Genomic DNA, 144,179 nt, shown 5'->3' on the forward strand with positions numbered 1-144,179 from the left:
GGCTGCATTCCTCTCATTGTCGTGAGCTTAGCTGGCTTGCGTATTGTCTCTGCCCTTTCTTGGGTAATCTGTTGGCCATGTTGTGAGATGGTCTGTCCAAAGTCCAACACTTCCTTCTTACAGTACTGTAGTTTGCCCAAGTCCACCTTGTACCCCTTGCCAGCTAACACTGTAAACATGTGCTTTGAGTCCTGTCTACACTGCTTTTCTGTCTTGCTGCAGATCAAAATGAAATCCACACACTGTAACACTGTGCTGTCCATCTGCATATTGCATAAGTTCATCTTTATCACTCTGTTAAAGAAAGATGGTGACTCGAAGTACCCTTGAGGAAGTATTGTAGGTTTCCACTTCTGGTTTCTATACATAAAGGTAGTCAAGTCTTGTGAGTCTGGGTTTAGTGGTACGGTCAATGACCGTGAAGCAGGCAGCTTCCACTGGAACGCTGCACAAGATTGTTGCTGGATTCGCAACCAAAGGGTACTCTGCTTCTACGATGTGTTTAAGAGGCCTTAAATGCTGTATGAAACGCCATGACCCCCTCTTTTGCCTTTCTCACTGGGTACACTGCCGTGTAAGATGGGGACTCTGATGGTTCTAGAATGCCTCTCTCTATTAGTGCTGTAATTGTCTCATAAATGCCCTCTTTTGCCTCTTTGGTTAGTGGGTACTGTTTCACTCTTGGTAAAATTGCTCCTGGTTTCGGTTTGATCTTCACCGCCTATGCTCTTTATCTGCCCCACATCATAAGGACTTGTTGTCCATAGGTTGCTGGTTACCTTGGCCAGATGCTCCTCAAAGAATGGGGTTAGGGCTTCCAGCGCCATTGCAATCCTCTGTGGTACCTCCCTATAGTGTATCCTTAACCAGTAAGTCAGACGCATCTTGAACACCATCTCTATTTCTAACATCTCTTCCCTGAATAGCTCTTTGTCTATAACTGTGGTCAACCTGCACCCTTCTGCCACCGTGATCACTGCTCTCCATGCTAGTCCTGTGTCGTCCATCTCACGCAACCACTGCCTTGATTTCAATGCCTACTATAGTTCCCTCTTCCTAGTCTAATGGTATCTCAGGCCTAAATATGTACTCATTTGAAACCTGCCACATGCCATGCAATAGCAATGTCAGTCCCGTATTGGAACATTTGCTCGTCCACTGGCACACATCTCTCTATCTTCCATCCACAATAAGCTTGGACATTCTCCCTTACATTGAGAATGTGTATTCATGGTGTGGAGCACACAATCCCCTTGTCTGTGAATGATATTGTCAAGTTCAGCCTGCTCATAATGTCTCATCCCAGTATATTTACAGGTGTCTGTCGAGAGTAAAGTCAGAGATAGATCATGTTCTCCTATAGAAAGTGCGATATTGTCTGTGAAAGGAACCACTTCCCGAACCGCAGAGAATCCTTGAGTGTTTATGGCATCGCCTGTCAATGTAAAAGATTCTTCCCTAATGCAGGACCTAGTCGCCCTTGTGTCAACAAGAAAGGTGGCATGGCCACTGGGCAAGAACCACTAGTGCCATCACCTTAAGGGCCCAAGTGGACCCAGTCCTGGCGCCTTTGCACCAGGCTCATGAGAAAGTGTGCTCTGCACAGTTTATTTCTGATGCACGTGTTATTTCCTACCTTGCAGGTTAGCCAGACATTGGGCTGCACGTGTAGCATCCTCTGGGAGTGGCAGGGTGGGGCCACAAGGCGGAGCCAAGGGGCATGGCTGGGACCAGGCTATTTAAGCCTGCCCTGCCTGCAGGCAAGCGCTTTGCATTAGTTTGCTTTAGCAGCGAACGCTCACCGCCGCCCGAAGCATCTTACCTGATTCCAGCAATACCATCGCTTGAAGCGCAGTTTACCTGACTCCAGCAACATCATCTCCAGCACGCATATTACCTGATTCTAGCAAAACCATTGCTTAAAGCGCAGCTTACCTGACTCCAGCAACATCATCTCCAGCGCGCATCTTACCTGATTCCAGCAATACCATCACCAGAAGCGCATTTTACCTGACTCACGCAATTTCTTTGCCTGCAGCGCATCTTACCTGATTCCAGCAGTCATCACAGTCAGGGCGCATCCTCACCTGTTCTGGGCGTCTAAACTACATGGGAGCCCATCTCGCAGCCTCGTGGTTCCATCCATCCAGCAACCGCCGGCAGGTCTTCGGATAGCTGCCTCTCGTCAGACGTCGCCAGGCCATCCCTGCAAGAGAAAAGGACAAACAATGTTAGAAACACAAAGACTTAATGCAAAGGTCGAGCGCAACTAATTCTTTGCGCTTGACCTTAGAACCCAATTTACCTTCTACTGTGGACCTTGTAAACTCCTCTGGCCTCCATTTGGACTCGCTCCCAACACAGCGGCTCCGCTGGGCCCTTCATCACCTACTGGGGAGAGGAAAGACATTACAAGGGTTACGGACAATAATCACAGAAGAAAGACATTGCAAAACAATATGGACAATAATCATTGTTAAGAAACACATACCTTCGAAGTGGAGCAGCCACAGCCGGCCTGGGCTGCCAGGCGCACGGACCAGTGAAGAAACTAGGTCCATTAAAGGCACCCCTGCAGTTGAGAAGCAGGACGGAGAGCTCATCCTCATAAATAAGCAGGTGAGACCATATGGGTAGGCACATGCTCACCTCATTCTGGGGAGAAGGGAAATCATAGCCCAACCACAGCATTCTCACTGTATTGTATTCTCTCAGGGGCAGTGTCTGCAACCGGGGCAGTGTCTGCAACCAGAGCAGTCCACCCTACAGGAGCTGGGGAAGAAGTCTGATCCAGGGGAGCCAAGTCCAGGGAGGGCTGCAACCGTGCCCCAACGTCACTGCAGTGACCAGGTAAGCGTAACAGAACGCAAAGCCTCTCTGAATCTCTGCCTGGGTGTTATGGACACCTCGGAAACTGACCAGTTGGCCCAATTTCTGGGGGAATTGCAGGCTGAAGTACATGCCTCCAGACAAGAAACCAATGCACTAAGAAGGGACCTTATTGTAGCCTGAGAACAAACTGATGGCTTGGCAAGCCAGATGCTTCAGACACATGCAGGGCAGGTTCCATTACCTGGAATTGCACAGACTCCTATAACGCAGCCACCACCACCAGTCCAAGTGGTGCTCCCAGGGGCAGTGCCACTGGCCCCGGCCAAACATTTTACCAGCGATCCTAACAAATATGCCATATTCATGAACCAATGTCGCCTTCACTTTTTGTGCCGCCCTGGGGCCTTTTCTAATGATAGTGCAAGGGTTGCCTCTGTATTTTCATACTTGGGAGGCAGCGCAGCAGACTGGTCGATACCATTAGTAAATCAGGATGATCCTCTACTCCGAAACTTTTGAGAATTCCAACGGGAATTGGAAAAACTGTTTGCTAGACAACCACAAGGACAAGGCCTGGCTAACAAACTATTGTCCCTCAGACAGGGCAATCGGCTTGTAGCACAGACAAATTGTCCAGAAGAAAGAGGACCACACTATTTTATCGGGGATTGCGTGGTGAACTAAAGGATATTCTAGCCCAAGTGGTCAATCCTCCTGAATCCTGTGCAGAGTACATCAATCTGACGGTACAGCTGGACCATAGGTTGCAGGACCGACAAATGGATCGCTCAAGAACTGAAGGGAGGTCAGTCTATATGAGACCCTGGGACACTCAAGTCAAGGACCACGAACCAACCGAGCCCATGTAGATTGGGGGATTGCAGGCCCCTATCTCAAAGGCGGAGAAAGAAAAAAGGAGACAACAACTCGGTTTATACTGCGGAAGAGCAGGGCATTTCCTCTGAGAATGCCCGATAAAACCCCTCAAGAAAATAGTAAGGGTAACAGACAATGGCAACAAAGAGAAAGTACAAAACCCGGAAAACTCCAATGCCTGACAAGCGGATGGGTCCACTTGTCGAGCGAAAAGAAGGAATCTGTACAGACCTCACATCTGGTCATCCCGGTACACTTGGTCAACCACCAACAACGGTCAAAGGTACATGTGTTGAAGGCATATATTGATAGTGGAGCAGTAGGAAATTATATTGATCAAGATCTGGCTGCACGAATAGGCCTTCCCCCCCAGCAAAAACTACATTCGGAAAACGTCACAGCAGTGGATGGTTCTCAGTTGTCCACCGGCCCAGTGACGCAACATACCGATAAAGTCATGCTGATGTGTCAGGATGGTCATCAGGAAGACATCTCTTTCGATCTTATCGGGTCCCCCCAGTTCTAGATGATCTTAGGAATGCCTTGGCTGGAAACCCATAACCCCAGGATCGACTGGCAAACACGAGTGCTGACCTTTCCTCAAGAATGCACCAAAAGCTGCTACCGCAAAAGTGGGAAGAGCCAGTGACTCAAGAAGAAATCTATCCTAGGGCTCTCTGGTTCCCTACCCCCTGAATGTCGGGACTTCCTGGATATGTTCCAAAAGGAACAAGCAAACACCCTGCCTCCACATAGACCTTACGACAGCCAGATCGATCTTGTGCCTGGAGCATAAATCCCCTGCAGTTGAATTTACACTCTAACAGAGCAAGAAAACCAGCATCTGAAGTCTTACCTGGATCAGTACCTACCTCACGGATTCATCCGCCCGTCTAGATCTCCTGCCTCCTCGGCTCTCTTTTTCATACCCAAGAAGGAGGGTGATTTAAGAACTTGTATAGATTATAGAGCAACAAACCAAATCAGAGTAAAGAACAGATATCCTCTGTCACACATCCCAGAGCTGCTACATCAGGTGAAGAATGCCCAAATCTACACAAAACTGGACCTACGAGGAGTCTACCACCTTGTGAGAGTTTAAAAGGGAGACGAGTGGAATACGGCATTCCAAACCAAATAAGGACTTTTCGTGTATCAGGTCATGCCCTTTGGGTTATGTAATGCACCAGCGGTGTTCCAATTCTTCATGAACAATGTGCTTCACGCATTATTGGACGTTTGCGCACTCGTTTATATTGATGACATTCTTATCTACTCAACGTCCAAGGAGGATCATGTTGGCCATGTAAGGGCAGTTCTGGAGAAGCTTCGTCAGCACCGGCTGTTTGCCAAATTGGAAAATGCTTCTTCCACGTCGTGGAAGTTGAATATTTGGGCTTCATGCTTACTCACGTGAAGTTCACATGACACACGCAAGGTGGATGCTATTCTTCAGTGGCCATCCCCAACAACCACAAAAGGAATACCAAGTGTGCTCGGAGTTGCCAATTTTTATCAACGATTTATCCCAAGGTTTGAGCAAATAGTTCATCCAATCACCTCCCTACTGAGAAAAAATGAAAAATTCCTCTGGTCCCCCGAAGCAAGAAATGCCTTCCAGGAATTAAACCTTGCCTTCACCACAGCTCTCGTTCTTTGGCATCCCCGACCGACCTGCCTTATGTAGTTTAAACAGATGCCTCCAGTGTGGCCATGGGAGCAGTATTATCACAAAAGAACCCGGGCATGGGGCAGTTACATCCCATACCATTTTGGTCCCATAAGTTTTCCACACTGGAATTAAACTATGCAATTACTGACAAGGAACTACTAGCAATCAAAGGAGCCTTTCAAACCTGGAGACACTATCTTCTAGGGGCATGACACACGGTCACAGTCATCACAGATCACCGTAATCTGCAATACTTGAAAACTGCCAAAGCCCAATCTTCGCACCAGCTTCGCTGGACTGTCTTTTTTGCTGAATATGATTTTGTCATTACTTACAGACCTGGAATACGTAATGGGAAAGCAGACGCCCTGTCACACATGGGTGAGGACAAAGACGCTTTTGCAACAACATCTGAACCAGTGGCCATTATCTCTGAAGAACGTATTCAAACCAGATCGTCGCAACTGCCTTTTGGGAGGAATTAAAGACTGATGTCCAATCTCGGATGAACCAAACAGTTCAAAAGGAGTGGTTTGTTAAGGGAGATCAATACTCCATCAAAGATGACCTACCCTATTTTCAAGGAAGACTATATATTCAGAACAAGAAAACACAAAACCAGATAATAGCAAACTACCACGAATCATTAGTGCAAGGACATCCTGGGATTGCCAAGACTCGGGCCAAGATTAAAAAGTGTTATTGGTGGCCAACCTTGCCCAATTTATTTTGACTTGCGGTGTCTGCGCACAACACAAATCCCAGAAGTTTGGTCCAGCAGGATTACTGCGTCCGTTGACTGTGCCGCTGGCACCATGGCATATGCTGTCTATGGACTTCATTATTGATCTTCCACCCTGCAATGGGTTTAACACGATCCTGGTCATTGTAGACTTATTCTCTAAAATGGTGCATTTTATTCCATTGAAGGGACTTCCCACTGCTTCCACTCTTGCCACTGTATTTTTGGAGCAAATTGTCAAGTTACATGGTTTCCAATCTGTATTGACTTCAGATGTGGAACTCAATTCGTCTCAGCTCTCTGGAGGAGGTGCTGTAACATATCCCAGATTGACCTTCGTTTATCCACGAGTCACCATCCCTAAACCGATGGTCAAACTGAACAGACCAACCAAACCCTGGAGCAATACCTAAGATGTATGTTGCAACAAACTGAGGAGTCCTGGAAAAGTATCCTCTGGTTAACCGAATTAGCCTACAATAACTCTATCCACACTAGCACCGGACAGACCCCATTCTACACAATGCACGGTCAGCTCCTTCGAACGTCCTCTTTTGATCCACTTGACTAACTGGAAATGCCAGCAATTACCACATTGCATAAGACCATTACTCAAACCCTTAAAGAGGCAACAGAAAACCTGACCCGAGCCAAAGAACAACAGAAAAAGTTTGCAGACCGACATCGAATAGCGGCCCCGCATTACCAAGTCGGAGATAAGGTATGTTTGGCATCCAAGAACATATCACTGAAAGGACCCCCAAACCTTCCGTCCCAGATATCTGGGACCTTATCCCATCAAAGCCATCATTAACCCAGCGGCCATGAAATTGGATCTACCAGCTAATATGTGGATCCATCCGGTATTCCATGTCTCTCTCCTGAAACCAATGAAACCCGATACTCGAATTAAAGCACCACCCGAACCTGATATCATAGAAGGAGAAGCAGAATATGAAATCAAGGCTATTCTGGATTCCAAGATAGTGCAATCTAAACTGTACTACCTGATCGACTGGGAGGGTTATGGGCCTCAAGACCGTACATGGGAGCTTGTTGAATTCCTCCATGCCCCACAGCTAATCAGACAATTCCATTGTAACAATCCAACAAAACCAGGACCAAGGGGAAGAGCACCCGTGAGCGGGGCCTTGAGGGGAAGTGCTGTCATGGCCATTGGGCAAGAACCACTAGTGCCATCATCTAAAGGGTCCAAGTGGACCCAGTCCTGGCGCCTTTGGCTCTGCATACTTTATTTCTGGTGCACGTGTTATTTCCTTCCCTGTTGGTTCCCCATGTGCATCCAGGGTGGGCGTGGCCATAGGGAAACATTGGGAGTGACAAGGTGGGGACACAAGGCAGAACCAAGGGGGCGTGGCTGGGACCAGGCTATTTAAGCCTGCCCCGCACGCAGGCAAGCGCTTCGCATTAGTCTGCTGCATTCCCCTGCTCCTACACACTCTCCAAATGTGTCCAAATTGCCCACACATCCAATACTGTGATGGCTCACCCCCTTCCCCTTGGAAATCGCCTGCAAAATCCCCAGGGTCCTGCTGCACTGGCTGCCCATATCCCTGAAACCCTCCCGGAAAGCCTGCTTGGTTATGATGCATCTGTGGTCTGAAACCACACCATCTCAATAGCCCTCCTCTTCATTCGAAACCCTTGCTGTACGTGCCCCCACCCCATGAACCCTCCCCCCATGGGTGGTGTGAACTGATGTGATTGTTGCTGCTGCGGCTGCTTCTGTCCCTGTCCCACAATTTATTTCTGGAAGGTTTCTTCAATCTGAACTCTTTTTCATTTTCTTTAGGCTTTACTGATCCAAACACTCCTGCACTGAAGCTGCTCACCGTCTCTGAGTAATAATCCTCTTGGGGTCTTAGGAAAATCTTATGAGTATTGAATTACCCTATGTCATGTGGTCCGTTTCAGAAATGTATCTTAAATGAATGAACGTTTCTCTTTATTTCAATTATGTGCTTCAAAATTGTGCTTAAGTTAGAAATGCGTGGCCTCATATTTCTTTCGCTTTTACACCAAACCACCCTTAAAGAGGTGTTAATTTGATATAATTAATTTATTTTTTAAAGCACATTCAATTACCTCAACAGGATGCTTCTTGACGTTTTAAGGAAGGCGAGAATTTATAAAGATACAAAACAGAAATAATAATGCAATCACATCCAACCCAGTGGACGAGAGAAATGAGAACCAGTACCAAGAAACGCAAGACAAAGCCACATAGTGGGGGAAAGCCAGTAGTTACTTGAACTAGGCAGGGTCAAGCCTTCTCGCTCTGCCTTACTACATCCTCCTTCCATGGCAGGCCCGGCAAAGGTCCCACACCTCACCCCTGATTCCCACATGCCCAGAATAATCCTGCATGGCACCGGGCAACTGGTGTTCCCCTCATTTCGCCCAAAGCCACAATATGACAGTAACAGACCATGCCATGACTGCTGATGCTAGATCCACCAACACTTAAGCCTCTCCTTTGCAGCGATATTCCACAAGTTGATAGGAAGGTGAACATCATAACTCATAATCATTTGATGAAATCCCACTGACAATGTCTTTACAGCGAAATAATGTACTGCTAATCAAGCATTGAATACATATTTTCATTGGGGATGTGATCAGCTTTTCACAGTCCTGCATTTGCAACACATTTGGAGTGACACCCATACAGGCCCTCACTTCTTAAGTGGCATGCTAGATACCCTTTCCACACACCAACATGAATTACAAGCAGCCAGTGGATGGTTTATGCCATTGGAAAGACCCATTATGTAAAAATAAGGCAGCATTTACTCCTTGTAAGAGTGTCTGCTTTGTGGCTGCATTGTTGGCTTAGGAGGTAACAGGAGCATTTGCTTTGAGGTGTCCCCACTTGGCTACATTTTCAATCTCCAAGTCTGTCAGTTTCTCGTACCTACCAATATTAAAGGTGTTAGAAACTTGTAGTAATTGAATGTCCGGACACTCAGATGTGTAGAAGCAGGTTCCTTTATTCAAGTCTTACTCATAGGACTACAGGCAAAGGGATAAGGAGAAGACCCGCCCGTCCCCACCACCGGTGTAGCTCTTCCAACTGTAGCTCCTAGAACGTCTTAGAAAGAACCTTCCATAATCTGCATGTATTTTATCACTCACTCATGACATCACAGTGCAGGGCTAACATACACATTGCGAAGGGAAAGGATCCAAAACACTAAAAAATACTGAACAATTTTATTATGTGCAAGAGTAAGAAATGCGTAAATTGTCTGTACATGTACATGTTTTTCATTGTAAAAAGTAGTCTTTCGCAGTAAGTGAACATTTCAACTTGCATTGTGAGACATTGCAAAGTTGACGTGCCACAGGAAGCGATATCCTCCCCCCACCTCCCTTGCCCCCAAACTGAATGCAGATAATGTCAGGCTGATCAATAGTCAAAGTATTGCAAAGGTCAGAATTGTAGCACTTTGTAGCCCAAAAAAAGCACATCTTAGGGCGACATATATTTTTATGGCCAGAGTGCCTTACGCAGCATAGGGTATCTCAGGTCCTATAAATATATTATGAATATCAAAAAACTAGGCTGAAAACTGAACAGAAAATGGGTTCTGCTTAAAAGCAGAGTGATCGGCCATTTTGATTGAGATAAGGTCAGGCAGATTTTAAAATGGTTGCTAGAAATACAAAATGGTGGAATTTCACATAGTCATGCTGAAATAATTAAATGATTCTCTAATAGCAGTTCATTAAAAGTTCACTGAAGGAGGACATGTCTGAAACATATTGTTTGGACTTCTTGGCAGCAGTTCTGACATTGATATGCCGGGGAGACTATGTAGTTTTCTGGGAAGGTAGTAATTAGAGCAGACAGCTGTTAAACTAGCAACAAGTGTGTTGAGTTCATGGGCAGTTCATTACAGCTGATGCCCATATTTAGACTTCTTTGTCAGGAAAGCATGGTGTTGCCTGCCAAAAGGACCTCGATGAGGCTGCCAAACTTGTTCTTTCTCTAGACATCAAAGGATTTATAATAAAGGTCAATAGGATCTCACACAAATTTAATTAGCCTGTATGCCAAGTTATGTCATAGGGACCTGGTGAGTGGCAGTTAAGCCAGCAAATCACAGGCAAATGATGGCTTGTCTTTAATTGTCAGACCCAACCAAAATGTATTGCATAATAAAATGAGATGCTCTGCCAACTGCAAAATGTATAAAAGGCAGTGAATTCTGGGAACTCAGTGCTGTTATTTCTGATATCTGAATAAAGAGGATGTTTGAAAATCAGTCCAGGTTCCTGTCTTCTTCTCTGCCTACTTGTTCGAGTCTCTGCTGCCTTAAACCACAGGTGTCTATGTACATGGAGAGTATCCGCCCTCCTCTACAACACCATATCAAAAGGTTGTCATATTGTGGGTCAGTCGTGTATTCAGACTTGCATGATTGCAGAGATCCTGTGACATGTCTCAATAGACAAGAAGAGGCAGGCGACAATAACATGCAGAAAAAATGCAACAATGTGTACCTGAGAGATGCACGAATAACCATAACAAGTGGCAATAATTGATTTAAAAAAAGGAAGACATGGTTGTTAATCATTTACGGCAACCCCACCACTATTCAAACAACAGGCTAAAAAACTGCACAAATCTCATCTTAAGGAGGGTGTTGGGTATCTGAAATTGTGCCACACAGCCCTACATTTTGAGAATACCTTGTTTATATAGACCTCCTACCATGTTTTCCATACAATTATATCTCTGTAAATAATATAGCTATCTGTATGGGGGCAGGGGTATTTAATGAGGAAAAAAGAACCCTCACAACGTATGGCCCGAGGTGATCCTATGGTGGGGGTATTCGATCATGGATTTACTCAGTACAATAGTACAATGAAACATCACAAAAGTAAATATATTCCATTGATACAAGTCATTTAAAGGGGTCTTCTCCCCCTCCTCAGTTCTGGTCTCCTCATACACATCTCCTGGTCTCCCAGACTGCAGATTACCAGACCAACTCTGCACTCCTAAATTTCCCTATCATTGTTGTCCTAGGCGCTGGCTCGTATACATGGCTTGTGCTCAACAGCTTCTCCCTGAGTGGCTGGAGGAACCACATAATAATCTATCTGAGCATGCTCAGTAACTGGAATGCACTCTGATGGAAACCTTTATAAAGGCAAGACAGCATCAATCATCTCTTTACTTGGCTTATTTGCCAGTGAAAGGGATAGATCTTCTACTTTCTCTCTGTGATCCTTCTTGGAGGTTTCATCCATTGTGTTTTTTTAGGATTTCTCTTTTTACATGATGTCACTGTATTTGCTATGCAGTCCTTTTGCGGAATGAGAAGGCAGAATTACAGTTTCTCCTGCATTACAGTTTAGCTGGATGTTTCATCTATTGATTCCAATGGCGGGTTTGGCTGCACTGGACTGTCTCTCCCTCTCTGTGCTGCAATTGCATCTGTGTGGGAGACACATTTCTTACTCACTTAGTTCTCCTTTTGGTGTGTGGAAGAAGCAGCATCAACTTTAGTTAGCTTTTGTACCAGGGAACACTGTGCTCTTCCCTGTCACAACAGGCATTAAATGGACGCGAGGTGTAGGTCCCTCCTAACATCCTCTCTGGGAGGCGGGATGAACATCTGTGGGATGCTTAGACCCTCTCCATAGTCTTCCTTCCAATCATGTAATCCGTAACTGTGTGCCCTAGATCCTTTGAAAAAAGAGGCATTATGGTCTTTTAGCATGGTTTAGTTAGATGGCTTGAGCTTGTGGCATGTTCTCCGGTGGCCTTCCTGTCTTCAGGGATCTGACAAGGGTTGTTTCATAATGTTCCTCCTCCTGAATCCATAATTACTCTCCTGGATCCATTCTGGGTGTTCCTTCTGTATGAGAGGGGGTTTCTTGGAGACATACTTTTTTAATACTGGATTTTTACAACTGACCTGGGGGTCTTGAGATATGGTATTATTCTTTGTTGGGGACCTGATGGCATTACTCCAAGGTCCATGTAATGGGAACTGGGAGGTTACTTCATCACACCTGCCAACTCCCAATATCACCTCTCTTTGCCTGAAGAGCCATTTTAATATGACAAAATTGGGTCATGTGAACATGACCAGATGCTGGCTCTTAGTAGAGCTCAAAGCCCCACACGTTCAGTAGTGGTGCCTCCATTATTTTTAAATAATCCTCTAGCGGATGCAATGATGCATCCCTGGCTGCCCATCTGCTTTTCGAAGTCATTCACAAGGTGATGAGCCCTGGGAGCCTTCACCTGTACCTTTGGGCCCAGAGAGTCACTCCTGTAGACACATGTTGGCTATTTGGGCACGAAAAGCCCTGTGCTTTCAGTGGAGAGAGAAGTCCTCCACCTTCAGGACAGGTGCTTCCATTTTTTTTATAAAATAAACTTCATGGTCATCAGTGAAGGGACCACACAGCCTATTTGCCAGCCCCATCATTACTTCTTGCCCCTCTTGGATATGATTGGGTCAAGGGAACAAACAGCCTTTTCTATTTGCAGGCTCATCCTTCCCTCTGTTCTGGAGGAGATCCTAGATTTTCAAGATGATGTCGGAAGAGACAATCTGATGCTGAGGCCTGTAATTAATTTCTCTTCCTCCTGCGCCTAATGGCACGCTGATTCTCATATTGCTGCTTATATTAGCACCCCAATTACCTGCATCAGTAAGGGTTTATCTGTGTACTGATTCACTGCGATTTTTCTTGTCAAATCCCTGCTTCATCCTATGACCAGCTCCTCCTCTTATGACCAATACACACATCCTGAAGCCTTATTGAAGGAGTTTGATTCATGTTGCACAAGGTTGCATGGATTATGCACTCTCAGTATGGATGACAAGGACGGAGTTCTAATATTTGAGATAAGCTTTCCCCATTCCTGTTGGATTTTACCGCAGGTTTCTCAGAATAGCTCATCACCTAAACTGTGCATCCACGTTCCTTCCTAAATCTGATGCTGGCATGACCTCCTTCCATGCTGAGATTTGTCAGCCTACAGCTGGCTGACTGCATATATCAATTTGCTCATACTCCTTTCTGGAGCATGGCAGGGTATGGTGCTGAATTGAACTGCCTCCTGGTTACCTGAGTGACACATTATGTTAGGAATGATGATGACCAGGCTAGCCCATTCTCTCTGGTGACCTTGATGTGTGGATTTGGAGCAGTATATCATTAATGTCCAAGAGTATCATATACCACTGAGTGATGGGTGAAATCAAATCTATGAGGTAGGTGTTGTCAAAGGCTTTCAGGATTGCATTCCTTATGTTGATCAGGATTGTTCCCATCCCTCTGAATGGCCTGCAACCTGCTTGTCGGGCATGAAAGAAGCCGCTGTATACAGTGTTGATTTTCAGTAAGTATAATTCAAGATATGTGCTTTGAAAGGCAAGTTTGATAATCAACTGTTTAATTATTTTGCTCTAAGTCTGACTGCTAGTATCAAATGCCCAGTACATGACATGACCAGTATGTTGAAAGCTTAGCAGACTAAGATACAATGACTGGCCAGGAAATTCTAATGTAATGCAATTCCAAATATTTTTCCAATTGCACTGAACCCAGGCATGGTATATGGCTAAAACGTTGACCTACCTCCTGCCAGTAACTTCAATACTTGACCAGCTAAGTTCTCTCAGCAGGGATGGATTTTCCAAGATGGCACTTGACATCAACCCATGATTTATAACCATTCATTGATAATATTGCTGTGTGTCCTCTTCAAGACACACCTCAGAAGGAAACTGTTGTTTATTCCAATTACAGAATCTAACTGGTCACCTGTCTCTCTAGTGTACTGGGTTGGCTCTTCATGACCAGAATGCAAATTGCCTGGGGACTTTGTAGACTCACAATCCTCCCGATAATGTCACACCTCACTCTTAGGTGCTTTGGTCATTGGTAGAAGTCCTCCCCTTGCATTCTAGCCAGAAAAGGGATCTCTGATGCTGATACATTTCTCGTTAGTGACCTATTCCATACAGTTTGCAACCCAAAGCATTTCTATTGATGGAAAATGAAGCGAGAGCAAAGCGAGAGCAGTCTGCAGGAGTACGCTGTGTGGCTGGAGCTTTCTTCATCTTTCATTGTTTGGGATTGGAGGCGTGTTTGAGGCGTGTTTCATCAACAACGTGTATATTTAGCATCATTTTCCCACGAAGCGAGAGCAAAGAGAGAGCAGTCTGCAGGAGTATGCTGTGCGGGTGGAGCTTTCTTAATTTTTCATTGATTGGGATTGGAGGTGTGTTTGAAGGCGTGTTTCATCAACAACGTGCATACTTAACATAATTTTCCCACAAAGCGGACTGCGAAGCGAGAGCAAAGAGAGAGCAGTCTGCAGTCCACAGTACTGAGTACAGAGACAGAGCTTCGACTTATCTGCTACACAGACCTATGCCACGTCACTATTTTGGAAGTTGGAGAAATATGTGCATCTACTGGTGGTAAGTGGCAGTGGCGCAACGCCCTATCAGGGAAGTGAATCACCATTAAATACTGTTGGAAACATATTTGAAAGCTTCCCATTACGACGTATGCTGATAAGCATTAACAAGTCAACTTCCTTTACCTGTGTCTACGCCGGATTTCAGTTAGGGGGCTATTCTGAATTGGGAGTGTGCCAAACTTACGGCGTGAGGAACACTGAGGAAAACTGAGTTGTACTGACTGATTGCCCGCCCAGAGACTGCGGGTTGTCACCAGGTGGCTTACCCTTTGATTTGGACTTGGAAACAGGTGTCTGAACTCATGAGGTGTGCTTAACTGCAGCTTACCGGAGACCGTGAGGCACCCAGTAATTGGACTGGTATATTATCTGGGCTCGCAGTTAATTTAGTTTAAATCTACACAACAGTCTATTTATATTGTACATGCCTGGCCGCAAAGGGACCCATGAACAGTACCCAATTGACAGAGGGAGACTATGAGGTAGCCACTAGGTGGTTTACCCTTTGATCTTGGTGTAAAGTGGGACTCCTGTGGCTTATTTGAATAAGTATTTGTCAGAATGCCCTCTGGGCAACGCAGCCAAATGGGACATGTTACTCAATTAGGAAGCATTGCTACTTTATTAAATCTGGATGTGACTGGGGGCACTGTGGTACTGGATGGTAACTCCAAGGCCCTACCGCTTGTGTCAACTTCACTTTGTAGGTGTTCCCCTATAACTGTCCTTTGGGCGAATCCGGGTGTGGCGATGATGGCTGGAAATAACAATGATGTACAATTGATCCCACAACTAACTTTACATTTGGACGATCAATTTAATCCAGCACGTTTTCCACTGTCTCGATCTGCTGTTTTCATGCTCCAGCATAGGTCAAACATTCTGACAATTTTTGCTGAAATTCTGGCATTAGCTTTGGTTGGCACTGTAGACATTGAAAGAGTTTCATTCCCAGATAGAGAGCACCTGGATACCTGCATTATTTATCTAACCTCACCATTAGTAAAGGAGCAGATCCTTACCCAATGAGAAGGATTTTTGATCTTAGCGTTTGATATTGAGCAGGTATGGCTGGAGGAGGGGTCTCCTTTGGGTGTAAAAGATAAACAGAGAAATCGGGCACATTTGGGGGGTAATCTGAGGGGTACTGTGGGACCTGGTCCAGTGAAGGAGTCAGGAAAGGAAATTGATTGGGCTGCCGTCGTCTCAACCTTGTTGCAGAAACTTGTCCCATAACCAGTTATCTTGTATGGGTATGGATCATAGAATTATCGCCTTGTGCCTAAAATCTTGTAATACCCGGGACAATCAACATCTCTTCACCAACCCAAGCTTTTTGGCCAATTTAAGAGAGGCTAACTGTATATGTTTACAAGAAACATGGATGATAATGGCTCCTATATTAGATGGTTATAAGATTTTTACCCAACATGCCAAAGGCAGCTGTGAGGGGAGGCCCTCATGTGGCCTGTTGATTGCAGTGTAAAACACCTTTGGTTTGAGTGGGATAATTATCGAAGGTTTACCCTTTGGGGCATTGGGAGTCGATCTCACTTCCTGGGATGGGTCTGTGAAAATTTTGATGGTCAATATATTCTGGCACAAGGGGATATCAGTAGTGGATGTGTTTGTGGAGAAGGCATGCCATCTAAATGATGAATGGGTTGCAATGCATCAGAATGGAAAACTCCATGCAGACTTAAATGCAGACTGTGGTTTTAAGAAATCGGCCTGGGAACTGTGATACCGATTTGGCTTATGATGGTACTGGAAAAGGCAGACTGGTAAAATCTGGTATGTGATGTGTGTTTAGGGATGTTGAGTCAGCTTGGCACACCTGGCATCGGGGGAACAGTTCCTCCCTTTTGGATTATCTATCTTGATACTTATTTGACGAATTGATGTGTATCTTTTTCTGTTCCGAGGAATGCCTGGAGTGACCACTCCATCTTGATGGCAGTTGTTGACATGCTAATAAATATCAGAGAATTTAGAACTCAGCCCCATGTAGTCTCTAATGTGGCAGGTAATGCAGTTGGATGGACTTGCAAAAATATTAACACCCTGAATCAGAATATGTGGGCTACCCTGAAAACAACCATCTCTCGACTGGAAAATTAACAACTTCAATTCCGTCGAGATCCAGAAACTCATTGGGATGTCAGTCTCTGATATCTGCTCTAGGACAACAAGGAATAGGTTTGGTACCCTAAGGCATGTTCCTTGCTATAATCAGGAGCTAGCCACAATAAAATTAATCATGAGGAGGAAAATGAAAGGAATTGAGAGTTCAAATCTAGATGGCCCTACACAACTTGAGCGGATTAGGAAAACCAGACAGAAATTTTAAAACTATTGTAAATCAGTGAAAAATCCCTACTACAGCAGGATGCTGAAACCATGCTGAGGCTTTAATTAACGCTCAGGTTGGTGCCTTCTGGTTGTTAGTTAACAGCCAAGACCCTAATTATGTAGTTACCCAGTTAAACTCTATCTCAGAGGTGGATTGGGTGGATTTTTTTTATAGTAGGTTTGGGGCTCCTATGAAAGAACAACCTGAGTTGGAGAGGGAAATTATCAGCATTTTGGACCACAATAAGTGGAAACCAGCTTTTGAGATTGGTACTATATACTCTTTAATAACAAAATTCAAAAGTGTGCCCCGGGTCCAAACGGCCTAACAAATAATACCTTTAAGGCTGATTGTAATCTCTGGACGAACCTACTGTTCCTGAAATTTAAAGACGTCTTTCATACAGGAATTAACCCTCTGTCCTGGCGCACAGCTCATGTGATCCCTATCTTTAAGTGCGGAAGTAGATCAGATTCTAAAAATTATCACCCAATCTCCTTAATAGATGCCGATTGCAAGATCTTCTCAACACTACTACTCTCGCATTAAGAAGAGTGGGCTAAACTGACTCATCCCCTTCATAGACTACAAACTGGATTCCGGAAGGGCAATACGACAAATATTAATGGGCTGGTACTTAAATGTATACAGGAAGATGTGTGGCGGAGGCCAAAGGGGTGTACATTTATGGCCTTGATAGATCTGTCGGCCTCATTTCACTGTGTTGATCACATCAAACCTTGGAATAAACTGGGAACGTGGGGATTACCAGCGGGCCTCCTCATACTTATCCAGGGGGTATATGAGAATTGTGGGATCCAAGTCCGTATGAGTCACAAAGGTGATGTTTGCCAGAGAATATGCTGTCATCGGGGGGTTAGACAGTGCTGCATTCTAGCCCCGTGGCTATTTAATCAATATATGTTGGATGTTGCAGTTAGCTTGGCTAATGAAGGGTTGGTAGAGCCAAAAGAAGGCCAGTCCAACATTACGTGGCTCGCATACACAGGCGATTTCTTGATTTTCGATCTAACAAGGGTCGGACTGCAGATGCTGTTGTATATTTTCACTGAGTATGCAAAAAAAAATGGGCTCATCATAAACCCTGCATTTACGAAATCAAGATTGAAGAGCATTCGATCCTCCTGGCATATTGAAGGGACTACAGTTAAGACATCGGTGAGTGTCAGGTATCTGGGATTCCATTTTGGATCTTATAAAGGAAAAAAACTTGGCACTGAGGTACTGATACAAAAGGCAAAGATGTTAGAGTCCCAGATCGTGAAAATTGACTGTAAATTTGGCAGGTTCTCTTTAAAGCCGGCAATTATGTTCTATGAAGGGAAGATTGCCCCTAAATTAAATTATGGCCTTGAATTGAAGTCTGTTAAAATATATAAAATCTTAGATAAAATTGAGGGAAGAATATGGAGACAGACCCTTGGTATCGAAATGAAGTTCCATAACCAGCAATTAGGTATGAACTTGGGGCTTCTTCATTATGGGCTAGGGTGCAATGGTGGCTATTAACATTATATGCTAAGATTATGGCCCCTATTCCGAACACTCTGTATCAGCTGATGGGAGACAATGTTAGCTCTTCTGTAGATCTAGTTGATCTTAAGGACAGATGTGAATCTATCCTGTTTAATATTAGCACAAATCTGGAAACACTGTTTAGTAATCCTATGCTAGCCTTGGATTGTGATTGGATCCTGACTACCGATGCTTTTCATTCCTATGCATCGATAAGTCATCTTGGCCATGAGCATAAATGTCGAGGATGCCTCTCCGCTATTCTGCTTCAATTTCCTAACAGCTTCTACCGTGGGCTGTTACTTAGGCTAAGGTGTAACCTTTTACCAACCAAGGATGTCCTCATTAGAAGGAAACACATTGAGAATGTCGAAATTGGTTGTAGGTTCTGCCATTTAAAATCTGAATCGATTAAACATCTAGTCCTGGAGTGCAAATCACTTAGGGTCTGAAGGACTACATTTTTGTTGGTGCTGAATCATTATCATTTGGGTTGTAGTGCTGATACGGTATGTAAAAGTTACCTTAGCATTTAGAATGCTCATGAGGGTCTTGCCCTTACAGGATTCATCAAGGGCATTGACATTCTTTAGATCTGAGGAAGAATGCTAATGGCATCTATGCTATAAAAAATGTAGCATGACCTGCACCTCCTGTGTTGTCTGAGAACAGGAACTACAGTTCCCAGGAAGTTTAGAACCATCATGCATAGCATGGCCATGCTATGCGTCACAGCTCCCCAATGCCAGTGATTGGAGCCACCAGAAAGTCATGATGGGAGTTGCCTGAAGGAGTCCCCAAGCAAACAATTGTGTACAGTGAGTCCATTCATGTATTGTTTAGCAATTCTGAAGTGCATACATATATATATATATATATATCAGTGAAACAAACTTTGTTAAAGGGACGTTATGGTTAAGTTGTGCTACTAAAAACCTTGAAGTTCAGTGAAAAAAACTTTGTTAAAGGGACGTTATGGTTAAGTTGTGCTACTAAAAACCTATGAAATTCAGTGAAAAAACTTTGTTAAAGGGACGCTATGGTTCCAAGTAAAACCGAAAAACCCTTGAAATTTGCAGTTATGGTAAGCTAAGCAACCATAACTCGCGCCACCACCGTGCTCTGCTAAGACTAACACCCAGGACATCAAAGATGACATCACAAATGTCATTGATGACATCACTGATGACATCACATGTCTGGTTCCGCCTTTTTTCCTTTACTGACATATGTAGGCCACATGGTTTTCTTCAGTAACAGTCAGGAATTAAAAGTGGAAATGGTAGTATATTTGTAGACTTATCCTTCAAGTATGTTCTTACAATAATTTTCTTAGGATCCAGTCATATCATATGAAACATATACATAGGGGAAGACACAGCTGGAAAGACAGCAATCCTTTCTGTGCATTAAAATAATCAGTAGAGTTGTCAGCACTTTCCGATAGTTCTGTTGTTTTTTTATTACTGTACTTTCCCTGTATATGCTCATATTTTTATATCTTGTATTCACACTACTTTCCTTAGAGACCAGGCACATCATGTGATATATATATATATAGGGTAAGTAGCAGCTTTGAAACAGAGCAATCATTTCTCTGCATAAAGGTAATCAGTTAGTTTATGAACACTTTTTGCTACTACTTCAATTTCCTTGTATATACTCATATTTGTATGTGGTGTTGTCTCTTTGTGTTTTATTATCTACTTATCACATGTTTCACAGTATGCAAAAGTCTAATAAGAAAACAGTTATCATTTCTCTATTCAACATGGCAAGCTTATGAATATTGCACCTCCATCATGTATGCTGCACACAATGCCTATGTTTCTACATGAGCACCTTAGTATACTGGATGGACTAAATAGCCTTTGATATTTATTCCAATGATCATTGACACTTTTTTTAAAAATTAACAGTACAATAAGAAACCCTTGTACAGACTTTTCATGAAAGGTAAATGCACATGTGATGTCATCAGTGATGTCATCAATGACATTTGTGATGTCATCTTTGATGTCCTGGGTGTTAGTCTTAGAAGAGCACAGTGGTGGCGCGAGTTATGGTTGCTTTGCTTAGCTTACCATAACTGGCGAATTTCAAGGGTTTTTCGGTTTTACTTGGAACCATAACGTCCCTTTAACAAAGTTTTTTCACTGAATTTCATAGGTTTTTAGTAGCGCAACTTAACCATAACGTCCCTTTAACAACGTTTTTTTCACTGAATTTCATAGGTTTTTAGTAGCGCAACTTAACCATAACGTCCCTTTAACAAAGTTTTTTCACAGAATTTCATAGGTCTTTAGTAGCAAAACTTAACAATAATGACTTTCACTTTATATACATGTCATATGGAACTGACTAGATCTCTTCTTATGAACTTGATGTCCGCGAAATTATTTAATGTTCGCGGACATGTTCGGAGAACAGTACCACTACCTAAAAACTTTGGGGCGGGGGGTATGTTTGATTGTTATATCGTAATATAAGAACATTTAACAAATTCAAAAAGCAGCACACAAACACAATATATATAGTAATACATAAGAAATGTAACCCATATATGTAACACACTAACCATTCATTTAAATACAATATGTTCTGAAATGGAATATACCACAAGAACATAAATTGGCTTCCAACATAATTACCTCACAGACACAACAGAACTGAGAACAAGACCAGACCCACTGAATACATAGGACTTATCTTACCAGAAATAGTAAGTGTACTTCATGTTACTCATATATTTATAAACTTTCTGTATTAGATTAAAAAATATATTATCTTTTCTTTTTTTTTCTCACAGAAATGTCTAGTACTCTGGAATGGCTAGAGGACAATTTCCCACATGAAGAAATGTCACAAGATAGTGAAACTAATGGTAAAAACTTTATAATATAAACCATTTAAATATTATTATTTTGTATACATTTAACATATACATATTTTTTTATACAGAGCATAACAAAATAGAAACTACCTCTGAAGAAGCTGTTATGGAAAACACGCTTGACAACATAAAAGAAAAAATTGATTTACTGTTGACCAATTTTAATAATTTAAAAACTTTTGTTGAAGATCATTTTAAAACAAAAATGTCATACCATTGCCCCACATGTACTTGTCCCTCCTCACCATATCCCAGTCAATTATCCCCAAACCCTCTCCATAATCCAAAAAGTTTTGATGAGATTTCCATCCCTTCCTCACCTAATACCAATCATATTGAAACCCCAAATTCTCATGTTTTTGTTTCTGTTTCTGCCTCACCTTCTCTGTCATAAATTATTAATATATGTTAAATAAAGTTTAATTTTTATATTGTATTGTGAACAGTTTCCGTTTTTTTTTTAAAAACAATAAAAGTGTCCGCGGACAGTGCGAGTGTTCTGAAATGTTCGTACATAAACGAAAATGGAGGTGTCCTAAAGAACACCACACCTGTTCGTACTGTTCGCTAGCAAGTTGAAACTGTTCTAAGAACACACGTGGTGTCCTGAAATGTTCGTAAAGAAACAAAAATTAAAGTGTTCTAAAGAACATTATATCTGTCCTTAATGTTCGCTATCAACTTAAAACTGTCCTAAGAACACAATTGCTGTCCTGAAATGTTCCTAAATACACGAAAATGATGTGTCATGAACAACAGTACAACTGTTCGTAGTGTTCGCTACCCGATTGAAAGTGTTCTAAGAACACAATTGGTGTCCTGAAATGTTCCTACATAAACTAAATTACACATGTCCTGAAGAACACTATAGCTGTCCTTACTGTTCGCTACCAAGTTTAAACTGTTCTAAGAACACACGCTGTGTCCTGAAATATTTGTTTCACGTGTGACGCACTTTTAATTACTTCAGAACCCGAACAGTGTCCGTAGGACATCAATGCGCATGCGCTAACCAATCTCAGTGCACTTGGTGTCCTGCGGACAGGCGCTTCCTTCGCAGACTAGTTCGCAAACAGATCATATGACCGCGCCCACGCTCATCGTGTGTCCTGAAATGCGGACACTGTTCGTGTCCCCGAACAATTTAAAAGTACATTTTCAGTTAATCCATAATATTTTTCAATAAAATCTCACCATGCCACAAGTCCCACATAGCAATCTTGACTTTCTATATACGTTTTGAAACTTTCCGATCCTTTTTTTGTGTTCGATCTGTCCGCACACATGCGCATGTCCGTGGACCGCGCACAAGCACCCCTATAAAAGACCACGCCCAAGAGCTTATTCCCATTGTGTTTCTGGCTATTCTTCAGAACACAGTGATTTTTGCTGCCACCTGCAGACTACACCATCATCGACATGGCATCCTTGGCACCTGAACTGCCACTTGGTGCTGTACCTGCTTCAGCACCACCACCACCACCCCCTCCACCACCACCATCTCCCCAAAGGCCTGAAGAGGGGAACAGGAGTGAGGATGCGGAGGAGGAAGAAGAGGATGATGAGAATGAGGTAGAGGAAATCCCTACTACCCGACTAGGCGTGAGTCTTGGGTGCGGCGGTTATTTACCATTCATGGGAATGGTCCTAAGGCTCGTGCAAACCATGTTACCTGCAATGAGTGCAAAATGATACTCAGTCGCGGGAAGCACGGTAACTACAGCTTTGGGACCACTACTTTGAAGCGACACCTGAGGTCATTTCACTCTGGGGCTATTCGCAGGGTTGTACCTTGCGAAGAACGTAGCAGTTTGATTTCCTCTACTTCATCCTCTGTTTCTGATCCTGTCACCACAAGGACCACCTCTGTGGGACAGCGTCTTTCTCAAGCTGCCTCACAGGCCATACAGGATGCTGATGACCCTTACCTTTCGAGGGTCACAGTTGTATGTAAGTACTGTGACACAGTACTCTGCAGGGGGGAGCGACTTCGGAGTGCTTTTGAGACTATCGTCTCAGAGCACGAGAAGACCTGCTCACTACCCAAATAAAACCCACTCTACATCTTCCTCTCTCAGCTGTCCCTTTCTTATCCCTGTGGTTGGTGTCCCCCCCTTTACCCTCCTTTACCCTCCTCTCCTACTGTGTTGTGTCTGAAAAACCAAAAAAAATACAAAATTACAAAAATCAAAAAAAATAAGGCTCTTTTCAGCGCTGCCATTCCCAGTTAAAAAATAGAAGTGAAAATAAATGAAGCAGGGCTCTTTGTGTTTTTTAGAAGTCCGCGAACAGTTCGCGAACATTAAAAAAATTGGGTTACTACTCCATCACAAACATTGTAATTTTCTCTGGAAAGAAGTGGTGGCTCTGAAAAGAGCCTTTGGGTGGTGTTTGGAAGTCAAAAATTGTAAATGCTTAACATCTACTTCAAAATCGTTGTTGTAATTCCAAAAAAGGTCGCAATGCATTTTGTACATTTCTCAGAAAAATCTGATTGCCAGCATAAGTAAGATGGACTCCATCTCTGCGAAAAATGTATGTACTACAAAACATAATATTTTCATTGTGAAAAGAAGACATGCCAACATCTCTTAGAAAGCCACAAACAGCCTTATTAACATTGCGCCTTGCTTTTTCCATTTGGGGACCAAATGAAGAAGAACGAAGCCACATTTGTCTCTGCGCAATCCGTGAAAATATCACTTGCGAATTAGGAAACATGTCCATAACCTTCCTCAGTCCTTCTTTCATAGCAAATTGCAAAACAATTCCAGTCACATGCCCTAAACTGTTCCCTCCACAATGAATTACAATTATGTCTGGATGTTGCTCTGTCTCCAAAGTAGCACAGAGAGGTAGCAAATCCAACCACTTCATTCCACGTACTCCATGCCAGTGTACTTACACATGTGGGAATCCAAAATCTACAGCTACTCCACAGCTTTCTGCATGCACCTTCAACCAATGTATCCACGAATCTCCTAAAATCCAAACAATCTGTTTTCTGAAACACACAGCCATAGCTATCTTTTGTTCTCTCAGCAAAAAGAGTATCTCAAAAAATCTCTCCTGGCACAACACACCCACCAAACTTTCCTGACCAATCCCTTTCAGTGCTTATTCTCATTTGCATGACTTCTGAACCCAAAAATCCCCGGATGTAACTCCCGATGTCCTGGAACTAGCGCCATGTCCGCGGACATATCGTAACATGAACAGCCCTTCTACCATATCCACTACACTCTCTCTGCCATTCCCTCATTGGATGTACCTCAAAAATCACATGACCATGCACCAATCACATTCAAGACCTCTGCATATAACTGCATCATCATAGATCAGCACTGCAAATGTACTCTGAATCTCTCTGAGTACAAGTGTCATATCATTGGCAAGCAGCATCTACCACAAAAACTGTACAAGTCTTCAAGATTTCTACTTGCAGCTCCACGCATAACCATATGCATGAACACAAACTTCAGGTATGCATATTTTCTGTATAGTACATGACATAGCTCTCAACCATTTTTGTTTTACAGGCGGGTGAAATCACCCGATTTTGTTTTTAGCGGGTGAGACGCCCATTGGAATGAATGGGCATGCAGGAGGCTTGGCGGGTGAGTCTGCCCTTTACAAGGCGTGTGACACCCGCCAAAAGCGTGTGACTTGAGAGCTATGGTAGATGAACACATTTTCAAACAGACTTTTACCTTGTAAAATCTGTTAAATTAATTTACTGTACTTTTTTCAATTTCCTAAAATCAACTACCACTTATACACCTTTATACTTTTTATTTTCTTTAAACACACACACTCAAATCATGTTAAACTAACATGAAATATATAGACTACATATATTCAAACAAAATTGCATGCAAACACAATCTATGTTTAAACCTTTATAAAAATACTTATACAATTTCATATTTTTTGTTTTTATTTATTTATTTACTTAATTACTTTAAATTAGACATGACATTGAGGCGCTATTACCTAGAACAGTTTACTTACAGAAATAGTGGTATTCACTAATATATTATAAACTTCACAAGACAAAGTAAAGATATTTTATTTTTGCTACAGTTAGTCATTCAATACAATTTGTTCATTAAGAACATATCATATGCACTGAACTGATGCAATGTATCTTATGTAAATAAATTAGTTTAATAGTTTTACAGAAGGCACTGAGGATTTCAATTAAAAAAATCAATATCTAAATTAAAAACAGTGCTATATACAAACAAAGTTACTAATTTGAAGCTTTCACAGTTGCAGTGAAGACCAGTTTCCTGAAAAGAAGCAGCCGAATTCAAAGAAGAAAGAAAAACTAAGAAGTTACCTGTTAATTTAAAAAAAAAGTAAGTAAAATATCACCATATTATTTATATTATTAATCACATGTACTATAACATTAATACCAGCTATTTTGGTTTCTTAAAATAGAGATTTTGTACCATTTTGTCCAAAAATTTCCATGTCGTAAACAGCGATTTACAACCAGAATGGCCCACAAATTTCTATTTTTGGACACACAAATTAGCCAACTGAACCACTACAATTTTCATATTATAGAACAAACAACTGTTTTAATTGTATACATTACATTTACTATTTGTACTTTTCCACACCACTAGCTTACTTTTATTTTGTCATCTCAACCCCAGTTTAGTGACACATAAATTCAAGAATACCTACCCCTACTAGTTTTATTTCCCAATGCACAATCACACACCATTACATACACCTTTATCATCATACTCAAACACTCATGCACACAGCACACATACATTCCAGAACACCCCAACCCATATCTTCTTTATTTTTTTCAACAGACCCTAAAGAATTCCTACCAAAAGACAACTCCGTAGAAAGCAACGCAAAATTAGAGCAAATGAAAATAAAGGTGTTCAACATAAGCATCCATCTCTAGCAGAATTTGTAAAAAAAGTTGAAACAAAACAGCTAATACAATCATTTAGTGAAACACAAAAAGTTTCAAGTACAACAACTTCGCTTCCTCTATCAAAATGTAAAACAAACCAAAAAACAATTAACAGAAAATCACCTATCAGTACAGATAAAACTACTTCTTCAAATTTTAATATAGTGCAAAGTAAGCATACCAAGAAAAGTATTTTAGCCAAAATATACCGTCCCAAAGTCCTTCAAAATCTTATAAAAACAGGAGAGAAATCAGGTTCAAAGCTTAAAACCTATCGTAGGAAATTAATCTTAGAAGCATTGATGGACAGTGCAATTCTTCTCAAAGAAATTTATTTGTTTTACTGTTAAACAAAATGAAACCACTAACAAAACTAATAACTAAATTACAAAAAAGACTTCTCAATAAGCGAAATGTCAACAGAAAGAACTTCTTAAGTATCTGCGGAGGTGAATGGAATCACACTACGAGCACAGAACCATATTTTAATGAAGAAGCGTACAAACAAAAGCAAACGAATACAATTGCCATAAATAGCAGTGGTCGAGGTTATGAAAAAGTGAATAATACCATAATGGAACAAGAAGTACTCCTTACAAAAATATGCCCTGAAAACTTAGAATTACCCCTCCATTCAACTGAATCAGAACGTCTAGTGTACAAATGGCCATGCACGTCAATGTTTAACATTCCCAAACAATGTTTCAAATCTTTACACCAATTCCTCAATAAATATGTAAAAAGCAAAGACAAAATCAAAATTAAATTACTGCAAAATATAGATACCTGTCCAGTGCGCAAGTACACAGGACTACAAGGACATTCATTGGCCTGCATTACAGGACCTACTTGTAAAACCACTTTCCATGATATCAAAAGGATATCAACACATCATTCAACTATAGGAAATCTAGTCTATAAACTGTACTATGCTAAAAGTCTTGCTTTAGCACTAGCAAAGTTAAATAACATCCTTCTACATGGTACAGCAAAAGACCTACTTGAAGAAATTCACTATATCCAGAAAAAACATTTTGGAAGTGAAAGCCATTTACAGAATGAAATAGCTTTAAACCAATTAAGCAACAATTCTACACATGGCAACCTTTTGCTAAACACATACAAAAAAGAAATACTAAAATTTAAAAGTACATCAGCTGAAGTACCAAACCATGTATGTGTATGTTGCCGTAGAATTTTTTATAAAAGTAACACAAAAACTGTGGACCTATCATACAAAATAGAAGACAACGAAGATTCTAAATGGTTTGAATTAGCTCTCTACCTTCTAGCAGAAAACAAATATGAAATAACTGAGCCCTTAATACTTTGTAGTTATTGCACCAACCAAACTCCTTCACGTTCTATCACAAATAATTTGGAATTATACCCAGTACCAAAACCTCTACAACAACTTAATTTATATTAGAGCATCATAATTCAAACAGTACACCCATTTCAAGCAATAATACGCTTTCAACCAAAAACAGCAAAATTACCTCCCTCTGAATTGGTAAAAGGCATTCGTGGAAAAGTAGTTTATTTACCATTAAATCTAAAAGAAAATGTGCATACTCTAGGAGTGCAACGTCCAATGCACCAATCTTTAATTATATTAGTAAATGGAGTACCTTCAAAAGACAAAAAATATGGCAACAGCTGGTAGATTTATATAAAGTTAGACAAGCCTTCCAATATCTTAAAGAGAATAATGAATATTACAAAGAAATTAATATTGAAGAAAACTTGAAAGATACAACTGAAATAATTCAAGAAACACAAGAAGCTGGTCAATTTGAGCTACTAGATCCTGCTACAATATCAAATACTTTAGACCAGTATACAATTCATCCTTTGCACTGTAATGACACCATACAAGATGTACTGGAAACTTAACAAATGCGTCAAACAAAAGGATCGCCAATCAGTATATGGGAAAAAAGTATAGAAGCACGTGCTTTTCCTCTACTCTTTCCAACTGGCAAAGGAGGAAGATATGATGATAGACCTATTCAAATATCAGCTTCAGAATACCGCTCATTACGGATGTATTCTGAAGATCCCAGATTTAGACAAAATGTGGACTACATATTCAACCTACTCTTTGAAAGTGAACTAGCAACTTTATGTTATGGAGTTGCACACATATTAAAATCAGGATCACACTTTCAAAATATGACAGCTACACAATTATTAGAGAAAGTGCAATAAAAGGATGAGATTTTACAATCAAATATTACAAATCCATTAGCAAATATGCGTGGTACTAAAGAGTACTGGTTTCGACGTCATGGAGATGTACGTTGTATGATCAGAAACCTTGGCCCACCCACTTGGTTTGTTACATTAAGTTGTGCAGAATATGCATGGGAAGATATACATGATTTCCTATGCATATCAAATAAAAACAAAACAAAGATAGATATTCTAACACCTGGAGAACTTTGTTCTTTGGATCCTGTTCATGTTTCAAGATATTTTCACCATCGCTTCATTGCTATGCTACATTTTATTTGTAATAAAACTGTTCCTCCCCTTGGAGAAGTGCAGCACTTCTTTTGGAGAAAAGAATACCAAGCCAGAGGAGCACCACATATCCACATGCTTTTATGGATTAAAGATGCTCCTAAATTTGGTCAAGACAGTGATGCCACTGTTTTACAGTTTATTGAAAAATATGTCACTTGTCAAATTCCATCAGAAGCCACAAATAGTGATCTTTGTGCACAAATTTTACAATTTCAAAGACACAAATGTGGAAAATATTGTCGTCGCAAATACAAAAACAAAGGCAAATACTACACCAAATGCCGATGTGGTTTCCCTAGACCAGTTACAAATACAGGTCAAGTAAACAACCTCATGTCTTCAGTTAGACATACTGTTAAAGGAAAGTCACCTAAAAATACATATTACATAAAAAGAAAAGAAGAAGAAAAATATATCAATGATTATAATGCAATCATTGCCCACTTATGGAATGCAAACATAGATGTGCAGTACATTGCAGACAAGTCTACTGCAGTTGCACGATATGTCACAGCATACTTAGCTAAAGCAGAAAAGACAGAGCTCCAAGACCTCTGGAATGACCTGTCATCAGATAAAACAGTATCTCAGAAATTATACAGCTTGGGCATAAAAATGCTCACCCATAGAGAATGTGGATCTTATGAAGCAGCTGATCGTTTAACTGGTACTTCATTGTATGGTAAATCTGAAAATATAGTATGGCTAAGTCTTGGTGCAGCTAAATCTAGAAAAAGAGTTCTAAAATCATATGAAGATATAGAAACAATAGCCAAACATGATCCCAACAGCCAAGACATTTTAAAAAACAATTTATTGGACACATACTACCCAAACAGAAGTAATACTTTGGAAAACATGTGTCTATACCAAATAGCCCAAAACTACACATACAAAAATAATATGAAACCCGATGAAAAAAAAGGTAAATATAGAGTGACAGACTGTGAAGGCAGCTTAGTTAAACTCACTAAACCAAATTTAATTAATCATATCAAATTGTCATTGAAGACTCCTCAACATAAAGAAGTATATTACATGTCCCTGCTACAACTCTTTAAACCATGGAGAAAAGAAGAACAATTACTAGATAACTATGACTCATATGAGGATGCTTTCAAAGCAAATGAAAGCACTATAACTGATGCAAACTTTACACAGTACAAAACAATGTTGCACAATGAACAGCAACATGAAGAAGAACTCCAAGCTCAACTAGATAAGGATACTCCTGACAGTAGTCAACCTTCTGTAACAGGAAGCCAAGAACCACTGGGAGAACCACTAATAACAAATGAGGCAGAATTAGCTATGATAGAAGTAGAAAACACCATGTGTCAGTATGAAGATAAGGAAGACTTAACTATACTACAATCAAAACTAAACAATGAGCAAAGTAGCATTTTTCAAGAAGTAACAAAACAAATTGCACATGGTGTAAAACATGAAAATAAAGAATTTTCCTGCCATAATTATAAACCTATACTACTGTACGTCAGTGGTGAAGCTGGTTCTGGCAAAACATTCCTAATCAAAATCATTAGTAAGTTCCTTCAACAATTGACAAACAACAAACTGTCAGCTGTTGTCACTGCCCCCACAGGTTTAGCTGCCTACAACATAGGTGGTGTTACATTACACTGATTACTACTATTACCAGTAGAACACCAGAACAAATTAGACTATTACAAACTTTCTGCAGAAGCTGCAATGGAATTACGCAGAGTATTGAAACAAATGAAAATGCTACTAATAGATGAAGTGAGCATGGTCTCCAACCTGATGTTAGCTTAAATGTTGGATGTTGCAGTTAGCTTGGCTAATGAAGGGTTGGTAGAGCCAAAAGAAGGCCAGTCCAACATTACATGGCTCGCATACACAGGCGATTTCTTGATTTTCGATCTAACAAGGGTCGGACTGCAGATGCTGTTGTATATTTTCACTGAGTATGCAAAAAAAATGGGCTCATCATAAACCCTGCATTTACGAAATCAAGATTGAAGAGCATTCGATCCTCCTGGCATATTGAAGGGACTACAGTTAAGACATCGGTGAGTGTCAGGTATCTGGGATTCCATTTTGGATCTTATAAAGGAAAAAAACTTGGCACTGAGGTACTGATACAAAAGGCAAAGATGTTAGAGTCCCAGATCGTGAAAATTGACTGTAAATTTGGCAGGTTCTCTTTAAAGCCGGCAATTATGTTCTTTGAAGGGAAGATTGCCCCTAAATTAAACTATGGCCTTGAATTGAAGTCTGTTAAAATAGCTAAAATCTTAGATAAATTTGAGGGAAGAATATGGAGACAGACCCTCGGTATCGAAATTAAGTTCCATAACCAGCAATTAGGTATGAACTTGGGGCTTCTTCATTATGGGCTAGGGTGCAATGGTGGCTATTAACATTATATGCTAAGATTATGGCCCCTATTCCGAACACTCTGTATCAGCTGATGGGAGACAATGTTAGCTCTTCTGTAGATCTAGTTGATCTTAAGGACAGATGTGAATCTATCCTGTTTAATATTAGCACAAATCTGTAAACACTGTTTAGTAATCCTATGCTAGCCTTGGATTGTGATTGGATCCTGACTACCAATGCTTTTCATTCCTATGCATTGATAAGTCATCTTGGCCATGAGCATAAACGTCGAGGATGCCTCTCCGCTATTCTGCTTCAATTTCCTAACAGCTTCTACCGTGGGCTGTTACTTAGGCTAAGGTGTAACCTTTTACCAACCAAGGATGTCCTCCTTAGAAGGAAACAAATTGAGAATGTCGAAATTGGTTGTAGGTTCTGCCATTTAAAATCTGAATCGATTAAACATCTAGTCCTGGAGTGCGAATCACTTAGGGTCTGAAGGACTACATTTTTGTTGGTGCTGAATCATTATCATATGGGTTGTAGTGCTGATACGGTATGTAAAAGTTGCCTTAGCATTTAGAATGCTCATGAGGGTCTTGCCCTTACAGGATTCATCAAGGGCATTGACATTCTTTAGATCTGAGGAAGAATGCTAATGGCATCTATGCTATAAGAAATGTAGCATGACCTGCACCTCCTGTGTTGTCTGAGAACAGGAACTACAGTTCCCAGGAAGCTTAGAACCAACATGCATACCATGGCCATGCTATGCGTCACAGCTCCCCAATGCCAGTGATTGGAGCCACCAGAAAGTCATGATGGGAGTTGCCTGAAGGAGTCCCAAGCTTAACAATTTTGTACAGTGAGTCCATTAATATGTTGTTTAGCAATTCTGAAGTGCATACATATATATATATATCAGTGAAAAAAACTTTGTTAAAAGGACGTTATGGTTAAGTTGTGCTACTAAAAACCTATGAAATTCTGTGAAAAAAACTTTGTTAAAGGGACGTTATGGTTAAGTTGTGCTACTAAAAACCTATGAAATTCAGTGAAAAAACTTTGTTAAAGGGACGTTATGGTTCCAAGTAAAACCGAAAAACCCTTGAAATTCGCCAGTTATGGTAAGCTATCAACCATAACTCGCGCCACCACCGTGCTCTGCTAAGACTAACACCCAGGACATCAAAGATGACATCACAAATGTCATTGATGACATCACATGTCTGGTTCCGCCTTTTTTCCTTTACTGACATATCTAGGCCACATGGTTGTCTTCAGTAACAGTCAGGAATTAAAAGTGGAAATGGTAGTATATTTGTAGACTTATCCTTCAAGTATGTTCTTACAATAATTCCCTTAGGATCCAGTCATATCATATGAAACATATACATAGGGGAAGACACAAGCTGGAAAGACAGCAATCCTTTCTGTGCATTTAAATAATCAGTAGAGTTGTCAGCACTTTCCGATAGTTCTGTTGTTTTTTTATTACTGTACTTTCCCTGTATATGCTCATATTTTTATATCTTGTATTCACACTACTTTCCTTAGAGACCAGGCACATCATGTGATATATATATATAGGGTAAGTAGCAGCTTTGAAACAGAGCAATCATTTCTCTGCATAAAAGTAATCAGTTAGTTTATGAACACTTTTTGCTACTACTTCAATTTCCTTGTATATACTCATATTTGTATGTGGTGTTGTCTCTTTGTGTTTTATTATCTACTTATCACATGTTTCACAGTATGCAAAAGTCTAATAAGAAAACAGTTATCATTTCTCTATTCAACATGGCAAGCTTATGAATATTGCACCTCCATCATGTATGCTGCACACAATGCCTATGTTTCTACATGAGCACCTTAGTATACTGGATGGACTAAATAGCCTTTGATATTTATTCCAATGAACATTGACACTTTTTTTAAAAATTAACATTACAATAAGAAACCCTTGTACAGACTTTTCATGAAAGGTAAATGCACATGTGATGTCATCAGTGATGTCATCAATGACATTTGTGATGTCATCATTGATGTCCTGGGTGTTAGTCTTAGCAGAGCACGGTGTTGGCGCGAGTTATGGTTGCTTAGCTTACCATAACTGGCGAATTTCAAGGGTTTTCCGGTTTTACTTGGAACCATAACGTCCCTTTAACAAAGTTTTTTCACTGAATTTCATAGGTTTTTAGTAGCACAACTTAACCATAACGTCCCTTTAACAAAGTTTTTTTCACTGAATTTCATAGGTTTTTAGTAGCGCAACTTAACCATAACGTCCCTTTAACAAAGTTTTTTTCACTGAATTTCATAGGTTTTTAGTAGCGCAACTTAACCATAACGTCCCTTTAACAAAGTTTTTTTCACTGAATTTCATAGGTTTTTAGTAGCGCAACATAACCATAACGTCCCTTTAACAAAGTTTTTTCACGGAATTTCATAGGTTTTTAGTAGCAAAACTTAACAATAATGACTTTCACTTTATATACATGTCATATGGAACTGACTAGATCTCTTCTTATGAACTTGATGTCCGCGAAATTATTTAATGTTCGCGGACATGTTCGGAGAACAGTACCACTACCTAAAAACTTTGGGGGGGGTATGTTTGATTGTTATATCATAATATAAGAACATTTAACAAATTCAAAAAGCAGCACACAAACACATTATATATAGTAATACATAAGAAATGTAACCCATATATGTAACACACTAACCATTCATTTAAATACAATATGTTCTGAAATGGAATATACCACAAGAACATAAATTGGCTTCCAACATAATTACCTCACAGACACAATAGAACTGAGAACAAGACCAGACCCACTGAATACATAGGACTTATCTTACCAGAAATAGTAAGTGTACTTCATGTTACTCATATATTTATAAACTTTCTGTATTAGATTAAAAAATATATTATCTTTTCTTTTTTTTTTTCTCACAGAAATGTCTAGTACTCTGGAATGGCTAGAGGACAATTTCCCACATGAAGAAATGTCACAAGATAGTGAAACTAATGGTAAACACTTTATAATATAAACAATTTAAATATTATTATTTTATATACATTTAACATATATATATATTTTTTTATACAGAGCATAACAAAATAGAAACTACCTCTGAAGAAGCTGTTATGGAAAACACGCTTGACAACATAAAAGAAAAAAATGATTTACTGTTGACCAATTTTAATAATTTAAAAACTTTTGTTGAAGATCATTTTAAAACAAAAACGTCATACCATTGCCCCACATGTACTTGTCCCTCCTCACCATATCCCAGTCAATTATCCCCAAACCCTCTCCATAATCCAAAACGTTTTGATGAGATTTCCATCCCTTCCTCACCTAATACCAATCATGTTGAAACCCCAAATTCTCATGTTTTTGTTTCTGTTTCTGCCTCACCTTCTCTGTCATAAATTATTAATATATGTTAAATAAAGTTTAATTTTTATATTGTATTGTGAACAGTTTCCGTTTTTTTTTTAAAAACAATAAAAGTGTCCGCGGACAGTGCGAGTGTTCTGAAATGTTCGTACATAAACGAAAATGGAGGTGTCCTAAAGAACACCACACCTGTTCGTACTGTTCGCTAGCAAGTTGAAACTGTTCTAAGAACACACGTGGTGTCCTGAAATGTACGTAAAGAAACAAAAATTAAAGTGTTCTAAAGAACATTATATCTGTCCTTAATGTTTGCTATCAACTTAAAACTGTCCTAAGAACACAATTGCTGTCCTGAAATGTTCCTAAATACACGAAAATGATGTGTCATGAACAACAGTACAACTGTTCGTAGTGTTCGCTACCCAATTGAAAGTGTTCTAAGAACACAATTGGTGTCCTGAAATGTTCCTACATAAACTAAATTACACGTGTCCTGAAGAACACTATATCTGTCCTTACTGTTCGCTACCAAGTTTAAACTGTTCTAAGAACACACGCTGTGTCCTGAAATATTCGTTTCACGTGTGACGCACTTTTAATTACTTCAGAACCCGAACAGTGTCCGTAGGACATCAATGCGCATGTGCTAACCAATCTCAGTGCACTTGGTGTCCTGCGGACAGGCGCTTCCTTCGCAGACTAGTTCGCAAACAGATCATATGACCGCGCCCACGCTCATCGTGTGTCCTGAAATGCGGACACTGTTCGTGTCCCCGAACAATTTAAAAGTACATTTTCAGTTAATCCATAATATTTTTCAATAAAATCTCACCATGCCACAAGTCCCACATAGCAATCTTGACTTTCTATATACGTTTTGAAACTTTCCGATCCTTTTTTTGTGTTCGATCTGTCCGCGCACAGTGCGCATGTCTGCGGACCGCGCACAAGCACCCCTATAAAAGACCACGCCCAAGAGCTTATTCCCATTTTGTTTCTGGCTATTCTTCAGAACACAGTGATTTTTGCTGCCACCTGCAGACTACACCATCATCGACATGGCATCCTTGGCTGCTGAACTGCCACTTGGTGCTGCACCTGCTTCAGCACCACCACCACCCCCTCCACCACCACCACCTCCCCAAAGGCCTGAAGAGGGGAACAGGAGTGAGGATGCGGAGGAGGAAGAAGAGGATGATGAGAATGAGGTAGAGGAAATCCCTACTACCCGCACTAGGCGTGAGTCTTGGGTGTGGCGGTTATTTACCATTCATGGGAATGGTACTAAGGCTCGTGCAAACCATGTTACCTGCAATGAGTGCAAAATGATACTCAGTCGCGGGAAGCACGGTAACTACAGCTTTGGGACCACTACTATGAAGCGACACCTGAGGTCATTTCACTCTGGGGCTATTCGCAGGGTTGTACCTTGCAAAGAACGTAGTAGGTTGATTTCCTCTACTTCATCCTCTGTCTGATCCTGTCACCACAAGGACCACCTCTGTGGGACAGCGTCTTTCTCAAGCTGCCTCACAGGCCATACAGAATGCTGATGACCCTTACCTTTCGAGGGTCACAGTTGTATGTATGTACTGTGACACAGTATTCTGCAGGGGGGAGCGACTTCGGAGTGCTTTTGAGACTATCGTCTCAGAGCACGAGAAGACCTGCTCACTACCCAAATAAAACCCACTCTACATCTTCCTCTCTCAGCTCGCCCTTTCTTATCCCTGTGGTTGGTGTCCCCCCCCTTTACCCTCCTTTACCCTCCTCTCCTACTGTGTCGTGTCTGAAAAACCAAAAAAAAATATAAAATTACAAAAATCAAAAAAAAATAAGGCTCTTTTCAGCGCCGCCATTCCCAGTTAAAAAATAGAAGTGAAAATAAATGAAGCAGGGCTCTTTGTATTTTTTAGAAGTCCGCAAACAGTTCGCGAACATTAAAAAAATTGGGTTACTACTCCATCACAAAGATTGTAATTTTCTCTGGAAAGAAGTGGTGGCTCTGAAAAGAGCCTTTGGGTGGTGCTTGTAAGTCAAAAATTGTAAATGCTTAACATCTACTTCAAAAATCGTTGTTGTAATTCCAAAAAAGGTCGCAATGCATTTTGTACATTTCTCAGAAAAATCTGATTGCCAGCAAGTAAGTAAGTTGGACTCCATCTCTGCGAAAAATGTATGTACTACAAAACATAATATTTTCATTGTGAAAAGAAGACATGTCAAAATCTCTTAGAAAGCCACAAACAGCCTTATTAACATTGCGCCTTGCTTTTTCCATTTGTGGACAAAATGAAGAAGAACGAAGCCACATTTGTCTCTGCGCAATCCGTGAAAATATCACTTGCGAATTAGGAAACATGTCCATAACCTTCCTCAGTCCTTCTTTCATAGCAAATTGCAAAACAATTCCAGTCACATGCCCTAAACTGTTCCCTCCACAATGAATTACAATTATGCCTGGATGTTGCTCTGTCTCCAAAGTAGCACAGAGAGGTAGCAAATCCAACCACTTCATTCCACGTACTTCATGCCAGTGTACTTCCACATGTGGGAATCCAAGATCTACAGCTACTCCACAGTTTTCTGCATGCACCTTCAACCAATGTATCCACGAATCTCCTAAAATCCAAACAATCTGTTTTCTGAAACACACAGCCCTAGCTATCTTTTGTTCTCTCAGCAAAAAGAGTATCTCAAAAAATCTCTCCTGGCACAACACACCCACCAAACTTTCCTGACCAATCCCTTTCAGTGCTTATTCTCATTTGCATGACTTCTGAACCCAAAAATCCCCGGATGTAACTCCCGATGTCCTGGAACTAGCGCAATGTCCGCGGACATATCGTAACATGAACAGCCCTTCTACCATTTCCACTACACTCTTTCTGCCATTCCCTCATTGGATCTACCTCAAAAATCACATGACCATGCACCAATCACATTCAAGACCTCTACATCTAACTGCATCATCATAGATCAGCACTGCAAATGTACTCTGAATCTCTCTGAGTACAAGTGTCATATCATTGGCAAGCAGCATCTACCACAAATACTGTACAAGTCTTCAAGATTTCTACTTGCAGCTCCACGCATATCCATATGCATGAACACAAACTTCAGGTATGCATATTTTCTGTATAGTACATGACATAGCTCTCAACCATTTTTGTTTTACAGGCGGGTGAAATCACCCGATTTTGTTTTTAGCGGGAGAGACGCCCATTGGAATGAATGGGCATGCAGGAGGCTTGGCGGGTGAGTCTGCCCTTTACAAGGCGTGTGACCCCCGCCAAAAGCATGTGACTTGAGAGCTATGGTAGATGAACACATTTTCAAACAGACTTTTACCTTGTAAAATCTGTTAAATTAATTTACTGTACTTTTTTCAATTTCCTAAAATCAACTACCACTTATACACCTTTATACTTTTTACTTTCTTTAAACACACACACTCAAATCATGTTAAACTAACATGAAATATATAGACTACATATATTCAAGCAAAATTGCATGCAAACACAATCTATGTTTAAACCTTTATAAAAAATACTTATACAATTTCATATTTTTTGTTTTTATTTATTTATTTACTTAATTACTTTAAATTAGACATGACATTGAGGCGCTATTACCTAGAACAGTTTCTTACAGAAATAGTGGTATTCACTAATATATTATAAATTTCACAAGACATAGTAAAGATATTTTGTTTTTGCTACAGTTAGTCATTCAATACAATTTGTTCATTAAGAACATATCATATGCACTGAACTGATGCAATGTATCTTATGTAAATAAATTAGTTTAATAGTTTTACAGAAGGCACTGAGGATTTCAATTAAAAAAATCAATATCTAAATTAAAAACAGTGCTATATACAAACAAAGTTACTAATTTGAAGATTTCACAGTTGCAATGAAGACCAGTTTCCTGAAAAGAAGCAGCCGAATTCAAAGAAGAAAGAAAAACTAAGAAGTTACCTGTTAATTTAAAAAAAAAGTAAGTAAAATATCACCATATTATTTATATTATTAAACACATGTACTATAACATTAATACCAGCTATTTTGGTTTCTTAAAATAGAGATTTTGTACCATTTTGTCCAAAAATTTCCATGTCGTAAACAGCGATTTACAACCAGAATGGCCCACAAATTTCTATTTTTGGACACACAAATTAGCCAACTGAACCACTACAATTTTCATATTATAGAACAAACAACTGTTTTAATTGTATACATTACATTTACTATTTGTACTTTTCCACACCATTAGCTTACTTTTTTTTTGTCATCTCAACCCCAGTTTAGTGACACATAAATTCAAGAATACCTACCCCTACTAGTTTTAGTTCCCAATGCACAATCACACACCATTACATACATCTTTATCATCTTACTCAAACACTCATGCACACAGCACACATACATTCCAGAACACCCCAACCCATATCTTCTTTATTTTTTTCAATTTCAACAGACCCTAAAGAATGCCTACCAAAAGACAACTCCGTAGAAAGCAACGCAAAATTAGAGCAAATGAGAATAAAGGTGTCCAACATAAGCATCCATCTCTAGCAGAATTTGTAAAAAAAAAGTTGAAACAAAACAGCTAATACAATCATTTAGTGAAACACAAAAAGTTTCAAGTACAACAACTTCGCTTCCTCTATCAAAATGTAAAACAAACCAAAAAACAATTAACAGAAAATCACCTATCAGTACAGATAAAACTACTTCTTCAAATTTTAATATAGTGCAAAGTAAGCATACCAAGAAAAGTATGTTAGCCAAAATATACCGTCACAAAGTCCTTCAAAATCTTATAAAAACAGGAGAGAAATCAGGTTCAAAGCATAAAACCTATCGTAGGAAATTAATCTTAGAAGCATTGATGGACAGTGCAATTCTTCTCAAAAGAAATCTATTTATTTTACTGTTAAACAAAATGAAACCACTAACAAAACTAATAACTAAATTACAAAAAAGACTTCTCAATAAGCCAAATGTCAACAGAAAGAACTTCTTAAGTATCTGCGGAGGTGAATGGAATCACACTACGAGCACAGAACCATATTTTAATGAAGAAGCGTACAAACAAAAGCAAACGAATACAATTGCCATAAATAGCAGTGGTCGAGGTTATGAAAAAGTGAATAATACCATAATGGAAAAAGAACTACTCCTTACAAAAATATGCCCTGAAAACTTAGAATTACCCCTCCATTCAACTGAATCAGAACGTCTAGTGTACAAATGGCCATGCACGTCAATGTGTAACATTCCCAAACAATGTTTCAAATCTTTACACCAATTCCTCAATAAATATGTAAAAAGCAAAGACAAAATCAAAATTAAATTACTGCAAAATATAGATACCTGTCCAGTGCACAAGTACACAGGACTACAAGGACATTCATTGGCCTGCATTACAGGACCTACTTGTAAAACCACTTTCCATGATATCAAAAGGATATCAACACATCATTCAACTATAAGAAATCTAGTCTATAAACTGTACTATGCTAAAAGTCCTGCTTTAGCACTAGCAAAGTTAAATAACATCCTTCTACATGGTACAGCAAAAGACCTACTTGAAGAAATTCACTATATCCAGAAAAAACATTTTGGAAGTGAAAGCCATTTACAGAATTAAATAGCTTTAAACCAATTAAGCAACAATTCTACACATGGCAACCTTTTGCTAAACACATACAAAAAAGAAATACTAAAATTTAAAAGTACATCAGCTGAAGTACCAAACCATGTATGTGTATGTTGCCGTAGAATTTTTTATAAAAGTAACACAAAAACTGTGGACCTATCATACAAAATAGATGACAAAGAAGATTCTAAATGGTTTGAATTAGCTCTCTACCTTCTAGCAGAAAACAAATATGAAATAACTGAGCCCTTAATACTTTGTAGTTATTGCACCAACCAAACTCCTTCACGTTCTATCACAAATAATTTGGAATTATACCCAGTACCAAAACCTCTAAAACAACTTAATTTATATTAGAGCATCATAAATCAAACAGTACACCCATTTCAAGCAATAATACGCCTTCAACCAAAAATAGGAAAATTACCTCCCTCTGAATTGGTAAAAGGCATTTGTGGAAAAGTAGTTTATTTACCATTAAATCTAAAAGAAAATGTGCATACTCTAGGAGTGCAACGTCCAATGCACCAATCTTTAATTATATAAGTAAATGGAGTACCTACAAAAGACAAAAAATATGGCAACAGCTGGTAGATTTATATAAAGTTAGACAAGCCTTCCAATATCTTAAAGAGAATAATGAATATTACAAAGAAATTAATATTGAAGAAAACTTGAAAGATACAACTGAAATAATTCAAGAAACACAAGAAGCTGGTCAATTTGAGCTACTAGATCCTGCTACAATATCAAATACTTTAGACCAGTATACAATTCATCCTTTGCACTGTAATGACACCATACAAGATGTACTGGAAACTTTACCAAATGCGTCAAACAAAAGGATCGCCAATCAGTATATGGGAAAAAAGTATAGAAGCACGTGCTTTTCCTCAACTCTTTCCAACTGGCAAAGGAGGAAGATCTGATGATAGACCTATTCAAATATCAGCTTCAGAATACCGCTCATTACGGATGTATTCTGAAGATCCCAGATTTAGACAAAATGTGGACTACATATTCAACCTACTCTTTGAAAGTGAACTAGCAACTTTATGTTACAGAGTTGCACACATATTAAAATCAGGATCACACTTTCAAAATATGACAGCTACACAATTATTAGAGAAAGTGCAATAAAAGGATGAGATTTTAAAATCAAATATTACAAATCTATTAGCAAATATGCGTGGTACTAAAGAGTACTGGTGTCGACGTCATGGAGATGTACGTTGTATGATCAGAAACCTTGGCCCACCCACTTGGTTTGTTACATTAAATTGTGCAGAATATGCATGGGAAGATTTACATGATTTCCTACGCATATGAAATAAAAACAAAACAAACACCTATTTATTCTAACACCTGGAGAACTATTTATTCTAACACCTGGAGAACTTTGTTCTTTGGATCCTGTTAATGTTTCAAGATATTTTCACCATTGCTTCATTGCTATGCTACATTTTATTTGTAATAAAACTGTTCCTCCCCTTGGAGAAGTCCAACACTTCTTTTGGAGAAAAGAATACCAAGCCAGAGGAGCACCACATATCCACATGCTTTTATGGATTAAAGATGCTCCTAAATTTGGTCAAGACAGTGATGCCACTGTTTTACAGTTTATTGAAAAATATGTCACTTGTCGAATTACATCAGAAGCCACAAATAGTGAACTTTGTGCACTAATTTTACAATTTCAAAGATACAAATGTGGAAAATATTGTCGTCGAAAATACAAAAACAAAGGCAAATACTACACCAAATGCCGATTTGGTTTCCCTAGACCAGTTACAAAGGCCAAGTAAACAACCTCATGTCTTCAGTTAGACATACTGTTAAAGGAAAGTCACCTAAAAATACATATTACATAAAAAGAAAAGAAGAAGAAAAATATATCAATGATTATAATGCAATCATTGCCCACTTATGGAATGCAAACATAGATGTGCAGTACATTGCAGACAATTCTACTGCAGTTGCACAATATATCACAGCATACTTAACTAAAGCAGAAAAGACAGAGCTCCAAGACCTCTGGAATGACCTGTCATCAGATAAAACAGTATCTCAGAAATTATACAGCTTGGGCATAAAAATGCTCACCCATAGAAAATGTGGATCTTATGAAGCAGCTGATTGTTTAACTGGTACTTCATTGTATGGTAAATCTGAAAATATAGTATGGCTAAGTCTTGGTCCAGCTAAATCTAGAAAAAGAGTTCTAAAAGCATATGAAGATATAGAAACAATAGCCAAACATGATCCCAACAGCCAAGACATTTTAAAAAACAATTTATTGGACACATACCAACCAAACAGAAGTAATACTTTGGAAAACATGTGTCTATACCAAATAGCCCAAAACTACACATACAAAAATAATATGAAACCTGATGAAAAAAAAGGTAAATATAGAGTGACAGACTGTGAAGGCAGCTTAGTTAAACTCACTAAACCAAATTTAATTAATCATATAAAATTGTCATTGAAGACTCCTCAACATAAAGAAGTATATTACATGTCCCTGCTACAACTCTTCAAACCATGGAGAAAAGAAGAACAATTACTAGATAACTATGACTCATATGAGGATGCTTTCAAAGCAAATGAAAGCACTATAACTGATGTAAACTTTACACAGTACAAACAATGTTGCACAATGAACAGCAACATGAAGAAGAACTCCAAGCTCAACTAGATAAGGATACTCCTGACAGTAGTCAACCTTCTGTAACAGGAAGCCAAGAACCACTGGGAGAACCACTAATAACAAATGAGGCAGAATTAGCTATGATAGAAGTAGAAAACACCATGTGTCAGTATGAAGATAAGGACGACTTAACTATACTACAATCAAAACTAAACAATGAGCAAAGTAGCATTTTTCAAGAAGTAACAAAACAAATTGCACATGGTGTAAAACATGAAAATAAAGAATGTTCCTGCCATAATTATAAACCTATACTACTGTACGTCAGTGGTGAAGATGGTTCTGGCAAAACATTCCTAATCAAAATCATTAGTAAGTTCCTTCAACAATTGACAAACAACAAACTGTCAGCTGTTGTCACTGCCCCCACAGGTTTAGCTGCCTACAACATAGGTGGTGTTACATTACACCGATTACTACTATTACCAATAGAACACCAGAACAAATTAGACTATTACAAACTTTCTGCAGAAGCTGCAATGGAATTACGCAGAGTATTGAAACAAATGAAAATGCTACTAATAGATGAAGTGAGCATGGTCTCCAACCTGATGTTAGCTTTGATTCACCTCAGATTACAAGAAGTACTCAAAACAGACTATGAAGAGCTCTTTGCAGGAAAACACATGATTGTTTTTGGAGATCTGCTTCAATTAACACCAGTAAAAGGTGAACCTATTTTTAAAACATTAGGGCACAAACTCTGGCGTATAACTGTTGGCAGCATTGGAAATGTCAACCTTTGGCAACATTTCCAATACAGAGAATTAACAGAAACAATGTGCCAATCTGCAGATCTCACTAATGCCAACATTTTAAAAGTTTGAGAGTCGGTATACTTTCTAAAGAAGCAGAAGCAACATTGAAAACCCGGCACATTAATGCACGTGCTACAGATGTTATGGAACAATTAGCCCACAAAAATGTCAATTGTATGGCCTTAATGCCAACTCTTGCAAGCTGTTTCAAATTCAATGAAATCATGCTAAAAAAAGAAATGCAAACATTAATGGAAATTAGCGCCACAGACAAACTAGATGTACATGGTATGAAACTACCCATGTGTGACCAAGCCACAACAAGACTAAATAATTTAGAAAAATCAATCTCAAACACAGCAGGCTTAGAAAAGATGTTCAAATTATCCTTAAATTGCAGAGTAATGCTTAAACGTAACCTTGACGTGGACCAAGGACTAGTTAATGTAGCACTGGGTACAGTTGTTGGCTTTCAAACATACCCACGTGACAGCAAAATTCAGTTTGTCAATATACTCTTTGACAAACTTTCAGAAGTAAAACGGATAGGACGCTCAACAGCTAGATTCCTTCTCTTCAAAGATATGTATGTACGCAGAGAACAATTTTCTCTAACTCTTGCATACGCAGTCACAATTCATAAATCACAAGGTCTTACCCTAGACAAAGCAATGATAGATATTGGTAACACAGTCTTTAAAGAAGGCATGAGCTACGTAGCACTATCACGCTTACGTACACTTGACGGTCTATTTCAAATCAACTTTGATGCAAGTAAAGTAAACGCTGATATTCCTTGCATTTTAGAATATAATAGACTTCGCTCACTATACACTCCCCATCTAAACACATATTCTGTTCCACAAAAACTAAAACGTTGTAAAAGAAAACTAAATCAAACTGAAATGCAACATGACGTCACTGGAAATCCTCCAAAGAGAGTAAAAGAAACTAATACTCCATCAAGTACCACAAACAAAAAATAATCAATTAGAGAAAGTAAACCAGGTACTTCTTTAAAGAAGGAAGACAAACTCCAAAAAAAGCAGTTAGATACAGAACTACCTGGACCATTTAAATTCTCAAATATAGTTGGTGTAAGTTGCTATGCAAATGTAGCAATGAATATTCTATTTTAATTACCACCAATTGTTGACAACATTTACTCACACAGTACAAACCCATTGTGTTTGCAAATGTTAGTACTTCACAGAAATGCAGCAAACAATCCTGACAACACATATAGTGTTTTTGGAATAAGACGACAATTGGACTACTGTGCTGGAATGGTGAAATTCACTATAAACTCACAGGAAGATCCACAAGAATTTCTAATGTACTTACTACAAGTACTGGAAAACAAAAACATACCTATAAATGAAACCTTTCAGATGTCATACATGTGGAAACATACATGCACTCTCTGCAACAATGTGACACAAGAAGAAATCCACAATGAACGCTTCATATATATATCAATACCAAATTGTGAATCCATTCCATTTCAGCAACTTGTACAAAATGCAAACCATGGTAGATTATGCTCTACATGCAATTCAGATAATCGCTCCACGTTAGTAATACAAACACATAGTAAATACGTAATACTAATGCTTCTACGTTACAATGCAGATGGTACCAAAAACAACTGCAAGCTGACTGGATTCACACATGGTCAAATATCACTTGGTAAGAAAACCTTCACAACAATAGGTATAATCTACCACGCAGGAGCCACAACCAATTCAGGGCACTACACTGCATACATAAAAAAGAAATGTGGATGGTTTGAATGTAATGATAGCACCATTACTCTAAAGCAGAGATTACCAGCAAATCTTACAAACGCTTATTTGATGTTCTTAAAACCAAAATTTGATAAATAAACTGTATTTAAACCTTTAAGTAAATTTGTGTTACAAAAATATAAACTGTTAAAATACTCCAAAGGCTATCTAACTGCTCAAAGATTCTACAACAACTAATCAGATAAATGAATACCACTAAATTAGACCAAAAAATACACAGTTAGAATACGACAATTGGTATCTAACTGTCCCAAAATTATAAATGTGTGTTAAAGTAATATAAACTGTTAGAATACTCCAAAAGCTATCTAACAGCTCAAAGATTCTACAACAACTAATCAGATAAATGAATACCACTAAATTAGGCCAAAAAATACACAGTTAGAATACGCCAATTGGTATCTAACTGTCCCAAAATTTAACAATATCCAAATAGGTAAATGAAAACCACTACAATATATTAAAAAAATAGACAGTTAGAATACGCCAATTGGTATCTAACTGCTCCAAAATTTTATAATATCAAAACAAATGAAGAATCGGTTACTGTTCCAAAAGAAATACAACAAAGCAAAGTATAAAGCATTAGCCAGAAACAACAAGTGAACACTGAAAACAAACAAACAAATAAACTGTAGCATAACAGAAAAAGGTTTTTTTTTAAATCCAACATGGATTTTTTTTTCTCCCACAGACCCAATGATTTTAGCAACAAATAGAGAAACTGAGCAAATTGCACAGTACTCTGATTTGTACTCTACTAAATATGAGGGTCGAAAAAAAATAAAAGTATATTGCTTATACAAAAAAAACATGGACTCCCATTACTAGACCAAACAGAAAGTATACAATAATAATGACAACCATAGCAGTACATCACATCCATAGTATCTAATACCTTTGTTCCTTATACATTTGTTTTTCACCCAAAGTTATAAACAAATATGAATGTGATATGCTGCGGAGGTTGTTGCCAGGGCATAGATTCTTGGGTGCATGGCCAAATGGCCATGCTCCCAAGACTCTATGCCCTGGCAACAACCACTGCAGCATATCACATCCATAGAGTCAAACATTTCAACTATGATCTATGGGAAACTTTTAATGTCCGCGAACAATGTGAGTGTTCTTAGAACACTTTGAGCTTGCTAGCGAACAATACGGACACCGTTTTCAGGACACCCCCTACGAACATTTCAGAACAACGCGATAGTTCTTAGAACACTTTCAACTTAACAACGAACAATACGGACAGCGTCCTAAGGACACCCCCTACGAACATTCCAGGACACCGGGAGTGTTCTCAAAAACGTCTTCAGAACAACCTCATCTTGTTTATTTGCGAACAATTCAGGACACCGCGAGTGTTCTTAGGACACATTCAACTTGACAAAGAACAATACGGACAGCGTCCTCAGGACACCCCCTACGAACATTCCAGGACACCGGGAGTGTTCTCAAAAACGTCTTCAGAACACCCCCATCTTGTTTATTTGCGAACATTTCAGGACACCGCAAGTGTTCTTAGGACACATTCAACTTGACAAAGAACAATATGGACAGCGTCCTCAGGACACCACCTACGAACACTCCCCGGACACCGGGAGTGTTCTTAGAAGCGTCTTCAGAACACCACCATCTTGTTTATTTGCGAACATTTCAGGACACCGCAAGTGTTCTTAGGACACATTCAACTTGACAAAGAACAATACGGACAGCGTCCTCAGGACACCCCTACGAACACTCCCCGGACACCGCGAGTGTTCTTAGAAGCGTCTTCATAACACCCCCATTTTGTTTATTTGCAAACATTTCAGGACACCGCGCGTGTTCTTAGAACACATTCAACTTGACAGAGAACAATACGGACAGCGTCCTCAGGACACCACCTACGAACACTCCCCGGACACCGCGAGTGTTCTTAGAACAGTTTCACTTTGCTTGCGAACAAAACAGACACATTTTGACTCCTTAGAACACCCCCTAGTCAGTTTATTTAGAAAATTTCAGAACACCCGTGATGTCCGCAAACAAATCGAACACAAAAAAAACGTCTAACACATAAAAAACACAACTTTCATCCTATCTCACACACTCCCACCCTCCCCAAACACTCCTACACACCAACACACTCTACAAAATACACATTTTGAACAAAGTTTCACCGCGCTGTCCGGGACGTCCGCGAATCCAATATGGCGGGCGCTACCAAAAAATCTGACGCGCTTCAGGCTCCACTCCGTCCAATCAGTGAACACTTTGCATGTCCGCGAACATCACGCAAGACGATTGGCCAATCAGGACACTTTCCGCGGAGTGAACAGGGAAGTGTATCCGCAAACCGAACACAGATATCACTAATTTTTTTTAACCTACTTTTTACTCATTTTAAAAAAAAAACTACTGGACGATTTTTTTTCACCAAATTTGCAAAAGCACGCTTTCGGGACCAAGCCGCTGATCCTGGTCCAAATTTGGTGGAAATCCGTCCAGCGGTTTGGGCTGTAGACGCGAGCAAAATTTTTTCCCATTCACTCTATGGAGAGTGACTACAATGTTTACAAATATGAGCATATAGAGGGAAGGTAGAGTAATAAAAACTATAACTATGACAAAATGCTGATACCATAATGATTATCTTCATGCACAGAAAGGATTCCTCTCTTTCAAGCCTGTATCTTCCGCTACGTACATGTTTCATATATGATGTGACAGGAACCCAAGTCTACAAATATAGTACCTTTTCAACTTTTACTTCCTGACTGTTACTGCAGAAAACTGTGTGGCTTCGATATGTCAGTAAAGGATAAAAAGGGAAAGCCAGCCATGTGATGTCATCAGTTATGTCATCAATGACATTTGTGATGTCATCTTCAATGTCGTGGGTGTTAGTGTTAGCAGTGACGGTAGCGCGAGTTATGGTTGCTTATGTTACCATAACTGGCGAATTTCAAGGGTTTTTCGGTTTTACTTGGAACAATAACGTCCCTTTAACAAAGTTTTTTCACTGAATTTCATAGGTTTTTAGTAACACAACTTAACCATAATATCCCTGACATGTAACATAGAACATACTAACCCCCTCGTAGTGATTTTCATGTCCGCGGACTACCGCCATGTCCGCGGACACATCGAAAATCTGAGCGTGGTGAATGTAAATTTAAATAGTGTGCCCCATTTCCCCTTTGAAGTTGGCTCTGAAAAGAGCCGTTTTTTTATTTTTTTTACAGATGCTTGACAGACACCTGTTATTTTATATTTTTTTCTTGTTTTTTTTTCTTACTTTACTCCTAAAATCTTCACATAACCTTCTCCAAAGCAACCCTTATATTCCAAAATAAAAAGGCATTTCCGGTAAAAGATGAAGAAATGCCATCTTCTTTCAAATTAACAGCATTACTGGCATCAATATTCTCATTGTTACAGAAGAACATACCAGCTCTAAGCATGAAGGCACACATGCCTCGGTTGATGACACACCTAGCAATGTTTTGCTGAGGACAAAAAACTGAACTATTGTCCCATATTGCCCTAGGTAGTAATCCAGAAAAAATTACTTTCGCATTTGCAAGAATCTTCACTACGGCTTGAACCAAGCATTCCAAATCAGCCAACAAAGTAGGGGCACTGACGTTGCCCAAATGGAAAGCACCATAGTGCAAAACTACCACATGCGGACTGTTCATCGTGGCCATATCCGCACAAACTTGTACAATTCCCTGTACATTGCAATCAGGCACAGTGCTCCACACCACCTCCACTCCTTTGACATCAAAGTTCTTTGCAACATGCCTGCATTCAGCGTACTGCTGTAAACCATACACAAACATATCTCCGAGCACCAACACCCTTACTTTCTCCACTTCTGCCATCTTCACCACACACAGTCTCTTTCAACACAAATCCACAACCTCGACATCTGATTGGCTGATCCGTACAGTCTTCTTTCCATGTTGGATTTTCTGGAAAAACCTGGATTTACCACGCCCTGTCCACGAACAGCCGCGGTGTCCGCGGACGGCGTCCACTTTACTCTCTGTACCATTCCCTCATTGCATACAGCTAAGCAATCACACAATACGAATAACGTCCTCAGAACACCCCCATTTTGTGAATTTTCCAACATTTCAGGACAATTATCATTTAATTATTCTACATATTAACATTACAAATATTATACTTTTATCTTGTACTCTGCACACAATGCTATCTTTCTCCATTAGCAGCTCAGTATACTACATAGAATCCCATAATACAATGCTATTTATTGATATAAATGCATCGTGCAAAGCACTAATAACGGTATGATATTTATTGCAATATCCTTGACACTTTTTTCGGAACATTATAATGAAAATCCCTAGTACACAAATTCCATGAAAAGTACATACACATGTGATGTCATCAGTGATTTCATCAATGACATTTGCGATATCAACTTTGATGTCCTGGGTGTTAGTCTTAGCAGTGCATGGTGTTGGCGCGAGTTATTTTTCATAGCTTACCATAACTTGCTATTTTCAGGGGTCTTTCGGCTGTACTTAGAACCATAACGTCCTTTAAACAAACTTTTTTTAATATCACGCAAACAATATACAAACATGGCGTGCAAAAACCAACTTCTACAGATGGCTTTACACAGAATGTTGCAAAGTAAGAATTTATGCTCGTTCACAGTGAAGGTCAGCTGCTTAATCTTTTTCTCGGGCCCCGGAGAGGCTCACGAAGCAGACTATAAGGTTGTATTGTGTTTTGACCTTGACAGACAGAGATTGTGATGAAAGACTTCTCTTGAAGGAGTGTTGCTAAAACGTAAGAGAAGATAAAGATGAAATTTCTGAAACGAAACCTCTTTTACATATTATATCACTATGCGAAAGATCGTTGGCACGCGCGGAGTCGTATTTTGGGACTGCACCACTCGTAGACAATGGAAATTGCAATTGTACTGTAAGTAACCCTTTACATTACTTTACACCAAATATAATTACAATAGCGTACCATTAAAGACCACTGAAGTTGAACTTGTTCGTTGAAAGTGGCATAATGTTTTCTACTGCGTACTATCACCGCCAAATTGATCCCCTGTCGTTTAGAGGGCTCTGAAAAAGGCAGACGACACAGAGTGGATTAATAGAAATAATTTAACCGGTCTATAGGCGGTCAAACGCTCTACTCGCTGTGCCACTTTACTGTAGCCTGTCAAGTGGCACAGCGAGTACAGCGCTCGCTTTGCCATCCGTGCACAGCTTGCTAACGCAAGTTCGAATCCAGGCAAACCCAAACTCAGCCTTTCATCCTTCCGTGGTCGATAAATGAGCACCACACACCGTGGTTAATAATAAGCACCGCTTAGATACCTCACATTTCTTAGCGCTATATAATTGGGAAAATATTATTTTTTTATTATTAACATACTCTGTTGCACTATCTTCGATAGCAAATAGTTTCACGCCCTAATAAATAAAATGATGATTTTTAAGGAAGATCGGCTGGTGAGACTAATTTATGTTTTTTAAAACAGGTACGTGGCCCCGTTTTGTCTATGTCACAATTTACAGACTCCAGCGGATGGGGTCTTCAACTGCCAGGTGCAGGTCCAAATATGCAACTTCATGACCCTCACCATTTTATGGGAAATCGCCAAGGACAAATATGCCCTTACGCAGTACTAGCGGCTACAAACAACATACCAACCAATATGGTGGTCTAATGGCTCGTTGTTGGAGCAACCTTCCGATTATCAGAGAGACCATTTACTGCTTTTATCATAAACCAACAGCCTATCTACCGCAAATGAACAATGCGCGGCTCCAAATAAACTTTTGCTGATCGACAGCAAAGACAATAGCAAATCGCTGAATATTCACTAAACATTTCATGTGAAATAAATATACTTTACCAAGTGTACAATCCTGCTGTTTACTTTTAAACCACAGTTTCATATTCCGAATTGTGACACACTGAGTTGTAACCTGATCTAACACTCTCTGTACCGCAAAGGAACATCGCGTGTCTCAACATGAACTTTTGCGGATCGACAACAAAGACAAATGCAAATTGCTGAATATTCTCTAAACATTTGATGTCAAATAAATGTACTTTACAACATTTACAATCTTGCTCTTTGCTTTTAAATCACAGTTTCATATTCTGAATTGTGGCGCGCTGTGTTGTGACATAATGTGTGTTGTCTTCTGGGTTCTGTGTAAAGTCGCGTAGTACTGGAGACGACTGGGCGCGTTTCATTACGCACCCTGTAACGTCACGGAGAGAGGCGGGGAATATGAATGCTTTGATAATATCAGGCTTAGTGGCGGGAGATATGATTTAGTGTTGCAAAAGCAAGTCAGCCAGGTCAATAGCGCCAGTCATAGGATTATCACATAATGTCGACACACACCAGCCGGATTTATCGTTTCTTTGGTGGACAAAAAGTTGGTTGACGCCCCTAGGTAATTGTACTATTAGCGGACAAAAGGAGTGCTCTTAAAACACTTTCACCCTCACAACGAACAATACAAACAACATTCTCAGAACACCCCCATTTTGTGTAATTGCAACCATTTCGGGACACTGCGAGTGTTCTTAAAACACATTCAACTAGACAAATTACAATACTGACAGCGTCCTAAGGACATCCCCAGTTTGTGTATTTACGAACAATTAAGTACTCCGCGAGTGTTCATAGCTCATTTTTACCTTCCTTGCGAACAAAAATGACACATACTCCGTCCTCTAAACACCCCACCATTTAGTTTATTTACAAAATGTCAGAACAGCCATTTATCCGCGGACAAATCGAACGCAACAAAAACGTCTAGCACATAAAAAAACAAAGCATTGAACCTATCTCATACTCCCCCACCCTCCCCAAACACTCTTACACACCAACACACGGCACTAAATACAATTTTTTATCCACTTTTCACTGCGCTGTACGCGGTCGACTGCGAATACAACATGGCGGGCGCCACAGAAAATCTGAAGCGCTCCACGCCCCTCGCCGTCCAATCAGCGAACACGTCGCATGTCCGCGGACATGACGCAAGCCCACGGGCCAATCGGGGTGCTGTGCGCGGAGCGAACAGGGAAGTCCGTCCGCGAAGCGAACGCAGATATCACTAATTTTTTTGCCTTACATTTTAGTCATTTTTTAAAAAACTACTGGACGGATTTACACCAAATTTACAAAAGCACGCTTTTGGGACCAGGCTGCCGCTCCTGCCGCAAATTTGGTGTAAATCCGTCCGGCGGTTCGGGCTGTAGCCGTGCGCAAAGTTTTTTCCCATTCAGTCTATGGGAAAAAAAAAAGTTTTGGGACCCCCGCCTATAACTTTGCCCCCCCTGGACAAATCCTCACCAAACTTTGCAAAAGAATTCAGAGTGACCCAACTACTTTTTTTGCAAAGTTTGGTGAGGATCCGTCCAGGGAGAGCGAAGTTATAAGCCGCCCAAAAAGTGCTCTTCCTATGGAAACAGCAACTTAACCATAACTACATGGCCACTACCGTTGCCATGTAATATATATATATATATACATATATATATATATATATATATATATATATATATATATATATATATATATATATATATATTTTAAAGGAAACAACTTGGTTGCAGGGATGTTATGGAGAGAACTTAACGCAACAAAAGCCCTGAAATTCAGCTAAAGCCACCTTAACTTTTCATCCCCATTGACCACAATGATGACATTGGGGGTTTTGTTGCGTTAAGGTCTCACCTTAACATTCCTGCAACTAAAGTTTATTTCCTTGAATTTCAAAGGTTTTGTTACAATGTATTGCTCACATTAACGTCCCTGCAACTAAAAATGTTTCCTTGAATTTCAAGGGTTTTGTTATTCCATACATTTTTAGAATGCTTCAAGACCACTATCATGGTCTTTGGACATGGTCAGTGGGCATGGCATTTGGCCGTACCCACTGTCCATTTTAAAACACTACCAGACCACTAGCTATGGCCTTCAGATTGCAGGCTTTGAGTACTCACAATGTTTTAGGCAATGCGTAGTGAGATTAAATGATTTGCCATGGAGCACACACTTTGGTTAAGCAGCGTGCTCCAAGCGGTACACCCCTTTTCGGCACCATCACTTTGGGAGTGCCATTTCTGCCACAGCGCCCATTTTGGTGCAGACTTTTCAGCGCAAAAGCCATTCCAGCACTGTTATTTTGGCGTCTAAACGCCTTCATGTAAAATAAGATCACAGGACTGCACTGCAACAAACCTTGCCACCTCCTAGTTGTGTTGCTTTTCTTTTAAAAAAAATGTAATGAGTTAAATAAAAAAAAAAAAACACACAGTCTTGAATTCTTTTAAGGCCTAACATTTAACCACTAGGCCAGAAAAGTGTGGTGCTTCGTGGGGCATACATTTCATACTTAGCCTATAATGTAATATGTTCAATGATAAAAGGCTGGGTCTGAAATCTGTGAGAATCCAAACAATAACATCATTGTAGCATAATGGTTAAGTGCTGTGATTCCATGTTTCAATTTATGTCTGTGTTGCTGTGAACCGTTCATCTTCCCACTGCAGGTGAATGAACCTTGTTTAGCTCAGTGGCATCACATGGTTGAGGACTATGAAATCGAGCTCTTCTGGTCTGCATTTTATGAGGCTTTATCCTGTTTTCTGCAGATGGCCCCTTGTCGTTTTAGGTTTTGAATGTGTTGCTTGTCTCTGACCTTGGCTGCGAGCCCTGGTCTGCTGGTTTGTGCAGCCTCATTCTGCTTTCCATCGTCTCTCGTCCTGTGGCTTGTGGCCTCATTTAATCCTCTTTTAAGTATACTATGATTTCTACATATCTTTACAGTGATATTTTTCCATAGGTTAGTCGTATTTGGTCCTGCCAGGCTCCTTACATGATCCTGTAGTTCAATAGGGTAAGTTGCGTTAAGTTGCTGGAAGCTTCCTCTGCATCTCTTTGTTGCCTTGGGTTTAGCATTTTGGCACTTAGCTAATGAGAAAAAAATAATAAAAGCTTTTGACATTATGTATATGTATCTGTCCTCCATCTACAGAACTGTGTTAGCATGTTCTTCGTGTGCACGTGTATCTTTTTGTGTAACTTCGTGCATGGCTGCAAGTGTACTTCGTGACTAAAGTGGCCAGGTCATTGTGTCACTAATGACGTCAGCACAATGGTTTCTCGGCATTAGTCAACCTCTTCCATCTAGGCATTTGGGTCCAGGACCACTATTGAAGCACCTGTATCCATAAAGACATTAATTGGATGAGGTTTCAAAGGCTGTCTAAGAGTATATCTGTCTGCATATGTATATGTCGCTGGCCCTCCTGGGGGCTGTCTGAATAGTGAGTTGCTTCATGCATTTTGAACCCTTCAGGTTGTCATGTTCATGGGGGTGAGGAGGGGCATTCCAGGGACCCTTTTTTCATAAGGGTGACTAAACCTCATTCAATTAAACAATCAAAAAATACTCATAGGCGCCTGTCTGAGAATATGAACATGGCTAAATGACCTGTTCTTTGTGAAGGTACCCACTCAAGAGTCAGCGGACAGACTTTAGCGCACTGTACCTTTCACAGAAGGGAAATATCTGTTTGCATTTCTTTGTCCCGCCGAAATGGGCAGTCCAGCACCAAAATGCTATGGCAATTCTCTTTTGAACAAGAGTAACAACAGCAACCCCAGACACCTGTTTCAGCCTTATCGGGCCTCATCAGTGAGGTGGAGCTTTGCCTCTCTGAGCAGGTCCACAAGGGGTCCACATCTGGATGAGCCATAGGAAACTGAGGGTGACTACATCCAAGTCTCTTATACAATAAAAAAATAGTCATAGGCATCCATCTGCAAGAACAAACACAGCTAAATGACCTGTTCTTTGGGAAGGTACCCACTTGAGAGTTTGCAGCCACACTTTACCTCACTGTACCTTTCACTGAAGGGAAATAACCATTTGCATATCTGTCCTTGTCCCACCCACATGGGCATTCCAGCACCAAAATTCGATGGCAATTCTAACAAGAGTACAAACAGCAACCCCAGACATGTGTATCAGCCTTGATCACATACTGGCAAAGAAATGTGTATCAATGATTATAATATTCATGTGGCTCATCTAATGTGATTTATGCCAAATAAATGTCTGTGTAGTCATTCAGTTTGAAGACAGGGTTGTGTTGGCCAAGGCGGGGCATGTGCACTGAGGGAGGAGAAGTGTAAACTGGCAGTATGCAGGGGTGGGGTGGAGGTTAGAGAATTGGAAACCAAGGGGTGGTGCAGCATTGCCACAGGCAGGGGTTAGGGAGTCAGCAGGGGTGGGAGGTGCATGGTACAAGATGCACAGTGGGCTGTAAATATGGGGTTAAGGGTGTTTGCATGCCATTGAGTTGCCAAAACTGCCTTATTTCTGTGTGGGAGGTGGGGTGGCTTGGCAAGTCAGGGGTGGATTTGGATTGTTGGGGAGCAATGTGGGAGGAGGGACCTAGAAGGTATTGAGGCAGTTGTGATGATTTATGTGCCTGTGGGCTGCCCGAGTTGCCTTTAGGGTGGAGAAGTATCGGCTATGAGGGGGGCTGCTGAGAGGGTGGTGAGGATTGGGGCATGGAAGGGGAGAAGGTGGGCTGGTTGTGATATGTTCTGGACTGGCATGGTGAGTTTTTATGAGTGCATGGGAGATGAACTTCAGAGTCTTCCTAAGGCAAAGTTTTACAAATAATTATACTACATTTTCCCTGCAAATGATAAGCATTGTTTGGTATAGCCATTGAAAGACGGCATAGTGATGTATTTATTTGTGCATTTGTTGAGCACTTTAAGCCCGAGGGTAAACAGGTGCTATAAAATAACACATAAAACACCTAAAACAAGGACAGACAAACAGCACAAAGAAACAAGACAAAGAAATAAGAAAATACCATGATAAAAGCCTTAAAATGCGAGTGGATCACCAAAGAAAAGAGTGGCAATAAAATCAATTAAAACAGCAATAAAAATAAATGGCACATTACAGTGATCACTTAGAATAAAACAAGATAAAAACAGCAACTTTATCTGAAATAAAAAATGTTTTGCATTTTCTTATACCGCTCAATTGAAACCCCAGTCCGTAGATAAACAGACAATCCATTCCAGAGCTCCGGTGTAAGATAGTTGAAAGAGTATTTTCTAGTACTATCCAATTTGACACATTGCACAGAAAGCAAATTGTAAATGCTTGATCTAAGTATGTGATTATACTGTCCTCACTGCCTGATTCTGGACCACTTGAAGCCTTGCAGATTACAGTCGCAGTTACCAACCATCAAACTCCCACAATAATCTAACCTTGATTCTATGATTGGACTTGCTGAAGTGAGACAATTGTCTTCAGAGATAAATGGCTGAATCTTGCCCAGAAATCTAGGCCGAGGAGGAGGCAACAAAGTTTAGATGGTCCTTCATTGATAAATTACTATTGAGGTAAAACCCCAGGGTCTTAACCCTGAGAAGCACCTCAATTGCTCGGCCTGCTATGGTGAGCTGCTTACAAGAAGCAGGGAGTTTGTCCAATCTCTGTTGCATTTCCTTAAACCCATTAATATCTCCACGGAATCTTGCATCAGAGATACGATGCACACGATTCAAGTGTTTGAAAACCTGGACTTTGATCCACAAAAGCATCTATTAGTGACTTTAGATATCAAGTCACTAGATACGAGTATTCCCCAACAACCTGCTATTGATTGTGTATATGAATATCTCATTGCAACCAATAGGAGGACCAAAGCTCTACCTGAATTCATCATTGAAGGTATTACACCAGCCCTGTGCAAGAATTTCTTTGAATTTGACAAACAGTTTTATCTACAGATCAAGGGAACTGCTATGGGGGCTGCATTTGCCCCTAGTTTGGCAATTCTTTTCATGGCCAAATTTGAACAGAAGTTCATATTTAATCAAATCAATACGTGGAAGGACAACATCAAACAATGGCATAGATACATCAATGACGTCATATGCCTATGGAAAGGATCAGAAGACACATTGCAAAACTTCTTTGTCTGGCTGAACACCTGCAGCACAGATATACAATTTACAATGGAATATAGTAAGACCACTACACATTTTTTGGACTTGACGATCGGACACAATCAGGGCAAATTAGCTTGCAATACCTTTCGCAAACCCACCGATCGGAATACCCTTTTGCATTTCCAGAGTGATCACTCGAAACACATCAAAGAGAACTTACCATATGGGCAATTTCTGCGGGATACGCAGAAACTGCACCTCTCTAGATGACTTCTACCATGACGCCGACTTGCTTAGTAACCGACTGTACGAAAGAGGTTACCTAAAGAAGTTGGTGTCCAGATCTTTGAAAAGGGCACGATTCACATGCCGGGATTCACTCCTTACTCCCAAAACTCGAGAGGGCCCTCAAGATCAAATTACATGTGAGATCACCCATGGTCAACATGCTTTTCAAATTAAACAAATTGTTCACAAATACTGGCCCATTGTCGGACTGTGCCTCCCGGCCAACAAAAACCTCGATTTGCATACAAAAGGGCACGGAACATCAGAGAGCACTTAGTGCACTCCATGTACATCGAAAAATCTGTGCAAAGCAATCTTTGGAATTTACGACCATTAAAAGGACATTACTCATGTGGGTCTTGCTCGGTCTGCCAATTTACATGCAAAATACAGCAATTCCGATTTGGACAGAAAACCTGGATCCTTAATGACATTTCCAATTGTAAAACCAACCAAGTGGTTTATTGTACAGAGTGCCCCTGCAATCTACATTATGTTGGGCAAACTATGCGTAACATTGGTAACATTGGTACACACATCTCCGAACATCGGTCACGGATCCGGTGCAAAAATCTCACATCTCCTCTGGTTCAACATTACTTGGATAAAAAACATACCACACAAGATATCAGATGGTGGGTCATTGAAATAGTCTGCAACGGGCCTAACATCCATGGTTGACTCCTGAACCTAGAGTGCAGGTGGATACATAGATTGAACTCTATAGAACACGATCTCAACGAACAACAAATCTTCCCGCATTAATGGGACTGATTTGCTCCACTGGAACCTTCAGACAAACAATCAATCAGTGGGCTTCCATTTTTGCTTTTAATGAGTTTCAGCCCTCTAATGAGGTACCCCGATCCAGGAGACACCTCTTAGCCACAATCTCAACTGAAACGCCACTCTTTCAGAGTATGCAGCCATTCAACTTTTTTAACACATATGGGCAAGCCATAAATCAACATTATCACTTCCCTGTGCATCGCACCGCAGGCATTTTCTGCCTGCTGTCTACGAACACAATGCCGACAGATGCAGCACTTTTTTCTGGGTGTGTGGCACTGCTTCCAATCAGAGCACAGCTCCTGCTGTGCCCTGAGTGGAGAGCAACCACACACCGATTTATTTTTTCTGACTCAAAACTGGGCTCTTGCCCGCACACATAGTCTCCTCTATAGGAGCAGACTCACCCATGCGGGCGCTCTCCTTACGGCACACATTCCTGATCATGGTGCCTCCAGCGACCCTTACACCTTGTTGACTCCCCTCACCGGTTCGGCTGGCGTCGCTCTAAGCGGTTACTCTGCCGCCAGGGCTTTCCCTAGTAACATCGAGTTGGTTCTGCATTCCTGATGCATGAACCAATCAGGCCATTGCACTCCCTGCGTTTCCATTGGTTGCGAGACGTACACACCCTCCTTATCTACAGACACCAGCATTGCAGACGCCCTCATTCTGCAGCAGTGCGTCGGCTTGGAACTCGAAACCGAAGCCCGGATTTATTCATTACAGACCAGACTAACAAACGTGTGCTCATGAGCATACACGAGCAACGTTAGGCACGAATATGTGCGTGCGTTTGAACTACTCCCCAGGTAATGCTCACAGCTTGTGCTTTGTGACACGTTCACCACAAGCATCCTTTTATACCCTTCAATGAAGGCTTTTGTCTCCTCTATTTTCCTCCGCACGTATAGAAGCATCCAGGCACCAGTTCTTTAGCTGCCAGAGATTTATCTTATTATGGCGACGCTTTCAAGAGAGGCACGCTCGGACCTCTCCAGCTGTTTTCAAGAGAGGCACGCTCGGACCTCTCCAGCTGTTCTCCTATTTAAAGACCCGGGGAGCAACCCAAACAAAAGCCCAGGTATCTCACGATCTGCATGCTCAATTTGTATATAATATGCATGGGCAGTCCAAATAATTCCTAGCAGCTTCCCACCCAATCCCAGTGGGCGCACAATTTCAAATAAATTCAACATGTCATTCAACGTTTCACTTGCACTACTGTTCCATGTGTGCAGCACGCAACTTTATCAGGTTTTTTTAAAAACAAAACTCTTTAACCTTTTTTTTTGTTCCAGAGCACGGTGTTCCTGTGTTGCCCACTTTTGGGGTCTTGCTGCACATTCTCTCTGCCCGCAACAATATCACAGCTTGACTGGTTGGGCCTGTTCGGGGAGCCTGCCCCACAGTGAGATTCATTACAAGGTCACAGTGGTGAGTTAGGCATTCTTTACCCCCACCACTCTCAAAATATAGGTGCAATTATTTCCAGCTTTTCCTGTTTTCAGCCCCTTATTTTACTCAATCAATTTTAGATGCCTGGACAACATTGTGTCCTTTGAACAATATGTTTGTTGTTACTAATTAACCCAGTTATGTCGAGAAGGGATTAAGTTTCTGACCAACAAAAATTTTACACTTATTTTTTCTTTTCTTCTCCTTCTTTTTTCTTGTTCTTACTAAAGGGGCCACCCATCTGCCATGATGAAGGCGGTTCTCGTATAATAATACATATCCCTCTGATGTATTCTCAAGTTGGATGACTTTGCCGCCGAAACGTGTACTGTGTACAAGGGGGTTGTATAAACCCATGTTTTTGGGGTTTTGTTATTATATATTGTGCATATAATATCCACTACTGTTTGCTGGATAGAATTCAACATCTAATCCTGGCCACGTTCCACCTGCCACGTTGGCACTTGTAAGACTAGATGCTTTGGCACCTGAAAGATTAGATACTTTCTGCATTTAAGCTACTTTAGGACCTAGATGGTTACAGGTCCACTAGAGCGCCAAGTTACTGGCGCTTATGATCTCCACATGTTTCATACATGGGTTAAGCTTTGCATTTTAAGTAAATTATGTACCTTTCCCTCTCGGGTTATGCCACATATTGCAAACTAACCATGTACTGAAGACGATTTGAAATTTTGTTTTCACCATAAGTATGTGTTCAGAATATTGAATTCTGCTATATGTATGCTTTCACAATTGTCTTTTGATGTTTTTGTCACAATTGCTTTTTGATGTTTCTGTCTCAATACAAACTATGTATACCCACAGTCTTTGATGAGTGTGAGTTTCTTTTTCCCTTCTGGACAATTTCATGGGTTATGGACTTAGGGATTCAATCCATTAGTACTAGCATACCAGGTTTCCCAATGTAAATTACTTGTTTTGCTTCATTTATTGACAAAAATTGGTGATGAACCTTGGCAGTAGCAGTTCTACCTCCTTTTTGGTTCTGCAATCTCTGTTGCATATCAACCAAGAGCATCTCTGTCTTTGATTTGTTGAGGGCCAGGCCCTTATAGTTCATCCACCTCTGGATGAGACCAAAAATAGAGTTGATCCTGGCAGTGTCTTCTTCATAATTACCCGACAACTCAAACAAAATGTGTGTATCATCAGCATAATCAATAGAATGAACACCTTCTTTGTCAAGCATGTGAATAAATGTGTTTAAAAAGATATTAACAAGTGTGGGAGAGTGGCACGAGCCCTGGGGGTCACAACATTGAAGAGTAATGGAACTGGCTGAGACTTGACCATTACAAATTTTTGCCTCTCTATCCAATAAAAATGATAAAATTCAGGATGCGGCTGATTTGGATATAAAATCTTTCGAAAAATACTCTGTTAAAAAGTACATTAAAATCCACCAAAACAAAAGTAGCTGACAAATATAACAATAAAAGCAGTGAAGCATGACCATGATCCATGTTTGAAAACAAGTTGGCTTTTAGACCTGAGAGGGCCGACTCTGTACTTTTACACACCCAAAAAACAGACTGCCTTGGACCCAATGAATTATGCAGTTCCAAATGAGCTTGGATTTGAAAATATGCTTACGCGATCTAAAATCTTTAAACATTAGTAATAGGTCTAAATTTTGTCGCAATATTTGGGTTCAGAAATGTTTTTTTCAATAAAAGAGTGATGCATCTCTGTTTGACAGATAATGGAACCAGCGTAGTCTGAAAAGAGGAATTAACAAACCTTGAAATAGCTGGAGCAATGCTCTGAGCACACTTTAAAAGGGCAAGGATCCCCAGGACAACTGGTTGGCTTAACGCTCTGTAATATCACCATTATTACCTTATCAGTGTCTGTTTTTATTCAAAAGGTGGTATGTCAGCAGTGATAGGGGAGCAAGTATTCACAGGTGCCATCATGTTAGCCTTTTTGCAGGCTGCAGGCTTCAGGTTTGCTAGTTTATCGATCCTGGCCTGTTGTATTTTAACACACCATTCTATGTCCTTAACAACATAGTCTGCTGGAAAGATATCTGGTTTTTCAAACTCATGAAATGTGGCCATCAAAGTGGTCCTTTTTGGCCTGCACAATGGCTTTCTTATATCAGGTAGATGTCGAGTTATATCATTCTATGTCTATAATAAGATGAGATTTCTGCCAGTGTCTATAAGCTTTGTTCATTTTTGCTCTAAGGACTTTCAGATCTTGAGTGCACCACACATGCTTTCTGGAGGTTCACTAATGGATTTACAAGTCCTTGCTGGCGCAATACCTTCCAATGCCATTGTTAAACAATCAAAATAGCAGGTGGAAAATATATCAGGCTTGGTAGTGGTTCGATAAACGGTGGCACAGTTGTTGATGTGATCTTATGTACACTATGCTTTACCACTGAAACTGTTAGGATATACTCTCGGTATAAAATCAGGGATTGGAAGTTTAAAAAATCTAAAAAAATGGTTTGATCAAGGACAGGCCTCTGTCTCAAGTTGCTCCACTAATATAATAGTAGTTCACAGCCAGTCCAGGATATAGCCACCTTTGTGAGTAATATCTGCCAATAGTTGCGCTAAACCTACATTCATCAACAACTGGTTAATAATTACTGCTAAGCCATCTCGTTGATCATTATACCAAAGGTTAAAATCCCAGATAATGACATATCAAGATGAAGGTTTCAGCAAGGAGTGGAGCACAGAGTATAGTTGTTCTTCAAAATAAGGCATGTTACAGGAGGGTCTTTACAGAAGAATAAAGCTATATGTAGTACGATGATTGATCGGAAATATTACCATCAAAACCTCTACACCCTCAATCTCCTCTATGTCCACTACGTGGAAGTTCAACATAGCTCAGAAAATAATAGTTACCCCACCCGCTGGGCTGCTAGGCCTATTTTTACTGAGGATGTGATAGCCATGTGACAAAGCCACAGTTAGATCAGGACCTGAAGTATCAGTAATCCACGTTTCAGTTAAAAAAAAACAATATCTCCCTTTTTTCAATAATGAGATTGGATACGTCTATCAAATGTTTGGGCTGAGATCGAGTATTTAGGTACACACAGTTAAGTTTCTGTGGGCTGCTTTTAGGTTGTGATTCATCCTAGAGATTACCCTTGATATTGTCTTGTATCACTATATTCGACAGCTAACAAGAGTTCGAATTTATAGCGGGCATTAGCACACCAGGAATCTGTTCTTTATGTATGATTTCAGGTGGGGGTTGTAATAGCCCGCCTCTGTCCTTGACTCAGGAACCACCACAGAGTGGGAAACGGTTAATTCTTGAGTAAGACAATAAGAGGCTTCATTGTCAACAGAGGCTGCACCATGACATTCATCAAACTCAATAGCAGTAGAATTGCCCCACGTTGCCCTTCGCAACATTGCCTTAGAGGTACACCCCTCCTGCAAGGGGATTGAAGTGCTACTATTGTCAGTGGAACAAGGTGCAGGCAACAAGGCCATATCCAAGTATTTAGCTAAAATCAATCGGCATCGAGTTTGACAAGGGACTTGTTTAACCATCGTCACTTGTATATAATACAACAGATTAGTAAATGCTAAAATATAAAAGAGGGAGAGGCGAGGAATTTACCTGTAGCACACAGCACAAGACCAGCAACATACCAGCTGCTCCCTTACTTGTGTCCCGGCGCTGACACGCCATAAGTTATTTAAATAGGCAGCCAAGCACTAGGAAACATGGGAACTGTAGTCTCCAGTGAAAAATATAAATATAGAAGCTAACGCACGTCCCTACAAGACCCTACATGTGTGCAAGTAAGAGGCAAATTGAAATGTCTACAATGCCAAGAAAGACACACTGTCTCATTCAAAGACGCCAGAGACACCAACACAATCTCGAGCTCAATTCAGCATTAGGTCGGCGCCGACCACCAACAGGACAGTGTCGCCATTACTGACGTGCCGATGCTGATACGCAGGAAGTTATTTACATAGGCAGTCAAGCATTAGGAAACATGGCAACTGTAGTTCCAAGCGGAAAATTAAAATATACAAACGAACGAACGTCCCTGCAAGTCCCCACATGTGTGGAAGAGGCAGTCAAATTTAAATTTCTACAATGCTGAAGTAGGCACACTGTCTCATTCAAACATGTGAGACACACCAACACCATTTCTAGCTCAATTTAGCATTAGGCGGGCTCCTACCAACAGACCAGCGGCACCCTGACTGATTTACAGGCACTGAATCCAAAATAAAATCGTGTCTGTCTCCAAACAATCCTGTGGTGTGCTTCTATTCACAATGATAGGGAATAGCACAGGCAGTCATTTCAGGCTATGTGGTCACTGGAATGTAGAAGCCAGTATTAGTGACCAAAACATGGCCTACCCTGTTCTCATTTTCGACCTGTCCTTAATTGAGTCATATGTAAATGTTCTACTTGTCACTTACCTAAAGCCTATTATAATTTCCAACATCTCCCTTAACTCAATCCTATTTATTTTCTACCTCTTCCTCAGGTAAAGCATGCACCCTCAGCTGCTGTAGCAATCTCCTACCACGTCCTCTGCCTAACAAGACTGATCCTAAAATCTAAACATCACTGTCTATACTATTTTAGCTAAAACCACCCAAATAATTTTGCTGAGGACTCTGAAAAGTTTCAGAACAACTTGAATCACAGAAAAGTTGCAATATTCAAGGGTTTCGGGTTACCTTCAGTTGCACATTCATGTAAATAACTTCATAGTGTTTTAAATATGCGATGCCATCAGCCCATGTTTCCTCGTGTCTTTTCTCTTTCACCACCTGGATCACATTCATTTCACTGATTACAATCCATTATAGTTGGCAGGATTCTATCTCAGGGCGCAGGCGCACATTGGTTCTACATCCAAAACTGAACGGGTCTCGGCACTTCCATCCCAGGGTATTTTGTGTTCACCTTTGCTAACGGAACTTCACCACCTTACAGGTAAAGTATCACTTGTATGGGCACTGATTTATGCTGCTCCCGAATTCAGTGCATGCATACCATTATGAACTCATGCCACACTGAACCAAATGCTTCTGTATGAGATGCGACTTCACCCACACAACCTACTTCATTCATTTCACCCCGAGTAGCATGCCATGGGCATATGATTCACCCATGGCTGCCTGCCTCAAGTCTGTGTGAGAACTACTTCCAGGCATTCTATAACCCCACCCTGCTTGTGACAAATGACAGAGGAGCTTCCGAACCAAATGTGTGATTGTCTGCCAATGCCTAATCTTCCTACGTGTGCATTCCTGCCTGCTAATGGCATTTGCCTTATAATCTCTGCAAAAGGAACCATTATATATATATGAGTATGTATCATATCAGTTTCAGTCATGGTCCAGCAATCCAGAATGGGTGCAGTGGATTGGTGTGAGCGATGTGTTCCATTTAGAATGTGTCAAAACTTCCAAACACCGATCTGCTGCCTCCAAACACGATTTTGCTGCACTGGTTAGACATCTGACCTTGTCTGTACACCTTATTGTCTTGCGGTATTATATGGGGGTGTACAGACATATCACAGCCGGTGGAATATTCATCCACAGGGGTCTCCCTTTCCAAACAAAGATGTGCTTCCCGCTTATCACAAGAACTAGGTCCCAGTTTAATTCCTGTTATTTAAATGTATTCCCCTTTACACTCGCCTATCAACTCTTCCTCTATTAGTGCGTATTTTCTAAGCAATAATACCTGTGCTGGTGGTCTAGATTGTCAAGTAACCCATGGCCCGAAATATAGGCCTGAGCAAAGCTTGATGTCTGCTCTCCTTTCTACACTCTCCATTGACTTCAGAAATGTTTGCTCCCACTGCAAGAATTATAGACACATAATATTATCTCATTGTCTGTCCTGATTTCATCGTAAACGTCTCTACAGTACAGCCCCAAGGCCAATCAGTTTAGTAGCAGGACTCCAGTGATAGTTCAGTGCATGTTACCAAATTCTGTGGCCTTCATGGGGACTGTGGAATTGGAAATTTTCTGAACCCTTAAGTCTCGCAAGCAGAGTATGGGGCTTTTGGACACTGATACCTTCTTCCTGGCCATTGTGGATCTCCTAAAGATCGCAGAACCCTTGGTGATTCTCGTCATCATTTGGTGACCTCCCGGTGATCCTCCTTGCCTCGTTGGCCAGTAGTAATTATTATAAGTGTAGGCTTCCCATAGTAGTGAGTTGAAGCCACTATCATTCTTGTAATGCCTGCGTATGACCTAGTACTCTGAGACCTTCTAGTGCTGTCTATGTTCCCCCCCCTCTTCAAGTGTGTCCTCTCCTCCTGCTCTCTGCCACCTGATGTCCCCGCATCCTCCTGATCACCACCTCTACCACCTGATAATACCACTGCCTCTTGATAGCCTCTCTGCTGCCTGATGTCACAACCTCCTTATAACCTCCTCTGCCACCTGATACTACCACCTCCTCCTGATAACCTACTCTGCCACCTACTCTTGCCTTCAACACCACCTTAACACTCCTAGTAATGCCTTCCAACACACTCCAATCACCCACTGCAGCCTTGTACTCGTACAACCCTCACTGACTGGCTTGAGACGCAGGCTTACGTAGGGTTCGCCTCTTCCCCCTGGGTTTAAATCCTTTTGTGGCTATGTTGAGCAATTGGGGCAAGGATGGGATTGGTTGTGATTTTTAAGGTCACATGTACAGAGTTTACGCTCTGGGGCTTGGCCTGAGTCCCAGGGTAAGATGGCTGCTATTTTGAAATCGTTTCTATCCTTTATCTGAACACCCAGTGCTGCCTGAGAGAGCCTCCATTTATTTGTGTTTATACCATGTGCTTTACAGACTGGAAATGTTTCCCTGTTTCACTGCTTCAACGGATTAGGGATTCAGTTTGTCAGTTTATTATACTATACTGTACGTTACTATACTATACTATACTGTACTGTACTTTACTTTACTATACTAACTGTCCATCCCTCGCATCTCCTGGCTTGCACATAATAAAGAAGATCGAACATAATTTCTTGATTTTGTCATAGTTTCCCACTGGCCTCGACAGACACCTCTGCCCACACTGTCCATAGGGCATGGCCCGCAGAGGTAACCACTGTGCTAATGGCATGGTGTGTGGCAGTGCCTTAAAGGAAGTACACCTAATTACTTTACCCACAGGGACTGGCCTACAGCAACACCTTGTTGGTGCATTGCAGTAAGTAGCTTGGCCAATGCCCTGTGCACTATACCCCTGAAAACGAGTAGCCATAGAACGTGGCCTGGGGGTTGGGGGGCATGCTTAAAACAAAGTACACAACAATATATGCAGAGCCTAATCTGTAGCCACACCCTGTTGGTGGTGCACTCATGCCAAACTACACGAAAAATGCACCAAACCACATCAGAAATGCAAAAAGCATTGGAATGAGACAGTGTATTCTTCAGGTGAAGGACACTGGTCAAGTTTTAGATTCATTTTGCATCTGTGATGTATCCCAAACTATCCCAAACCTCCACTGCGGTGCAGCTTACTGCACATTGCACATTTCGAACAAGTCACTTCCCCCAGGAGGCCTGCTAGATAGGAGCAAAGCATTTATGCAGCCAGTGTAAAAGTGGAAAGGGGCTTTTCCCCTGCCCTTCCAAGGCTATCTTTCATGAACATTTGCTAGTTTCTTCCAACCCACATTGGTACCATTTGGATAAACTCTGATGTGTTAATACATTAATATGTTGTTTCATTCATGCCCAAATACCAGACCTTAAGTTCCAATACTTCTGCTTGTTCACTCGGTAGAAGTAAGCAACCCTCTTTGTTAACACAGCCTGGGTTGAATTATAGATCATGTTTGTGCCTAGACACCACAATGTCAACAGCAAATCTAATAGGCATCTCCAGTGTAAGTGATCATGTCAACACCTGAAATTTCTCATGTGTTAAGGAGGATCATCGCAGCCCTATATTTGAGCCAGGGAGCCATCGTCTTAAACCTTGGCAAACAGCTCACCACACATGACGGAGAAAAGTACACAACAATACAAGAGAGCACAGTATTACTTTGGATAAGAGGATGTTCACACTGGTGTTATTAAAATCTACTTTATCTTTAAGTATGGGCAAGAAAATATATCAGTGCAGGTTGCAGGAAAGTAATGCAGGGTAGAAAGCATTTTCGTGTGTTCCTTGCATACTACTCATGATTGTAGTGCTCCCCACATGGTAGAAGTGGCTAAACTGATCTCCTTCTAATGGCATATTAAATCAATACAGTCTGAGGGGCTGTTGGCCTTCAGTTGCACTCCTGCAGGAGTTCCAGGAGTCAAGGTGGTTATACAGTGGCAGGCTAGCATCTATTGGTGCCGGGGTGTGATGTAGTCCTTTCCATTGCAATATAGACTTGGCTGTGAGGACAGATGTACGGTGCAGGCAGTAGATGTTGTGAAGACTATGATGCATATGCACTCAAAAGTATGCGGGTATATTTGTTTTGAGGCAGGGGAAGTCTGAGGGCAGCAGTCCTGGTCTCTCGGGCAGTAGCAACGCCCACACCACCACACAATTTTTGCCCATTGTAGGTTGCGCTGGATTTTCACAGAATGTATTGGTAGAGACCTCCCTGGGAAGCAGCAAGCTGCACTCCAATAGCATCTAGCAAAGGCTGCCTCATATCAGTGAAGCCAACACAGCCACTCGCAGGAGGTGGCAGGGAAACAGGATGCTTGGGGCTCCCTAATTCGCTCTCTTAGGGAACAGAATCAATATTCGGATCCCTGACGCTGGTGCAGATGTGGGCTCATTTGGCAATAGTCGGTAAAACGAGCTCAGGGACAATTTAAAATAGGACCTCGAACCAGAATTGCAAGAGAGAATGTTCGGCTTCACAACATGTTATTGAACGAGTTACAGAAGAATATTATTGCTAAACGGTTGACTAGTAACGTAATCAAACCTGCTTGCACCTCAAAAATGTGAGTGTGCACAACTTCATCCCTTCATATTTTCTCTATGCCCAACCAGTCCTTACTTCAATCACAGCAATTCATCTTCATAGAAATACCCTTATTAATTACGGTTTAATCCTGCCATCTTTAGAACGAATTTGCTTTTTAAAATAGTTGACTTGACTGCAAATCCGTTGACGTAAGAGGCTCAGTTAGCAGGAATCAGTTCAATTAATTGAAACCTATTGATGGAAAACCAGAGCACCGTGAAAGCGATAGTTTTCATGTCTTCATAAATGGAAGTTTAAGTTGAAATGGCCTCCTATAATCAGAAGCAACGAATGAGCATTTTAGCGTGAATCGATGCTCCTTTGAACAATTTTGTGTTATTAAAAATGCTGTGTGTGCTTCATGCTGAGCCCAATTAAAGATGTCAATCACAGGGCATCGAAGTTCAAGCGAAGAGAGATATTTAACGAACAACTTGGCCGCAGATTTCTCCCTCATTGAAGCAGTGTGGGGAGTCACTAAATGGTTCAGGAAGTCTCTAATGCTGTGTAATGACAATTAACAGGCGCATGCCTTTGTAAATAAATATTTTGGAAAGTGTGGCATTGCATACATTTGGTGATAATAGCTATGAACTGGGCTCATTGTCCATGCCCAGTAAATTACTACACATGTTACCGTTTTCGTTTCAGACTACGGTGAAGAAGTTACACGTCTCTTTACACCGTTTTCTGAAATAAATTGAAAAAGCTTCGCGCTAAGGATGTTATTATCAGAAGGCATTTATGTTAAGTTATGTTATGTTAAAGGTTCTTATTCCGTGCACTACAGCCACCTGCGTGGTCTCTTGGCGCTCAGGCGGATCTCTAATGCAAGGGGTGCAGGGGTGGATTAGTAGGATTGAGCGGGAAAAGAGGCAGCTTGAGTTTGGATACACTGTTCACTGAGTGTAGGGGTAATTTTCGGTTGGTGGTGTTGGGCGAGGTTATGTGTGGTTTGCTCGTGGTTGCGGTGTTGTGAAGTGCGTGCGGTTTGTGGTGCAGTAGAGGTATGATGTGTTTAGCTCAGAGTTTGAGAGGTGTATGTAGAAGGGTGAGATTTTAGTATGGTTATGTTAGTGGCAGTATATTTCCTCCCCCTGATGTTCTAACTAGATGCAAATCCTATCCCTTTCCCTGTCGATCATTCTGGAGTATCGCAATTACCCCCACCCCCATGATTTCCTCCTGGGGATATTTTCTCTCTACCCCGTGGTCAGCCTGTGCTCTGCCTGGATTCTGCATCAAGCCCTATTCTTTTGTGTGTGAAATGTTTCACACCCTCGGTGGTTTGATTAAGTAGGACACTTCTCCCTCCCCTGTTTCCACATTATGCCGTCTATCAGTGATCAGATTAAGTCAGGCACCTCTCCCTCCCCTGTTTCCACCTTTGCCCCTCTATCGGGATGTGTACATTTCAGGTCTCAAAACCACCTTTCCCATTCAGACGCCTCTCTTCTCATCTGCCCTCCACTCCGGACCGTCCTACTCCCATTCTTTTTCAGTTGTGTGCACATGTCATGGTGCATGGATGTTGTTTAGTCATTTTCATCCCGTTCCGAGCTGAAGAGACAGGTTTATATAAGTTTTCTGAATTTTAGGTGGTCCTACATAGTTCGTATTTCTCTGGGGAGAGAGTTCCCTACTTTTACAGCTATGCAGGAGAATGCTTATCCACCAGTTTTATTTCCTTCTGTATGGTTTAGGTTCTAGGTGGGTATCTTTGCTGGATCTAAGTGTTCTAGTCGGCTTGTAGATGGTGATTTTCTTTTGTATGAATTCCGCTCCTTGGCAGTGGATTGCTCTGTGGGTTATGCATAGTTTCGAAGGTGATTCGTTTTTTTTTACTGGGAGGCAATGTACCATCCTTAGTGCTGGTGTGATGTGGTCCCTGTGTGAGAATTTGAGGAGAAGTCGGGCAGCTGCGTTCTGTATTCGTTGAAGTTTCCTCTGTAAGTAGTTTGGCATTCCGAGGTATGAGTTGTTGGCGTAGTCTATCTTGGACATGATGAGGGAGATGACGCCCAGTGTTTTGTGCATGAAGGAGATGGTCGAATCTGATTTGATTGTGTGCAGATGGAAGAAGCATTTCTTAATTATCACATTTACTTGCAGTTCTAGTGTTAACTCGTTGTTCCTTAGGATTTCAATGTTTTGGATGATGTGGGTGGTGTTCCCAGGTTTGTTGGCCATGGGATCTACAGATTGTTTCCTTGGTTGTCGGATGTAATCATGATTTCTAACTTTTGCAGATTGATTTTGAGGTTGTTAGTGTTCATCCATTTGTAGAGTTCTTTGAGACAGTTTATTAGCTTTGTGTTCTCTTGTTTATCAGTGAAGTTGATTACTATGGAATACAAAACATTTCTGTCAGTAACTAAATTAGGTGATGGCAGAAATGCATGTACGTTTGTAAGATGGAGACGCTAAACATGGCTGAACTGAAAATTACGATCTGTGTCCCTTCTCTGCCAGACAAAACATTGAAAATGAAACGGTTCGTAAAAAAATGAATATGAGTTTAATGTGTACGTTTTACACATTTGTTAATGTTCTCAAGAAATGTGTGGCGTTTCTGTATGCAAGTCAGATGAACTCATGCTTTGCCTCTGAATGTTCCAATGATTTAAAGATTAAAGTTGATAATAAGCAATTAGAGAAATGTTTACACAGAAAACTAAGCGCATCAGTGTCCACCCTTCATGCGAGGAGTGCACATCACTTCTCAGAAAAAATGGGATATCACCTATCTGGGACATCTAAGGGTTTGACGCAATTGCAGTCTTGTTTCCAGTTTTTTTCAGTTGAGTCCAACAAAATGTGTGCCAGATTTAGAACTCTAGGATACACAGAATGAGCCATCCAAAAATCCCTCAGAAACGCACGTTTGTATTGTGAAGATCACATGTAGGACAAATATGTTAATGTTGATACAGATTAAGAAATAGTACGGCTCCTTTTACCATTCAACAATCAATCAACGCCCATTGATGAGAAATATTGGAGCATTCAAGACCCTGGTATTAAAGAAGTTTAGGTAAGGAGACCAATATGTCCTTAAGAAGGTTACCTTATTTAAGGGATATTTCTGTTCATAGTTATTATAAGCAAAGGAAGACGAGAACAATAAAACATTGGTTGAATCCAGGCACTAATGATTTGTACTGTTCTGGTAATTGTTCTATTTGTAAATATGGTCTAAATAAATGTGTGGAACTTTGGAACAAAGAAAAATACATCAGTTGGAACTTCACCCAACTGCTGATCTACAGATGGGATTTCAGTATCAATATGCTGCTTTGTTCCTGAGATGCACAACACATAGGCTATGCAACAAGAAAGATACTATTACCTCTTCAGTAGTATACTAGGGCAGTTAAGAATACTAATCAGAGATATCCAGTGGCAATCGATTTCCAGGCACATCATAACGGTAACTCTACTCAGTCCTGTCACCTTGTGGAACATTGGTGCCAAACCATTTATGATGTCATTTTTGATGTCCTGGATGTTAACCTTAGCAGTGCATGGTGGTGGCGTGAGATATGGTTGCATAGCTTACCATAGCTGGCGCCTTTCCTTCATTTTTCGATTTTACCTTGCAACCACAACGTCCCCTGAACAACGTTGTTTTCAATGAATATCATAGGTTTTAGTTAATGCAAATTAAAAATAACATCTCTTTAACAAGGTTTTTCATGGGTGTATATATATGTGTATGTATATATTTGCTATATAAATATATATTTGCTTATATATTTTATATAACTTGTTTCTCGTTTTATCTTCTGTTCTTTTCCTTTATTTTAACTGATATTGGCATTTCAATCAATCATTTTCTTGTTTTAGCATTTAACATTCCCTGATTGACTTGAGTGGTATATAACACTATGGAAGAATAACGTAAGGTATACCTGAATGAACTTTATTAACTACTTTCATTAAATATGTTTTAAATCTTTCAATGAAATAACATTAAGGGTTTTCAGTTCAGGTTTTATATGTGCATACCACTTTAAAAGTCTGCAACAGGACGCAAACATAAGTCTTCCTGGTGGTGTGTAACTAAACCTAAGCCTTGTTGGTTAAATGTATGTCAGTGTTACTGGCGGTGTCTGTGGTGCTGATTCTACCATTTTAAGTTTGACTATAATAAATTATACTTTTTACTATCTAAGTATTGCTTTTTGTGTCTGTATCTTTGTCTCTAGTTGTGACCTATTTGTAATTTCATGATCAATGCACTGTGGTGACCGAGTTATGGTTACTTTAGCAACCGTTACTGGCACATTTCTGTTATGGGGTTTTGATGTTTTTGTGCCAAAAAAGGTTCTTTTCACTGAAGATTTTTCACTGAACATCGACAGCGTTTTTAAAATAAACTTAACTCTAATGTCCCTTTAACCAAAGTAATTTCACTGATGTTTTGTTTATTTGAATGCTAAATTATATTATAGCTAGAGTGTCCAGTGGGGTCTTTGCCCTGGAATCATCAAGACACCATTGCATGCAATAGGCGAGGCCTTTAACCACCCCACTGTAGACATTGCTTGATATATGGCCTCCTAGACATCCCATGTGCCCACTGGGCAAGGCCTGCTGCCATTCATCAGGCACGTAGCAGAGCTCAATGTAGCCAATGGACACTTTAGTCCAATGCTCCTAGTGCAGGTATGCCCAGTAGCCACCTCGTCTTAGTGTAGGCTCTTTGGTCACCCCAAGGCACCTCCTAGACACCAAGGCACTGCCAAGCCAAGAAGTGTCCACTAGGCATGACCTGTGAAAATTGTCAGTGGCCACTTTGCTCTGGAAATGTCCTTTGGTCATGTTTCATGGTCCTGGTAGACACCCAATATGCTCTCTGGGTATCACCTGTATACAGGCCCAGCAGCCTATTTGCCTGGGGCATCGGGTTTGGCAACCTCCAGTGGCCACTTTGACTGAGTCATGGTCTTGGACCATGCTCCATTCTCCCCCTTCAGCCAGCCACTGTGCCCATCAGACATGATGTGCAACCATGCTATGTAGTTACCGATCCTTGAGCATGACATTTTACGTTTCTCCAGGCACCTTCCAAAGCACCTTCTAAACACCCAGGCACCTCTAAGCCATCTGCTGTGTTCACTGAGGATGGCTTCAGGACATGTCTACTGGTCACTTTGCCCCGTGAATGTCCTTCAGTCACAGTCTAGATACCAGCAGTGCCAACTGAGCCTTGCCTGCATCCATGGCATGTGCCCACTTTGCTTGGGACTGTAGCTACATTGCCTGGACTATGCCCTTGGGCAAGGCCCTAGTCATATTCTAGACACCCATGCATATCTTAGACGCATGATACGGCCGTTTGGCATGGTCTGCAATCATGTAGGTGACCACTTTGCCGAGGGCATTGATTTTCGCCCTGGTCACCATGAAGTCAGCCAAACTGCCCACTGGGCATGACATGAGGCATGAGGCCATGCCCAGTGGTGACATTGCCTAGGGAATGGTCTTCAGGCTTGCCACATGTACTCCCCAACCACCCAAAGTGTCCACTGGGCATGGCCTGTACTCTCGTAAGGTCATGGTTTTTATCCATGCTCTGGATTCCTTCAAGCCACCTAATGTGTCCATTGAGCAAACATACAGCTTTGTCCAGTAGACACGTTACTTGGGCCATAGCATAAGCCCATGTGACGGGCAATCCCCAGAAACGTGAAATGGTCACTGGGCATAGTGTGTGGCAATCACATTAATTGGGGAATGGCTTTCAGAGGTGCCCCAACCACTCCAAAGCCACACAATATGGTCACTGGGAAAGGAGTGAATCTTCAGACAAACCCCATACACACACTAGCCACCTGACGCAGTCATTTGGCAGGACCTGTACCATGTCTCTGGCTACTTTTCCCTTGGCCTGGCTTTCAACCATAGCTGGACTCTCCCAGGCCTTACACTGTGCCCACTGGGCCATGCCTAGTTGCAACTTGCTCAGGGCATAGTCTTCATATATGCTTGGTAATCCCCATCTACTTGACTCGGGAACACACAAGTCACCTGTTGTACCAACTGGAATATCCCAGTGGTCACTTTGCCCAGGGAATAGCCAGCACATGTACTACAAAACCTTGTGAAAGGGGCAAAATATTGCCATCATGGGATCTCCCAAACACAGGAATGCTCTCCGGGTCACAGAGGGGTGCAACATCGCAACAAACATTTAAAGGAGGTGTCATTCATTTTGCAGGGCACACAATTCCAGTCTACAATTCTCAGACCTCTGTAGTTTGTCTTTTTGGGGTTTTCCATACCGATTTTTGACCATCCTGACCTTGGCTATAGTGTATTAACCACATACAGATGTTTGCAGTGCATAGATAAGTCACATCGGCAGCAGTTTGCAAAATGTGCCTGTGCCCAAATCAATCAAAATGTGTGTTTTGCAATTTGCCAATCTCTTTTGTCCATACTGAAATTTGAAGAACTGTCTTTCTTGTGTCTGTGAACACAAAATGGACAATTACAACCTTACAAACAGCCTGGTGTGTCCATGAATAAAGCCCAGAAGGCACGATATCTCCAATATGACATTAGTCCCTGGTAACTTTGCACCTCTCTGGACAGGGGTTCAAGAAAGTAAGTTCCTGGAGATGTTAAGAAATTGCTATTTATTTGTTTTGGAAGGTTCTGTGAAGAATCATCAAACATCAACTAATGTATAACATGTGTTGTAGTGCAGCCAGGTGAAGGGGATGAGCTAACCTATATCTTTAGGGGTGGGGAAGTGATAGTGTCTGTCTCCAGGAATGTGGACTTATGCTCAATTATGGAAGGACCATGATGAAGAAGAAGTACACAGCAGTAAAGTTCAGAGATACATGGTGGGGTTTTGTAGACTTTACGGCCCCTTTCACAAACAGCTCTCACAATAAATTAACACAGAGTCCACAATTTCTTGTCATTTCTACTCACCGCTTACATTTGGGAAATGTTCTGAAAGTATTATGATTCATTAATGATAACTGTGCTAAATAAACATTTTCTTTTTCAAAACATCTGGTGGTTTTTGGTATATGTTTGTAAAATGTTCTCTATTTTCTGTGTTTTACTTGTACTTTCTATTTTGTTTAATACATTTCAAATGTAGAATGTGGAAGGGTGTTGTATGCAACCATGTGGTCCTCCTCACACATGCTGCATACCTGATCCGCTTGAAACCACCCCATAAAGCCAGGAACTTTCCTTGGCAGTGGCAAAGCCCGGGGCGGTAGAAGGGCAGTGTCTGCAACCGGGTGGTCACCCTCACACATGCACATGCCTGATCTGCTTGCTGCTGCCCCATAAAGCCAGGAACATTCCCTGGCAGCAGCAAAGCCCGGCGTGGCAGAGGGCAGTGTCTGCAACCGTGTGGTCCTCCTCACACATGCCGCTTGCCTGATCTGCTTGCCGCCAGGTCATAAAGCCAGGAACTTTCCCTGGCAGCGGAAAAGCCTGGCACGGCAGATGGGTAATGTGTGTGTTCCTCCTCAAACATGCTGCATACCAGATCTGCTTGCCACCGCGCATAAAGCCAGCAACATATTCCGGCAGCAGTGAAGCCTGGTGCGGCAGAAGGGCGGTGTCTGCAACCGTGTGGACCTCCTCACAAATGCTGCATGCCTGAACTGCTTGCTGCTGCCCCGTAAAGCCAGGAACTTTCCCCAGCAGTGGCAAAGTCCAGCCAGCAAAAGGGTGGTGTCCTCAACCGTGTGGTCCTCCTCACACATTCCACAATCCTGATCTGCTTGCCGCCACCCCATAAAGCCAGGAACTTTCCTCAGCAGCCGCGAAGAACAGTGTGGCCGAGGGCAGTGTCTGGAACCATGTGGTGTTCACAAGGCAAGATAGTTTAGCTTATTGTTGCCTGATGTTTTCTGAAATTGAGCAGCATTTACCAGGGAGAGGAGTGGGACCACAGTTGACAGTATGGTTTTTGGCCCCTGAGCGGTATGAGCTTTGAGAACACATGTTTGCAACAGGCATGCATGCACACCTAGTTTTGCCCTTTCTATCAACTTTTTCAAATTGATATGCCACAGTCTCTGAAATCAAGTGACGGTCTTCTTGCATGATCATTCCTGCAAGCTTGTATTGTGGCATAAACAGCAGGGAGGCCCTGTTTATACTGGGATGTTACTACATAGTAGGACCTAACTTTTAAATTGTAACCATCTATGACTTATTACTGTGGTGCAGTTGGAATAGGAGTACACTGTGACCGCTGATCATAGGGAGCAGGGTATAGGAGTCAAACTTTGGTTGCCTCTTAAATCGACCAGATGTTCCCTGCTCCTGTATGAACTACTTCCTGGATCCTGTTTATGTTTTGCAGTACATGCAGCTCTTGCTGCAGCATTTTTAAAGACATCCCAGATTTCTTGACTTTTTTTGGACTTCTGGGCTCACTGCGAATGATGATCTGTGTACTCTGCCCTGTGTCTTGTGTTGTCTGATTTGAGTGACTTGTGGATTGTTATATTATTTGTGCCCCTCTCTCATTGTTAAGTGTGTGTGTGCAGGTGGCCATTTGATCATTACAATAACATTGATAGTCCTGTGCGGTTGAACAGCGTGGTAAACATGTCCAAATGGAAGGCTATTGCATCCCTGTCCCCTGGGGCGGCTCACAGGAAACATTATAACATTTTTCAGACAATTAAGGACGTGAACAATGTGATTAAGGTGATCAGAGGGTTATTGGATGACATTGATCGTTCAGAGGGTAGTAAAAGTAGTATCGAGGTAAGGCACCCTAGCTCTGCCACTGGGAGGGCAGCAGATAACTTTGTATTAGATATAGACCATGACATGGCTTCAGGTATAGATCATGTTCTAGCTCCAGCTGTGTCTGAGGCCTCCACTGTATTGAATTCAAGAAAAGAAGAAACACAGCCCCATCTAAGTGCTGAGACAGTCGTAATAAGGACCATCTTGCCTAATTTGAAATAGAAAATAAATCGGGTCAAGAGGGATGCAAAATGTATGTGTTACCTGTTAATTTGAGTGGGGGAGGAAGGGTTTTAACAAATACAACAAATACACCCATTGAAGTGCACCATCTAGGTGGACCTAAAGATCAAGTTGACAAGACCGACCTAGTGGCAACAGATTTTATAAATAGAGCAAGTAGGGATGAAAGTGGGAACCGATCTAGAACAGAAAATGGGGTTTTGCTTGACCCCCAGTATCATTATCCAACAGATTTTCTCCTCTGCTTAGGTTGGTTCACCTGACAAAGGGCTGAAAACAGGGGTACATGTAACTGGAAAAAGGGAAAAAGGCAAGAAAATTAACAAAACCCCAAAACTAAAGCATAGCTAAACTGGGGACATGCAATGGTAATGATTATTCAGGCACTGTTTTAGATTCTATTGTATCACCTATAGCGCTCATAGTGCCGGTAGCACCCCAGCAGAGAATTAATGTTGACTTGATGAAATTAAGAACCTTATTCTAAACAAGATTTGGAATTGCTTGTTGGATTTGGCTGGTGAAATTAAAGTGCTTAAAGAGAGCACTGGCTCTCTAGTAATTAAGACAAGAGCAGTCAAAGCTGCTATCCATTTAGACTCCACTGCCCATATGGGAAAGAAGCCTGCTTGTGTAAGGGGAGAGGAACACACTTATTGCCAGAGAGTATGGAGTTCGGGAGCCACAGCGTGGGAGCTGATCAAAGAAAGGAGACATGCCCATTGGGGCTAGGAGCAGATGCAAAAATGCCCTGGTAACTAGTGAGATGAACTCACATTGTGCTCAAACATGTGCTATTAATAACTTTGCACTTACATTGATTTCAGATGGCCCTTTATTGAGACATCGGTGCCAACCAAGAGTGTTAAATCCTAGGTCTATGATGAAGGGAAACACCTGTTTGGAAATAGCTCTAAAAAGAATTGATGCAGCCTGGATGCGCAAAGATAAAGCCCCCTCGGTTACCATGTTAAATGTGCCGGGATTGGGCTCAGGTAGCTGGGAAGATCAGGATTTTCTAAGGAATAAATGTGCTCAATGGTCCCATAGTGTCAAGGGCTGACTCTCTATAATTAGAGAAGACATTGTGAATTGCAGACGTGAGCAAATGCTCATTAGCTGCTACTATTGTATCCAAGTGTTCCTGCGTTCATGGGATCTTGTGGATGGTCTGCTTGCCATTTATTTACGTACCCTCCCACCCCCTTTCTCACAAATAGCCATTAGAAGGCGGTCACCGGATGTGCTCATTAATGGGGGTAGCGTTGCACTGGGGCCAGGTTTGGCTATATAATAAAAAAAGCAGGAAAACATGAGTGGAATTAACAAAGTTGATGGCCCTAGGGAGGTTGGCAGCCTGGATATTGAGGGGGTCTTGCCTGGGAGGGATCTGGAACAAATAGACTGACTGAGGTAGGGGGCCGCAAGCAGTACAGGTTTTGCGATAAAATTAATCTCTTGGAATACTGCAGGAATTGGGAGACACCTAGAGGATCCCGGATGGTTGGAGTTTATCAGGGGTTGTCACTTGATTTTGCTACAAGAAACCTGGTCCTGTCGGGAGGTAGAACTACAAGGATATCAGTCATTCTTCACCCCACAAAGAAAGGTCCCAGCGGGAGGCCAATTGGCCGCATATTTATTTGGGATGACACTACCCTAACCTGGAAGATCGAGCATCGACCCACTGGTTCACCTGCTCTTTTACATTTTGTGGCACATACTAGTGGAGCTGATTGTTTCCTGTTGTTTAATGTTTATAATCGGCACTCCTCGCCTGATGGCCTTCTCCTAATTGAGAGGATACTGTACTTAGTTGGATTTGGAGCTATTCTGATCTAGACATATTACATATAATCTGACAAATTCAAAGTGTTGGTGTTTAAGCCTCCTTTTACGAAGAAGAGAGCTATAGCTTTAACTGCCGGCAACTCTGTCATTGAGCAAGTGGCGCATTTCGATTTTCTTGGCGTGCACTTGGTGGGTGTGAAGCGTAGTCTTCTAAGTCAGTGCTAGCAATGGAAAAATATAGTGGTGGCATCCTCTTGTTTTTTGTAAACATGGGAGTGGGCCATATCACCAACCCTGGACTTACTTAAGAAATAGATGTCTTAAAAAATGACTATTGCTTCCTGTCAGTGCACCTTCCGCATTGCTTCACCTAGAACTAAATCATATACCAGAAGCAACTCGGCTCTCTTTTAAACCACCCCTGTATTGGCTTAGTTTAGGAGCTTTTATAGGCGCTTTACAAATAAACATTACCATACCAAACATTTAGAGTATGGAATACTGAGGGTTTGGCAAAATACTGTGAAGGACTAATCCATATATTGAGTTTAACCAGAGTAAAGAGCCCACAATGGTTTTCTCATCTGAAGGCATCCTTTGTGAATGTAGACATATTTGATCTTTGGGAAAACCCACAGTCTCTCTCCATGTAGGAAACTAAGCAATTTAAAGCTACCACAATTTCGGGAGCTCCTGAGATCCTAATATTGGATGCTGCTCGCCTAAAGTTGGGACCTGATTATCTCAAACTTAGATGGGAGCCTGAGTTCAAGGCTTATATGGAACTAGTATCTCTGCCCCTAGAGATAGCTCTGTTTTTACTTTTTAGACTTGGTATTTTACCATTTTTATTTTTTACCTCACCAAGGAGATCCAGTGCTTCGGAAAGGTGCCATCTCTGTGGACTTTTTAATGAAACACTACTACATTTTATGTTGACATGTAAAAAAACAGTAAATTTGAGACAAGTTTAATTGCGCTATAAGATATATTTTTGAGGTTATATCTAGTATTTCGCTGTATTTTGCGGTATCTTGCTATGGTGGTATGTTTATGGCTCTTGTGGTATGTTACTATGGTGGTATTTTTATAGTAGGGAGACTAATTTCAGAATATCGCCTAATAATTATTTTACCAGGGTCACTAACAACAAACAAATAATAGACTTAATATACTCTGAATAAATGGCTCATGCTCTCCTGTGATGCTTTATTTACAACATAATGCTTATGTCCTTTTGACTGTGTTTCAACAGATGTAAACCATGCAAATGAAATACAGAACATTCATTCAGCCTCTCTAAGTAAAACGATTTACTGCAGCTAACTTGGCTTTGAGATATTTCTTAGCACACGTTTATCTCTCTATGCATGTCAAATCAAAGAGACTGAAATGCAGAAGAAATCCAATGAGACTAAATTATGTTTTTGAACTTGTTCTTTATCATAAACTAGAATTATGCAAGTTACACAGAGTGACACCCACACCCATGTTGTAATTCACAATGTAAGCAAACTTTTCCTGCAATGGCTTTCAATGCTCTATCTGTGATAATGTGGCAAGCAGATATACTTTGAATAACAGCAAGACTTTGAGAAATAGAAACACAGTTTTGAAAGCACATTTAAATTCGTATCCATGATGCAGCGCCTAAAAAGAACTGAATATATATATATATATATATATATATATATATATATATATATATATATACTGTCACAACCTACGCAGTACAGATGCATCACTTTTTATTTTCTCCATCTTCATTTTTCTTCCTACAAAACTTTCCAGTTTTTTTAATGAAAAACTCAGACGTCGCTTACTTTAAGAATAAAACCGAAGTCTTGTAAAATCAAATAACTTTGATGCATACTAGTAAATAAAAAAAAAACATTTAAGAAAAATAAACTGAACTATCTAATCTGTGCTACATACTATCATTCACTTCACCAGGAGCACAATTAACAGATAATTACCTAGGGTAACCTGGCGATATTCCACAATTTTGCTTGGCAGTGACCCAGGGTCATTCACAGAAAAGGTCGCTAAAGACTTTGCATCCCTTCTAAAGATTGCCAACCCAGGAGAGAAACAGCCTCAGTCAGCTTGCAAGCACTGAAATCAGTCTGCCCAGGAACCAGCACTTCTGCCTCCTTCGTCAGTCAGTGCAAGAATCAGAATGCCCAGCAACTCTGCCTCAAACCCGTTTCATCACTAAAGAGCACCTCCCTTTGTGTAGATCATCCCACTAACATCACACTATTTCCTCTGTGCCTTTCTCATTGTGCTAACTGCATTACTGAATAGAACTTGCAAAATTTTTCTTGTGCGTCCTGCTCCAATACAATGATCTGTCTTTAGGAGCCGATCTTTACATTCCTCAGTTTACAACACAGATTCAGTCTGCACGTTTAAATAATTTCTCTATCCATATTTAGAGCATCATGTACTTCGCTCAATCTGCATCAAGCTTATATCATGGGCTAATTTGCACTAAATGTTATTATAGGATTCTGTTACATGTTAAATGGGGTTGGGTTAATTAGTATATTAGAATCATGCTATTATTGTATGTGCATGTGCTCTGTGCATTGACATCTATTTAGAATTCAGTCTGAGACTCATACTCTTGAGTCCATAATGAGTCTCTCACCCTTTGCCCTAGTTGAAGTTCAAACCCTCCCCTTAATGTGAAGGATGAAATGTGGATAAGGATGTTGAAATGCAGCATCTAGATGTTGAAATGCGTAGCCTACATTCTTCCTACACTCCCTCCTTTTTATCTGCTGGGATAAAACCCGAAATCTCTGCAGGAAAAACAAATATATCATAATCCCAACAGACCATATCTTAATAGTCAAAAATAAATAACATGCAATTGGTAATATTTCATACACAAGAAACATCAGGTATATATCTCCACTCTTGAGCAAAAGCGTCTTGAGCAAAACAAAGAAAAACAATCTTTAAGAAAAAAATCTTGGTTTTTTAGAATGTTTTTTATCGTTTTTTTAATCTCTTGATCACCTTTATATTTTATCTTCTTTTAATTGGTGATTTTTTGTTGTTGTCATGGAATGTTTTTTTGGGAATTTCTTTTTGTTTGGAATTTCTTTTTTAATTTCTTTTTATAAATAAAATATTAAACACATTTTCACATTTACAAAACATAAGTCCATAAATCCATGCCATTGGCTGCAGTCAGATGTAAAAATCAGTTTGTGATAAAAATGTATTGGTGATAAAAATAGCAAAAATAGTCTTTGTAGATAGTTTCAAAAACTCGCAGGAAACAGTTCTTGGTGGAATGACCCTCCATCCTGTGACTTCATGGGACTTCTTTCAGGGTCGTCATCTTCATGGCTTTCAGGGTCATCATCTTCATCCCCTTCTTTGGTCCAGGGTCTTTCCAGGGGACTTCAGTCCAGTGGTATCCTACAGGGATCGGCGCTCCAATGATCCGGCGCTGACGAGGGAAACAATTATTTTTCTAGAGTAAAACGCAAAACCAATTTAAGAATCAAGCACATCAAACCGTTTACTTTTCCTTTCTCACTGGGATATTTGGAATCATTCAATCATGCACACAAATGCAAATGATACCAACTAGCATATAAAACATCCAAGACATCTCCTTATGATCAAGTGAAAATAACATAAATTAAGCACCCCAATATCACATGGAATTTTTCAGGTAAAAGTCTCAAACACAACACTCCTTTTTCTTAGTTACTCACTTAAATTTGTGTTCACTAACTTGATAGATTTTCCACTTTTTTACCATCTTTAAATCTCATTTTGACATCTTTGCACTATTTACACTGTTAATTCTCCCTCTGAAGAGGAGGGCAGGTAAGAAATGTGTAGCTTCCTCTTCACAAGATTTGCCATATTTTTCTCATTAATGCACTAGTGAAATGACTTCCACAGTATGATTCTATTCTTGAGGTAAACCAAACCTTTAAAAAATATGATTTACAAATAAAGTGGCCACTGTTTGCGCACTGCATTTTGGAGCTGAAATGCACTGCAACCATCTAGACATTAGACAAAACACTGTCAGCATGTACCTGATTCCCCTTGCTGATCTCCTCACGGGCCCAACATAGCCGACTTGTAAATCAGACCTGGGAGTGTCAAGCCCCTTTTCATTAATGTTGCTCTATGAGCTAGTGACGCAGGTTGAAACTGTGCACACACTAAACACCCTCTGGTGTAGAGCTCAACATCTTGGGATATGTGTGGCCAATAGGCGTGAAGTTTTTCTGTGAACCTCTGTGTCCTGCAGTTATGGCCTTGTCGGCATGATGTACTCCCCGAAATGACAAAGGGACCACCCATTGGATTTGGCCTGCCACGGATTGTCTAATCATCATTCTGTCTTGTAACCTAATTCTCTTTTTGTTTTTTAGTAGCACCCTTAATTCCTCTTTCCCTTTGTAGTCCTCTTCAGTCAGAGGATGTTGTTCTCCACCTAGGAAATGGTTGTAGAATGGGCCTAAGATAAGATCAGCCTTTTGCGTTTTGAACAAGTCTTGATCTGGAGTATCCAAACTCCATTGTGCCAAATGCTGTTCAACTGTTTCAGCTCCAGTTTTGGGTAACTGATCTGCCTTATCATTTCCCTCCTTATCCTCACGTGGTGTTTTCAAATATCCACATATTTCCTCCAATGGATTATCAGGTCATTTGCTGACATAAGTTTTTCTATAGCCTGAATCATCTTGCCATGTTTAAGTGGCTCCTTGTTATAGGTGAGCATACCTTTCACTTTCCAGCCAGGCAAATACTCAACAAAAGTATGTTGCGCATAATCAGAATCAGGTACTAGAACTATTTCTTTGAGTCTATTTTCTACTGCTGTGGATATTGCCTTATAAATAGCAGGCAATTCTACCACTTGACTGCTTTTGGGGCCAACCATCATGCTTAGTCTTGGAATATTGTCACATTTAAACCAGATGTTTCCTGTTCCCACTACAAGGTCCTTTTCCCTATCATTTTCTACATCGTATGCACATCCATCTACGTACACATTTGGTAAATCCTTACATGTTTCTTCTTTGAATGCCTTGTGTGCAGATTTCTAAAATTCATTCAAACTTGTCTCTAGCTCTGTATCATCAGGTGCACGCAAATAACAAGGGGGTCCTGGGAGACTCTCTTCCAGACATGAGTCCTGGTTACAAGAGCCTTACCCAGAGTCTTTAGCTCTTGTCAATTTGCATATTTAAGTAACTTTGGGTCTCACCCTAAGTTACTAGGGGAATCCAGACGTGGACCCCTTGCTCACTATTCTTAGAGAGGCACAGCGCCACCCTACTGATGAGGTCCAACCAGACTGAAACAAGTGTCTGGGGATGCTGTTGGTACTCTTGTTCAGAGGAGAATTGCCTAGCATTTCGGTACTGGTCTGCCCCAGGGCAGGACAAAGACTGATATGTTTGGGATATTTCTTCTCTGTGAAAGATAGTGAGCTAAAGACTCTGGGTAAGTCTCTCGTAACCAGGACTAATGTCTGGCAGAGAGACTCCCAGGACCCCTCTTGTCAATCATCAGGTGCACGGACAGCTGCACAATCATGCAACTCTGCTAGTCCTTGAGCGGCATATGGCCTCTTTTTATTTTGTCCATATGCCACTTTTACAGGAAATTCCTGAAGTGCCAGTGTCAAGGATGGAATTATTGACTGTGCCAAATTCCCATATCTGATTTTCTTACTCTGCAAAAATTGCATAGGCTGGTGATTTGTTTCAACAATTTCCCGCTCCCCTTGAATTGTGGTACAGAAATGTTGTAATGCCCAGATAGTGGTCAAAAGCGCTTTTTCACATTGACTGAATTTGGTCTCTACCTATGACAATGCTTTGCTAGCATTTGCAATGGTTTCGTTATTTGCATCATGTTTTTGATATAATACTGCTGAAATGCATTGATCTGTGAATCCTATTTCTACAAATAAATCCTCGTTTTTCATTGAATATGCCAAACATGGCACTTTCATTATACACTTTTTTAGCATAATTTTCAACACATTCCCTGTTGTAACATGTAATTCTTACGAAACTCTTTCAACTTTTCAATTTAGTGGGATCTTTTAGTTTATGAACCACCTCCACTTTTTTCTTTTGTGGATTTAATCCATGCTCTGTCACTTCATGACATAGGAAGTTTACCCCTTTTCTGCACCACTGTGCTTTCTGTAAAGATATCTTTGCACCAGCCTTCTGTAGCTGAATGAGCACATACCTAATCTCATTGAAATGGCTTTTCCGATCTTCATTTTTGATTAGCCCATCATCCACATAGACTATTGTGCCTCTTTCAGCTGCATCCGGAAGTGCCTTGCTCAGGAATATCCCAAACTCACTTCTACTATTGACATACCCAGTAGGAGTCTGGGACCATGCCTATTCTGATTCCTCAAATGCAAATGCAAACAAATTGTGAATATCTTCAGATAGTGGCACACACCAGTATCCAGCTGTAAGGTCTAATGTGGTAAATACTTTTGACCTGTGAACCTCTGCAAAATGCTGATCAATAAACGGAAGGGGCCACCTTGAAACAGATATCTTTTTGTTTAATTCTTGTAGATCTGCACACAAGCGCCATTGGCCATTGGGTTTTAGCACACCTAATATAGGGGTATTTGATGTACTATTAATCGGCCTAATGATTCCTCTAGATTCTAAATTTTTGATTATTTCAGCAAGTGACTCCAAACATGCCAGGGCTAACGTATATTGTTGCACACATACTGGATCCCTACCGTGCCCTTCTGGTAGTGTGGCAACTTGTAAATCAGTCAGCCCGCAGTCATAGGCATCTTTGGCAAAAACCTGTTTTAACTTCAAAAATATTTTTCTCAATTAGTCTTTTTCTTCTTCACTTGTGCAAGCATCTGCAGCTTGAATCTGCTCCTCTACCCTTTTAAAAAAACTCTTGGAAGTCCTCCAAAGGAGGAACCTCTGTACTTTCTTCTAAGCGTGTGGCAGTGTCTCTTTGGAAAGTCGCTATTCTCAAATATTTTGGAATATTGACCTCCATTTCAATGTGTTGTTTTTCTCTTTTAGATTCACTTAATTCGAATAAGATACAATCATCTTCATGACAGCACACTATTTGACTTGGTTCATAAGGGAACACAGACTGAACTTTAAAGATTCCTTTAGGCTTAGACTCCAATGATTCTGGCAATTCACCCTTTACAGTGATACAGCTTTCAGGAATGTTCCCGATCACCGGGTTCCTAAAATCAGCAATGTAGTAAGATTTCTGCATTGCCATTCCTAATGCTGATTTTTTTTTCCAAATGAATGTCTTGACACCCTTTATTGTCCACCAGAATTTGAATGGGTCATCCCTAATCTGTATCAGTGGTGTATATTCGCATTCTAACACTTGTTGACCCATAAGGCATACAAATGCATCAGAACCTTTTATCTCTTGTCCCTTTCTGTATTTTAATGCTACTGTAAATTATCTGATGAATGTGAGAATGGTAACATCCTCTTCAAATTCAGGCGCAGCTCCACCCAATCTAGACCAAAACTCTTGATTTAGAAAGTCCTTTACCATACACATCCTGTGCATGATGTCTTTTCCCAAATAAAATTTGTTTTATGTCCCGCTCATGATCCACACATTGTGATGAATACTCTTAGGGCCAACTGTAATCTTTAATATGCATCTTCCTACAATGTTCTGTCCCAACTCGGGGTCAGCTACGCCAACCAAAAATGTGCTGATTCTTTATTCTGAACTTTGGAATCTCCTCCCTGTCAACTATTTGTCGGAGTACCTTTTCATTAATTAAACTCCTTTCATGTTCAAGCGTCAAAGTGGCTTCAATCATTTCAGGATGCCCATTCACCTGGATAGGGATCCCTAGCTGCGCTTCTCCGATGTGAATTTCTGAAATTGTTGGAATGTGTTTTTCTTTACCTCTGGAGTGGCATTTGGTTTGCGTTTTTCTTCATTTAGATACATGTTTTCATCTATTTCTGTTCGCCAGTTTTTCTTGGGGTCCAAAAAAATCTCCAAAGACTGCTTCTCTTCTTCTCCTCGTATTTCATCCTGACACATGAGAATGACAGTGACACCAAGGCAGACTGAGTTCAGTGCTTGCAAGCTGACTGATACTGAGGCTGTTTCTCTCCTTGGTTGGCGATCTTTAGAAGGGCTGCAAAGTCTCAAGCGACCTTATCTGTGAATGACCATGGGTCACTGCCAAGGTGAGTCGAGAAATAGCACTCTCTTTGATTTTACATGCATAGAGAGATAAACGTGCAGTAAGAAATATCTCAAAGAAAAGTTAGCTGCAGCAAATTGTTTTACTTAGAGAGGCTGAATGAATGTTATTTCATTTGCATGCTTTACATTTGTTGAAACGCAGCCAAAAGGGCATGCGTGTGAATAAAGCATCACAGGAGAGCATGGTCCAGTATTTGTTTCTTTTTAGTGACCCTAGTAAAATAATTATTAGGCAGTATTCTGAAATTAGTCTCACCACTATAAAATACCACCATAACAAAATACCACTAAATACTAGATGTAACCCCAAAAAATCTCCTACAGCGCCCAATATTGGTTGACCAAAGGTATCCGTCATGTTAGTCCTGCATTGCAGTTTTTAAGGCAGTGTTCATTTTTAAATGTCATCTATGCTACTGCACGTAATATTTTTAGAGCATGGTGGCTGAGGAAGAAAGCACTGAAACATGACAGAGTTACTCTTGGGACTATCTGCTGAACATGCCCCATATAGAACATATTTTATGCTCCATGTGAATACTCTGTACTTCCTACATTTCTATTGATGTGTTTTAACTATCCATTTGTATTTGTAGTTGTCAAGTTGATGGTCTTTTTATTTGAATAATCACCTATGCACTTTATTCAGTAACACGCCGTTTATTCTGCTGCTATGGAAAGATTTTGTATATTTATGAACTTTTATGGCTTTTTGCTGAAAAAATATATGTTTACTGATAATCTTAGAAGGGGAGTTCAGTCTCCAACTAGAATCTATTAGAGAATTGGAAGATATATGGAGGGAACAGGATATTGTGTGGGATATCCCAGCGCTGGTAGTGGATAAACCCAAGAGGGTCCATAGTCATGCAACAGACACAACTTGTATGCTGTTCAATCTACATTTAAGACCCTGTAAAGGATGTTTTGCTGGGGACCAGCCAGTTTATCACAGATATTTGGTGGCAAATTACCATTTAGTTATAGATTATATCTTGATAATGGCCAAGGATTGGAGCTATGTAGATAGCTTTGAGGTATTGAATTTTCAAGCCAGTGACCACCCACTGTTAGTCATTAATCTTAAATTGGAAAATAACTGCTATCTAAATGTTGATAACACCTCAACCAGCAGAATTTTAATGGTTTCAGGGCACTCCTGCAAAGTCATTAAATGGCCAAAAATGTTTGCGCATGATAAGCCCATAATTCACAAGGCTGCCCTGAGCAATTTAGAGGTGATTTGTTGCAAAGAAATCTTAAATGATAGCATTCTGGGGGAATTTGAAAAATACTGCAAACCTTTCTCCACATTTTACCTGTGAAGCCCGCAAAGTTAAAAAAACCCACCTTAAACCGTCTTAAGTGGTATTATGCCAAATTCCGGGCAGTAAAGAGGCAGTTATTGGATTGCCTTAAAGCTGACATTGCACTGGATAAGGTACAACTTCATAAATGTAGAACGAATTATAAAAAGCTGGTCGCAGATGAGAAGACTGCCCATGTCTGGACCTTGCAGTGCCATCTGTTACACACATTTGATAATGGCCTTTCCGTGGATTTCTGGAAGAGAATCGCGGGGGCATAAACAAAGAGGGATGGGACTTTTCATTGTTGTATCGCTGCTCATGCCTGGCAGGAGCACTTCTCGGGTCTATATGGTGCTATCAATAGTCACGTGGATACTGCCCCCTTGGAGGACAATGTGATTGTGGAAGAACCCTCAGGGTCGTGCAGTCTCCACCTGACGGTGCAGGAATATTATAAAGCTATTTGTATTCAGAAGTGTGGCAAAACACCAGCCCCAGACAGAATTCCTATTGATTTTTATAAAGATGAAGCAAGTGTATGGGGTCCAATCTTATGCAAACATTTTAATTCTATCCTTGTGATAAATTCGGTTCCCGCCTCCTGGCAATCTGTTTTGATTGTCCCTGTAAACAAGAAAGGGGTAGGGATTTGCTTGAGAATTACAGTCGCATCTCGCTTTTAGATAGCATTGACAAAATGTTAAGCAAATAATTTCTGGTTCATTTACAAACTTGGGCAGAAGAAAATAATATTATCAGTGACTTCCAGGCTAGCCTTTGAGAAAATAGACGTACAATAGATCAAAGCTTTCAATTACTCCTGTTGGTTGAAAATTACATGGCTTTGAAAGGCATTACATGATATGCAATTTTTGTAAATCCCAAAACCACTTTTGACGGGGTGTCAAAGGAAGCTTTATGGCAAATTTCAAAGAAAAGAAAAGCACCCTCCCATTTATTCTCTGCTATCCAGGCACTGTATAGTAATAATGAAGTAGCAGTGAGATGTGGCTTGGCTGGGGAAGACACCAACTACATTGCAGTATTGAAGGGTATGAGGCAAGGCTGCCTACTTGTTCCTCTGTTTTGCATCTATATGTAAGTGTAATTGTGCCTCTGATACAGAAGTGTTTGGATTGTCCTAGAATGGGAGCGGATAACTATCCTGCACTCCTGTATGCAGATGATGCTGTGTTGCTAACTACTAGCCCTCAGGGTCTGAAAATAACCTTTGATATTTTTCTATCAAAGTGTGATGAGCTTAATATGAGACTGAAGGTCAATAAAACAAAGATCCTGGTTTTCAGGCCTCAGTTTTTTAAGCATCACTGGCTTGCCATTAATGTGGACGGGGAAAGATTTGAACAGATCCCGTTCTTTCATTATCTTGGATTCAGATTCCACGAGAACATACTCTGGACTGCCCACTCAGACAAGACTTGCACCACTTTGGGGAAATATGCTGGCGCCCACAGAATTTTCCATGCAAGCCACGGTGGGGGGGCAATCGTCCCATCATTAGAACTGTATCACAAACAAGCTATTCACGCAAGTCTCTACTGTGCTAAATTTTGGGTTTAGGTTAACTCAAAAACTCTAGTTGGAAGGGAAAACAAACACCTGAAGCAACTCCTTCAGACTCCCCGATTGTACTTGGAGATGGGTGTGTATCTGATTGGAGACCAGATTTCTTTAAACCATGCACTTTAATGGATAAGGTCATGGAGTACAGAAGGCCTTGAGAAATATTGAGATGCAATGTCACATGTCCTGGCCCTAGAAGGGGCAACAGCATCCCTTGGATTGCTCACTTGAAAAAGGTACTATACAACCTTAATGTATATTCATTATGAGTGGATACACAATCCATTGCTAAGGGTGATAATCCTATGTTAAAGGATAAATCAACTGCCCAAACTAGGGGGAAAATAGTGGAAGCCACAGACATGTTAAAGCTGGGTCCCAACTATTTTGCATGCAAGCCAGAATTTGGCCTGGAAGATTACTTGGATTATTTGAGGCCATCATATGTGAATGCTCTATTTGTTAGCTTTAGGATGGGGTCATTCAAAATTGCTGCTTTCCGCAAATCGCGGAAAAATAGTGGGGATGTTCTTTGTCCTGTATGTAATTTGGGAGAAGAAACGATTGCGCACGTCGTATTCTTGTGTGAGCCAATGAAACGGGTGAGGGCACAGTTCTTAAAACCATTATTACAAAATGAGGGCCTACGCTCAGTAGTGGATGCTTTAGAATTTTGTAAAAGTACTACTAGCCCTAATTTTGTGACCAGCATTGCAAGTTATATTTGTCAGGCGTGGTTATGTAGACAGAGGTTCTGGCCTGCTATTGGAGATGGTGTTTGAATTCTTCTGAAAGTCACTATTGATTCTAGAAATAATTGTATCTTCAGCCTATGAGTTCCCTATTCCTAATTTTAAGATTGGATGTTTTTTTATTATCTTTGAAACATTCCCTTTTTAAAGTGTATATAATTATTGTAGAATAATGGCAACTCAATATGACGGGTCTTTAGTAGATGTCGAATTGGATATTGATTGTAATTGTAATTGTTTATTAATATGGATCTTATACACAGGTGGAGTGCTTCAAAGCGCTTCAAGGCGGGAAGGGAGCAAGGGAATATAATAATCATTCTTAGGCCTTGAAATTTCCAAAAGATCTAACAGAAAAAATGATAGGCCTGAGGGCATTTCTCCTAGTGCAAGTGCGACCAAGCTAGAAAGTGGGGATAAAAAGGGGAGGGGCAGGACAGAACAAACCTACTAGTCCTCGTATATTCAGGCCATGCATGCGTACAGACGGAGGTGCAAGGAAGGGGAGTTAAGGGGGTCAACAAGTGCATCCAGTCCAGCAGGGCCTGGGTTAACTGCAGAGAGGTTGCCCTGCTCATGGAGTGTAAGCTGAAAGTGCAGTTATGCTGAACATAGTGCAGCAGCCCGGAGGCAAGTGTAAAAGACTGTCGTTGGAGCCTGGGACCTGTAAGGCTCTGGAAGTGAACCAGGCAACCGGTCAGCAAAAACTGAACAGAGTTAGGCAGGAGAGGGAGGAAGGAGGGTGGAGAGAAAAGAAAGGAGGACGAGAAGGGAAAGGTCTAGAGGAGTTTCTGAAACTTAAGGTGTTCCGACTCAAGATGGAGAGAGGCAGGGAAGCTGTTGCAGAGTGAGGCACCTGCAGAGGATACAGATCTACCCCAAAATCTCAGTTTGTGAAAGCGGCTCATGCGCAGAGAGTTGGAGGAGGATGAGTGGAGGACTCTATAAGGAGAGTGTTTAGGAAGAATGCGCTGTAGATAGTGTGGGCCTTGTAGATTATGCAGAGGTTCTTGAACTTGATCCTTGCATCCACTGGGATCCAGTAGAGGGATTTCAGCACTGGAGAGATGCGGTCCCTGCACTTGAGTCCAAGGATAAGTCTTGCAGTTCTGTTCTGGATGAGTTGTAGAGGACAGAGAGTAGAAGTAGGAAAATTGCAAAAGAGGTTGTTGCAGTATTTGAGTCTAGAGAGAACCAGGGCTCTTGAGATGGTGAGTCTCTGGGGGAAAGTGAGAAAAGGTAGAATACCTCTGAGGGACTTTTTTTTCGAATGTCTGAAATGTGAAAAGAGAAGGAGAAAGTGGAGTCGATGATGATCCCTAGTTTTTCTGACGCATTGGTAGGTGAGGGCACAGGGCCAAGGGTGGCGGGCCAGTGTCAACGTGGAAAGTAGGAGCAGGGGTCCCAATGAGGATGAACTCTGTCTTACTTGCATTCAGGCAGAGATTGTTAGCAACACACCAAGACTGAATTGCAGATAGACAGTCAGGGATGAGCGAGGAGGAGGAGGAGGCCGGGGGTAGCCTCAAAGAGAGCTGCGTGTCATGCGCATACACTGAAAGTTAGAGGTAAAGGTAGAGATCATGTGGGCCAAGGGGCCATGTAGATATTGAAGAACCAGGGGATAGGTTAGATCACTGGGGATCTAACCCCATAAGTAGAGAGAGTGATAGAGGATAGAAAGTACCCAAGTTCCACCTGGGATGGCTGGTCATAGAGAAAGGATGTGAGCCATGTCAGGGCCTGATCTGTGATGCAAAGGGTATCACGGAGATGGGAGTTCAGGATGTTGTGGTTTACCATATTGAAAGCAGAAGAGAGGTCAAGAAGAATGTGGACAGAAGGAGAGTTAGAGTCAAGGTTATAATGGGTGTTCAGAAGAGCAGTTTCCTTGCCTCTGGATGCTCTAAAGCCAGACTGATGATCATGAAAACAACCAACAGATTCAGTTTGAAGGGTAAATTGAGTGATAGCCAGCTTCTTCAGGAGTTTTCCCAGGAAAGGGGTGATGGAGACCGGGCGATAGTTTGCCAGAATAGATGGGTCGGCGGAGGGTTTTTTGAGTACAGGGTGCACCAGAGACTACTTGAGAGGAGAGATGAAAACTCCAGTGGTGAAAGAGAGGTTGCAGAGGTCAGCCAAGGCTGGAACGAGAATGTCAATATTGTCCTTGATGGTTTTGGAGGGGCAGCAGTGTTTCTGATTGGAAGAGGCTTTCATAGACCAGACTTGTCTAGAGACCTCCTCAGGTGTGACAGGATAGAGGGAGGACAGAAGAGGGGGAGGGGTGGCGGCAGCCGAAGGGGGCCCAAGAGATGTTAATGCATGCAAGGGAGCAGAAGAGAGCGAGGACAAGATGTCCTGTGTTTTGGTGGTGAAATATGAGGCCACGGATGACTAAAGGGTCAGGGAGGGTGCAGTAGAGGATGCAGTAGGGTTGGCCAGTTCCTTGCAGACTTCAAAAAGTTTGGCCGTGTTGTTAGATTGCACAGAGATGCAGGCTGCAATGTAGACTCTTTTCTTGGACCGGATGCAGAGTCAATATTGCCTTTGAAGAAGGCGGCAGGCCATTTTGTCAGATGTTGCACCCGAAGATCCCCATTTCCATTCAGCTGATCTGCACTTGCATTTAAGGGCAGCCAGATCAGAGTCGTGCCAAGAGTTGCACTTTTTGGCAGGCTTCAGTCGGGCCCTCATGACAAGGGCACAAATGTCAAGAGTGTTGGAGATGGAATGGGGAAAGTTAGAGAGGGCTGTATCAGGGTGTGAATCAGCTGCAGGAGTAGAAGGAGGAGAGTAGGTGGAGGAAAAGGCAGTCACTGACACTCTTTGCATGGGTCGGATGACTTTGAAGGCAGGAGGTGGTGTAGGGTGTTCCATTGCTAAAGGAGAAGAGAGCTTCAAGTGAGAAGAGAGAAGAGAATGATCAGTCCATGAGAATGAGGTAGTGAGAGGATTAGAGAGTGGAATGTCTGTGGAGATGAGAGCATCCAAGGTGGGGCCAGCAGTGTGCGTTGGACCAGAGGGTACAATTGAAAGAGAAAGGGAGTCAGACAGGTTGCGGAAATGTCCATAAGAGTCTGGAGAGTGAAGATGGAGTTTAAGTTCACCCAGCAGGAGGAGTTGGGAAGAGGAGGCGAGAAGAGGCCAGGTCAGCCCATTCCGAGAGGAAGAGGGTGGACTGGCCAGGCAGCAGATAGAAGGTGGCTAGAGTAAGAGAGGCTAAATGCGAGAGAGATAGCATACAGACCAGCCATTCAGAGGAGGAGTAGACCTGAGTGGGTTTCATGTGTTAATATCCCCGCACAAATTTGTATTTGTATTTGTTTATTTGTACTGCGCACCCTGCCCGATACAAAAATATCTCCATATTTTTGCGGCAATATTGAGGCATGGACCATGCGGGGGACACCCCCGCAACCCCTGCTTTAATTTTAAATGTGTGGTGTACACCCCCACAAACCCTGCTCCCACAAATTATCCCCCCCAAAAATATCACCTATGGCGTTCCAGACGACGATGTATACGGCGATATTTTTCGTGGGGATAAAATGTAGGCATACCCCTGAGTGGGAATAATGGAAACAGGGATCCACTCAGGAAAGATCAAGGCTACTCCACCTCCTGGCCTGTTGGGCCTGGGCATGGGGAGGATCGTGTAGCCTTCATGGAGAAGTGTATAAAAACTTGTAACAGAGCTGTCCTTAAACCATGTCTCAGTAAGAGCAAGAACATCAAGGTCCAGGAGTTCAAGGAGGTGGCAGATGTCAGAGGAGCACTTGACAGCAGAGCAAGAGCTTAGTGTGACAACATGAAGCAGGTTTCCACTTTTGAAGGACTTACAGGGGGGTGCCGGGGACAGAGGGAGAGTGTCTGAGAGATAGAGGAAGGAGGAGGCAGTGGAGGCAAGGATGACAAGGGTGTCAGTGAGGAGGGTGCAGGCAAGGGAGCCAGGATAGTGGTAGATGGTAAGGAAGCCAGTGTGGAAGGGGCCACAGGAGGCAAGGGAGCTTCAGATGCAGTGGCAGTGGGTGGCCAGAACAGCAGGGTGGTAGAGGCTGAGGAGGGTGTCAGTGTAGTGCGAGTAGACAAGGGAGCCTGTACAGTTGAAAACGACAAGGGGGTGTTGTGAGGGAGGTGGTGAGGTTGGTAGGAGGAAAGGTAGCCAAGGTGGGAACAGTTGGCAAGGGAGCCTAGGCATCCATAGAAGCAGGTGGCAAGGGAGCCTGAGATGAGGAAAGAGGAAAGTTGAAAAGGCGAGGAAGGAGCCTATCAAAAAGTAAGAGGTTGGGTTGAGGCCCTTGCACCAGGATGGTACTATTTCGATAGACATTTATGATGGCCCTGGCGGTGGAAAGGGAGGCAAGAAGGTCCTCTCAGCTGGTGCCACCATTTATGTGTGAGGAAGAGTAAGGAGAGAGCAGAGCGGCCATATGGAGAGTCCATAGGTCGGGAGAAGGAACAAAAAAGAGGATGGGCCTCATTACGAGGTGGGCGGTAAGGGATTACTGACACCGGTAAGGGCACCGGTGCCGGTAATCCCTTACCGCCCTACTACGAGTTCCCTTTGCGGGTCCTTCCTGAACGCTTGGTTTTAGCAAGCGTTAAGGACGGGACCCGCAAAGGGAAACCGGGGTCAATAACGGTACCGCAATTTGCGGTACCGTTATTGCCGCCTTCCCCCTTCCCATTGAGACCTATGGGGGCTCAAATGGGAATGGAGAATGGCCCTGGTGAATGGGGAATTACCGGTCCCGCCGCCCTCGGAATGGACCGGTAATTGCTCCATTCACCAGGCCGGAGTCGGAAGGGTTTTGGAGGCAGCCATGGCAGTAATAGTGTCATGGCTACCTCTAACCTCGTAATGAGGCCCGATGTCTGTGAAAGTCTCTCTGGCGGAAGCACTGACGTAGGTGTCAGCGATAGGAAGGCCTGGAGTGGAGGCCAGTATGTCCTTCTTCAGTTTCTTCCTGCCAGACATAGTGAGAGGTGAAGGATAGGAGATGGAGATACAGTTAGAGAAGATGGGGGAGATAGAAAGCGCTGTAGTGAGGGGTACAGAGTGTGGGACACTTAACCAGGCAGAGCAGTTGAGGTACGTGGGAGGAAGTAGGCAAGGAGGGAGCAAGTGCACAGGGAGACACAAACAGGATAGGGAAGAGAACAATGGGAAATGAAGAGGGCACTGGAACAGATAACAGACCAGAACAGAGGGCAGTGGGGGTAACCAGTCAGCACATTTCCATGGGACGCAGGATGTGAACACAGATAAACATTTATTTTAGAAACAGCAGCAAAACATGTAGGATGAGAAAACAGCTAAATTCAGTTTTAGAAACAGCAGCAAAACCAATGCAGGATGTTAGCACAGCTAAATTCGATTTTAGAAACAGCAGCAAAACCAATGCAGGATGTGAACACAGCTAAATTCGATTTTAGAAACTGCAGCAAAACTAATGCAGGATGTGAGGACAGCTAATGCCTTTGTTGGAACTGCATTCTATGTAAAGCACTTTACATTTTAGTTCTATATTCTAGAAGCAGTATTAACTAATAACTAATGCATTTCAAATTCACATGGCATGCTTCTTTAGCTGATTGTTAAAGTAATGTGTTGCATTCATGAATGTGCATGCTTTAATGGCCTTGTGCTGAAAATAAAGCTATATTTGATTTGATTTGTATTAATTTAAGTATTTGTATGTTTACATATTAAACACTTCAGTCGCTTTTGGTCTTGCAAAAATAGTGTTATCTTTAAATGCCGAAGGAATAACAAGATAACAGAATAATGGTTGATGACCTTTAAATTAACTAACTAAAAGAATACACTGTTGTGTAAATGATTAATTTGAATTCATTTTTGCCATGTTCCACACATATATGTAGTTAATATTAAGCTCATACTTATAAAAATCACTTGCTTTGCGCTGTCTAAACAAAAGCATGGCGAAGATGGTAGAGCTGAGTTTACACTTTTTAAACTATGAATGAATTTTTATTATTCACTGACATTTGAAATATGTTTGCCTTATTGTAAGGCATGTGTCATCCCTAAGAAGTATGGTATAAGTTAGCTTTTCATCTAATAGTAAAACGAGTGCTGCGCCACCATGACTTGTGAATGGAAAATGGCAATTATATTAGGGATTTGTACCATGACTTGGAGCTTGACACCACTGACGGGAAGGATTAAATGAGTTGAATACACCTTGTAACACAGAAAAACCCTTGGAGAGAAACAAAAATGGTTATTTTCTTGTAGGCAAGCAAAATGAATGTCTTGCAACCAGTTAGCGTTGAATAAATGTGAGAAACCTTGTGTATTCCACGACGCAAATGTACAAACATGAACAGATTCCTTCATCTGGCATTAACACCGGGATTTGCTATTCAGTGATTTTGCAAGCCATTTCCAGTCTCCTTTTTGCTCTTTAAGAACGGGACTACTTGAGAATGCAGTTCCGGGAGGGTCGACCCCATTAAGTCCGTTTATGGTAATGCTGATTTTATCCATGGGACTAAGCATTGAATCTGGTTGGTTATCAGCAAATGGGACTTTAGAGCATCCGGACTTCAGAGTTCCATTTAATTTCTGAGAGTCAATTAACGGAGTAGCTACTACTGTCATTGGTCGACAGAGTGGTTTGACTGGTTCTTCAAAGGTAGGAGAGATTGAGTGCCGTTAGGCGTTTGAACTGTAGTAAAGGATGTCGTGGGCTCATTTGCTCTTTTCGAAGCGGCTTCCTTTATTTTATAAATATCAAAACCCAGTGACAATAAAGCATCTGAAGCATCTAGGATAGTTCCCACAATTATGTTTGATGCTAAGTGCAGCACCACCTTATCGTTGCACTTTTTGTCAGGGAACTCAACAATTTTTATGTCCCATGAGCCCAATGCACGTAGGCCAGGGATATGATGTAATAGTTTTATCACATTGGTGCGATTCAAAATCAACTTGTCACATGAGTCTATTCTCTCCAACATAATCTTTGCCACCAGATTGTGTTCCATGTGTCTTTCCGCTTCAGGCACCTCACGTGCTATGGGAGTATTACGGACTGTTTTCAATAAGTGACTTTCCAAATTCTGTTTTATTGGGATTTTTATTGATGGCATTAGACTACTTGAGAGGTCTCTCTCCACTTCAGCACATACATCCTCTAGAGACAATTGCGTTGTCTTCAAGATGCCAGAGAGGTTCCTTTGTGAATTTGCTGCTATCACGTCTCTTTTTCCCTGTAGCATAATAAACACAGGGCTCATAGGAGCTTGCTCAGTTGGCAACGTAGCACCAGGCTTTAGAATTATTGAACATATTATACCACTGTTGCCAACTGCAGTCCCATTTGGCAAACCTACTGTGGGATGGAGCATGCTCATCTTGATGCTCATGCTTACGCCATCTGTGGAAACTTTTGGTATAACCTTTCCGCACACTTCAGACAGGTTGGAAGGTCTTGGTTCATTGGTTCTCACCGGCACAAATGCAGACCTCGTGCTTTCCTCACAGAGTGAGTCATCATACACAGATATGTCCAAGCGATCGTCAGGAATGTCCTGTCCAATGTCGTCACTGGGAACCACCTCGTCTTCATGTACTGTGGCTGGTGGAACTTCTGGAATATTCATATTCGCAGTGGTCGATAAATGAGGACGTGTGTGCATAGTGTCAGCTTTCTCTGTAATCTGTATCACTTTGATATTTCTCAAAAATGTTCGTGCCCGTATTATTTGAGTCTTCTTCTGCCCTGGAAGGTTTTTGGATTTCTTTATTTGGTGCTGGTGTTGTCGCTTTTGTTTCATAATTTTCTGAGGAGTAGGACTTGCACCATTAAAGATGGAGAAACGCCTGCTGTCTTGGCTGTCTCAGCTATGTCGTCTTCGCTGACGCTGTTAGAGGCTAGATCCTGAATTTGTAGTACAGAGGGACCCGCGACTTGTTCGTTCAGCCGTGCCATATTGTCTATACTTCTTGCTTGATGAAAAGCAGTATTGAATAAAATCTCAACCGCATTTGCCGTCAGGGGATTATCAGACACAGGGCCGCCTATGATCGTGGGTGACAGAAGATCAACGTTCGGATTGGTCTTTTTTGATCTACTCTTCAAGGTTGAAGCTGTTGGTGCCACAATCATTGTCTGTGCTGTGTTGTCAGCATTGGATCCCATGCTGCCAAGAGGAGAAACTGAATTACGTTTTAAAGCATCGACATCCAAGCCCAGATCAAGAATTTGCAACTGAGGCTGTGCATTAGGGAGCTGAGTTAGATCATTAGGTGCTGAACATGGGACATTTGAGTGGTAAGGTTGAGAGGTCAATGCCACCTCTGTATGATTATTACAGAAAAGGGCCAGTGCCTCTTTTGCGACTTCCGCAAACTGTTTTTTGTCAAGAGTGTCGTTTTGTTTCTGATCGCTCACAGAAGAGAGTACTGCCGTCAACATTTGGGTTGCCTCATCGTGTCTGTTGTTGTTAAGGATGTACAGCTCTTCTAGGTGCAATAATTTTGAGTTCATTAGGGCTACTAAAGTCGTTAAGTCCTTTGTGTTGTCATTAATGGACTCATATAATTTAGTAAAAGGTACCAATGAGATTGCCTGTAAAAAAAGAGGGGTGAAACGCGCACTCCAATTCCTGGCCAATATACTACCTGAACAAAGAAAAAGAATAAATGGGTTAAATCCCAAAGTGTCCAAATCACGGGCTTAGATCCCAATTGTTGCAAAAATATTCACAGGGTTAGATCCCAATTGTTGCAAAAATATTCACAGGGTTAAATCCCTTATGCTGAATTGGTACTGCTGTTCTCCTCGTTCAAATATTCACAGGGCTGGATCCCTTATGCTGCATTTGGGCTGCTGTTCTCCTCCTCCTAGCGCTTTCGTGTCCCAACACTCTTCATGGAGGCTGTGTTGCCTTTCACTTCAGGTGAATCAAATTCAATTGCTAATGTAGTCTCTAAGAATTATGGGAGCTGTAGTGAAATCATTAGTTCATTTCAGGTGACCAAGGAAAAACTCCCCTCCAGGAGCTCACATCTTACCCTTAGGAGGGGGAGGGGAGAAAACCATAACTATGATTCTCCACTGTAGGGAAAAATGTCCCCGGTGCTGCAGCCTCTGGAGTCCGGATCTCCACAAATTACATGTAAAAAAAGAGGGGTGAGGCGCGCACTCCAATTCTTGGCCAATATACTACCTGAACAAAGAAAAAGAATACATGGGTTAAATCCCAAAGTGTTCAATTCACTGGGTTAGATCCCAATTATTGCAAAAATATTCACAGGGTTAGATCCCATTGAGGAAATTAAAATCGGTTGTAGCTCATCAATAGGCACATGTTCACATGTGACCGCTCGAGCCCAATGTCATTCCATGCATCTTCATTTAGACGTGTACTCCGAAAGCTAGCAGGATTGGACCTCCTTATTTTTGGAAAAGGCCGATCCACAAAAGAGGAATCTGTAGTTGATATGTCATCTAAGTTTGATTCCGCACTGGACTGCAGTTGTAATTTTTTTGAGGTTCGGTGGCAACTTTGATGGTGAGAGTTCAGGTTGATGTTAATTCTTTTCTGGGATTCCAGCAGAGTTGATGGTGAAACCTGAGTAGACTCACAAGTAGACAATTCCTCAATAGTCTTGTGCATTTATAATGAACCCTCAACCAGAAGTCCTCATTGGTGTCTGTGAGTTTAGTACTGTTTCTTTTTAAGGATGTTTTTACAAGAGACTCATTTTCTAAGACTGGCTCTTGAGGTTGTTGTAAAGTGTGTGCTTTATTTATTGAGAGCAAGTTTTGTAGAACATTGTTTACAACTTCTAATGAATTTTGCCTGTCGGAGCGCACCTCGCCCGACGTTAGAGCCTCCTGCGAGAGTCCAGTACAAAGAACTACAGAAGCGCCATTATATGTAGTGGGCGAGGTAGAGGTAGGTGCTGTATACAGTTCCAACAACGGTACTACATTAAACACATCGTCGTGAGATTCCAACTGAGTTTGATTAATAGACACACGAGTAGCCATAGGCGGCACCAGTGATCCTGCCAAATTAGAGTCACGCATTTCATGTTGAGAGGCTCTTCCACACTGACCAATGGCCATGCTACAATTTGATAGACTTGTGCCTGTGTGGTTGTGAGCAGCCCCGCATTGAAATGAGTTGCTATCGAGAGCAGCGGGTTGTGACATGGACGTGAGACCCGCTGCATCAGGCCGATCATTCAACTCGCGATTGAAGCTGCAGGCCTCGCTCGTAAGGAATCTCCGCCCCTCCTGTTGGCGACCATGGACGCGGGACTCAAGCCGCGCCCCATGCCAACGGCAACAGAGGCAGCCACTCGCCGCGCCAGGTCACGCAAGGACCCAGGCGCCCCACAGCCAGAAGGGCCCCCGGCCCCACCACACAAGGCCGCCGCAGCACTCCCGTGCCAGGGACGGCGACCCCCACACCGCAGAGGTAAGGCCATTGTGTGTATAAATCGATGGTTGAGCCGCTTGAGCCACACTAGACGTCATAGTGTATACTTGCGGGTGAATAGTCAACACAGCAACTTCATTGTGGGTGGTATATGAATTGGTTGCATTTATGTCAATAGAGGTTGTTACAGCTGGATCTAAGGGCGGTGTGTTGCCCTGTTTTTCGAGCATGGTTGAATCATCAGTGTCTGATACACAAGAGTAATACCGACTCACTTGTGTCTGTCAGGAACGCCCCACAATGACTTCCTCATTCTTGGCGTTGTGCTTTGTTTGGGCACGTGTCCGTGGTGAGGCAGGTGTATTTTTCCAGGGACTATCGCATGCCACACTCGCCAAACCGCCAAACAGGAACAGCTTTCCCTTTCTCCTCAGGGCTTTCGCTGCAAGGGCGAACGGGGTGGCCTTTTAAGGTCAGCTGACTTAGAATCCTTAAAAGTACAGGCACACGCACTTCGGAGCCAAAGGCAAAGTAGATTTCTCTGTAGACCACTCGCCAAACAGGCAAACAGGAACAGCTCGCCCTTTCTCCTCAGGGCTTATATTTCCTGTTTTGTCAAGGAGTGAAAGGTTGTTTTCCATCGCTTCCCATGATGTCACTTCGGGGTCGGCTCAAATGACATCACTTACTGTGATGTCATTGGATGTCAAGGGTCGCGTAATGTCACTTCTGCTACCCCAGGCATTTTGGTGAAATGACGTCCCTGGTCTTCTCATGAGGTTATAAGGGCATCCCCAGATGCCCCAGATGGCACATGCAGATAATGAAGAGGGGTTTTCAAGGGTTGGCAACACAATTCCACAAGATGGTATGTTTAAAGTTGTTGGGGTAAAGACCAGGGCAAATTCTATGTGTAGTAATTTATGAACCAGCTGTGAGACTAATCAGATATCCTGCCATTGTCTGCAGAGAGAGAGAGAGAGAGAGAGAGAGAGAGAGAGAGAGAGAGAGAGAGAGAGAGAGAGAGAGAGAGTGTGTGTGTGTGTGTGTGTGTGTGTTTGTGTGTGTGTGTGTTTGTGTGTATGCATGCGTGCGCGTGCGTACCAGAGTGTTGGGGGGTTAATTACCCTTAAATGTACTGCTGATGATCAGCTCCCATACTTTTTGCTTTTTCCCAAACTTGTTCACGCCTAATGTGAAGGCTCATGATGGACACAACTCTGTGATGTCCCAATGAGAGACTCTAAGCCACTTAGAATTAGACTTCCCCAAGAGCACTTTGTTCTCTGTATGAGTGATGTTGCACTGTTGGCTGTATGGTCTCCACTGGTTGGTGATAATCTGTGGTGTATGTGTATAATATTACTGGGGAACAACATTCCCAATGGGAACCCTGTGTAGAATTCAGTATCAATTCCAATAGCCATACTATTTTACTACAAGAGAATGGGCCGCATACAGAGAGAAGGCGGCAGTGACCAATACTAGATTGGCTTGTTGAGTTAATAGGTGTCTGAAATCCTGCAAGTGTGACCACTGATAAACTGGAGCATCATTACTGGCAGCGCGCAGGGCCTGTCAGTAATAAGTGCAAGCAAATTAAGAGCTTAGAAAGAACTGCTGAAGCTCTGAATTGAAAACCCTGTAGCCTGACTCTACTTTCCAGTAAATGGAACCATCTCTGTCTTGGGATACACTGCACTAATCCACAGAACAAATCAAGCAGTTTGCTTTCTCTCTGCACTAGAACCTTTGCATGAGGCACTTCCACAGATTACCATGCATGCATATCTCCATCATTACTACTGCAACAGTCGCTGCATCACCAGAGACCAGGAACCATCCCTTTCTTATCTTCAACCATGGGAGTAGGTGAAGCTTTGAAGAAATGGGAGAGGGTGCACAGCTTGTTACACTTGTGTTTGCTGGATTCATTTGTTGCTAATATGAACTTATGTATAGTAATACTTCGAAGGGTGCAGCCCACTATGCAGTGCCTCCTTGTGGGGCACTCGTAAGATGTGGAGAAAGAAAGGACCTAGGCTGTGTAGCCATCGGTGTGGGCCGCACTCCTGAAATACACAAAAGGGTTTAGATCACTTATGTTGTATCCTTCTTTAAGTAAAAGATGATTCCAAAAGTGCTTCTACGAAGTTCTTTTGTTCTTTTAAGTTCTTGTATTTTTTTTCATTTATGCTAATTAATTTCCTTTTTCTGGTAACGATTGGTTAAAAGTCACCAATTCGTTACAGGCTGATATATAGTCAAAGGAAAAGAACCTAGGGCTAGGGCTAATGCATTTCGGAAAACTAATTTTCCTTCTTCAGAGCCAGGTTAAGTACAAACAAATCTTTCTGTTAGAACATTACAGTAAAGCATCAGATATGCATACATTTAGTAAAACAGGGTACCCACAGTTAACAAACAGAAACATATAGTGACTTTTGTAAAACAAACTGCACATATACCATTACATTGTGAAAGTTCACGATTTAGATAATTCGCATTTATAAAAATTCATATCCATTGTCTGATTACTTTTGTGTGTCACACATTCTCGTTATGATAAATAGCATAGTGCAATGCTAATACGTGTAATTGATAGCAGGTCTGGAGGGACAGGTAGTATCTAATTAATCAACCTGCTTCACCTAGTTATGACACTGACCTGAGGATGATGTTAGCACTCAGCTCGAGCGTGAGAATGGCGTTTCTTCATGCGTTCATTGAACGCTGCAAGAAAAAATGTTATGGTGTGTTTAGATTCGTGTCACCAGTGGCCGCGGATCATCTGTTCAAATGTTCATTTGCCTAATATCATGTCGGTACTGCTTACCTTGCGAACGCGTCTCGCGTTCAAGAAGCTGCAACTCCAGTGACGGTCAGTTAGAAACTGTGTTCCCGTCTCCGTGTCAATGTATAGCATTGTCTTGGCAACGTTGATACTAAAATGGCGGTGCGCGTGAGGTAAAGCTTTGCCAAGTAGTGGTTGGAAAAATGTGAGGATTCTCAACCAAAGGGAGTTTATATTATATTCATAATCTGCGTGCCCCGCCTGCTCTTACAGGTTTTAAATTCTCTGTACTGCCTTTCTGCTAATTTCTATGACACTCTGTTTTTGTTTGAGCTTTCCTACCTGATGGAATTCGCTTGTTCAGTAAGTACTGTTTCCTCTGTTTCTACCTGAAGTCCCAGTTTTTTGCTTTCCAGTCTTTTCTCTCCTGTTCTTCTGTTCACCAATTCCACATATTCATTGAGCTGGCAGCAACCTCGTAAATTGACCTTTCCAGCATGTTTCGTTCTTGCTTCTGTAGGGGAGGCATGCTATCACAAGTATGACACTGACACAATGAGTACAATTTGTAAAACCTTTATTGAAATTGTTGGGGTTCGGGAAAGTCCCATTTTGTCCTATAACTAATATGAGAGTAGATTCAACCATTACATAATAAATAACGCAGTCCTAGGGGAGTCTGTAAAATCAAAATGGCGTATGCTAACAAAACCTAATGCCTACTCTATCTCTTGCACAAAAAAGTGTAAAAAGGAGAAATGTATGGAAAAGGAAAAATCAATGTTCAAATGAATAAATGTGGTTGAACCAGCTCTCCTCCCCACGTTAGACCTCACAGAGTAAGAATGTCCCTGGAGGCAGGATGACACACTCTGGCTCAGCTTTCAACACAATAAACAGTTCCTGTCTGGCCTTTCATGTTTAAGTGTTTTTTTCTTGACTTCCAAAATAATGTTTCAACCAGAAAGTTCACAAAGGTCCCAGTCCGTCGGGCTCAGACTATTCAGCACACAGTTTTTGTGGGTCACCCTTGGCCGGGCTCAGACCTCTGATGATAAAGTTCAACACAACAGTTCTTGTAGGTCCCCCTCTGCCGGGCTGAGGCCTCTGATGATAAAGTTCAATACTAACTTGCAAGCGCGGCTCCCTTCCCCAAGCTTATTTCACTTTGAGTCTCCCTCTCTCAGGCTCAGACCACTTTCGGATGTCGATGACTTTTAAATGCGCTGGGATTTCTTTTCAGACCACTGCAGGACCACTTTGACTCAAAGTTTACAGTTCAAAATTCACTTTCCCCTTCTATAGGAGTTAAACTTCTTTATTTCAGTTTTGCTGTTCATACGCTCTATTGCTTCAAGCTATTTACTTTTCACTGAGACTTGGGCTACTTCCTTTCACCAGACAACTCTGTTACTTAGTATCTCTGTTTTCGCGACTGTCTCTTACTTCAAAGTTCATTCATAGGTCTGCCTTTCCTTACGTTGCATTCACACGCAGGCAGCCTTCACTTGCAAAAATAATGTTGCTACATCAAACTTTAACACACACCAGTCTTTCAAGTTGCTTCCCAACTCACCGGCGGTGTGTGTCTCTTCTTGGTTTTGCGATTCCCAATTCATGAGTCAAGGTTTTGACCACAGACTTGGCCTCGCCTCAACCCAACTATGCCGTTCCCACAGGAGGGTTGCTGGAATCCTTGAAACACAATGCAGTCTTCACTTGTGGGATCTGGCCTCCTCCACCTATCTTTCATGGTTTGTCAGAGGCAACAACCACGAGTAGGGAACTCATGTTTTCTTTTTTATTATCTTAGCTGAAATTAATCATCTTTTCAATATACATTTTACAAACATTTAAACAAAACATAAAATGACAAGATTGAAGTACCATATGCATAAAACACATCCGTATAAAACAGAAAACCACTTCTTTTTCCACAACATATAAAAGGTTTTTCTTTCCTCTACTTATATGAAATTACAAAATTACAACTAAAAACAGTTCCATGTTTATATCAAGACACGTATGACTCAATTACTGTCCAGTTTCAATGCCTTCAAAAAATTAACAATTGCTATACGTATTGCAATTTTGCCCGAGCCTAACAAATATGGCCAACGTAAATCATGATCCAGATGACCTATTTTTGGAGCAACTCGTCCAAAGTGAATTATTCTCAGACTAGTTAAAGCTGGGCAATAAGAAAGAAGATGTTCAAGGGATTAATCTGAATTTTGATTCAGACAGAATCTACACAATTTCAAATGGAAAGGTATCAATTTTTGTCTCATTTGTACTTGTCTGGTGGCTCACAGATCAAAACGTACTCTTAAAATGGCTGATCGAAACTCTACTGATGAAGATTTTGAGAGATAGGATTCCATAATCTTAGCATTCTTAGGCCAAAGTCTGAAATTACAATTCTGTCTATACTTTAAACAGTGTGCTCTAGTTGCATTCCAATTGCAACGATAAATTAGTTTCTTTGCTTTATCAGGATTTGTAACCAGCATTTCAATCGATATACATGAGTCTACAAGAATAGTATACACTTTGGTCACCCACATTAATGCAAATTTATGACACTAAGTAAACATATAAGTCGAAATAATTTTTACCATATTATTGGACCGGGTTGAGATGAGACACTTGCGGAATAATGCACAAAGATGCCAATTATATAGAGCATGGAGGGAAATCAAGTCCAATTCATATTGCAGCCACTGCCAAGGCACACACTGTGGTAGATGTAAAATGCTTCTCCAGAATTTTGCTTCTAGTCTGTCAAATCTTTGTGGTTGCTAAATTGGTAGTGTTCATACTCCATAACGTATAGAGGGGATTGTTTTCTGATTCCAATAGAGGATTGCTGGCTTCAGGGTGAACTTGCCATATCGACATAATAAGATCTTGGCTTGCGATATAGCTGTATTTAACTTCTGCTCCATGCTCACTTCATGCCCCTTTGTATTAGCAATACCCTCAAAAGTCATTCCCAAATATGTATATTTCTTGACTATTTCTACTTTTGACTTGTTAATAGACCAAGTACAAGTGTTGTGATTATTTTTAAGGACTGAATAGGTTACAATTTGCATTTTATTTGTATTCATTTTTAACTTGTAGTCATTCTGGTGTTTTAGAAATAAGCACAATGTCATCTGTGTACATTAGGTTTGTAATAGGCTTGCCATTTACAATGGGCGAGTCAGCCGCTATGTTCACAAAGGACTGTTGGAGATCTTGAATAAAGTAATTAAAAATTGCAGACGCCAGTAGGCACCCCTATTTGAGGCCCTGTGCTGTCAACATTGGAGATGATAGTAATCCCTCCAGAGTAAGATGGATACGATTAGAGGTATCTGAATGGAAAGCGTGGATGATATCACAAAGTGAAGGGGGGCATCATCTTTTTTTAGTTTTGCCATTAGAAGTACACAGGAAATTGAATCAAACGCTGCGTGTAAATCCACGATTGTTTGGTTGTATGGCATTGGTGCTTAAAGGCATTAAGAGAGGGAAGATTTATATTTGTTCCTAAGCCAGCGACAAACCCCGTCTGTTGTGGATCTCGTAAGTTATCCACCTTTTTTCCATGCATTGATGTCATGCAAAATTAATTTTGCAAATAATTTGCCCGGCGCATCTAATAACACTATGGGCCAATAATTCTGCGGATTGGTGTGATCACCCTTTTTGTAGATTAGGACAATAATAGAGGTTTTCCAGGAATATGGTATGATTCGCCTTACCAAGATTTGTTTGAAGATTTTATGAAGAATTGTAGCCCAATGATGTGGATCGGCTTTAAACATGACATTGTGCAGGCCATCAGGGCCAGAAGCTCTCGATGTGCTACATTTTTTAATAAAATCCTCAATAATGTCAGCAGAACATTCAATTAGCCATCTTCATGTAGTGCTTTTTACATAAACTGCAGAATCAAATTCTCGATCCGCATATAAAGCGGTGTAATGGGCCACCCATTGATGTTCCTGGACAGCGCTCGTTTGCGCATTCGCTTGTTTCTGATATGCCTGGAGATTAAAGAGCCCCCAGATCTCTGCTGAGTTTTTACTGGCAATGGCCTTTATCATTCGCTCGCTATCAGGTTTGAAAATGAGCGCGTGTCGGTGACGCAGCCAGTTTTAATATTTGCATTTAGCAGATCGCAAGGCCTGTGCAATGTTGGATGTATTTACAGCTAGTATCATCCTTGTTTCTTTGTGGTATGCTGCTTTTCTATTTTTAATTCCTGCATCAAACAAATGGCTGTGATTGCGTTTACAACTCTCCAAAGGCATGATGGTATTTTTAAAAGGTTCCAGAAGGTCTGGGAATTGGTATTAAGGTTGACTAACCGATTAAATTTGGCTAGTTTTGGTTCTGTCCATTTCAGACGCGTTTTAGCATTGTTAACTACAAAATGCTGAACCATCCAATTACGCTTTGCCTCACTGGACACCCATTGAATGTGCAAGGATAATAGATTATGGACACTTTGCGGAATTACTTTGAATGAACATACTTTAACAAACAACCGCTGGTCAACATACATATAATTAATGGTGGTAGTTTAGGCATCACAATGCCAGGTATGTTGCGCTGGTATGCCCCCTCAACAGCACCAATTAGCATACAAAATGTTCTATCCATCATAAAGTTAGACCATGTGTTCGCCTCTCTTGCCTTGCTTTTTGATTTAGTAGTCATGCAATCAAGATTTAAATCACCAGCTACAATAGTGTCAGTTATCTCCGATGTCATGGTGATGATATCCAGTAAACTTGCTAGGCCCAAATAGAAGGCCTTATCTACTTACCCAACCGGGTTGCGATAGATGTTAACAAACACAATAACATGTTGCGGCCAGCTAATTTTCACCAATTGGATGCAAGAGCTTACATTGTCCCACGCTTCAAGGGATAAACCTTGACTTACTTTTACACCCATTACTAAACCCGAAGAAGGTCGACCTCTGGAACCAGAAATTGCCGGGAGAAAGAAAGGACGACATTGTAGTTATCCCAGACAGGGGTCTCGATATACCACGCATCTTGAAGGGCAATTATATCAAAATGGTGGGGAACATTTTTGATAGAAAATTGCAAGTGGGAGTGCCCACATGTATTCCAACTTGCAACTCTAAATGAGGTTGGATGAGTTTGTGTTAATGGTTACACAGAGGGAGTAGGCAGAACACAAGACTTTCCCTCCACACGAGAGCATAGGTATATATTGGCTCAGGGGTTGTCAAATTCTGCTCTTAATACCAGACGCTCAGGATCCTGAGCAATCAGAAACCCCATTTCAAATAATTTCATCTTCACCTTCCATATGGTATTTAGGACCATGCCAGAGGGGATCCCCAATCTGACAATTGAAATAATTGTGTCAGAGAGATATTCCACCTGTGCAATGTCACGGGATGGAATATCCTCGAGCTCAGCTAAGTCACCAAAAACATGAAGTACACTTTGTCTATTCAAATTGTAAGTGTCAAAGGGACCCACTGCGCATTTAAAAATTAAAGAATGGCAATCAGATTGAAGTGATATGGCACGCCGAGACACAGCTTGTGGGGGTGCCATTGGATTTGCACTTAAACCTTGGTTAACTGGAACATGAATCCGATACACTGAGTTGGCGCTCTCTCGATGCGTACAGATGGCCTGTTGTGCTTGGAACAAATTCTCCGCACTAGCAGGTATTCTGAAGCGCTCCTCTTCAGATCGTGTCCAGGGTAGAGCTTTTTGTGGCACCCCTACTGCGCTAGGCCCAATCTCACCGGCCGCGCTCTGAACCTGTTCTGCCAAGTAAGAGTCCACAGCTTTCCGTAGTTCACTCAAACCAGAGGCTCTTGGAGAAATCGGTTCCCCCTGTGCTTGGGCCCCGTCACCTACTGTGATGACCACAGGGGTCTTAAGAGGCTTTGGATTTTGCATTATGCGAGATTGAGCATCTAGCTTAATCTCCCATAATAAATCGCTCAGAGGTTCATATGATAGCGGTGTTTTACCAACCCCACTATCTTTGATCGTCTCCAACTGAGAAGCTGGATTGATAGACTGTTCCTCTTTTAGATCATGAGTTTTAGTGGCATCTGCAGCTGTTTGGGGAAGAGACAGTGTTTTAAAAAATTAATTTAACACGTTTTTTTTCGATGTCTTAGCAAAGGCATGTTTTTTGATTGTTTGACTAAATCTCGCGCCCCTTTTTTTCTATAACACTTGTTTTGGACTGTGAGTACCTTCTCCATTGACTTTCTGATGATTAGCCGGCAAAGATTTCATAGAGATAGCATCAGCCTCGCCAATATTTCCCGGGGAATCTATCACACTTACCCAAGACGCATGCATAGGAATCGTGACCAGTGCAGTTGTTAAGTAGACCAATGGTCTAATTATGTCAACAAATACAGGCAAAACTGCTACAGGTGCAACCCCGATATCAGGCGTCACACTTGAATTTGGACTAATTCCCTTGCCCACCAGAGACCTATCAACTTACAGTGTGTTGTTATTTGGCTGGTTTAACCAAGCCTGTTTATTCAATAGCTGAGCCAAGAGGTGGTCCACTTGGGCCGCTTGTTTAGAGACTTTAGCATCGAGTGTTTCAAATAACTTGAAAAGACTCATTAAAGTGGTATTAATGGTGGCTAGTGCCATTTGGATCATTGGCGTGTGCACATCAAGACTTTCTTCTACAGGCCGAGGGGTGGGCCGTCGAGGCGTAGGCTGAACAAACGAGACTGATTGTTCATGAAACAATGAGTCTGTTAAACAGGTGCTTCTATGACAATTCTGATTACTGTAGATGGAAGTAGGGGATTCACACTGACAAGCATAAATGGATAAGTCAGGATCTTCTGCGCTTTGAGCAGATAAAGATAACAGTGAGAACTCAAAGAGCGTTGACCCCACATGCGTGCTGGTTTGGAAATAGGAGAAGCTAGCATAGTATCATCTGACAGCTGTTGAGGTATCCCCCACCCCCTAGTATCACTGGCGTACATAAGCCGTCTGGCAAGGCGCCATCTCTTTGCTCAGCAGCCGGGGTTGATTATGATCCAAATTTGATTTCAATTGGTTTGTATTTGCATAACGACCAGGCAGGTATTTAAATGCTGGAGACTAAAAGACCCAGAGATGAATGCAATCAGGAGAATGATGTAAGCAAGACGTTCTTAAAGCTTGTTTAAGGAAAGGATCAGGTGAAAAAGGAGATTCATTGAAAAGCATTTTCATTTACTCTAAATGACAACTAGGAAATGGCCCAACAAATTCCCCAGGGCAAAGAATTCCACAGGGATGGTGCCATGATCCAAAAGGAGAGAACAAGGGCGTTTTTGTATCTATAATAGGGTGCCATAGCAAGACACATGTTTTCTAATCCTAATGAATCAGCTGGCTTGTACATGGAGATCATTTATTTAAGTTAGGGTGTGGCATACCAATAAAGAATTTTGTAAATTAGAGTCTCTGCTTTGAATTTCACCCTTCGCAGTACAGGAAGCCAGTGGAATTTCCTGTGATTTGGAGAAATATGCTCACTTCTTGGCATGTTAGTGACAATGCCAGCTGCAGTGTTGAGGATTACCTGCAGTCGTTCAATACTCCTCTTATTTTCTCCTAGGAGGAGAGCATTACAGTAGTCTCATTTTGCACCAATGATTGTGCAAGCAATTGGAGTGAAAATCTCTTTTGACAGAAGGTGATGAATTTGTCTTAATAACATCAAAAAATTGGAATAGAAAATCACGATTGAGTCTACCTGTGGGGTTATACACATGGTGGTAAATAATTAACAAAAACAGATTTGTATGTATTTGAGGTTTTCATAAATTCTGAAGATTTTGATTTTGGGAATATGCTGAAAACAAAATAAAAATGTTTTGGATGTGTACTAGATTTTCTTCACGGGTACCTGTAAGGATAACAAGATCTTGGCATCATCCACATGGTAAATAAATTGGGTGATACGCATGCGCCCTGTGGAGCACCACAGTTCAGAGTGGCAATTTAATATTCAAACTTTCAAATTTTTATAGTAGTGATACATGTATGTAGAAGACAATGAAACCAATTATGGGAAATTGTAGGCTGCAGTTCCAGGGTGATTATATTGTGAAGGTTTACCATCTGGTAAGGGTGTAGACTCCCTAGCATTTTTATTTTTATTAAATAATACAGTTATGTGAATAATCCATCTCAGAAAATTTGGTTTTGCTAATCAGACTCCCACTTCATAAAGTTCCATCTTAAAAAGCATAGCACATACTTGTACCCTGCTGCACCAGTCCCCTGATCTTCAGTGCTTGCCCTTCTGTGGCAAAGAGCAGGTTCAGAGGTCTCATGCTTCATTTTGACAGCTGCTCTGTCACATGATCACTGAAGATAGAGGTTGCACCAATGACCCAAAAACAACATCATTGTGGGCCCACCCATCTGGTGGCAGGGTAATCTCTAAGAATACACATCACTTGGTTGGTTTGGTGACTAATAGTGCCACCAATTATTAAAGCCACATCAAATTGGTATCATACTCATGTAAACCCTGTGAGTTAAGGCAAGTTATGGAAAGACTATATGGATTATGGGCAGACTGGCTGTTTTTGCTTCCATAAGCGAGGCAATAGGCTGGAAAGCTGCTTCTTTCGATCCTCGAGGAGGTGGGTAATACCTCCCCTCCAGCCAAGAAAACATTCAGCAGGAGAGCTCTAGGGAGCTATAATTCAAAGAGGCACACTCGTAGCAAGGGCCAGCCTCATATCAAGGTATTGCATGCCAGAGGGGCTTGGAAGTTGCAGGCTTCGGAAATAGTTTGGCATTAATCGAGCCACAAAGGACAAACATGGGTTTCACCAGTGTGCTTTTCTGTGGGATCTCTCTCCTTCCTGTCTCCTCCATTTCCTGCAGAACAAAGCACTCTTTATATGATGCAGAAAGGGAAGGGTCACTTGTCACAGTTAAAAGGTTTGCACCCTTCAGAGCAGAATTGTTTTTGTCCAATCACCTATGGGCTTTTACCTTTATAGGAAAGGAGTCTTCCACTCCTTCATTGATTCATCCTGGACTTTTAAAAACAGAAATATTTGTTTGGACTGTTGGGAGAGCAGTCCTTTCCCAAGCCATCTGACAGAACTGAAGACAGGTGTTTCTAGACAGAGGTGAGTTCTGTCCCATATTCAGGGAAAATTGGGCTGACTGGTGTTGGATCAAGACCTGCACTTTCTGCCAGCTGCACTGGTACTCACATGCCTCACTGGAGGTGATGGACTCCTGCAGGTCCCAACAAGACTCCTCCGAAATGAGAGTGAAGAGGACAAGGACTACCCTTGCCCCAGAGCCCCATCATTGGGACATGCAGCACCAGAAACATCAAAGCAACTGGATTCCTGCGTTATGCTGCGTCGAACAGTCGACTGCGTCCAGTGCCTTTGAACTACGCAGTACCCATGGTGCTGCCAGTGTTGCTTCATGAAAACAGTTCCCTGACGCATTGCGCAGCAGAGTCTATCGCTGCTCTGTCACAAACAAAAAGCTCACCATTGCTGAAATCTTTCAACCGCTGCATCTTCAAACAGTATCTTGAACCACCAGTATCTTTGCAAAGACCTGGCCCAGACTGTGACTCAAATCTCTGGAAGCATTGTGCCCCTTGCCAACTCAACCCAACAGTACTCATTGTGCCAAACCAGCTCAACCGTCTAACCTAACCTGGTGGAATCTTTGACCCACTCTGTTCTGATGGAGCTAACAAACTGGACAGAGCTTACCCTGGAATACGACTTGACAGCGCCTCGCCACATAAATCATCACAATTCACACATACAAATCCAGGCACAGTTCAATGCTGTCAAACTTCCAAGAAGAGATTATGGTAGTCTGGACAGGCCCAGGCCCATTTGGCCCACTTTTGGAAACCTCCTGACTGATAAGCCACCCTTTTGCACCTTCTTCTCAAAGTTATATCCTTTTAAAGTGACATTGTTGCAATGTCCTACTCTGTACCCCTGCTACAGTACCCATAGTGCCTTTATGTACATGTTCTATATGTTCTGTGCTCTTTCCACAGAGTTTTTTTTTCTAGTTTTTTTATCATCTGTTAGTTTGCATATTGGCGTATTTAATTAAAGTCTATATATTTTATAAACCCTTAATTGGACATTCCTTTATTTTGAGTCTTGTACTATTGCTTTTGGGGTTGCTATTGCCATCACATTCACACCTGTCTAAAGAGAATAGTCTGCCCTCAGCCCACCTTACCACAAAAGGTGAAGGAGGTATATTGTTTGGCTGTGCTAAGGATCCCATATGTTTATCTTCAGCTAGCTTTGTGTTGCATGTCCTGGGCATTTCCACAGGCAGCTATCACTGTCTTTCCAGGGTTAGGATCTTAATATTAATCATTGTTTCCTGTTCCCCTGTACCCAGAAAGTATCTACAATTTCTAGGACAAAATCAAGTACACAGGCAATCAGGGACATGCAGTGAAATTAGGGGACTGTCCCCACAAATTGGAGATCTCTGGTAACCCTAGGCCAGGTCTGTTTCACCTTAATGATTGGGATCACTTTTGGTTTGTAGTTGTGTGAGGACTGAACAGGTGGTTTAGCCACTTCTCATCCTTGTACACCTAAAGGGCAGTGATCATTTTGTAACATCTGCCTAGTAGAATCTGGTCATCTATTGTATTGAATGCTGTTGATAAATTCAGCAGCATAAGCCTACATGCTCCATAGGTATCCAGAACTAGGACATTTCAACAGTGTTAGTAAAAAACAGAACTAGCTTACTAATTGACAGCTAGTAACATCTAAAAAAAGAACAATGGCAAATCATTAACAAGTTAACTAGATGAACATAACAACAAGAAGACTGGGGAAATGCCAAAATGAAACTATCTCCTTCTGGATACATATTTCTATGTGCCTCGGAGTTTTTGCAGTATTCAATAATCACAAGCTTGTCAGGCTGCTATCAGACTGCTACATTTAAGGCCTCATCATTGGTGCTTTGTGAATTTGGTATGTCTGAATTATTTTAACAAGGAAAACCTAACCACATTAAAACTTCTAAAGTAACTTTGGCATACTCACAAAGACATTTTCCACCCACACACATTCACACAAAACACACTCAAAAACTGACCTGGTTTTCCTACAAGTGTCAGCTTGTCAGTACTTATGGGTAACTTGCACTCTTCACTGTGGGCATGCTCGATCATTTTACAAACAAGTACATATGTGTGTCATCTTGGTGGAACATGCCCCCCAAATGTTACAACATCTTGGCTACACACAAGCCCACATAAACACACACACACACACACCAAAACCGTCACAGTACACACACATATACTATCCTCATCGTTCACTAACACCAGTAGAACATGCCTTATAAACAAAACCCCTACCAAAAAAACTCACACAATGACGATGGCCCTCACACAGACACTTTTCCAACCCATATTGAAGAGACATAATTCTGGGAAAGGGCACAAACTAAATTTAAATAATACATCTTCATCACAATAGTGGACAAAAACTGTTGTTGTGTATTAGGGAAACACATTGTGAAAGAATGAGGCAATACATATTAAAAATAGAAAGAACAAGCCAAATGCTGTCTCTTGCGCAATTCAACAAATGTCTTTTAGGAAAGAAAGAACAAACATTTTAGTCTTCATGAAGTACTTTCAAGAATGCAAGTAATGGTGTGTCACAAATGTTCAATGCCACCAGTCAGTAAACGTGCTCACTCAGGTTAATGGTAATCCTTATACAAATATAATACACTCTATACGCAATGGTTTATTTTCAAAAAAAGAGACAAGATTTACAGCGTTACACTGCTACTAAAACACAAATGAAACAATACTGTACAATATACTTGTTGTTTATGATAACAGAGAACATAATTTCATCTGTTAATTCCTTAAAAACTATAACTATTCAAATCAATCATCTCGCTAAATACAGAACAAGGTTTGATTCTTGGATCCACTATGAAACCTATTTTATCCAAAACAATCAGCTCTCTGCTCAGTGATTCTCTTTTAATCCTTGGAGGAAATCGTACTTGCCCAAAACAGTCATATCGGAAAACACAGTTCACCATTGAATCCTTAATATACCTAAGGATACATTAGCTCAAAAACACATCTGTATTGTGTCATAAACCCACCTTGCATAACCGCATTACTTAAAAAGCCACACAGAAAATGAAGATTTAACCACTGTGAGGTGATCAGACAGGGAACAGTCACGACAACACCGGCAGGGCTACCAGGAATGGGGCCGGCATAATCTAATTTTTTTATACCTATACGCATTGTATAAGCATTACACTTCACAAACGCAAAACTCACTCATACATGCGAAATTCAAAAATCACACATTAAGACATTCTATTTTCAACATTGATTTTGCAGTATGTCTACCAAGGAGAGCCTTGATGAAGACATAGAAGTCTATTAACAAAATTTCACATTTGCACCACATATTACATAGCTTTTCACATCAAACATCACTTGCACAAAACATCAACATGATCGTATTGAAAACATTCACTTTATATAGGCCAATAAAAGCATGCAGAAACCACCTGGAGGAGCCCAGCTGTTGTTTCCGCCACTCTCAAACGCATCTTGCAAATAAATTGACAAACACATCATGTTGTACGAAATTAGAATTTGCAAACATGTTATTTGAAAAATCATACATGATAGTTGTAAATCGCATTAAACAATACCCTGAAACAAGGTTCTGACCCTGTGGAAGTCTATATTAGGGCACGTACATGAAGCAATAAAATTGAATTTGCAGATTCTATTTTCAGAAAAAATATGACACTGCTCAGCATCATATACAAATATATACCAAAACATCCTAACACTGTATACCTAATGACACAGGATATTCAGACACGGCAGGACTCTTTCACACCATACCCAATCCCATCTCACATTTAAATTGTAAAACACACCAAAACACATGTCCCCCAATAGCACTTAATCCCTAAATATAATCCTCCTCGTACACACTCACATCCTGCCCTACCAAATCATTTGATAACAACATTTGATTGATTAATGGATAATTTATAAAGTCACACTTCAGTTTTGTACAGCATATCATACACCAACCAAAACAACCTAAACTAGGCACACTATTTTAAGTGCAATGGCACCACACCAAAATCACAATCCCACAATGTTCTAAGATGCCACAAAATGTTGCATTCACTTACCAAACCTGTGCAGCAAAGCCACACCACATTAATTAACTAAACATGTATCAAGATATATTCTGAATTATTCCACTCTCTACCTCTCTCTCTCTCTCTCTCTCTCTCTCTTTTTCTCTATGTATCGCTCTCTCGCTCTCTCTTTCTATGACTATGGTTATGTTTTTAAAACACATGGACGGTACATAAAACAATGACAAAAATAAACATCCTAACATGCAAGTATAAACATTCTAACCTGCAAATATGTCTTTGTAGGTCATCCTTTATGTGCCCCTCAAACCGGGAGGTCCACTTGAGTCAGCATGATATAAAGGATGGTGCTGAATTTGGTATGTGATTTTCATAAACACACACCTATGCATACACACACACACACACACATACACATATGTGAACTGTGAGAGATATTCATACAGGAACAGAGATAGACAGACATATACTCACATGAACACATAAATTTGCACACACACACACCCTAACACAGAGAAAGGGGTATGTAGACAGTAAGCAAGAAAGCGAGAGACAAAGTGAGACACCGACATGCACACACAAAAAACAACAAGCCAAACAAACATAAGGAGAGGGTTAGAAAGTGGGATAAAGTCAGATAGAGGTAAATACTTGAACAGAGAAAAACACACTCAAAGAAAGACACACAAAGGATGGTTAACACACAAACACTGACACAGGTATGCAGAGAGAGGAGCTGGCAAAAACATACACTTATGCATGAACATAGATAAATAGACACCCCTAACATGCACGCACACACACACACACACATACAGATGGAGAGAGAGACTAAGCAGCATATAAAGCGTGAGACTAAAGTGTTATCAAAAGAATCATTTTGTGTCAGCTTTATTGTTAGACTACTACCACTGAGATAGGAGGCAAATAAAGCAAAATGTATTTTATTCCCTCCTCCCTGCCTCTCAATCTGGTTTCCGCCCTAAACACTCCACTGAGATAGCCCTCACCTATGTCCTCAACTCTCTCCTCACTGCTCGCTACACTATGCAATCTTCAATTCAAATCACCAATTCTCATCCTCCTTGATCTTTCTGCAGCTTTTGATACAGTAGATTACCCCTTACTTCTTAGCACTCTTTCCTCCTTCGGCTTCAAAGACTCTGTTCTCTCCTGGCTCACCTCTTACCTCTCCAATCGATCCTTCAATGTCTCCTAGTGCTGCTGCACCTCCTCCAGCCTCCCCCTGAACTATGGCGTCCCTCAGGGTTCTGTGCTGGGACCCTTTCTTTTCTCTCGCTATACCTCCCTTCTCTCCCCACTCATTTCTTCTTTTGGCATTTCCCACCACTCCTATGCTGATGACACCCAGCTCTTTCTTTCCTTCTCTTCTTTCACATCTGACCTCCACCTCACTCTTTCTTCCTGCCTCACAGCCATAAAAGATTGGATCTCATTCCACTTTCTTTCCCTCAACACTGACAAGACTGAGGTGCTTTTCTTCCCTCCTAATACTCTCTCCCCTTTTCCTCCTCCCTTCATCCACTTTCCACCTTCCAACCTCCCCATATCTTCCCATGCCAGCAATCTCGGCCTCCACCTCGACTCCTCTCGCTCCTTCTCCAACCACATGTCTCTAACCTCTCGAGCCTGTCGGTACCACTTCTATAACATCCGCAAGATCCGCACCTCTCTCACATTCCATGCTTCCAAACTCCTAATCTCCTCCCTCATTTTCTCCCACCTCTTCTACTGCTCCTCTCTCCTCTTTGGACTCCCTGTCTCTCACCTAACTCCCCTAAAATCCATCTACCACTCCTCTATCTGTACTCTATGCCTCCTCGGCCCTCGCGACTCTATTTCTTCCTCTCTCTCTCAACTTGACTGGCTTCCCTTCCTCTCACAACTGAAATTTCAATTCCTCTGTCTTGTCTACAAATCTCTCCATGACCTGGCACCCCCTACATTTACTCCCTCCTCTCATTTTACTCCCCCTCCCGCTCTCTCCGCTCAGCAAACCTCTACCTCCTCATTGTACCCCCAGCCCCATGTGCCTCCTCTCGCTTCCGCTCCTTTCAACTCATTCTTCCGCCACTCCCTGAAATCCTCTACACTCCCCATGACTTCCCTTCCCTACCCCTCCTCTCCTACCCTTGCCCCCTCCTTTCTGACATCCTCTCTCCTTCCCCTCTGACCTTAAATCTGTAAAAAATACTACTTAAAGGCAATGAGGACACCAGATCACTCCCCCTTCCCTTTCCCTCCCCTCTCACCCCCACCTCAAATTCTACACTGTAACTCCCTTCACCTACCCCCTCCTCTACCCTATCCCACCCCCTTGTAAATAGTTCTACTTATTGTTCTAATGACCCGTTCATGTTTGTTTATATGCTTCTCTCACTTTTGTACCTGTTGTTATATTGTAAAGCGCTTTGGCTTAAAGCGCTATATACATTCAATAAACATAAACATAAACAGAAAATGTGAGGGAATAATGTACACTGTCTTACTTAAGTGGTAAATTGTGATTTTGGTGTGCATCCCACACACAAATACATGCACCCACAAGACATGCATTTATGCAGGCCTGCGATGGATAATGATACTAATCATTCATTAGGAGTAGAATTTATACCAATCCAAGCAGTCATATGGACCTTAATCCCTCTAGCGTCAACAATTATGAACCCCCATAGATATGGTGTGCAGCAAAAAAGCTATTTGCAATGGGTTCACAACACAACCAAAGAATCTCAACTCATTGCTTGAATTAATAAGGCACTAAAGGAAATCGTATTGATGGACAAATTACCATGTCAAGTAAGCAATGTCAGTGGTAAAGAGAGGAACAGCACCAAAAGGATGGTGGCATTTATAATGGCAATTTAGCTGTGGTAATTGTGATGAATCATTTACACATGAAAGAAAAACAATGACTATGTTCTCTACATTTGCACTTTGGAGATATTGCAATTAGCACTGGTAAGTATAACACTGGAACATGTCTATTATCCTATCAATTAAACATGCCCCATGTACTACACATTAAGGTATTTTATACTTGTTTATGAACATGAATTGACTCTTTCTACATTAAGGGGGTAATTCATAGAATTCAGCGCACAAGTGGCACACGCGGCTGGCGCACAGAGTGCGCTTGCTGTAGCCTGCGCCAGCCGCATGCGCCAAAACCCATTTCAGCGCACAGTGTATTCATGGATTTCAACATCCAAAACCAGCCGTGATGCAGAGCGGCGCAGCGAGCCTGCAGCAGCGCCAGTGACGCCCCAAACCCGCCCCGTGCACCAAAAACATTGCACAAATCCCCTACATGGTGCAAAGGTCAGTGGACCAGCATACAGCCCCACAACCACAAAAACACATTGAAAACTCCCCGCGCACCCCTCGGAATATGAGTAACCCACGTGCGCTAGCGAAAACACGTGTAAAAGTCCACGCACATCCATCGGAATATACGTACCCTGCTCGGACTAGCGAAAACGCATGTAAATGTCCATGCGCACCCCTCGGAATGTGCGTACCCCACTCGCGCTAGCGAAAAAGCATTTAAAAGTCCACACGCACCCCCGGAATACACGTACCCCGCTTGCACTAGAGAAAATGCATGTAAAAGTCCACGCGCACCCCCAGAATACACGTACCGCTTCCCACAAAGAGCACGTACTGAGCAATGGAAACCCACGTGGAACCTTCAACCCGTGGTGAGGGAAATGCCCGCGTGCACATTACGTCACCTACGCGCTTACACGCTAAGGGCGTTTCCTCAGAATTTACACAAACGTGCTGTTTTTCACATGACAAATCACTCCGTATCAAGCTGGCCACGTGACAACACACGGAAGACCACATTCCTGCCCAGAAGGCCAAATTACTGCCCCCCCCCCAGAGTCCCGAGCAGCCTCCCACGAGCCATCTGCTGCTGCCTGCCTGCTGCCACCGTGCCCTGCCATTTGGTGCCTGCACATCTGTTATCTGCAGGTGTCCAGTTGCTGTGACCACCCCTGCTGGAACAGAAGACTCCCGACTGAAGTTCCATCACTCCTCAGCCCAGCCCCAGGACCCAGTTGCCCACCCACACCTGCCACGGGGGTTGCCATGTCCGACACAACACCTTCCAGCACCAGTGGCAACCCCCCAGCAAAGAGGCAGAGGGCTACCAGCTTCAGTGAAAATGAAGGTGGTATCCTGGTGGAGCAAGTCCTGGGGCATTATGATGCCCTCTTCACACCATCGCATGCCGACAAGGAAGGACGGAAGAGGATCTGGAAGGACATAGTGGGTGCCATCAACGCGCAAGGGGTGGCACCCCGCAACATCAAACACATCCAGAAGCGCTGGGAGGACTACAAGTCCAGGACCCTCAACAAGGTTCCAGCTTACCACCCAGCAGATGAGGGTCCTGGAGCGCATTCGCCCAGTGCTTCAACACCAGATCCTCAGGATGCAGGCCCGTCTGGAGTTGAGCGGTAAGTGGCCATGCATTCACGTTTAAAAAAGGGCATGTTGCAGTGTGCTGGTAGTTAGCTACTTGGCTGCATGTGTGACATGGGTCATGTTTGGATGTGTGTGTGCAGGGACATGATGGAGCTGCATGTGAGTCCAGCCAGGCGTGACCCACATGGATGGTGTATGTGTTACAATGCATCATGCGGAGCAGCATGCGGAACGCACACATGTATGCATGCCTGTGTCTGTACTTTGACATGTTTGGGGTGTGCTGCTGTCATGGACATGCATGATGTACATGTACATGTCTCTGAGTAGTGTGTGCGCCATGGATGCATGACACATGTCCGTGACAATATGTTGATTCACTGATACAGCCTAGTCATCCCTTTATCCGCTGTGTCTGGGGGTATACCGGGCCAGATGCATGACCCTCGGGTGATGTGTGTGCATGTGAGCAGCATGTCCCATGATGCATGTGAGTATCAGCCCACCATTGGATGCAACTACTGTCGGGGGGAAATTCTGCCGGGGTCGGCCGGGCCGTCCGCAGACCTCCGGGCAGGGAGGCCCCAACTCCTCCCGTATATCCCAAAAGAGATAGAGTATGAGACACACACAAGAAGCAAGGTGACTCTGCTGTTTATTAAACACAAACGGCAGGGATGGGTCAAGGATCATACGCGTCTGACCCGACACACACACAATCGTGGGGCTCGCAGGCCCTTTTTACTGTAGTATGATGCGCTACTTGCGTCACTTTAGAAAGTTGACAAAAAACCTATCGCCACTCTTAATTGGTTGCTCGAGTGGTAGGGTTAGTATAGCATATGTATAGAGAATAATATGAGTGGACGAGGGTTAGTCAGGTGATATATCTGGGCTGTCCCTACAATTAGATACATGAGAATTGTTACATGAAGACTCCTAATGATTGGTTGATGTTAATGGCGTCAGTGATAAGAACCCCATGTTCTGATTGGTGCGCCCGTGAGCTTCCCAGCCTGGGACCATCGCTGTTCCCAGCTCTCGGTGTACCTGCAATGTGCAACAATGTTTCACTATGGGTGCATGCAGACAATGTGAAGACTTTTTCATGAGCTGGACGGCCGACTACTCCCACTGTCGCAGATGTCCATTGATCCTTTCAAGTGTATCTGCCTGTGTCTTGTAACGAGGGATCCAGACGCCTCTTTCCTTCTGGGCTTGGCACCTCGTCAGGTTCGGCTTGGTCACGTGAGGTGGGACCGTGTTTGAGGCAGAATTCTGCACAATTAATATTGTTTTTTCCACTGTGCGCCTGGTTTAATTGCAGGTGCGACTTTGATGTTGGTGCACGGCGTGCGAGGTTGCAACATCGTGCCCTTGATGGTCTGCTTTTGGAATGTGGGTTTGCAACATTACAACCTTGGCTGTCTGCTTTCGCCAGGCTCATCCTGCAGGATCAGCAACCTGACTCTTGCTCTGTTAATGTCCACGGGAGCTCTTGCTTGCGGCCTACTTAGGCCTGGTGTATAAGTGGAACCGTTTGGTGCACAGGCGCTTTAGGTTATAGTCTCATATTGTCTTATGACCAGTATCGTGTCTTCGTTATAATTCTCATTATGGCACCTAGGTTTAGAAGAAGCGTAAGCAAGCTCTTTAGATGAGTTCATGGTGCGTCTTGCGTTTCTGCATTTTGAGAGCCTAAGTGAAAAATAATAAAGATGCACGTCCGTGAGTATGTCTGTCGCCTACGTCATAGCACTGAGTATATTCTTCGTGTAGATTGGTGCGGGAGTGTCCAGTGTGTATGTTGGCACAGGTGTGCTATCCGTTGGCTAGGTCGTCATGGCATCTCTAACGACGTATAGTTTTAGTCTAGTTGATCCATGCCGCAGGCATCGGCATGGGCAGGGCGGGCTGCTGGGCAGGCAGATGGACACATCCTTATGTTCCTGTACCAGGGTATCTGGTCGTCTGGTAGATGGGCAAACTCTTCTCGTGGCGGGTGCTTGGGCCGTGAACCTTTAGGCCAGGCGCGAGAGGGGAAAGATGGGAGCCTGTTTTTCCATTTTCCCACTTCAGTCCCCCCTCTGGTCGACTTGTCGACCACAAACATATCCTTTTTGTTATCTCCTCTTACTCTCCATATTTTAGTTATTCCTCCTAGATGTCCATAATGGTTAACATGATCTTCAAATGACCAATACATATATTCACAGGTTCCTCCAGGAGGGCAGTATACCCATTTCCCTATGTAACTCCTGGGGTTTCTTGGGTTCTCGACCTTCACCGATGGTGGGTCCAGGTGGTTGGTGATGATCTGGTTGCGCAATTTCTCTCTCTCTTGTATTATTATGCCTGTGTGTTGGCCGTCATCTGCTGGCATCAGTGGGTGCATACCGACCATTTCAAGCAACTCGTCAGTGGTGCGTGCCTTCCGGGCTTTCCAAAATCTTATTATGATCAGTGTTGCTCCAGCCAAAATAATACAACCAACTATAATTTTCAGTCCATCTGACAACCAGGATGGCATCCATGACCATAATAGCGAAAACCAGCTCTCAACCTTTTTCACACCTTTACTTTCATCCACCATTTTGGAGTGCAACTGGGCCAATTGTGAAACTGCTTCTGTCAGTGTACCATTGTCAGCATCGTTGGCAGGAATGAATGTGCAGCATGATTGTCCTATCTTTGCGCAAACTCCTCCTTCCATGGCAGTGAGGAGGTCCAATACATATCTGTTCTGCAGTGCTACCATCCTTATTGCTCGCAGCTCCTCTTTTATCGTGTTGAATCCGTTTACTGTAGAATTGATGGTCATCATAAGTTCCCATCTAGTTATCTGGAGCCATTTTGCGTTTGCGGAAGCCTGTAGTCCCGGATGGATTATTAAGGAGAAGAACATTGCTGCTCTGCTGAATAGTCTGTGTTCTGGCGGGATTGAAGTGAGTGCTGTTTCTGACCTTCCCCATAAGTAATTTCCTGTCAGAGGTTCTCCTTGTCTTTTCCGTCTATTTAGGACAGTATCATTGCCGCTAGTCCTGTTCCCTGGCTCCTCTTGAGGTGGTGCAGATCTCTTATTTCTCTTGTCCCCTTCATCCATCTTGGGAAAGTTCGCCACATTCACATGCTTCTGGGGTACCACTAGTGATGGTACATTGACGTGCACCATCGTGCATACACCATTCCACAGAGGGGGCAGTGTGTGATATGTCTTTTCTCCACAGGCCCAGTAATGGTCCATTATCACTGCTGTTCCTGCTCCCCCCTCAGGTAACTCCATCACACTTCCACAATTGGTGTTGTATCCTACGTCCACCTCTCCTTTATGTTGGTAGCATACTTTAGGCGCAGTCAGCGGCAGTATTGTTATCGGGTCTTCATCCGTTTCTATCCATGTGAGCATAGGCACGTATTTGATCCAAGTCATCCAACATCTGTGGTTGTGTGCATCGATAGTTGCGATAGTTTCTTTTGTTACCATGTTGCTGCCAACCACTCCTATTTCCCATTTGTTGTCCAAGTACACTTTCCCCGTTATCGTCACCAGTGGCCTCTCCCAACATCCTAGTTTACCAGGAACTTCAGTGGCGTACCAATCACATGATAAATACTGCAGTGTTACTTTCTTTGTTTCTCCTTTTGCAGGACCACTTGTTATGTATCGGTATGCTTCAGCGTGTAAACTGCTCTTGTGGTAACTCAAATAAGTCTTGAGGAAGTTGTTTTCGTATGGGTATGAGTCTCGTGTTTTCCACGTCATATGCACCACTGTCCCTTGAAATCTTCCCTTTGTTTGGAACAGTGCCAAGTATAGTATGCATTGTGCTGTTTTTTCGTCTATTTCTGTGGCAACAAATGTTCGAGAAGCACTCATGGCGTATGGTATTAATGAGCAAACGTAGCAGCTGTCTTCTGTTGTCTGCTTACCAATGCGGGTCATGTGTTGATACCATATGTTGTTTGAGACGTGTGCTGAATCTTGTATATAATTGTCAATACCTTTATTATCTGAGTATGTGCTGCGTTGAACTCTATTTTGCTTGTGTGCAATTTTACTAATATCACCTGACGTAACACCTGTTGCAGCTGGGGATGGGGGTGTGTTAGGTTTGGGTACAGCAATAATATTGATAGCACAGCTGTACTGCCATACAGAGGCAGCTACGAACCCGGTGATTACCAAAATCCCTATTACTTTTATTACATATGCTAATTTCACCGGCATTTTGCTCTTACCTTGCTGCAGTCCGGCAGCGTATTCTTGTGACGTTAAAGTTGCCCGCCTGAAAATTCTCAATATGCTGGTTATTAAATGTTAGTGGTTGTTTTTTAAGCTCTCCCTATCAAATAGTCATTCAGCGCCCAGGCGAAGAGCTGTTCCCACGCTACTCTAAGCGATCTATCTCTTAGGGCAGGTAAGTATGGGTGGAGGTGGGGCATCGAATATTCTATGGCCAAAAGGAACGCTGTGTAGTAGACACGTACCCTTTTCCTTTTCAGGTACGTTGGCCTATTTATTTCATATACAAATTGGTGTGACAATTCTTCTGGGTAATTATCATCTGAGGGTACCATCTACTCCTGGGCAGTGAATTTGTTAGTTCTCTACTTTCTTAGCAGTACAATAATACGCGGTTCCTGCATGTGCGAGAGAAAAGAAAAGAGAGCATTCACATGTTTACATGCGTATTTGTGCAAGACAATGTCCTTCAGTTCAGTTACTACTGTAATGGGGACAGGGGTCAGTGGATGGTGGGCAGGGGGTTTTTGGGTTCAACTGGTGGGCGTGGCTTTTACTCTTTGAACGTGTGATCATGGGGTGGGCTGTATGGGGATCACCCCTTCCTTTTTCAGTTATTGTCTCTGGGGAGTCTGGGGAGTGACAAGGTATGGGAACACTTTGGCCGCTGGCTGTGGTAGAACTTTCTTCTTCCGTTGTCGATGTTGTTGCTGTTCTCTCAATGGACCTGTCGGTGGCGCTGGGGCGGGTCTGTTGTCTGTAGATCTTTATGTCGTGTAGGTGGTTCCAGGAAACTTGTCCTGTAGCTTTACTGCTCTTGTTGATACCTCCTCTACCAGATGGGGACCAGTAAAGCGTGGACTATTCCATTTCCTATTGAAGTTGCGAAGTAGTACATGGTCACCTTTAGCAATTTTACACAGTCCTTCCTTTTCCAGGTCTTTATCCGCGACTTCTTGTTGGCTTCTATTAGACCCGCCCCGTGTGCGCTCGAGCTGTTCAGACACAAACACTACACTAGTAATCAAAGAAGACACATATTGGTACATTTCATCACCCAGAACACTTGCAGTACTTTCGTGGTCGGTAAATGCTCTTGATGTTGGCGTTAGGGGAAGGCGCATTTGACGTCCGGTAACCACCTCATGGGGCGTGAGGTGGTGGTCGGACCCTGGCCTATTCCTTAGCTCAAATAAGGCTAATGGGAGACAATATAACCAACTCCTCTTTGTTGTCTGCTGTATCTTTGCAATTGCCTCTTTTAATAGGCCATTCAGGCGTTCACATACACCGTTGGCCTGTGGGTGGTATGCACATGCAAATTTATGTTTAATGTTCAGCAGTGATGTAATGTGCTGGAACATCTCGTTTGCAAAATGTGGGCCATTGTCTGACCTTAACACCTCGCACACTCCCCACCTGGGGAAGACCTCCCTCACTAGGAATATGGCTGCTCTAAATGCATCTGGGTGTGAACAGGGCCCTGCCTCAATCCACCTAGAAAATGGGCATACTACTACAATCATATACCTATTTCCTTGACATATATTGATCATATCAACATAGTCAATATGGAGATGCCGGAAAGGTCCCTCTGGCCGGGGTATAGTACCTCTTATCACCTTTAGAGTGTGGCCGGCCGTAAACTGTTGATATGTGACACAATTACTGATAAAATTTGACACATGCGAATTTAACTCGGGGCAGAACCAGTCTTCCCTAATTCGTGCTGCAATTACTTCCTTGCCTGTGTGGGCTGGATGATGTAGTTGGTTCAGGGCGGTGTTCAAAAGTGCCTATGGTATTACAACCTTTCCAGTGCCACCCTGGCGCCATAGTGCGTCGGTTGGGGACATTGTACATCCTCTTTTTACCCATATTTCTTTTTCGGCCATTGGTGCAGCCGCTTGTAACACCATAATCTGTGTGGCTGGGAGATGGGTGTACCCTTCTCTCATCAACATCTCCTTAGCCATTCCCCTCCCTCTCCCTCTCTGTGACTCTGGGGGGTTCCATATCTCACCAAAGTATGCAGCATACTTCGCATGTGCCTCCGCTGCTGCGTTTCCCTTCGAGACGTGGTCCTCACCATTGGTGTGTGTGGTGCATTTCACTAAAGCTAATTCTTGGGGGTCATTAATGACTTCAATTAATTCAGCCAATAAGAGGGCATGTTGCACTGGAGTGCCATCAGCTCTCCTAAACCCTCTTCTTCTCCATTTCGACAGCCCTGAGTGGACAGTAGATGTAACATATGCGCTGTCGGAATATATGGTCACCCGTTTGTCAAAGCTTTCCTTCAACGCCAAGATCAGTGCGACCAGTTCAGCTGCTTGAGCGGAGTAATGCTGTGGTAATTGTACACATTTCACTGCCACACACACCGGTACCTCCATCATTTTCACCACTGCAGCCCCAGTTCTCCTCACACCATCCCTCTGATCGATAGTTGATGACCCATCAATAAATAAGAGCTCACCCCCTTCTAGTGCGTTTTCCTCAACTTTTCTAGTACATGAGTACATTTCAGTTATTTGTGTACAGTCATGGGCATAATCTCCCTCCTCAATTACTTCTGCTAGGAACCTTGCAGGGTTGACCGTGCTGCATCTAACAATTGATAGTTCGGCTCTGGATAAAATAATCTCATAACCTGATGCTCTTTGCGTGGTTAAGGTGGATTTCGGTTTATTTAATATTGCAAAAAGTGCATGTTCCACAAATAGTGTAGTCGGGCACCCCATGGTGTTTGCTGATGCTTTTTCTACCGCAAAAGCAGCTGCGGCGAGACCTTGTTCGCAGGGGAAGTGGCCTAACATTACAGGATCCAAGTGGCCACTGTAAAATGCTACTGGTTTGTAACCCATGCTTGTTTTTTGAGCCAACACTGCTTTCATTACTGCTGAGTCGCAATGTGAAAATATAAAAAATTGCCGCTCATAGTCTGGGGATGCCAGTACCGGAGCAGTTGATATCGCATCTTTTAATTCATAAAAGGCTTCTTTCATTTCCATCGTCCACCCAAGTTTCTTCTCCCCTTTATTAGCTTCCCGTAACGCCTCAAGCAGAGGTCTTTTGTACGAACTGTAATCAAATACCCAAGCTCTACAGTAGTTGCAGAGCCCCAGGAACTGCTGCAGTTCCCTTACAGTTTGTGGCATTGGAGTGGCCGAAATAGCTTGTGCTCTTTGTGGTGCGATCCTTCTTCCATGTTGGGATATAAGCTGACCAATGTAAAGTACCTGTTCTTGACAGTACTGTATCTTTTCCATGTCTACCTTATAACCTTTGTTAGCCAATATTGTCAACATCTTTAAGGAGTCCTCTCTGCATGTTTTTTCATTTGTACTGCAAATTATTATGTCATCCACATACTGCAACACCGTGCTTCCTACTTCAATGTTACCCAAATCCATCTGTATCACTCTATTGAAAATTGAGGGTGATTCACAATACCCTTGTGGTAATCTGGTGTGCTTCCACTTAGTGTTTCTGTAAGTGAAGCTCGTCTGATCTTGTGAGTCTGGGTGTAATGGTATTGAGAAAAAAGCATTTTTAAGGTCGATCACTGTAAATCGTGATGCTTCTGCTGGAATGCCACACAAAATTGTGGCCGGGTTTGCAGCTACGGGATATTCCGCTTCTACTATGTTGTTCAAGGGCCTGAGATCCTGTATAAAGCGCCAAGATCCCCCTTTAGCCTTGCGCACTGGGTACACAGCCGTATTACATGGTGATTCTGAGGGGACCAATATACCATTATTTATAAGGGCCGTTATGGTTTCATATATGCCCTCATCTGCCTCTTTTGATAGTGGGTACTGTTTTACTCTGGGGAGTATTGCACCTTTTTTCAATTTTATTTTTACTCCCCCTATACTTTTTATGCAGCCCACGTCATAGGGGCCAGTAGTCCACAATGATTTGGGTACTTTTGACATATCGTCCTTAAAGAAAGGGACCGGTGTGCATGCGGGTGCCTCAAGCGCCATTGCAATTTTCTGTGCTACTTGTTTGTAGGCCACTTTTAGCCATATTTCCACACTCATCATAAACACCATTTCACCTTCCTCCTTTTCATCTGAAAACAGCTCCTCATCTGACACCTGGGTGAGCCTACATCCTTCTGCTAATGCTATCACTGCCCTCAATGCTCTTCCTTCTCTCTCTTGGGCATGTACAGCAATATAATCAGCTGTTGCAATAATGCTCTCAATATCCATTGAAACCACCTTCCCTTCTGGTTCATTAACAGGTGTTTCTGGTCTGAACAGATAGGCTGCTGGCCTTCTCCATATTTTCCCTTCTATCCCTGGCATCCATGCGATTGCCATGTCCGTTCCATACTGGAAGAGTTCACCATCTACTGGCTCCGCCCTAATCGCTGTCTGTCCACAGTATGCCTGCATAATCTGTCGTGCTGTGAGCATGTTAATCCCCGGAGTGGAGCAAATTATGCCGTCCTCAGTAAAGGAGATCGTCATATTCAACCTGTTCATAATATCTCTCCCCAGTATATTTACTGGTGAGGCACTATAATATAACAGTGGAACTGACAGAGCGTAATCTCCAATAGATAAGGGAATGTTATCAGTAAAGGGAACCAACCCTCTAGCCCCAGAGAATCCTTGGGTGTTCATGGTCTCGCCTGACATCTTAAATTTACCTTCCCTTATGCAAGACCGGGTCGCCCCGGTGTCAACAAGGAATGATAATTTTTTGTCACCTATCGTTACCCCTATGCGTGGTTTCTCCGCACTATTAGGTGTTACTGACAGGATGGGACACACCAAGGCCGTCTGTGGGCTGTCCTATTGGGGGTACAACGACTGGCCATTTCCGGTATAAGGGTTGTGTCCCAAAACCGTCACCCTACCCAGTTGTGTTTGTGGTATTTGTGGTTGTTGTGTCATCGCTACCTGTTGCTGTGGCAGTGTTTGGGGCTGTTGTTGTGTTAATTGTTGTTGTTGTTCATTTCCTTGTGGCAATATTTGCTGTTGTGGTATGCCCTGCTGTACCTGTGCGGGCCTTGGTTGTCCCTGATCACTCCATGATGGTGTTCCTGGTCTAACTCTACACGTGCGTGACATGTGCCCCAATAGTCCACAGCTCCAACACACCGGTGGTTCCCTATTCTGCCATGGAAAGCTCCCTGTGTTGTCCTGGTATACTGGTTGCCCTGTGGGGTAGGAATTTCTAAATCCTCCCACCTGCGGTTGGGTCCCATACCCGTACCCTCTCCCTCTCACAATTCCTCCTCTCCCCCTGTTATAATTATAATACCCAGCTCCTAGCGCTGGGTATCCTCCTCCCATGTTTGACGTGTATGGTTGGAGTGGCGGCACCTGTTGTGTTGTAGTCTGTGAAGGTGGTATTTGGGAGGAATCTTGTGCAGCCACTACTTGTGTGGGGCTTTGGGTCATTGTTGTAGGTGTAGTTATTAGTGCCCCTTCCATTGTGTATTTAGTAAGCTTTTTCTGTACTAATTTAGCCTCTTCCGTTTTCCTGTCCTCTTCCTTTTGTTTCATTTTTCCTTGCCATGTCCTACAATGATGCACTATAGTCAGTTGTATTTCGGGCCATGGTTTTGCTTCCATTCCCACTACTTTCTTTAGTTGTTTCTGAACTCCTTCTGGGAGCCCTTGTACCAGTATATGGTAAAATATTGCTGGTGTTTTATCCCATTGTTCTCTAGTTTCCATACTCCACTTCTCTTGGATTTCCTGGATATAATCAACAGGATCTTCGTTCTCACGCATCTTGCGGGATGTAATTGCTCCTATATCTGATGTGTCTGGGTACTGTACCCTCAGTGCCTGCCATAGTGCATGTCTGCAGTTTGCGAACGGTGCCCCATCGTGCGATGTATTTGTTATTGTTACCCCATGAAATCCCGCTCTCTTCCAGATGTCATCCTCTCTATCCCCTAATATTGATATTAACAGGCCCTTTACATCTCCTACTGCCAGCTTCTGTCCTGCGGTGTGTTTTTCCATTTCATATATCCATTTACCCGCACCTCCACTTAATGATGGGAGCCTACATTTTATATTTTCTTTATCGGTATGCTTCCAAGGAACATACTGTGGTCTAACCCCACCTCTCTCCAAAAGTGGCATTAAATTATGTCTTGTTTCACCCCTTGTATTCCATAATATTGAGTCCTCACACCCTTCCTCCTCTTTCCTTTCTTCCACATTCTCACTTTCGTTTGTATTTCCCCTGCTCATACCTCTTTCTTCTCCATCTTTTCCCCTTCTTCCATCTTTCTCTGTATTTAATGTGGGCATGTGTATACCTCTTTCCTGCCTACGACTAGGGAGGTCTCTAAGCCGCCATGTATAGGGTGTCAGTTCGTCGGTGAAGGGCGCTAGTTTTATCTTGCGTAACGAAAGTGAGGTGGTTGAGCATGTAGGGTGCGATAGGGGAGGGCGTGATGGGGATGATGGGGATGGGGATGTTGCGTCCTCATGTGCCTGTCTTTCCTCTATTCCTTTCTTTCCCTCCTCACCTCTCTCCATCTCATCCTTTCTCCTACTGATCCATGGTGAGTCTATGTTGGTCCGGGTGATGTATAGTTTATCTAAGCTTTCCCTTTCACTGTTTCTTCCTTCATTTTCCACTCCCTCTTCCTCACTACAAAAGCTATTCATAAACGGCACCCCCCACTCGGTCTTTTTCCCTTTGATGGTTACTGTTTGTAAATCTATTAGGTCCAGTTCTCCTCTTTCTCCTTTATCAACCGCTCCCCTTTGTGCCGATGTCGTTGCTACTTCTGTGTCATCATATACATCCCCCATGTTCCAATCTCCCATGTTCCAATCTCCCTTCCCCTATCTCCTCTTTCTCCTTCATACCTTTCCTCCATCTCCTTACTATTTTCCTCTCTTTTCCTTTTCAATTCCTCCATCACTTCACTTCTCATCTGTTCTAATATTCTTTCATCCTCTTTCTTCCTTTCCCATTTCGCCCTTTCCTTTTCTACTATACTCTCCATCACCCTCCCTTCTTCGTATTTTTTGGTTGATTCTGATAGTAACCTCCTCCTCCATATTGCCATTTCTTTTTCTTTTTCTTCTTCTTCCCTTTTCTTTTCCCGCAGTACTACTCTTGATACCCTTTCTGCTGCTGCTTTTACCCTGTCAGCTTCTCTCCTTTGCTCCTCAGTTCGTTCCCTTATTTTTTCCAATTCGTTCTTACCTTCTTTCCTTTTCCTCGCTCTCTCTCTCTCCTCCCTCTCAAGCTGCTTGATCAATTCATTCTGTTCATCTCTTAATTTTGCTAATCGTTCCTCCAAAATCTCTTCCTTTTCTCTTAACAGCTCTTCCCCCCTCAATTCACTCTCCCTGGCATTATCCTCGTCTGTTTTCTTTACTACCTCCTTCTCTTCTCCTGTTAATGAACCTCGTAATTTTAATAATATCTGTGCAGCTACCCATTCATCATTTCCTATTTCCACAGTCTGGTCATCTCCAATCCTCCCCTCCCCTGCTGGCATTTTCCTATGAGCCACATATGGTGGAGGGCTGTATGCCGGGTTCGAGTATCCCTCAGCCGCCCTTAACTGTCCTCTTTCTATTTCTCCCAATTCTCTTAAAGGGTACAACCCCCCACCCTCTGTTTTTACTCCCGTTACTAGGGGTATATCATTGCTCGGTTCCTTTTTTATTTCATCTGCTTTATTATTCTTTTCTCCTCCCTCGCCTCTGTTTCCCGTGTTCTTTGGGTCCTCATTCCCCTGTTTCCCATCCTCTCCTTCCTCCTTAATCTCTGCTTCTTCTGGTATTTCCCCCATAGTGAATATTCCATTTGGTCCTGGTCGGGACCCCTGGAACATCCTCCATAAGTTAAACACCTCCACGTGGTTTGCCAACTTCTTCCCTTTATACGTATTGTGCAGATGATTTAATAGTGAATGTTGAGCATATGGATCGAAGCTACCGTTGGGCGGCCACGGTGTTAACATTTTGTTATCCGTCCCCTTGGTCCATTCTCTGCTATACTTAATCAGTTTCTCCCTATGGGGTGGCAGTGTTGTGCATATGTATTGTAGTGGCGTGGTGAGGGTGTTCCCCCACCCTCCCGATCCTGTTCCGTATGACATAGTAATCTGGTATCAGTTTATCCCACTAATAGTTTACAATATGTAGCCTTATATCGTTACCTGGCCCCGTAAGTTTGGGGACTTACGATAGCCCGCTTAAGGAAAATTATAAAAATATAGTATGTTACATCTGTAGATTTTCCTCTGCCTTTCTTCCTTTATACAACACCCTTACGGCCCCCTGCGGCCGAGGCGTACGTAGCCCCCTGCGGCTGCGTACCCCTTATTTCGTTCTTATACAGGGATCCTGTTTTCACGCGCTCCTCCCCCTTCTACACTTGCCGTGGCCGGCATTCTCCGTGCGCAGCCACGTTCCCCGTTTCGCCTTTCCTCGATCAACTCGTTTACCGTTTATCTCCGTTTCCACTCCCTTACCACAGTTCTCTTCCCCACCACTCTCAAAACGAGGATGCCTCGTTCTTGCGATATCCTATGACAACCCTGCTGGTGACGTCACCCACCTCGTAGAGCTACTGGTAAGTTCTTCGTATATTCTTTAAATCCAAAATACACCTGCAATCTACCCCCGTTAACCCCACAGCTGTCTTCCTGTCACTCCTGGAACAAGGTAATCAAATCAACAATATAATCGGACTGCGCACGCTGCGTCGCCTCGCGTGTGATATGCCCCTCGACAGGAGGGCTTAACCAGCCAATTATCTTCCGTATTGGGCAACTACCTAGCTACCACCTACAGGGAAACGTCATCTACCTATCGAGTGTCTTGCTCGAACAATAGGGATCCTCATCTACTCATTGATCAATAAATGCCAAATCGTAGGAAACCACACACACACACTCACCCTTACACGTAGTCGCGACCTAGACCAATCAGTGTCTACGAGCAGCCGCACGTGATGTTTTCGTGTTCCGCCCCCTTCTCTCGCGTTACGTAGCCAACTGCTCTCGCGCTTGTTCAACTACCATTCATTCTATTTCTAACACTAAACTCTCAAACCTTCGCCGTTCACCTGTGCAACACCTCCCACCTCCCGTATTTAATTCCTCCCCCTTCCCTCACAATTTCACATTGTTTGTTGTGCGTGGCATGCTCACCAAGTTCTCTTGATGCGGGGCCGCTCGACTGCGTGCACCCCTCCGAGCGGCTCGCCACCTCCCCTCGTCTGGACCACGTCTGGACACTCGCCAACCGCGGGCGGGATACTTCTCAACCGGCTCCCGAGGGCCAATATCCGGATTGCGCTGTCCGGTCTTCTCGCAGTTCCGCGATGGTCCTGTAGTCCTCAGAAGGGGGCAACGGCAGAGGGGGCCGCGCCGCCGGGCCTCCTCGCAACTGGAGTGCCTGAAAAAAGTAAAAAATAAAAATGCAGATCTTAAACAGATCTCAGCAGTGCCTCCAACTTGTCGTGGGGAAATTCTGCCGGGGTCGGCCGGGCCGTCCGCAGACCTCCGGGCAGGGAGGCCCCAACTCCTCCCGTATATCCCAAAAGAGATAGAGTATGAGACACACACAAGAAGCAAGGTGACTCTTCTGTTTATTAAACACAAACGGCAGGGATGGGTCAAGGATCATACGCGTCTGACCCGACACACACACAATCGTGGGGCTCGCAGGCCCTTTTTACTGTAGTATGACGCGCTACTTGCGTCACTTTAGAAAGTTGACAAAAAACCTATCGCCACTCTTAATTGGTTGCTCGAGTGGTAGGGTTAGTATAGCATACGTATAGAGAATAATATGAGTGGACGAGGGTTAGTCAGGTGATATATCTGGGTTGTCCCTACAATTAGATAAATGAGAATTGTTACATGAAGACTCCTAATGATTGGTTGATGTTAATGGCGTCAGTGATAAGAACCCCATGTTCTGATTGGTGCGCCCGTGAGCTTCCCAGCCTGGGACCATCGCTGTTCCCAGCTCTCGGTGTACCTGCAATGTGCAACAATGTTTCACTATGGGTGCATGCAGACAATGTGAAGACTTATTCATGAGCTGGACGGCCGACTACTCCCACTGTCGCAGATGTCCATTGATCCTTTCAAGTGTATCTGCCTGTGTCTTGTAACGAGGGATCCAGACGCCTCTTTCCTTCTGGGCTTGGCATCTCGTCAGGTTCGGCTTGGTCACGTGAGGTGGGACCGTGTTTGAGGCAGAATTCTGCACAATTAATATTGTTTTTCCCACTGTGCGTCTGGTTTAATTGCAGGTGCGACTTTGATGTTGGTGCACGGCGTGCGAGGTTGCAACATCGTGCCCTTGATGGTCTGCTTTTGGAATGTGGGTTTGCAACATTACGACCTTGGCTGTCTGCTTTCGCCAGGCTCATCCTGCAGGATCAGCAACCTGACTCTTGCTCTGTTAACGTCCACGGGAGCTCTTGCTTGCGGCCTACTTAGGCCTGGTGTATAAGTGAAACCGTTTGGTGCACAGGCGCTTTAGGTTATAGTCTCATATTGTCTTATGACCAGTATCGTGTCTTCGTTATAATTCTCATTATGGCACCTAGGTTTAGAAGAAGCGTAAGCAAGCTCTTTAGATGAGTTCATGGTGCGTCTTGCGTTTCTGCATTTTGAGAGCCTAAGTGAAAAATAATAAAGATGCACGTCCGTGAGTATGTCTGTCGCCTACGTCATAGCACTGAGTATATTCTTCGTGTAGATTGGTGCGGGAGTGTCCAGTGTGTATGTTGGCACAGGTGTGCTATCCGTTGGCTAGGTCGTCATGGCATCTCTAACGACGTATAGTTTTAGTCTAGTTGATCCATGCCGCAGGCATCGGCATGGGCAGGGCGGGCTGCTGGGCAGGCAGATGGACACATCCTTATGTTCCTGTACCAGGGTATCTGGTCGTCTGGTAGATGGGCAAACTCTTCTCGTGGCGGGTGCTTGGGACGTGAACCTTTAGGCCAGGCGCGAGAGGGGAAAGATGGGAGCCTGTTTTTCCATTTTCCCACTTCACTACGGTGCCTTGGACATGGGTGCCAATGTATGTTGCATGTGCCATGCCAGTTCCTGCATGTGTGTTGCCTGCACTGACCCATATGTTGTGGAGGGACATGATGGAAGTGACGTTTGACAGTGCCACTCATGTGCTATTTCTTTGTGTCTAGGGGACTATAGTTCAGTACCCTGATGCTTGTGTTCAATGGCCCCCTTTACACAGCGGCGAGTGAAGGAGAGGGCGGAGGAGTGAAGAAGAGGGCAGAGACAGCACTGTGGAGTAAAGTGGCAGGGATACCTCCACTGGCCGGCGACGCAAGGCCCAGTCACCCTCCCAGGAAATTCCATCATTCGGGAGTGAGGAGACTGGTGCCGCGTCTGCCACTATGGCTACAGCGGAAGGGGTGGATGAGCCCCCACAGGGGCTTGCAATGGCGGAGGACGGTGCAGAGCCATCCAGGCTGATGGTGTGTATAAAGGAGGAGGAGGCCACTATAGAGCCGCACATGGGGCCTGGTGGGGGTGGTACCACTGGTGCAAGTGGTGCAGTCCAGGGGCAGGGGCAGGAGGCAGCACAGGTCGCCACGGAGGTGCCTGTGCATGTCTCTGTCCCTGACACTGTGACTGCATCACCATGCATCAGCAGGGATGCTCCGTCCCACCCCTGACCATGCCCTGCAGGCAGCCCATCTCCCTGGCCATGCCCCGCAGGCAGGTCACACAACAGGGGACTACCCTACACACCTGACCATGCCCCGCAGGCAGCCCACACCACAGGGGACTACCCTACACCCCTGACCATGCACTGCAGGCAGCCCACACTACAGGGGACTAACCTACACCCCTGACCATGCCCCGCAGGCATCCCACACCACAGGGGACTACCCTACACCCCTGACCATGCCCCGCAGGCATCCCACACCACAGGGGACTACCCTACACCCCTGACCATGCCCCGCAGGCAGCCCACACCACAGGGGACTACCCTTCACCCCTGATCATGCCCTGCAGGCAGCCCATCCCCCCTGGGCAGGCCCCGCAGGCAGCCCACATGGCACCATGCACTCGGGAGCACTGACACATGTCCCCCACCCACCCCCATTGACGGGCACCTGCCAGCAGGCCCAGATTTATGTCCCTCTACATCCCCACCCACCCCCATTGACGGGCACCTGCCAGCAGGCCCCGACTCATGTCCCCCCACACCCCCACCACCCCATTGACAGGTTCCTGCCATCAGCCCCTGATTTATGTCCCCCCACACCGCCACCAACCCCCATTGATGGGCACCTGCCAGCAGGCCCAGACTCATGTTCCCCGGCACCCCCACTAACCCCCATTGACAGGCACCTGCCAGCAGGCCCCGACTTATGTCCCCCCACACCCCCATTGACGGCACCTGCCAGCAGGCCCCAATTTATGTCCCCCCACACCTCACCCATCCTCATTGACGGGCTCCTGCCAGCAGGCCCTGACACATGGCCCACCAAACAATATGTCCTAACAAAACAGACCCATGGCCCTAATGCCAACCCAAATCCCCCTTGCCCCCCAGTACAAGCATGCAAACATCCACAGCACCCACTCCCAAATTATCCATGCCATGGCAGTCTTAAAAGAACCACCATGCCCATGCATAAATGCACAACAGAGACACACAGTGGCAACACATGACTGAGGCAATGTACATTGAGACATGCACAAAACCAATGTACACAACACCAATCATGAAGTTAGAAAAAATGTATTAAAAACATAATGAAGTAACATAGAGGAAATCAACTTGAAAATCAATATACAATGACATATATAACTAAAATAAATGGTAATCCAATGAAAAAAAATAAACGTCATGTTGAATAAAAAAGTGGTCCATTGCCAATGTCAATAAGTAATAAATAATCCAAATAAAAGAAAACCATTGATCCATGGGAAAATTGAAAAAGAAAGTATGTACAAGTCTGCAACTATATAGAATGGAAGTACAAATGGTCCATGATCCACAAACAAAAGGAAACCTACAAAAAAGCCCTATGAATAAAAAACTATATACGTTAAGTGGAGCACTGTCCATGAACTCCAAAATAAAAGAAAAAACAAAGGAAACCTAACACTAATGAACTATGTACAATGGCAGCGGTTAAGTCCAACGGCTCACTTGTTGCTGTTCCGGGCCAGGGCATCATCGATACTCTATGTCGATGTCCCGGAGGCGGGCCTCTTCCCTGGCCTCGAGGTCTCGCAGAGATGCAGTCATGGCCTGTTCCAACTCCCTGTGAGTTGCCTCGATGCACTCAGCCTGCCTCAATGCCCTGCGCATGGAGTTCTCTGCCCTGACCATAGTGAGCCCTGCCTCCTCCTCCCACCGCCGCTCCGCATCTATCCGCTGGCCAAACCGCTGCCACACGGAAGACACTCCCAATCCAGGGTCCTCCTGCACTCCGGCCGATGCCTGACCCTGTGATGTTGAAGACACCGAGCCATCATGGCTCCCACCCTGAGCCTGCTGCTGCTGTGCATGTGCCCTGCTGGTCGATGCCTGCACATCCTCCTCTCGCTGGGCTCCAGTTGTTGGGGTGGCCACCCGTGATGGACCTCCGACTCCCGACTGTGGCAGGGATGTGTCCTCCACCAGCCTGGCCGCTGGGTCAGGGGCAGCTGAACTTGGTTCCCAGGTGATACTCGGGTAGGAAGATGGCACGGAGGACGACTGACACATAGAGGGTTCAGTTGAGGAGGGGGTCGTTAGAAGATCCAGCACATGGAGGAACCCAGTCTGGGTGACCTGTCCTTGTAGGCTGACGCGGTCAATGAGGTATTCGAAATGACGTGCATTGTCCTCACGAGAACCCTGCACGTCATCCTGAACACCACGTTGACGGAACACCACCCCAGCTAGGACAGGCTCAATCCGGTCCTGGATTGCCACGTCCGCAGGTAGAGGAAGGCCAGTTGTTGTTCGCACATACCCTCCCTGAAAACGGGTCTGGACGAAGGCATCCCTGCTGGTACAGGGTGATGCAGTCACAGGATCGGGGACAGGATTACACACAGGCACCTCTGCGGTGGCCTGTGCTGCCTCCTGTCCCTGCACCTGGACTGCACCACTAGCACCAGTGGAATGCCCTCCTCCAGGCCCCATGCGTTGGCCTTCCACGGCCTCCCCCTCAACCAAACTCCCCACCAACCTGTATGACTCCTTGCCATCTTCCTCCATAGGCCCCTGCGGGGGCTCAGCTGCCCCTACTGCTGCCGAGGAGTCCACCTCCAACCTCCGCCTCTTGGACCTTCCCTCGGCAGCTGTGGCCATGGACACGGCACCAGACTCCTCACTCCCGGAAGAGATGACAACCTGGGAGGAGAGCTGGGCCTTGCACCTCCAGCTGGCAGTGGGATCCCTGCCTCTGTGCTCCATCTTCATCAGCCCTCTTCATCAGTCGACATTGCAGACCGGGAGAGACAGAACACAGGCATCAGGACACTGTACAATGGTTGGATACACATGTCAAAGTTGCACATGAGTGGCAGTGTCAAACTTCACAGATGCCATCACACTCCCCAACACTCATATCATTTGAACCCACACACATGCAGAATTTGACAGGAATCGTGCAGCAGTCAGCAGCATCCATACGCACACAATAGCATTAACATCCGAAGATTGGCATGATGTCACAAGCAACATGGGGAGTGCCGAATACATGCACACGCGCCAACAGACAGACATGCATCTGTACATCTCTACTACCTGTCACAGTGCAATCAACGGCAACTATGTCACATCTGCCAATCGGGTTCATACATGTCCGTGTCACATGCATCCATGTTGTGTCACTGTCGCAAATGTGCAACCCACACATGCACATGTATGCTGTGCACATAATAAAGGTGTAACCAGCATCCATGTGTCACACCCCAACCATGCCATAGTACATACACATAAATACCAAAATGTGTGCATCTCCACATGCAGTTGTGCATCATGCTTTGGAACACATACACCTTTGTTGTGCATCACTCATGACAGGACTCACATGCAGCACGGTCATGTCCCTGCACATATACATCCATACATGGGCCTTTTCAGATATATGTCCAAGCTGCACACTCCTTGCACACATCAACATGCACTGCATCCAATAAGTATGCATGGACACTTACTGATCTCGATTCCGGACCGGACTCCCTCTCGAGGACCTGGCGGTGAAGCGCTGGGTCAATACGTTCCAGGACCCTCATGTCATTGGTGGTAAGTTGGACCTGGCGCCTCATTGCATGCACTGCTCCCAAGAGGCGCCAGGCCTTCCGGAGGGTCCTAGACCTGAAGTCCTCCCAGCGCTTATGGACGTGTTGTATGTCGCGGGTTGCCACCCCTTCCGCGTTGATGGCAACCACGATGTCCAGCCAGATCCTTTCCGATCCATCCCAGTCGGCGTGTCTTCTTCCGTAGAGGGTATCATAATGCCCCAGGACTTGCTCCACCAGGATGCCAACCTCTCCTGCTGAGAAGCTGGCAGCCCTCTGCCTCTCTGGCTGGGGGTTGCCAGTGGTGTCTGATGGTGTTTCCCACGACATGGCAACCCCCGAGGCAGGTGTGGGTGGGCAACTGGGTCCTAGGGCTAGGCTGTGGAGCAATGGAACTTCAGTCGGGAGTCTTCTGTTCCAGCAGGGGTGGTCACAGCAACTGGACCCTGCAGATGGCTGACGTGCAGGCAGGCATGGTACGTGGCCAGCAGGCAGGCAGGCAGCAGATGGAAGGTGGAAGTCTGCTCGGGGCTAGGAAAATTGCCTTCTGGGCAAGAGCGTGGTCTTCCGTGTGTTGTCGCGTGGCCAGCTTGATACGGAGTGATTTGGCACATGAATAAACAGCACGTCAGCTTGTAATTCAAAGAAAGGCCCTTAGCGTGTAAGTGCATATGTGACGTGATATGCACGTGCGTTTCCCTCGTCATGGGTGCTTGTTGATTCTGCACGTGAAAAAACAGCATGTCCACTTGTTAATGCGTGTAATTCGAGGAAAGGGCCTAAGCGCGTAAGTGACGTGCCGCGTTCGGGCTTTTCCCTCAGCACGGGTTAAAGGTGAGCGGGGCCAGCAGTTCGCTGTACGTGCCTTTTGTGGAGACCGACGTGTGTTGTTTCGTGCACCATCACAACTTCACAGCGGATCAAGGACATATCTCTTCTTTTGGTGTGGGTATTGGCTATGCGTGTTTTTCATTATCACGCTAGTCAGACGGTGAGTCACGCATTCTATTTTTCCCACTGCGTGTCCACCTGTGTATTGCGTACCCGTTTTCGAGGTCATAGTAGCATGCGTGTTCCATGTGTATGTGTTTTTCTTGTCCCTGGGTGCCACCACGTACTGCGGGAGGTTGTTTCCACACACGTGGGCTACCGGGGGATGCATGCACGGTTTTACTGCAGTTTTGGGGTACCTGAGCGTTGCGTGACCCGTCACATTATCACCGGGGTCACATACATCCTTGAAGGTGCACAGGGGTGCTGTTAACAATTTGTATCCCACCCCCTTCACCCCAATTGCCCAGGACAATTGTCGTGTACACCTCCCATTGACACAACTACATCTGTGCCGGCACTACTACATCTGTGCCATGTTGGGAGGCCACGAAAGGTGAGGGGCGCCTCACCTGGGCGTACTCAACGTGGCGGGTGTGGTCAGGGACGTGGCTGGGGTGACCAGGGAGTAGGGACTCCAAGATGTCCAGGGTGGCTGCAGAGGGGGAAAAGGCAGGGGTGCGCCACTTCGGCAAGATTTTGTGCCATGTGTTGGTGCAGTCATGCCACCACCCCCTGTGGTTCCGGGAGATGCAGCTTCTGCATCTGGCACTGGTGCCCATGTGACCCGGCAGTCCGTTTCATCAACTGCCACAGGCCCAAGGGTAGTGGTAGCTGCAGGTGCAGCTGTGGACACCACCACCCAGGCTCAGGGTCAGCCAGCGCATGTTGCGTTGGCACCCGAAGAGTCCCAGGATGATTTCCAGGTGGTCAGGAGGCACACAGTAAGTGCATGCAGGGCTGCCCTGACTGAGGCACATGTCTCTAGGGCAGGATTGTCATCTGCTGCCCCGAGCAGCCGGGTGTTGGCAAGTGCATGGGCAGATGCAGCTGACACCACCCCGGCTGTGAGTCTACCATCCAGGACAGTCACGGTCAATGACCTTGGCACAGCACATGTTGCGGCACAGGGTCAAGTCAAGGGCACCCAGCAGCCACTGACGCAAGTCAGGGCTCCGTCCTT

The sequence above is a fragment of the Ambystoma mexicanum genome, chromosome 12, assembly GCF_040938575.1.
Source record: "Ambystoma mexicanum isolate Mex_15411 chromosome 12, UKY_AmexF1_1, whole genome shotgun sequence".
NCBI lineage: Eukaryota > Metazoa > Chordata > Amphibia > Caudata > Ambystomatidae > Ambystoma > Ambystoma mexicanum.